At 36.9% G+C, this 144,179-nt stretch overlaps 1 protein-coding gene and 2 long non-coding RNA genes across 6 annotated transcripts; 1 reads left to right on the forward strand and 2 right to left on the reverse strand.

Annotated features, from left to right (window-relative positions):
- Positions 1 to 22,671: 22,671 nt before the first annotated feature.
- On the reverse strand, positions 22,672 to 25,287 carry LOC118885210. Its single transcript, XR_005017465.1, has 3 exons — positions 25,181 to 25,287; positions 23,247 to 23,396; positions 22,672 to 23,117 (listed from the first exon to the last, which is right to left on the reverse strand). It is a non-coding gene; the product is annotated as an uncharacterized LOC118885210 (long non-coding RNA).
- Positions 25,288 to 46,040: 20,753 nt separating this feature from the next.
- Positions 46,041 to 84,736, reverse strand: LOC118885205. The gene is made up of 3 exons (XR_005017464.1): positions 84,586 to 84,736; positions 58,766 to 58,813; positions 46,041 to 46,260 (listed from the first exon to the last, which is right to left on the reverse strand). It is a non-coding gene; the product is annotated as an uncharacterized LOC118885205 (long non-coding RNA).
- A 106-nt stretch (positions 84,737 to 84,842) lies between these two features.
- Positions 84,843 to 115,808, forward strand: NUF2 (NUF2 component of NDC80 kinetochore complex). 4 transcript variants are annotated; one of them, XM_036833657.1, is made up of 15 exons: positions 84,843 to 84,963; positions 87,629 to 87,746; positions 88,399 to 88,541; positions 89,739 to 89,813; positions 90,799 to 90,875; positions 91,388 to 91,449; positions 97,975 to 98,072; positions 99,277 to 99,350; positions 100,704 to 100,800; positions 101,691 to 101,753; positions 104,538 to 104,675; positions 106,689 to 106,829; positions 107,830 to 108,005; positions 109,309 to 109,444; positions 115,428 to 115,808. In XM_036833657.1, exons 3-15 carry the CDS (start codon positions 88,419 to 88,421, stop codon positions 115,560 to 115,562), a joined length of 1,395 nt encoding a protein of 464 aa, XP_036689552.1. In that variant the 5' UTR covers positions 84,843 to 84,963; positions 87,629 to 87,746; positions 88,399 to 88,418; the 3' UTR covers positions 115,563 to 115,808. The 4 variants fall into 4 exon arrangements, with proteins under 4 accessions (XP_036689552.1, XP_036689561.1, XP_036689572.1 ...); XM_036833666.1 differs by having other exon boundaries at positions 84,864 to 84,967; XM_036833677.1 differs by lacking the exon at positions 84,843 to 84,963 and adding an exon at positions 84,971 to 85,103.
- Positions 115,809 to 144,179: the final 28,371 nt, after the last annotated feature.

Here is a 144,179-nt window from a genome sequence, read left to right on the forward strand (position 1 = left end):
TTTCCTTATATCGTGTTTCATCTCCTGTTCCTGACTGCAGGGTCAGGAGGTATCTTCATTTTCTTCCTATCTATACATTGTCACTTCAAGATTCATATGCCTCCATGCTCTCACAAAATCAACTTATCCTCTAAGACTCACATCCCCTGCATATAACATATGGCCGATACTATTAATTGCCTATACACTACACATTCTCTTTTATTTTTCCAAAACAGGAAACTGATTTTGTACGGAACAGCAATATGCTGAGATTTTTTTTTTTTAATTAGATTTCCCTTGCAGCTGAGATTAGCCAAGTCACATAGTTTTATCTAATGTAGTGGAAACAGAAATCACTGGATAGGATTTGCAGAAACTCACTTGAAAAAGTAGACTCAACTGGATCTCTACTTTTGTCCCTCGCCTTTCCCTTCTTGCTGACTGTAGTGACAACTTCATGCTGTATGTAGCATTAAGTTGGCATTTCATCCTGGTAAGCATGGGGGAGCAAGCATGAGGGCAAAAGCCACAAGCTAAAGATGGTTTAAAGGAAAGAGAAAAAAAAAAAGCCTGTTGGTATCAGCCTAGAGAGCCTACATCCAGACTTCTTGTTATGAAACAGAAATAGAACTCCTCATTTATTTGACCCATGTTTGAAGCTAAATAAATATCTAACTTCTCTGGCTACTCCTACTCTCTGAGGACTTTGACAGCAAGATCACAGTTTTTCTCTAGCACTCCATTCCTTGATTCTTTTTTTTTTTGGACGTGGACCATTTTTTAAAAGTCTTTATTGAATTTGTTACAATATTGCTTCTGTTTTGTGTTTTGGTTTTTTGGCCATGAGGCATGTGGGATCTTAGCTTCCCAACCAGGGATCGAACTGCACCCCCTGCACTGGAAGGTAAAGTCTTAACCACTGGACTGCCAGAGAAGTCCCCTGCTCCTTGATTCTTGCCATCATTCATTGTGGTATCAGTATCCAAGTTGGGGGTGTGTCCAATCAACATTTATACCTAAAGATTTTTTTTTAAACTCATTTCTGATTAGCATTGTCTCACTCCACCAAGGACTCACACAGGATTTTGTCATAACCCGAAACTGCGCCACCTCCAAAATCTAAAATCCAAAACTTCTTGTAGAGCATTTCTTGTTCTACAAGATTAGTTGATCAAATAATCCCATTAAAATAATCTTTTGACCTTGTCGAACCACCAGGCTATTGAACTTTCTACTGTATCACTAGCCTTAAAATCCCTCCTCTATTTACTTCCCTACTTTCCCAGGCAAGACTCCATGAAACTGAAGTGTGATCCCTCACACACTCTCAACACTATTGACTCCTGCTCCCTCCAATTTATTCACAAGGCAAAAACCTACGTCTAGTTTCACCAAGCAATTGAATATTCTGGAAGAGAATTCACAAGTTTTCACACAGGGGAGATAGGTTTCATGTTAAGTTTGTGATCAACAATGTCAAATGCGTACTCAACTCTCCCCCAAAATTCCAGTAGGTTGTTGTAAGAAGTTTATGTTCCCATTTGTTGAAACAACTGAAGAACTGTCTCACACCTTCTCCTCAGGGTCTTGGATCTTATTTCATTGGGGGAAAAATAAAAGAACTTCAAACCTCCAAAAACTAACTCCTTCATATTTCCATCAGCAAATACTTCCTCCTCACTGGCAGCTCCCAGGGGTCTTCCTCCTTCAAATAATCCCCCTCTGTCCTCCTCACTGACAGTCTCTCCCTCCCTCCTGGCTCACTCTCCATTATCGTACAACCATACTCTACCTCTCTCATCTTCACAAACCTACCCTTTATCTCAAACCCTGCCCACAACTACCTCTATCTCTCTCCTCTCCTTTTGGGTCAAAGTTCTTTAAAGAATTTTCTTCACATCCAATCTCCATACCTTCACCTCCTATTTTCTATTCGCATGCGTATTTCTTTAAATATTTTTTCTTGCCGTTTGTTTTTTGAAAATGGGCTTAATTTATTTTTTTTAGTGCAGCAGATAATATAGCAAACACTCATATACTCATGACCTAGAATCAAAAATTGCTAACATTTTTGCCTTTTTTTTTCAGATTCTTCCATGTTTTGTTGTTTTAAATGAATAAATCATCACAGGTAAAGTTGAAATCCCCTTTGCTCTCTTCCCTACACATGTTCTTTTTATTACCTAGAAAATTATTATGATACATTTAGTTTACATCCAAATCATTTTTTATACTTTACTACATATAAATATATATCTTTTAATCTTCATTTTATATACTTTACTATATAAAAAGAAATATCTATCTATATTATGTATATATATATCCATAAATAATCTAAATCTAGTTTTGTGTATTTATTTTAAAACATACATAAAATGGAATGATTCTGAAACTTTCTTTTTTCCCTCAAGTTTAGGCTTTGAGGTCTCTCATGATGATTCATATTTATCTATATCATTCACTGTAAATATTGTATTCCATCATGTGTGTTCAAAATCATTTATTTGAGAGGCTGCATCATATGGTGATTAAGAGCAAGGGCTCTGGAACTAGGCTGCTTGGGTTTAATCCAAGCACCTATCACATACTAACTGTGTGACTTTAGGCAACTTATTTTAACTCTCTGACATCAGTCACTTCATCTATAAAATGTAGTCAGTACATGTAGCTGCATTTTTGGATCAAATGAGGATTAAATGAGTAACCTACATGAAGCACCTAGTTCTTTCGTGACCTATAATAAGCATGCAATACTGGTGTGACAGTAGGAAAACAGATGGCACACTCAAATTTGGATAATTTGACAAAGGCTTACTTATACAAGGACTAATTACAAAAGTGTAGGCAGAGAGTAGGGATGCCACAAGGAACAGGTCAGTAACCCACGGCAGCAGGAGAGAGAGCGAGCTGTTAGTACTCCTAGGCCAGAACAAAAACAGATACATCATTAAGAAACAAATAAATCATTACAAATGAATTGAAATCTGGCTCTGCTCCCTTTCTCAGTCTTCTTCCTTTCCCTTTTCCAAGGGAACCGCTAATAGGCATCTGGTTTGTATCCAAACTATATTTTTAAACTTTTATATACACACAGATGCAGATACCTAAACCTCTTCGAAGAAAGAGGTTACCAGAACCTAAGGTAGAGTTGTGTAACAGAGGTCTCCTTCTAAGAGGAGCAGGGTCCTTTCAGTGAAGGACACAGCTTGGGATGCCTTCAAAGGGAGGGAATCAGGGGAGTATATACCCTGACCTCTTTCTTTTCTTTTCCACCAGTCTCTTTCCAGGGTTCTCTATTGGCCAAACTCAACCAGAAGCCAGAGGGCAAGGGAATCTCTTTTTTTTTTTTTTTTTACTTTTTATTGCAAAATATTTGGATATATACAAAAGTAAACAAAATAGTATAATGAGCTCTCATGTATCAGTCATCCAGCACCAATACCCATTAAACCATGGGCAATTATGCACCCCCAACATCCTTAAGTATTTCTATATGTACAAGGGAGTCTCTTCTTAAGAGCCAATCTCCCAGGGCAGATTGCTTTTGGAAAGTGAGTAGAGTAAGCAAATGGCTTTTACTGTATTTGTCCTTTCTTCCTTTCCTCCTGTTTGTAATGCCAACCTGATACTGGAAGTAGAGCAGCCATCCTGCAACCTTGAAGCAACGAACATGAGAACAAAAGCCACAAGCTAAAAATTGTTTAGTGGAAGGGAAAAGCATCTGTGTCACTGTTGGCATCACATGGCCATTGTATCAGCCCAGAGAGCCTACTTCCAAACTTCCTGTTGTTTAAGAAAAGCAAAACCCTTAATTTATTTAAGTTACTGTTTGAAATCAAGTGGAACAACTACCCTTACCCTCACCCACCTGGTATCTCCTTCTTAATCTGAAAGTCTTTCAACTCCTGCCTCACAATTTCCTCAAGAACTCTGTAACTGGTTCTTTTCATCATTCATTATGGCCTCAATATTCATGTGACATTCCCAGTCAACATGCAGTACTTATTGAGAAGGGTGCAAAGTGGATCTGGAGGGGAGAGTGTAAGATATCAAGCACTGTCCACGCATCTTAAGTCTTAAGTCCACCCCTCAAGTCTGCATTCACTCTCGTCCTTTATCTAGGAGAAAAGTTTGTGAGCTGAACACAGGGTACAAAGTCCTATCAGCTGCCATATCATCATGGGGAGAGGTCGATTTATTCATACTCTGACCTAAAACATAAAATGTTATTTGACATTTATATGTTTCATGTAAGGAAGTAACGAGAAAAGGGGGAGAAGGAAAATAATTGTTTAACATAAAACATAGGTTCTACAATCTTTAATTCTGTAGCTGATCAAAAATCTAAGTTTGCATCAGAGCTGCCTTCAACTACACATTCTATCTTGCATGAAGGAGTAATAGAGGATGTCTTATTGGTGCCCTGCATTCCAATTATAGTCATTTCTGCCCCCTTTGTTACAACTCATTCTCCCCCTGATCATTAGGACCAATCACTAAGTCCAGTAAAGTGACTCCCACTCTGCCAATTGGTTTAGCATCATAAGAAGCCCCAAATGACCAACAGGCAGTCTCAGCTTCCAATTTCTTGGAGCCATGGAGATATTTCCTAGTAGAAGCAACCTACTCTTTGGCACCAGGATTTCCAAACCTAACAAGCCTAAGGTCAAAGTACAGAAAACCAAAATTATAAGCTGAGATGTTAGCTACAGCAGTGGGTGGGGTCATTTCTGCCTTTACTTCTTGGCTCCTGAACTCATGCATTCTATTTGTGGTGAAGCTGGCTTACAAATGGGCTGCTGGTTTGAAGCATGCATTGTATCTATTAGCACAGAAGCCCAATATTCAGGTAATCAACCTCCAACTCATGTTGTAACTATGCCCTCACCATGCCATTTAGCTGTTTTATCAAGCCAGCTACTTCCGGGCCCTGTGACCTACAGTAAAAACCAGTGATTTTCATGAGTATGAGCCATTATCACATACGTCCTTTGTCATACAATGTAATCTCTGATGGAGGGGCAGTGCTCTATGGCACGTTAAGGTGATAAATAAGGCATTTTGTAAGACTTTAAATGATAATGCTGGCAGAAATGCTGCAGGCAGTAAAGGTAAGCCCATACCCAGAATATGGGTCTATCTCTGTGAGGCAAAGTGCTGCCCTCTCTCCCTTCTACAGTTATGGTAATGACCATATCAGGGCATCAACAATGGCCTCTGCCTTTGACAAGTTGAATATTTTCACTCTGTGTTTGGAGAAGATAGTATACTTCAAAGTGCACACTCAAAAATGCCATCTTTACCGCCTATATTCATTTGAAATGTAAACTCTTTGTAGGCAAATTAAAAAAAAAAACAAACAACCTGATGGATTATACCAGTTGCATCATCTGACTGAAGGAAGAATAAATAATCTTTGAAAAGGTCTTAAGGTCCCTTCTTTCTACATGGAGGCTTATCTTTTTCCTCTTCTTTCCTTTCACTTATCCATCAATGGAGGAGCAGATATAAATCTGATTGGCTAGATTCCAAAGCATGGATTAGTATGTGTACTAGTGGTCATGAGATCTCATATGTGGTCCCTGCCTCCATGTGGTAAGCTGACTTAAGCAAGACATGATTTTGCAGTGAATGCCAGCCTTCATCCCTCGTCTCTCATTCTGACCTCAGGCTTGTATGAAGGGTTTACTGAATTAGGGCCTCTCGTGGGGCTGAGGTTTTTTCCCTTCACTATCCTTCATTTTGTTCTCTTTTTCTGGTCTCTTATCTCTTCTCTCTCCTTTTCTCCTCTTCTCTTCATATTCTTTCTCATATCTCCTTCTCTTGATGGGATGCAGGACATGCTACTTCAAACAAAATATGGCCCCTTGGCATATTGACTATTTTAAGCTGAAGGAGTTTGAGAAACTTGCAGAAGCAGGATAGTCTCTTTGACCTTCCCTCTGCCCTTCTCCCCTGAAGCTGGTCATAAGACCCTCGTATGAGAAGTGCCCTCCCTGTACCAGGAAGAATGGAGCATCCTTATCTCTAAGATGGAGGGACACCAAGAAGAACCCAAAGCAAGAGACCTTGCAAAGTTTCTCCCGGTTTACTACACTTAGCTCATACTCTTTGCCCTATCATATTTCTCCATGACTTTCTACTTTTCATCGAATCTAGCATAAAAACACTCAGTTTCATTGTTTCTTCAGATCTTCACTTCCTTATGAAAGATCCCATGTTACATAAAACTTGTATTAAATAAATTTGTATGTTTTTCTCCTCTTAATCTGTTTTTGTCAGTTTAATTTTCAGATCCAGCCTAGGACTCTGAGTGTCAAGGAAAACTTCCTCTCCTACATTCTTCACTCTCACCCCTCCCCTTCCTCTCTCCATCTCCAGCTGACCTCAAGATAAGTGGTGTTACCCTCATACATCAAGTCCACAGGACACCTTGCTAGCTGCTTCTCTTCCTGTTCTTTCCTCTCTGCTATATATCTGTGTGGATAAGAGTTTTAAAAATCCAACTCTTTCTTCTTATCTTATTCTCTGTATGGCCAGCCAAAAAACAGTAAAATTCAATATTAAAAATGTTCCTAACCAGGTCTTTAACAAAGTTTTCACTGAGGAACCAAGAGCTTGCAAAGTTATTAGCAAAATAATACTTCTGGTTCCCTTTTTGCTAATGATTTTGAAAAGCCTGGCCAAGGTAGGAGTATTTGCCAGAGTATTTTTTGGACAATACTGGGTCTTCTGTCCATAAGAGTCTTAAATCCCCATTCTAACCCCACACAATTTTCAACATGAATAAATACCACTCTCTAATTACTTTGTGAAGGATTTATTTTTCTTGCTAAATAGTTCATGAATTAATGAACAAACAGGAAGATTTCTGATGATGATATTATATGAAAATGAGGTAGGGTCACCCATTTCATCACTGATGGATGTCAGGCAAATTCTTCACTATCACTACCTGGAGTAAAACAGAAGGGAAAATATTTCTCTAACAAAAAACCAATGGATTTGACCTTGATTCCACCCCCAGTTCTTCAGCAATATCACTGCCTCCTACGCAATCCACTGTGCTCAGAAGATACAACTGTTTTGAGGAAACAAGTTGGTTTTACTATAACATAGGAGCATTTCAAAGTCTAAACTAAATGTGGGTGGAATAAATCATAAATGTAATTTTACCTGGTTTAGTTCTCATAAGTCAGTTGGAAACACTGTACTCTCATCATATGTCCTTGAAATCATGCCAGGTGGATCCCTGTCCAGAGATCTCCATGCAGCTAATCAATTCTTCCAATGGACACACATAATTCAGGTAAGAAATGACAGATAATTCAAGCCATATAGGAAGCTTCATTCTCAGAAAGGCAGGAAGCTTAGATCTAATTCAGGGCAGTTCCTGAAATAACTGTGTTCTTCATAGTAGGCTGGATATCACAGTTGGCTAAGGAGTGCAGGTTCTACTGCTGGCTCCAAAACTGTAAGATTAGGATACTTATAATTCTCACTTCACAGGGTTCTTGTGAGGCTTAAATACAATAATGCATATTAAATATAACATAATGCCTGGCACAGAATAATGACTCATTAAATGTTAGTCATTGTTATTCACTTTGTACAAAAACAGAAGTAATTACAGTAGTCTCTAATCAAACCCAAATATCATAAAACACTTTGTTTTAATATTTTAGAGGCATCTACACACATTTATATATACACTAAGATTTGGAAATATCCAAAGTGTTGGACCCTTACAAGCATTTGGCTCTTTATTTACCTCTGTCTCATTCAACAAACAAATTTAAGAAAATGAAAGAATCATTAAGACAGAAATGCCAAGCTGTTTACCTTTTCTGCTTGACTGTTCATCTTGTTTTTTTTCCCACTTACTTTTTCCACTCCCAAATCTCTTACTCCAGATTTCTGCTAACTGAACTTGGTTCTCTAGATTTTCTGAAAAAAATTTCAAAGAAGATTTATTTATATTTCTTACACATTTTGGAGAAAAAAACAGTCACAAACAATTTATGATCTAGTAAATGCCAGGATTGTCATGGAGATGAAAGGAAATCAGCATTTATGACAGGACTGGCTAACAATAAAGAAGACATTGGCTCCTTTTCTCTTTCTGAAAAGACCAAGAATACAAAGGTCAGGTGATCTTTTCTTTTTCTCAGATTCAGTAAAGATTTAATGAGTCCCTACTGCATGCCTACCCCTTCCCCAAATTGCTTAAAGTTTTACAAGTGGTAAAAAAAAATTGAAAAAATTTACGTGACAGAACAAACTTTACCTAACACTTCATGAAGCAGGCAGTCTATGTTCACAAGAGTCCAGAGAACTGTGAGGCAGGAGAGAAAACAGCAAGTTTTTAGGGTAAATGAACAAGGAAGAGAAAGATGAAAAACAAGCAGGAAACAAGGAAAACATTTGAGTTGCTGGGAAATTAGGGACTTGTCACCTGGATGGCATGATTTCTGGGCAGGTGGAATACTTAAAAAAACGTGGGACTTTAAATGTTAGTTTTTGGTTTGGGGATGTAATCTCCCAGTTTACTGAGGAAAGGCCACTTTCCTTGTCTGCTTTCTGCCAGTGTTTCCAAAGTGTGTTCAGTGGAGCACTGGTTCTGTAAGATGTCAGTGGGCTTCTTGTCAAATAACTTTAGGAACAAAGTTTAAAATTAAATTGACCAATTCTTTTCACCAAGACATCTTAGAGCTTTAGTTGTGTTAGAGTAGGAGTCAGGGATGGGTCCACAAGTTCACATGGGGATAGATGGGCTAGCTAGATCAGATGCCAGAGTTAGAGACAATGTCTTCAGATGAAAACATTGCTCAGTGCTTGCATACCATTCCTTGCAACTGCTTTGACCACTGCATCCATTACCAACTACATGGACATTACTTGCTTGACCAACAGGTTTTTGAGTTCCACATCAAAGACAAACTCCTTGCAGAATAAAAACAAAACAGACAGAAAATGGAGCTCATCACATCTGGCTTTTTATTATTATTTTTTAGTCGCAAAAATCTATGCAAACAAAAAACGCTTAAAACTCAACAAGAAGACAAACAACCCAATTTAAAAATGGGCAAAAGATATGAGCAGGCACCTCACCAAAGAGGATATATAGATGGGAGATAAGCATAGGAAAAGATAATCCACATCATACAAAACAGTGGGATATCACTGCACACCTATTAAAATGGCCAAAATTCAAAACACTGACAATACCAATGCTGGTGAAAGTGTAGAGCAACAAGAACTCTATTTCATTGTTGGTGGAGATGCAAAAAGGTAAAACCACTTTGGAAGACAATTTAGTAGTTTCTTATAGAACTAGACCTACTCCTACCATATGATATAGCCATCATGCTCCTAAATATTTATCCAATTAAGTTGAAAATATCCCTCCACATAAAAACCTGCATATTTATATTTATACAACTTTATTCATAATTGCCAAAACTTGGAGGAACCAAGATGTCCTTCAGTAGGTGAATGGATAAATACATAAACTGTGGTAAACATCCAGGCAGTGAAATATTATTCAGTGCTAAAAAGAAATGAGCTATCAAACCACAAAAAAGACATGAAGAAATCTTAAATGCATAAAACTAAATAAAAGAAGCCAATCTGAAAAGACTTCATAATGTATGATTCCAACTATAGGACATACGGGAAAATGCAGAACTATAGAGACAGTAAAAGGATTGGTGGTTGCCAGAGGGTTGGGGAGAGAGGGATGAATAGGCAGTGCACACAAGATTTTTAGGGCAGTGAAACTATTTGGTATATATATATCTGTCATTATACATTTGTCAAGACATATAGAATGTACAACACAAAAAATAAACCTAATGTAAACTATGGACTTTGGTTGATAATGTTTCAGTGTTGGTACATTGATTGTAACAAATGTATCACACTGGAGAAATGTGGAAACTCTGCTTTTTGCTCCAAACCTAAAACGTCTCTATAAAGTCTATTAATTTAAAAAATATATATACAGCTTTTAAAAACGGTATTTTTAAAAAATCAAATCAGTCATGTTTTCTGCCATAAAGAAGTCTATGTGATAACAAAATATTTCACATGTTGTGTGAACATTATCATAGACAACTTCATCCGTTAAACATTCATCTGGGATAGGTATACCAGGTAAGATTATTAGATAAAAATATGTTGATTAAAAAAAACCCCACAAAAAACCACTCATCTGTGTAAGGTACCCTACTAGGTAAAACTTTAATTAAAACAAATATAATCCCTACACTTTGGGAATCAAGTTCACTCAGATAATCCTATCTTAAAAAGAAAATTTAGTGATACTTTGTTTTAAATTTAAAGAATAAATTGAACAGCTGGCTCCTATTCTATTGACACCACCATAAACCTTCATAAATTATCAAGTGTACAAGGTGAGTCCTAAAGAACATTGATTAAACCAAGCTTATATTTGTCATTTGTTAATTTAAACTATGTCTAGTTATTCATATTTATAATGACTTTTAGATATTCTTTAATATGATAACTCAACATTTTGTCATGGATTTCAGTTATATTTCTACCTTTATCATTTGATTTTCAACTTTTTTTTTTTTCTCCAAATAATTACATGAGTGACAGTTTTCAGCCTTTTGATTAAAGTTTCTGTCTTGATGTAATGCTCTATTTTCTTTTGGTTCCTTATATGGTTTACTCTTATAGATTTATATCTTCAGTTCATCTGGAATTAACTTTTTGGAAGGTATTTTTTAAATGTTTTGCCAGTTATCTTTACTACACAGCTTTTTTGGTAAAAAATCTGTATGCACCATTTTTTGTAACATTGACAAGTTGCTGCCTCTTTCACGTGATACGACTCAACTATTCAATCCATTTTCTCTGTGGAACAGAACAAAACCCCTCATGACTTTACACGTATGCCTTTTTTGGATGAAGAAACACAGTTGCTATAGGATGTCCCCTGGAAGATATCATCACTTGGCACTTATTTCACTGCAGAGGGAAGAAATTTGGGGCCTGGATCAGAGCGCAATCAATATCTTTCTACATGTTCTCTCCTATAAATTATAATATTAAACAAAATCATTATTTAAGACTAATATCTGTACATACATATGTATATATGCTGATTAGCATTGTGAATCTATAAAATGAGAATACTCTGTGAAATGTTTCCTGAGCATTCTTGTTCACTGGGACTTTTTAATTTTTTTCTATGTTTGCTTTACTAGACATCTCCTTCCCGGGATTAATACCACCCCATACAATTCACTTTGGGAAATAATGCTGGGAGAGGTGCAGAGAACCTGGAACCTTGATGACATCATGGAGCCACTGATGGAAATAATTCTGAACCTGAATTCTACCATTGTTTGAGACTTCTCATGTGTGATTAATTAATTCTTATTGCTTAAAACTGCTTGAATCAGGGCTTATGTTATTTGTAATGCAAACCAACGGGTACAAAAATTGGTACTCAGAGTACGGTGCTGTGAATAACAAATCCTAAAATGCAGAATCGGGTGTAAGAGGCTGGACATGGGGCAATGAGGAACACACTATTTATAATGTTGGTTTGTGTTGACCATTTGTTGTACATCTGTACAAGATAAAGAAAAGCTGACTCTAAAAGTGTGCAATCTAAAGAGTGAGGTGGGAAATGTGACTTAGCTATAGTCTGTAGACCAGGTGGACTGAGAGTCTGGTAATTTGGAGCTATGCAGAACTGGTTAGAAAAACTGAATCTGACCCATGAGTTCTTAATCTGATCTCCATATATCTCAGGTGCTTTGAGGCTCTGTTAACAAAATTCAGAGCATATATGTATTTGGATGGAGATAAGAAATTACATCTTTCATTTCACTAACCTCTAACTGAAATTTAGCATTTCCTTTAATTATAAATGTAGACCAAACCAACAAACCAACTCACAGGTGGGTCTGTGTGATTCCATTTGCTATCCATAGAATTCACAGATATCATATTATAGTTATTACAGATGTCTCAAAATATTATTTAGCTAACTACTTTGAAATTTCAGTAGACTCACTGCTAGATATTGAATTAATTTTGAATATCCTAAATATTAAATTTAATGAATTAGTAAACAACTATTTATCAGAAATATGTTTTTAATATTTTCATGTCTATATTTCAACCTCATTTTTCTTGTAACCCTATGCATTTTATTTTATGGACTTAAACACATTATTCCATGTCTGTAAGTGTCACCGAAGTTCCAAAGGAGTTAGTGGCATAAAAAAGGTTAAGAACAATTACCCACAGTAAAATTAGTGAGAGAGGAGATGGGAAAGTAGGAAATTTAGGAATGGGATTGTGGTAAAAGACAAACATTGCCTCAGGCTACTCCCTAATAAATGTTCTCCACCCTACAAAAGGGACAAAGGTGTTTATTGTGAAGATGCATCTAGGAAACAGCTGGGGACCAAGAAGTGGATTATAGCGGTGCTTCCACACCCAAAAGTATTGTTTATAATCCCTCAGACAGAGGTCATTCATGTGAAGGCCAGAGGGATGGGCTGAGGTCAAAAGCTTGTTGCGGGGAGCCTGGAATTCTCAGACTTTATCTGGACAGACTTTATGACTCTGAGTGGTAAATAGATTTGCAGCTCACTAAGTTTTTATAATATTTTTGATTATTTGTTTTATTCTTTATTGAAGTGTAATAAGTATAAAGAAAAGTGTTACAAGGCTAGAGATCTATAAATTTTCAAACTGAACACACCTATATAACCAGCGTCCAGATTAGGAAACAAAGCGCTAAGAGCACCCCAGCAGCGCCCCCTTGAGCTCCCTTCCAGTCATACTCCCCTATTGTCACTTTTAATAGCATAGTTTAGTTTGCCTGCTCCTGTACTTTCTACATAAATGGGATCATACAGTGTCAGTCTTCTTCATTAAGTTTGGGAAATTAATCCACATTTTTGCATGTTTGTTCAATTGCATTGTTGTGTAAGCAGAGGTTCTCAAAGTGTTTTCTAGGTATTCCGGGGGTTTCTGGGACCTCTTCAGGGTGCCCATGATGCCAAAAGCTCAGCCTCTGTGCACAGGTACTGAATCAAAACTCGGAGACAGAATTTTGGGTGAAGTAGAAAAGAATAGCTTTATTGTTTTGCCAGGCAAAGGGGGACACGGCAGGCTCCTGCCCTCGAAAACTGTGTGTCCCAACCTGGAAGGATTTGGTGAGGAGTTTTATAGCAATAGTTCAAGGGTGGGGTTGCTGATAAGATTAGGGTGTGTGCAGGGCCTGCATTCCTTTAATCTGGCCTCAGGTAATGTTTTGATGAGTTTATCTGGTTACTTTAATCTGGCCTCAGGTGGTCTTCTCTGGAATGAAGAATGCTACATCTTCTATTTGGGAGATTTCAGTTCCATAAAGAGCTCAAAGATACTGTTATGTGTATCCCTTGAGATGGAACAGGACCCTGCCCCAAGGCTGCACTATTCTTTCTTGTCTGCCCCCCCCTTGTCTCTGCACCCCCTCCCTTCCCTGATTAGCAACTATTTGAACCTGCCCTTTGGAACTCAGGGAAGGTCATGGAGGCTGAACAGAAAGGCTTCCTTGCTCAGGAGCCCCACAGGGTCCTGCTCAGTTTCATCCACAAAGTCTCAATCACTTTCTTAGTAAAACTAAAATATCATTTGCCTTTTCACTCGCATTCTCTCATGAGTGTACTGTGGAGTTTCCTAGAGGCTACATGACATGTAAAGGTACTTACGTATTCCCATTTTTAAAAATTTCTCAGTCTTAATTTCCAATAACGTAAATATTGATAGATATAACCCACATAAACAAAAACTCCTTGGGTTTTGCAGTAATTTTTGAGAATTTAAAGAGGTTCTGAGATCAAAAAGCTTGAGAACCATGACTGTAATTGTGAGATTATACCATAATTTATTTTTTCATTCGGTGTTGATGAGCATTTGTGTTGTTTCCAGTTTTTAGCTGTTATGAATACTGCTTTTATGAACATGACTTTTGGTGAATATATGGACTCATTTCTGTTGGATATATATACCTGGGAGTAGGATTGCTGGAACATAGAGTATATATTTAGTTTCTAGTAGATACCATCAGTTTTCCAGAACGTCTATATCCACTCCCACCACCAGTTTATGAGTTTCAATTCTGTATTCTCACCAACAGTAGGTACTGCTTATGTTTATCATTTAAATTATTCTGTTGGTCATGTGGTGGTAGTATATCAAGGTTTTTAACATGCATTTCTCTGATGACAAATAAAGTCAGGCACCTTTATATATGTATGTTGACTATTTAAATATTGTTTTGTAAATTGTTCAATTATGCTACTGGGTTGTGTGTTTTTTCTTATTGATTTGTAGGAATTCTTAACATTTTAAATGTTTTTTCTGTATCTATTGAAATGATATGTTTCTCTGTTCCCTTTTTTTTTTTTGTCAATGTACATTACACTGATTAATTTTTTAAAATTAAACTACCCTTGAAAAATTAGGTTAATGCTACTTGGTTATGATGTATATCTATTTCTGTATATTGCTGGATTTGATACGCTAATTTTTCAAAAGGCTTTTGCATCTATGTTCATGAGAGAAATTCATCTACAATTTTCCATTTTTGGAATGTCCTTTTCAACAAGGTTATGTTGGATTCTAAAAATGAGTTGTAAAATGTTCCTTCTTTTCTAATTCTCAGGAAAATGTTGTGCAACATTAGTGTTATTTCTTCCTTAAACATCAGAAGGAATTAACCCATTAAGTCATCCAGGTTTGGGGTTTTCCTCTCCCCCTCCAGTTTTATTGAGATATAATTGACATGTTAACATTTTTTTACTTTCAGAAGTACAGTATAATGAATATATATGTATATTATATATATAAATGATCACCACAATAAGTTTAGTTAACATCCATCACCTCACATAGTTACAATCTTTTTTCCTTGTGATGAGAACTTTTAAGATCTACTCTCTTAGCAAGTTTCAAATATACAATACAGTATTATTAACTACAGTCACCATGTTGTACTTTACATTCCCCAGAAGTTATTTATCATATAATTGGAAGTTTGTCCCCTTTAACCACCTTCACACATCCCCACCTGTGGCAACCATCAATCTGTTCTCTGTTTTATGAATTTACTGTTTTTAGATTCCACATATAAGTGAGAGTATACAGTATTTTTCTTTCTTTATCTGACTTATTTCACTTAGCATAATACCCTCAGGGTCCATCCATGTTGTCCAAAATGGCAGGATTTCCTTCTTTTTATGACTGAATAATATTCCATCATATATATCATATATATATATATCACATTTTCTTTATCCATTCATCTAACCTAAGCCACTTAGGTTGCTTCCATATCTTGGCTATTGTAAATAATGCTGCAATGAACATAGGGGTGCATATATCTTTTCTAATTAGTGTTTTTGTTTTATTCAGATAAATACAGAGGATGGAATTGCTGGATCATATGTTAGTTTTATTTTTCATTTTTTTGAGGAATCTCTATCCTGTTTCCCATAGTGGCTATACCAATTTACATTTCCACCAACAAGGCACAAGGGTTCCCTTTTCATCATGTCTTGGCCAACACTTGTTATATCTTGTCTTTTTGATGATAGCCATTCTAACAGGTGTGAGGTGACATCTCATTGTGATTTTGATTTGCACTTCCTAGATGATTAATGATGTTGAGTGCATTTTCATATACCTGTTGGCCAACTGTATGTCTTCCTTGGAAAAATGTCTATTCAGATCTTCTGCCCATTTTTTAAAAAATTGGACTGTTTGTTTTTTTGCTATTGAGTTGTATGAGTTCTTTATATATTTGGATATTAGCCCCTTATCAGATGTATGATTTGCAAATGTTTTCAGATATTTTGTGATTTTCTTTATAGCAGGATCTTATTTTATTTTATTTATTTATTTTTAAGTTTTTCTTTACTTTTTTGGCTGTGTCGGGTCTTAGTTGCAGCACACAGGATCTTTCATTGCAGCACTTGGGCTTTTCTCTATTGCAGCATGCAGGGTTTCTCTCTCTAGTTGTGGTTCGCGGGCTCCAGGGCACATGGGTTCTGTAGTTGTGGTGCGCAGGTTCCAGATCACATGGGCTCTGTAGTTTGCAGCACACGGGCTCTCAATAATTATAGCACGTGGGTTTAGTTGCCCCATGGCATGGGGGATCTTAGATCCCTGACCAGGGATCAAACCCACGTGCCCTGCATTGGAAAGCAGATTCTTTACCATTGAACCACCAGAGAAGTCCCTATAGCAGGATTTTAAATAACAGATTTAATGTTTTAGTAGATATCGATCTTCAGATTCTACTTCTTTGTCTGTTTTAATAAATTGCCTTTTTGTGGAAGTTATTTTATCAAAATTTTCACATGTATTTGTATAAAGTTCTTCACAGTATCCTCTTTTCATCCTTTCGATGTTCATAAGATCTATGGGAATATTGTATTTTTTATTACTGTTATTGATAAATTTTTTACCTTAAAATAGTTTTATTTCAAAACAGTTTCAAGCCTACAAAGTTACAATAATAATAAAAGAATTCCCATATTTCTTAATCCAGATTCCCTAATTGTTATTTTTTTCACATTTGCCCCCCATTCTCTCCCTCTACACACACACACACACACACACACACACACACACAACTTTTCTCTGCAATGATTTCCCATCAATGTAAATACTTCAGTATGAGACCAACCAAAATAAGGACACTTACCGACTTTATCACCCTCCCAATCAGGAAATCAATTTTAACATAACACCATTAACCAATCCACACACCCTATTCAAATTTTACTAACATCTAAACAATGTCTTTTTTCTTTTTGTTATAGAATCCTTTGTGTGTGTCAAATTTAATCATCATGTCTTATTGATTTCCTTTAATCTGCAACAGTTCCTCTTTTCCTCTTCTCATGTCTTTGACAATCTTAAAGAGTTCAGCTCTTTCATTCTATAAGGTGCCTTTCAAACTTAGTCTATCTGATATTTTCACATGGTCAATTCTATGGAAAACCATAGAATTAATGCTGTGCTCTTGTGGTAGTCTGAATAATGTACCCTCAAAAATGTCCATACCCCAACTCCCTGTGAACCTGTAGCTTTACATGGGACTTTTCAGATGTGTAGCAGACATTTGGTATCCTGAGGCACTTGCCTCAGTAGGTGCATCAATCCAATCAATCACAGGCAATAATTTAAGTGTGATATCATTGCATTCCATAAATTACTAGCATTCCATTTACCATGGTCAGAAGCTCAGCACTGAGTTCAAGCCCAAAGACATGACCAAACCAACCTCAAAAGTCTATCTTTGAGTGACTGTTTCTGGGGACAATCAGTTTCAGTTTCTGAGTCAATTAGGGTTCAGTTAGGAGGTAAGAATCACATGTAATTTTTAAAGAATGCAATATGAAAAACTGTTAAATAAGTTTAAAAACTGTTCACAAGGTATATTTAGAGACAAGAAAAAGCAAACAAAATTATCACTGAGGTAGAAACTGCAGGAAGCAGCTACCAACTCTAGGAGGACAAAGGGGTAAGGCTGGAAAGATTAAACTGAACAGCTTAGAGTAGTAGTCTATAACTGTAACCCACACATCTGAGGAGGGAACACTGCTCAATTGGTGTTTGTGTCTCCAAGCTCCATGGAGGGGCACTTAGGACTCGGACCAAGACCTCTGAGGAGCAAGCCTGTCCCATGGATCTATCGTGGATTCTGAGATGTCCCTCCACTCTACTAAACATGCTCAATATGTTGGCCACGGAATGTTCTGTGACTTGATTTTGCCCATGAAACAAACACCAATCATGTGTACAAAGAACAGCTAAACTGCAGGATTACTCTCTTCTAATCAACAGTAGAAAAATGATTACAAATGGTGCTGAGCTTTATGTGATGTGAGTCTTTGAAGATGATTGCTGTCCTATCCAGCTGAAAATTGGGTTTTATTGTTACCTGTGCTTAATTCTCCTAAGAGAGAAAAGTAAGTAAGCTTCTTGCTTACTCCATAATGGCCCTTCAAGGCCAAAAGTTGTTTTGCTTTTCTCATCCGCTTCAGTTTTTTTTGAAAAATCATCATTATAAACACTGGTCATTTATTTAAGTGATGTGAGTGACAAGACAGCAGGACTGATAGTCCTAAGTGATAACCAGAATACACCACTGTCACTCTTTCCACTGCTAGCAGCCTGGTCCAAGACACCAGCATCTCGCATATTAATTAGTAACTTAGCCTCCTAGATGTTCGCCATTTCTACACACTTCTAAGTGTCCCTTTCAATCTGTTCTTAACACAGCCACCAGAGCGATCATGCTGTGTTAAAAGCTAGGTCAGAGTATGGTTACTCTTCTGTTAAAAACATCCTGATGACTTCCTATCATGCTGAAGAAAAGGCAATGCTGGGGTTATAATAGCCTTTAAATTCTCGCAAGACTTGCAGATCTCCCCTCCATTCCCTGGCTCAGTGACTGCTACCTTTCTGACCTCGCTTTCCGCTCTTCTCTCCTCACTCACCTGTCCTAGCCACACTACCCTCCTTGCTGCACACTGTCCACAGAGGCAGGCATGTGTGAACCTCAGAGCACGTGACCTCGCAATGCCCTCTCCTGGAAAACTCTCCCCAGATATCTGCATGGCTTTCCTCCACATCCTCCTTCAGAATTTTACTCAGATATATTTTCTAAGTGAGACTTTCTCTGTGATTCTAATTAAAATTTTAACACACACACAGACCTTCTGCTCTTATCCTCTTCCTGCTTTACTGTCTGACTTCTCCCACAAAGATCTGAGTTCCATAAGGTCAGGGATTTCCATCTCTCTTTTTTTTTTTTTTTTCATCACTGAATCCCCAGTATCTTCCAGATACTTGGCTCATAGTATGGCATTAACAAATATTTACCAAATTAATAATTAGATGAGCAAATGATACATAATAAACTAACAATTATTGGCTGGTTGGAAGCAAGCCTCTTCCATCTCTCTCTTTTTAAATATTAAATCATAACAGGTGGTACTGAAGAAATTTACCTCTTAGGGGGCCCTGACAACCATATAATCCTGTGCATTTGTACAGTGTTTTAAAATTTGTAAAATACCTTTACATATATTTATGTAACTAGAGCCGCAATAACTAGAGCAGTTATGATTATTTTTCTCATTTTCCAGGAAAGAAGATAGAAGCACGGCCATGAAGGGGCTTGCTGAAGTTTGTGTACTAATAAAAGACAAAGCCTGTGTTCATATTATGAGGAACTGGGAGGGAAGGATGACTTCTGGGAATGAGGAAAGGAAAACCTCAGATTTTGTGATCCCCAAATGTAATCTCTTGGGAAAAAACACTTTGCCTGGAGTACTTAACAATAGTAAAGCAAACAATGTTCCAGGAATAAACATTGGGTCTATTTTTAGTCCACTGGTATGCACAAGGCTACAGTAAGTCTGAAGGAATGTGTTTTGTATGATGAAGAATAAACTGAACTTATTTGGTACTGTTTCCTTTTATCCACTCCCTCACCCTTGAGTCCCGAAGACCATTTATGCTTATTAAAGCTCTGTTATCTTATGCACTGGGAATAAACAAATGGTAAAATGAGACAAAGGCTGAATGGGAAATCTCTTTGGTGTTAAAATTGGTGACTTAAAATACATGGAGAATATCAGAACTTCCACCTTCCCTTGCTATTGCTACATGTGCAGAAGCAGAGTATTTCCACAACTATAGTAGTTGATATAACCTAAAAGATGTACTTTTCATATTTAAGGGCAAAAATCAGAGAAGTTGAAATGCAGAGAAAGTTTTAAAAATAAGTTATGAGACCTAGATTCTAGACCCATCTTTCCTGCTAATTGTGTACCTTGAGTAATTAATTTACTCTTACTAGACTTCCATTTGTTTTGTTTTGTTTTGTCTTGTTATACTTCACTTTGTTTTGTTTTCCTGTAAAATGGGGTGGGGATGGGGGCACAGTGAAACTAAGTGTCACTTAGTTTGATTTAAGATGTACCACTATAATTCTTTGATAGGTTGTTTTATGGAAAACTATGGGATGGAGACTGGTCAATTTGTCTAAAATTTAAAGTAGGCACACAGCTTTAGTATCTCTTCATTCATTGTTCATACTCAGTGATATCTTCCTGTGCCTTTTGAAGGAAATATGTCTGATATAGTTCTGGTATTATTTTCTCCAGACTCTTAAAGATCAGTACAAACTGGTTATGGGACACCTAGTTTTGTACTCAGTAAGTCTGGGTACAATAATGGCTGTGGTTGGAAGTTTGCCATGTGTATTAGTATAGATAGGTATATGCCTCTTGAGAGATTGGGAGTCAGTGGGCAACAAGGGAGTCCACTAGAACAAAGTGAAGCAACATGTAAGAGTGAAAGTCATTAAACAGAAGACATGCCCAGGCACTGAATCTTACCTCTTCAGTCTGCTGGTACGCTGTGACTCCCAGTTGATCAACTAACCAGTCAATACAATAACGTATTGCACACAATTGATACTACGAGAGTTCTGAGGAGGGAGAGATGATTACGGACTGAAGTCATTAGAAAAGATTTCAGAGAAGAGGTAGAATTTAAGAAGGAACTTGAAGAAACAGGAGAAAATGCATCGATGGAGAAAATAATAATAATGTTTCTGATGTGAAGGACAGCATAAGCCCAGATGGAAAGAACAGAAATGTCTCTGGGAGTACTGGGGCAGATCAGATTAACTAGCACCAAAGATTAAGGTTGGAAAGCAAGAGGGAGGAGATATGGGGATGTATGTATATGTATAGCTGATTCACTTTGTTATACAGCAGAAACTAACACACCATTGTAAAGCAACTACACTCCAATAAAGATGTTAAAAAGAAAAAAAGAGTGGGAAGCAGTGAAGACATGTCTGTAAAGGTAAATTAGGTTGAGACTGAGGATGGTTTAGAAAAGAAGTCTGAACTTGAGATTGTAGAGTTCAAGAGGTTGCAACCTGGTGACCCATGACTTGGAACTGACTTTCTGATATCATTTCTTCCTTCCTCCCCTCCTTCCTTCCTTCCTTCCTTTCTTTTGCTTTCTTTCTTTCTTTTTTATTTTCATAGGATTTTTAAAAACAGGATTTGAATGCAGTAGGCTAAGCATGTGTAATCCTGTTTATGATAGTTTCCACCACTTTTTAGAAACACTTTTTATTTTGAAATTATTTGAAAGTTATGTAAGAGTTATAGGAACAATAAAGCACTTCTTCATATCCTCCATCTGTACACACACATAGAGACATCTACTTTTTTCTGAATCATTTGAGAGTATATTACAAATATAAAAACCCTTTATGTCTTAAGAATTCAATATGCATTTCCTAATAACAAGGGCATTCTCCTATAAAACCACTGTACATTGATCAAATTCAGAAAACTTAGCATCAATATAATAACATGATTTATTATACTGCCTATATTCAAATTTTATGTTCTCTATATCACTTTTTCCCTAATTCAGGAGCCAATTCAAGAGCTCTTTTTTTTTTCATTGTCATGACGCTTTAATCTTTTAGCCCATTATGACCTTGACATTTTTGGAGAGTAAGGGTCAGTTTTTAGAATGTTACTCATTTTTTAAAATATTTCTTCATGGTTAGATTCAGGTTATGCATCTTGGACAAAAATACTACATGAGTGATGTTTTGTTCTTTATGGTACCTCATATCAAGAGGCACATGGTTGGTGACATTAACCTTCTCCCATTATGTGTCCCATTATTGGTGATATTAGCTTTGATCACTTGATTAAAATGATGTCTGTGAGGTTTCTCCGTAGTAAATTTAACTTGATTAAAATGATGTCTGTGAGGTTTCTCCGTAGTAAATTAGCTTTGTAATTGATAAGTGGGGAGATGTTTTGAAATTCTGTAAGTATCCTGTTCCTCTTTAAACTTTCACCAAATAGCTTTGCCATCTATTGACGATATGTGAGCAGGCTATTTCTTTGCTTTAAAAATTCCGAGTGGTGGCAGGATTCTTTGGAAATTTCTATGTGAATAATCATGTTATTTTAAAAAAATATATTTCAATCAATCAAAATGTATTCATTTCCCACCCCAAACCTTTTATTTATGTTTCTTGACCTACTATTTGCTAGGACCTCAAGTACAATGTTGACTAGAAGGGATAAGAGCAAATATCCTTGTTTTGCTTTGGATATTAGGGACAAAGTTTTCTGTCTGTTCATTGTAGGATTTTAATAGATGTTCTTTATCAGAGGAAGTTCCTTTCTATTACTATTTTTCTCAGTGTTTCTTAATCATAAACAGGCATCAATTTTCAAATTTCTTTGCATCGATTGAGATGACCATATTTTCCCCCTTTATTCTACTAAGATGGCAAATTATTTGTTGATTATCATTAGACCAAACTTGCATTCCTGAGATAAAACTCACTTGGAACTAATGTATTTTTCATTTTATAAATTTCCTGATTCAATTTTCCAATATTTTCTTAGGGATATTAGCAGGTACGTTCAAAAGAGATATTGACCTAACACTTGTAATAAATATACTTTGTTACATCAGTTTTGCTGACATCAAAAAACTAGATGTGAAATGTTCCTTCCTCCTTTATTTAGGAAGAGTTTGTATAGAATGGCTTTATTTATTTAATAAATATTTTATAATTCACTTGTGAAGACATGTAAGCCAGGGGTTTTCTTTGGGAGAAAAATTTTGATAAAATCAATTTCTGCTTTAGTCGTCTATTGCTGTGTAATAAAGCACACATGCATTTACAGGCTTAAAACGATGACAATTTATTGTTTCTCAAATTTCTGTGAATTGTCTGACTTTGTCTGGGCTCACTCATAAGTTTGTGCTAGGAGTCCCAAGATGGCTTCACCCCAAGTATGTTGGTTGGGGCTGGCTGATGGTTCAGCCTTTTCCTTCATGTTTTCTTTCATCCAGAGAAGTCTCAGAAGGGTGTTCCAAAAGATTAAAGGTGGAAGCTTCATGGCATCACATTCTGGAATTCTGCCAGGCCTCAGTAGTCATACACCATCACTTCTGCACATTTTATTGATCAAAGCAAGTCACAGGGCCATTCCAGATCAGGAGCAGGGGAAGAGACTCTGCTTCTGAATGGAAAGAGTAAAAGAACATACAGAATATAAGGGGTTGTTGCAGCTAGCTTTGCAAATAACCTACCACAGTCAATTAAGGCCAGAATAATCCATATCCCTTCCACATGAAAAGCATACTCGCACCTCTTTCAGACCCCAAAATTTCATCCAATCAGAGCATCAAGCTTAAAGTCCATGATCTCATCACGTAAATCTTGTCCAGATATTGATGAAATACTTTGGCTGTAGTTTGTCGTGTAGTTCCTCCGTACTCTTAATGCAGAGACCTGTGAACTAAAAATAACATTATCTCCTCCCACTCATACAAGATATAATGTTGAAAGAGGGGTAGTATATTGGCTATAGATACTCCATTAAAAAGGCAAAGGACAGGAAACTCATGGAACTGCTGGTCTGTAGCAATTCTCACCTCTAACCATATATGTGTTAATTCTACCTTCTACAGGCATAAAGAATGTTTCTTGATTAGGGCCCAGTACTAATCCCTGAGAGAAGTCCCCTAACCCATAGTTCTTCTCAGCTCTTGGTTTTTCTCTCTGGGTGTCAGTACTGTGCTCTAGATATCCTTCCTTTTTCAAAGGAAATGGCTGTGCTTGTAGCTGACTAACTTTTTCAGCTTGCTTTCAGCCTGAAGAAAGTTAGGGTCCCAAAGATCTCTTTCATTTTCCATTGTCTTTGACCCTTCTTAGTATAATCTAATAGCCCTTCCTTAAAAACTTTTTGGGATTTCTATGTATCTGGTTCTAGTTCATTCCACAAGATAAAATCCATTTACACAATCCATTTTCAGACAGACTTCCCTCTACTTGGAGCAGCATGTCAGGACAGTGCCTTTGAGGTTCTTAGATACTCTTTTGCTTAGCTGAGAGAGTATAGCAAATATCACCTTAAATCTTTCAAAGAATTTTTAAAAAGGGTTTTACACTCTTGCCCTTGATTTTATCTATATCCTGGGGTAATTTCTTACTTTGAGAAACTTACACTAATTATAGAGACTCGAAATGTGAAAAAGTTTCATTTTCTAACCTTATGTATCCTTGGTCCATATTTCCTCTGAATTGTTTGGAAACTATTACTGCTCTAGATTGTTTCTCTTTTCTCATACCTTATGCAACTTAAAAAAATTGATACTTTCAAACTTCTGCTCGAAAAACTTCTTCTCCTTGCTTTACTACAATCTATTTTTTCACACAAAATACAGAATGATCCTTGTAAAAGTTCATGACAGTGGTCCACCTCTAACACAAATAGTGTTTTTGAGTAAGTTTTAAAAGGTTGTCTCTTCCTGAAGACATTTGCTGACATCTCATGGAGAATTGTAATGGATATATATATCTACAAATGTGAGTGGCAGCTTCTGAAGTTGTACAGTGCAAAATCTGTATATCTCTATGACTGGTTTTGCATTATTCCATGCTCAAAACCTTCTGATGCCTTCCCTTCACAGTCAGAAAGCAATAAAATTGAAAGTCCCATGTATGCAGACTATATAAATAATTCCTACAAACTAATAATGTAATTGGTAAAACACTTGGATAGACTCTCTACAAAGAAAGATATAAAAATGGTCAATACACACAGAGTATTCAACATCGTTAGATGTCAGAGAAATGCACATTAAAACTCCAATGAGATAGTTCTATGCACCCACTAGAATGGCTAAAATGAAAAAAGGCTGACAATACCAAATGTTGGAGAGGATATGGAAGAACCAGAACTCTTATGTTGCTGAAGGGAATAAAGAAGGATACAACTCTTTTAGAAAGCCGTTTAGCAGTTTTGTTTCATTTAAAGTCAAAAATACACTTACCCTATGACTTAGCAATTTCAGTTTAAAATATATACCCAAGGGAAATGAAAAGATATGTCAACACAGTGACTTGTACGCAGTAACGGCCAGAGGAAATAATTCAAATAAATACTAATGAAAATAGATAAATGATTTTGGTATGTTCATACATTGGAATACTAATTAATTAGAAGTAAAAAATAGGCTAATCATACATGCAAGAACCTGGATAAATTTCAAAAAACATACTGAGCAAACAAAGACTTACCAAAAGAATGTATACTCTGTGATTCCATTCATATGAAATTATAGGATGGGTGAAAATAATCCATGATAGAAAAAAATTAGACTGTATGCTTCAGGAGGCAGGGTGGAGACGGACTGGAAGTGGATATGAAAGAACTTTCAGGGGTGATGGAAACATTCTATACCGTGTTTGAGATGGGGTTACAAGGGTGAATGTAATTATCAAAATATATCTAATTCTCTACCTAAGGTCTGTGCATTTCACTGTATACTAATTTTATTTAGGGCTTCCCTGGTGGCTCAGTGGTTGAGAATCTGCCTGCCAATGCATGGGACACGGGTTCGAGACCTGGTCTGGGAGGATCCCACATGCCGCGGAGCGGCTGGGCCCGTGAGCCACAATTACTGAGCCTGTGCGTCTGGAGCCTGTGCTCGGCAACAGAGAGGCCGCAGCAGTGAGAGGCCCATGCACTGCGATGAAGAGTGGCCCCCGCTTGCCACAACTAGAGAAAGCCCTCGCACAGAAACGAAGACCCAACACAGCCATAAATAAATAAATAAATAAATTAAAAAAAAAAAAAAAAAAATTTTATTTAAAAAAGAATCAGGGGCTTCCCTGGTGGCGCAGTGGTTAAGAATCTGCCTGCCAATGTAGGGGACACGGGTTCAAGCCCTGGTCCGGGAAGATCCCACATGCTGTGGAGCAACTAAGCCCATGCGTCACAACTACTGAGCTTGTGCTCTAGAGCCCATGAGCCACAACTACTGAGCCCACGTGCCACAACTACTGAAGCCCACGTACCTAGAGCCCATGCTCTGCAACAAGAGAAGCCACCGCAATGAGAAGCCCATCCACTGCAATAAAGAGTAGCCCCTACTCACCACAACTAGAGAAAGCCTGCGCTCAGCAACAAAGTCCCAAAGCAGCCATAAATAAATAAATTTTTAAAAATTTAAAAAATAAAAAAGAATCAGTGCCTGGGTCCAACACGATCCTTCTCCTGGCTGCTTCCCCCGTCCCATATCCTACCACTCTACTCCTAACTTACAGTGCCCCAGGCACTATGCCCTGCTTGTTCCTCAAACCTACCAAATACACTCGCCCATTCTTTTTTTTTTTTTTTTTAATGTCTGTTCAGTTCTTCTGCCCATTTAAAATAATTAATTAATTAATTAATTTTTGGTGGGCTTTCTCTAATTGCGGCGAGTGTGGGCTACTCTTCATTGCGGTGAGCGGGCTTCTCATTACGGTGGCTTCTCTTGTTTCAGAGCATGGGCTCTAGGCAAACAGGCTTCAGTAGTTGTGGCACACGGGCTCAGTAGTTGTGGCTCACGGGCTCTAGAGCGCAGGCTCAGTAGTTGTGGCGCAAGGGCTTAGTTACTCTGCGGCATGTGGGATCTTCCTGGACCAGGGATCGAACCCATGTCCCCTGCATTGGCAGGAGGATTCTTAACCATTGGTAATAGTATTTACCAGAAGAAACTTGAGGTCTACAGTCAGGATGATAAAGCCCATGTGCTCCATGACAATGGTTTTGCAGTTTTAACAAAGTAATATCCATACACAGAACACAGAATCCTCCAAAGTCTGTTCCAAGTTTCATTCCCAGAAATTACTTCAATGAGTAAATACTTTCTAACTAACTTGCAGCTTCACTATGTCCTGCTAATTCATTGTGCTGCACTTGCTCAGGAATGATCTTTAAAGCATTTAATGTAGCAAAGTTTATCAAACATATTGTTCCCCAACTGCTTGAAGTTTATCCTACAACAGCTTCTATGACTCATGGAGAAAGCAAGCTATAAGGATTACAAGTGATTTTTTAACCTTTTTAAAAAACAGAATAAAAAAAAACTTTAGTAGAAACAGTAACATTTACAAGAAGTAAAAAAGAAAACAAATTAAAGAACTCAGAAAAGAAAATAAGCGCAGTTTTTCCTCAACTCTGGTTTTGACTCACTGCATGCTTGGTGCCAAAAAGCAAGCAACAAAATATATTCATGGAAAAGAGTAATCCATGAGAGCAAGACTGAAGACTGAAGAATCAAAGGACTCCGTATAACAGAATCATCCAGAGGGTTTAAGTAATAGAACACTTTCATTATAACAGTTCATCTATAACAAGTCCAATGACATGGACACTAAAGAATCATTGTCCCAGGCTTCATTGTCATTGGGAAAGGCTTGGTTCCATAATAAACATCTAGAGTTCCACCTCCTAACTATGCGCCCTCTTTTCATACCCTATAAAGGCACACAGACATTAGATTCATTTCCTTCTCCCTGACTCCCCTATTATCTAGGTAGACGGGGGTGAGAGAGTACTGGAGAGAGATGATCTGAGAAATAAAACCTTAGATGATGACATTATTGAATGTACTCTGCTGAATAGATTTCCTCCAAATAGCAACAGTGAAAAAGATGTATTCCTGAAATACATCAGCAATTTTATAGCTTTAAATCTCTTCCAATATTTTTCTTGGGAAATAATCTGTGGTCTTGATCTTTTCACCCACCTCTACCTTTCAAGCCTTATTCTCTCTGATAGTCCCTCGTGTACCCTGAACTCTATTCACTCATCTACCTATGGACTTCCAAGCATACCCTATATACTTGTTCAAGAACCCTTGCCCAGAATTCTCTTCTTCCCCCATGATAACTTGTAGGAATAGTTCTTTTGAAGTTTCACAAAGCTTGCATCTCTTCCAAAGAGGCTTCACAGTTGTCTCTTTTTCTTTTAAAATACTACTGTAAGAATTTCTGCTTCTAACAAGTTAGCACTGATGTCATTTTGCTTTCATAAATGTCTGATTCCTCAAACATTGTAATACCCTAGAAATCAGTAACGACAACTTTTATATTTTTGCCTCTCCTGAAATTCCTGGCATAATGTTTATTGCATCAGTATTGAGAAGGCAAAAGCAAACCCTAGCTTTTACCACTGACTACCTATGTAAATTTCAGTACAGTATTTTATCTCTTGGAAACTCTGATTCCTCATCTGTAAAAATGATTACAAAAATGTCTATTTCAAAGAGGTGCTGTAGGGACTCACTATGACAGTATACGTAAAGCACTTGGAATGGCACTTGATCCATGGCGTGTGTTCAACAAATGATAGCTTAAACAACTTCTGTGTTCTGTACGGTTGAGGTGTAGTAATTATCTTCTCCAGATAACTCATTCAGATAATGTCCCCAATTAGGCCTGCAATTAAAAGCAGGACAGCCACCTGTGAGAAAGAATACCTAAGTACTTAATGACAGCTCTAATCTGCAAGAAGGACAGCTCTTCTTAAGGTGACTTATTGTCACCAAACTCACTTGTCTCTGAACAATTTACTCTGCAAGAGTCTAGTATTACCTGTCAATTCCTCTGGGATTTATTGCAATGATAAACTTTCCAAACAATGGAAAGTCTTCCCAAGGGATATTAAATAGCTATCTGGATAATTTAAAGAAAAATTTGATGGGAAAATGCAAGTTTTGTTCTAGTCAAGTGAATTGGTGAGGTTTCAGGGCTCTTCGCAGCCTTGCAGTATGGTACCATTCTTAAGCCATGTCTTTCCAACCATATTGTCTGCGACATGGGTGAATTTCTATTTCAGATCAATTTAGTACGTAATCAGTAACTATTAGGATTGACTATCAGGCAAACATGTTCAATTAAATTACATTTAATTGTACCATAACATTTCAAATCATCTATATACTTCTTTAGTTTTTGAAATTTTATTGCATATTGCAATTGGATTGAAGTATGTACATATTTCCTTTCCTGGAAAAATGGCCACTCCTTCCTGACTGATCCCATTGCATATTACACAAAGTTCTTCCACAGCACCACCAATACATTATTGCTCCTGGGGGGCAGGCAGTGACTAATACTTATTCATCTTTTAATCTTACTCTTATAGCCTAGCACAAAGCTGGCCCATGGTAGAGGATCAACGGTTTATTCTTTCAGTCAATTCATACGCTTTCTCAGTTGTTCCTACTCCATCACTAAGTTGCTCTGTGATGTCGAGTAGATCATTTCTCTGGGCAATGCCTCTGTTTCCTCCATGGAAAAGGAAGGATTTGAATCTCTGAAATTCTGTAATTTTATGAAAACAAGGAAACAGAATGAAAAGAGACATTGAATACAATAGGTTTATCCCTAGGGCACTCACAGATATGTGGGCGAGACAGTCCTGGTGCTCAGCTTTCCAGATCTCATTTTCTTCCTACCCATATTATCTCCCTCAGGACAGAGAGTGACAGTGTTAGTAAGAGCAGAGATAAAACCACCTTCTTTATTAGATCTGCAAGAGACAAACAGGCCCCCCATACATGTAGAGAGTCAGATCTGCCTTGGCTTTAATATGGTTAGAGAGCGTTACTGGACCTCACCCTTTAATTTTTTAATGAACTGATTACCAGGCTCAGGGATCAAAGACTCCTGTCGTTTATCTTTACTCTTTTAGTTTAATGATTTCTGACACTCGATCAGGGTGTCCTAAAGACCCAGATGAAGTTTTGATTGCCATTCAAGATAAAATAATAAAAAACTCACCAGGCTCTATAATGTCCTACTATGAACCTAAGGGGTGATGGAGAATAGCATTACCCATGTTTAAAATGAGCTATCCCTGATCCTTATTTGACAGATAAGGAACCTAAGACTCAGAGACAAACTGATTTCCTTGTTCTGGGCACTGGTCAAGCAGGGAGGCAGGGTTTCCTCAAAATATTAGGGAATCATTTTCCTGGAAAAACACTGCTTGATGAACACAAATCTTTTATTTCTATCCCCACTGATGCTCCAGGTGCTAATAATGCTTCCTCTAGGATTATAACAGGTATAGAGAGATAAAAGGTGGAAAGAATCAGCTTTATTGATGGCTGTTCAGTAAACACAAAATTCAGAGCTTCTTGATAAGTTGGATTTGAAATTGTGGCTAGCATCTTGGGCCAAGCTAGGACCATCTTAACACTTCACCCTAAATGTAGACATTGACATCAGTGGGAAGGGTAGGGTTTGATTTACTCATTCAAATGGCAAGGAAGAAACTGGAAAATGGTCCACCTTCAACAAATGGAGGAATATCTGCCCTGTTTATCTGCTTCATGATGGAAGAGTTGTCCCCTCTTATAAAACTAGGGGCAGAAAGTACACGAGAGAAGGAGAATGAGAAAAGTACTTACATTACGATTCAATTTAGTAAACATACTGCAAGTGAAGTTACCCCATTGAGCATGAGGTTCTCGAATTTCAAATCATCTGCACCTGCTCCTTGAGTTGGAACAAAAATGGGTGGAAAGAGACAGGAAGTGTCCACTCCAATAATCTACTTTATGCGGAGTAGAGTAAAAGTGTCTCTTCTATGGAAATGTAAGAAAGGAAGAATCAGTTCCTCCTTCTGGAAGCTTTTAGTTTAGATCTTCATTTCTCTCCTGTAGTATGGCCAATAAGCCTCTTAGTATGTTTATCAAGATTCTTCTAATTTATATTTTTCACGGCACGAAGGAAGGTCTTCTTTTTAGAAGATTAAATAATGCCTCCAAATTTCTACCAAACCTTCAATATTTCCTTGAGAAAGTCATCCACTCTTTCCTCAGATTCCTATTAAATGGGGAATGATGGTAATTGCTGTGCAAGGTTTTTGTGCAGGTTAAATGAGTTAATATCATAAATCACTAGTAAGTACTAGTTATTAGTTTCCTCATTATATTTACCTTCCACTGCCTTCTCTCAGCTACCCCTAGCTCAGTACATGGTATTCCAATCAGTAGGTACAATACTACCATTGTTCCTAGGGAAATATGGGCTTGAGCCTGGAAGTACTTAGCTCATTCATTTAATTTAACAGCACCTTATAGATCTCGGCTGACACAGGACACAAGGCCCCAAAGACGTCCATTGGGTTCTCCAGTTGAGTCCTAAGTCTTTCTGCAAACATGGGTTAGGCTATGGTGTTGCAGAGCTAACTGCTGATCATCTAGAACTGAGGCACTAGTAGAAAACATGACTAGAGACACAGTTGTGAATTTAATAATTTGGAAACAATCACTACAGCTATGAAATTATCATAAACTGAGTGCAAAGAAAAAAAGAAAGCCAAAGACAAATATGTAAAGAATATCTATTTTTAGAGCAATGACCTTTAACCATCTATGTGTCTTAAACCAATCATGAATATTGTCTCAAGTTTTCCCACAGCAAATTTAAGAGGTGGTTAGGGTGAGTCATTATAGCTTCAAGATTAAATGGCTTGTCCAAAGTCACACAGTGAGCTAGTTGCACAGCTACGAATAGAACCTAGGTTTCCTAAACCCCTGCTAAAGAAAAGCTGCTAAAGTCAGGTATGGTGGGACTGGAGAAAGCCTTACTGTTGCTGATGCCAGAGTGAACTTTCAAGATTTGGTCTTTGGAGAAGAAATGCCTTTCCCTGCTCACCTCACTACTTTTAAGCTCTTGGCAGAAAGAAACTGAAAACATAGAAAATATTATTAGTGTTAGAAAAGTGCCAATCTCAGCTAAGCTCTGTTGAGTCAGTAATTCAACATAAGAGGACTGGTAGAAAGGGTAAGAATAAATAACTTCTAAGGTTCTCTGAGCATTTGAATTTATGATCTATAAAATTCCATCCATAAAAGGGAAAAAATTTGGACATGTAAAATTATAGACCAGTTCTGCCCAGGGTTTAGTCATTAGCAAGGGAGTTTTTCATAAATAAAAGGTTGGGGGTGTTTCTGGGTTTTTAACAGACCTAAATGTCTCAGATGTTATGGAAACTTGCTAAGTGGAAGGTACTGTGCAAAAAACTTGATAGGTACTATCCCTCACCTTATGAAGCTTAGGATAAAGAGGAGAAAAAATTCAGTGCTAAACGTTGTCCAGTAATGCATTCAGATTTTTTTCTTTTTTCCTCAAGTTACATTTATGTAAGACAACATAACACATACCCAGAGGAACTCAATCCTCTGTCATGCCTATTAAACATCTTAGCCAATATATTCCTTGATTTAACAAGTTCTTTTTGAAGATGTTGGTTTCTCAGTGGAGCCAGAGTATATATAAGGATCACTGAGCAAGCAGTAGATTTTTGGGTTTTTTTTGTCTTTAACGAGCTTACAAACATAACAAAAAAGTTTTAGTTGTACTTTTTTCATTTTTGAAGTAATAAAACTACACTGAGAAAAATATGAAAAAGAAGATAAATGTCACCCCATAATCCCACCATTCTAACACTCTCTGGTCACATCTTAGTTTCTTTTGCTGATCTCTCCTTTTCTCATGGATTCTTAACTATCTCGAGACCTAGGACTTGGTCCTTGGACTTTTCATCTTTTCTATCTTAACTTTCTCCAAAGTGATCTCACTTAATTTCCTGGTTTTGTGTGCCATCTGTATATTGATGACTCCCAAATGTATAACTCCAGCCTAGATTTCCAGCTAACTCCTTTATAGTTATACCCATCTTGCTCCTTAGCTTCCAGCAACCACTAATATGTTCACTACCTCTATAATTTGGTAATTTTGAGAATGTTACTTAAATAGTATCATACAGTATGTAACCTTCTGAGATTAGCTTTTTTTGTTCAGCATAATTCCCTTGAAATCCTTTCAAGTTGCTACATATATCAATTTTCCATTCATTTTCTCATTATGTATGTACCACAGTTTATTTAAACATTTATCCATTGAAAGATACTTGAATTGTTTATAATTTTTGGCTATTACAAATAAAGCTTACAAATAATGTTCTATGAACACTCATATACATTTTTGTGTGGACATTTCATTTCTCTGCAATAAACCCCCAGGAATGTGATTGCCGAATTGTATGTTAAGTATATATTTAGTTTTCTAGGAAGCTGCTAAATTATTTTCCAGAGTAGCCGTACCATTTTACATTCCCATCAGCAACGTAGGAGAGATCTAGTTTCTCCACACCTTTGTCAACACCTGGTATTGTTTGTCTGTTAGATTATAGCCATTCTAGTGGGTGTATAGTGGTATCTTGTTGTGGGGTTTTCCTTTCCTTAATGTTTAATGATGTTGAACATCTTTTCATGCATTTACTTGCCATCTGTATATTCTTCTTGATGAAATATCTTTTTCATGTCTTTTGCCCATTTTTCCAGTTGTAGATTTTTGGGAGTTCTTTATATATACTTGATAAATCTTTTGTCAAATATGCGGTTTGTAAATATTTTCTGTCTGTAGCTTGATTTTTCATTCTCTTTACAGAGTATTTTGCATAGTAAAAGTTAAAAATTTCACTTAACTGTGTTTATTACAGTATTTCTCAATTGATTTTTACCAAGATTACCTTTTTTTTGTCCATAATTAGCATCTTAAGATAATGAGCATCTGCAAAACACAGAATTAGAAATGCTGTTTCAGCCATTTCCTTACTTCTACCTCTGACATCCAAGTGTACCTGTCTGATGCACCCAATTCTCTCAGGGTAGGGGCCAGGAGCTAATCTGAAAACCAAATTTATGGCAGTGAGTGCTATGAGAATGCACCATATCCCCAGTTGCATATTGTATTCTGTCAGGGGCTTTCTAGAGGCAAACTCAAAGCAAGTAGGAAGTGATTTGGAAGGTGAAAATTTTAGTCTCCATGGAAGCTGGCAGGGAAAAGACTTCAGATTGATAAAAGAGACAATTTATCACTAATTGAGACAATTAAAAGAGACAATTGTCACTAATTGTCTGTGTAACATTAAATAAGCCACTCCATTCTGGGCCTCAGTTTCCTCATCTGTAAAAGTGAAAGGGTTAGCTACAGCAAATTTAATATTCTATAATTCTAAATCACACCAATACACCAGCTGATTGCAAATGTGAATCTCATCTTTGATGAAGTTATTGTATGATTCTACTTGGAAGCTCTTAAAGGGGGATAATTTGAGCACTGGGTGTGTTTAAATAAGCCCTTAGACCCCTCGGGGTGAGCCAATTTTCTGCACCACTTTTCTAATAAAGACATAAGGTTTTCACTCTGTTTCTTCTAGGATCAAAGTGTTGAAGCAAGCCTCCACTTCTACAAGTTTCCCATGTCAAGATACTCTGAAATCTACACTCTGTTTCTTTGATGTTTTACTTCTAATCTAAATCAACATTGAAAATCAGTGATCAGGAATAAATTAGGACAGAATGAAACCATCTTTTCTAAAGTTAAATGGAGCTTGAGGATAGAGAGGGTACAAGAATGAGAGATGAGGAAGAGGAAGTTGGTGAAAAGGCTAGGATGATGATTAATTAGCCAGTAGGCAGATACACATCCATCCAATAAAAGAGTGTCATTAAGATTGGTTTATAATTAATTGCAACAGCTTCTTTGCTTAAAAGGAACTTCACACAAAAAAAGTACATCACCTAAGCAATTTGGAAATCAGTTTCAAAAGATGCTTTTTTCCCAACCTGTCATCCCAAGACAGGGGAACAAAGAATACTGTCCATATATGGAGGGGAAAGAAGGATGAAAGTAACTGTCAGTCTAACAATGCTGATATCCTGGTGCGGGAGGAGAGAAAGGCAGAAATGTTAAGTGCAAGAAACAGGTACATGGAAGTCTAAGAAAACAGACAGTGAGGGTTGATGTGGAAGAACATCATCACAAAATCATGCTGATATTTAGAAAACTATTAATTAGATCAATAAAAGTTTAACAATCTCAGATCTGAAAGGATTTGGAAGGTAATGTTGTCTGCCACCTTTCCCTTTTTCGCGTGCTCACATTTCTTTTCAACACATTCATTCATTCTTCCATTTAGCACTTATTTTTTTGAAGTCCTACTATGCACCAAGTACTACCATGAATCCTGAGAACACTGAAGTGATTAAGACACAATCCTTTTCATCAAGGAGCTGTCATTCTAGTCCATTCTAGTCTAGATTAGGCAACCAAAGAAATATTTATGAAATAATGTGATGTGTTTTTTGGCAATACCGACTGGGGGCTATTGAAAGCAAAAAGGAAGAATTCTGCCTGGGTGAGTGGGAAACCCACAGGAAGGGGATTTGTGGTTTGGGAGGTTAAGATTGGGAAAGGATTCTTAGGATTATTTAAATCTAGAATTCCCTTTGGGGATCTTACAGCACGAGTTTTGTTCTCTCTGAGGTATTCAACTGGTGAATCTGAGGTGGGGAGGATGGGGGATCTTCAAAGTACCAGTCTGCCATCAAATGGCAAAATATTACCCTCTTTCTGTTCTTGAGAGCAGCACTATAGAATGTTAGCACTAGAAAGTATCTCACAGAAAGTGACATTTCCAGGAGGAAACTGAAGTCCAGAGAAAGATAGCAACACACACACTGGAAAGTCTAACACAGTTGGGACTAAACTCCTAATCCAGTTTTTTTTCCATTACCCCTCTCTCCCCCACCCCATGCCCCTTTTCTCTTTTTTCAGGCTATACTTATAACCTCCCTAGGGTGCTAGATAATACTTGCATATTCTGGCTATTTTCATTTTCACGTAATTTTCCCATGAAGATGTTGTTGTTTCCTCTTTCAGACATGACCCAAGACCACAGGCTGGCCTCATTAACTGATCCCTATGGCACCTTAAAGGACAGTCCTCCCTAGGGAGACACATGGACGGGGATTACTAGTCCCCAGTTACTGCATTCCCACCAGCCCTGGCCCTTTCTGCAGAGCTAAGATGCAAGCAATTTGCAAACCATGTTGAGGAAGATATTTATGCTTGCAGCCAGTTTGGCTTCTTCCAATGTCGTTTACAACCTTTGTGGTTTGAATCTGTTCACAGAAGAATTAATTGCTGGTTTTGAATGTTATTAGAGAAGAAACCCAACTAGTTCTCAGGGTACTCATCTGGGAAATTTTCAACTTCAGGAAGAATTGTCAGATGGTTTCAAAAAAATAACCTGACAAATTAATGCCCTTTACAGAAGTTAGTTGTGGGTGGGTGGGAGATGAATATAAATCTGGAGTAAATAGAGATGGCTTAATAATGGCAAAGCCCTTTCCCCTTCTGTATCTTTGCCTTTCTACAGTGACATTCAGAATCCTAAAGCCAAAGCCCATATTACACAGAGGCAGAAAAATGCAGCTATATTTACATGAGATTTGGGAAAGCTAAAAGCCCTCATCTGCTAAAAGTTTCTCTCTCCACTGACCCTCCCTCTGGTTTGGCCTGATACATTTCTCTTTTAGATGCACACACTTTGAGTTATTTAAACCAAACTCACAACCTTATCTTCAGAAGGAGAATACTAAAATGTATATTTTACTACATGCAAAATCACCAGCATCATGCTAGGCACGGAGCCAAAGTGTTCTGTGCATATTAAATAATGATGATGGTTTATTCCTTCATTTGCTGAATTAAATATCTGAACTCCCAGTTTACATCCAGCGTTGTGGTTAAAGATAAACTAAGACAGTTTCAGCCTTAAAGCGCTTATAGTCCTTGAGGAGAGAGAGATCTATAAACAGATGATTGCAATACAGTGCAGCAAGTAATTATAATGGAGGGAACCACAAGTATGATGGAAGATCATTGGTACAGTTGGAGACAGGGAATGGCCTGTGATATCTGACTCCTAAAAGCCAGTGGGAGTTATTATTATGTGAATCCTGGCAGTCGCAGAAGTTCTTCATCACTCATAGAATTATAGGCTGGAAAGGGAGAGAGAACATGGCATCAGCAAATCTAGAGTGGCCAGCAGGGGGACAGGGGCTTGCTTGGGAGGAATGCATGAGGGGCAGGAGCCCTGAGCACTGCGTACTCAGGTAACAGACTTGACTATATCCTCTGCCAGGAAGGGAGGTCACCTAGATAAATGCTGGGGAATGGAGGTCAAGTGCAAATTCCAAAAAAGAACACTGAAGGCATCCTCTGGTTGCTTCAAAATATCCCCGTGTTCCACTCTGCTCTTAAACCAGTGACGTATTACCAGTATACATTCTTTCTGTTCCCACTTCTGTATGTCATCCACATATATCTGTGAGGGGCTACATGGAAGGGAGCTATTTTTTAAAAATAATTATCATTTATTAGGTGCTTAGAATATTTTAAAATTATAATTTATAATCTTCCCAACAGCAAATCAGTGAGTTTGGAATTACTAATCTCCTTTTATGTTATAAGACTGAAAAAAAAAAAGTTAAGAAAAGTTAAGTAACTTGCCAAGGTAATATAACTGAAACAGGAATTCAGATCCATAGCCTGTGTTTTTTGTTCCTGATGCGGTAACACTTCGCAAGTTTTGGAATCAGGCATGTTTGGATTTAAATTAATAAAAATATATTTGTTCCTTGTGTGATTTTATTTTTTTATTTTTTTAATTTTTTTATTTTTGGCTGTGTTGGGTCTTCGTGTCTGTGAGAGGGCTTTCTCTAGTTGTGGCGAGCGGGGGCCACTTTTCATCGCGGTGCGCGGGCCTCTCACTATCGCGGCCTCTCTTGTTGCGGAGCACAGGCTCCAGACGCGCAGGCTCAGTAATTGTGGCTCACGGGCCCAGTTGCTCCGCGGCACGTGGGATCTTCCCAGACCAGGGCTCGAACCCTCGTCCCCTGCATTGGTAGGCAGATTCTCAACCACTGCGCCACCAGGGAAGTCCCCCTTGTGTGATTTTTACTTTTATTTCCCTTTATTTGATTAATAAGGTCTTTGGCTGGTTTGTTTTATTTAAGAATCTACATAAATATTTGCTTCTCTCATTTGCCTATTTTGGCTTTCTTAAGAAAATGTTCTTAGCTTATTGAAATGATTGTCAGTGCTCCAAAAATCATGAGTTCCAGTCAAGTCAGTTTAACAGCTTCACTGGGCAAGTATCATGTATTCAAAACTGGTGAATACTCTAGATACCTCTCTTGCCCTGATTTATAATTTTCACATCCCTAATCACCACCTAAAATGTCATATAGTTGTTCATTTGAATATTGTTTATCTCTTTTTTTCCAGGCTGTGCAGACTGTTTTATATTCTCCTTTAAAAATATTCCTTAATCTTAATATGTGGAATTTAATATGTGGATTAATTCCCTTACATAATACGTGGTACACTTTCACAGTTTAACAGACCACATAGTTGCCATTTTAAATGTTTAATAATTTATTAAATATAATAAATTATATTTATTATAATATTTAATAATTTATTAAATATAATCTTCCCAACAGTAAATAATAATTGGAACTTCTGCAACTGCCAGGATTCACATAATAATAACTCCCACTGGCTTTTAGGAGTCAGATATCACATGCCCTTCCCTGTCTCCAGCTGTACCAATGTTCTTCCATAATGTTTGTGTGCTTCACTGATTTCCATATCAGCAGAAGCAGAACATCCAAGGACAGAGGAGATGAAGCAGTCTGGTTCTGAGCCCAGACCAGAAGAATTTCTGTGATCGTGAGTCCTTGAATGGGGTGGATTGTACATTCTTCTGAGGGCCATCAGAATGTTGTCCATCTCTTGCACTAGACTGTGAACTCCATGAAACCAGGAACATCCCCAGTTTTGTTCAAAGACATACCCTCAGCAACTAAGCAGTCCTGGAAACCCATCGGTGCTTTACAAATATGTTAAATGATTGAGTGACTATTAAATACTGAAGGAAATATAAGGATGTGTAAGACACCTTTTGGTCTCAATATGTGCGCCTGGTAGGGGACCCAAGACATAAATGCATGAAGTTGCCAACTGACATAAGTGGCGGTTTACCTATTATAAATATGAGGCCTCAAATTCAGATGTGAAGTAAATTTAACGTTTCTGCTTAATAACTCAGCCTAAACTGGATTTCAAGCCTCTATTCTGCTAGTGTGGCAGAAACTTTATGTGTTTCCTCTCCTTTCCCCGATTTGTGTCTAAGACTTGATGAGAGCTTGTGTAGGCCAAGCCCCAGGGGTGAGGATGCTGTCTGGACCTCATTTATCTATGCACACCAGTCATCAATGTGATGACCTTTGGTCCTCTCTCTGCGGCTCCTCCAGGACTGGAGTTCTCTCTGTCCCTTCTTTTCTTGTGCCTAAAGGCACAGAAATCCTTGTCCTGTTTTTCAGCTATCTCTTAAAGTCTGCCTTTGGACCTCTCTGCATCCATACCCTCTCTGAGGTTTTGTCACCTTTCCTGGGCTCTGTCTACAGAACTGGGTCCATTCTCTGCTCTTGAGAGTGCCACAGCCCTCATACCACCTCCTGGGATTATGCCAGAGAAGAAAGGTATAGGGCCATTCTCTCTCTCAGGCCCACAGAACTCTGTTCTCATAAACTCCCCTGCATTGCTCCTTCCCTTCCCAAGCCTGGAAGAGTATTTTTCTAGTGTAGGGAGGGGGAACACCTCATTTTTCTCAATCCATATGTCTTCCAAACATTTTTATCTCTCCTCTAACCCCTTCCTGTAAGGTTTTAGGAAAACAAAGCCAGGATCAAGAGACTCACAAGCTTTGTGCCCTTTCCTGGAATGATGAACACAGATAACTAATATCTTGTATAGAAAGAAGGGAAATGGGGAAATATCAGGGGGAAAAAAAGGTTAATATTTCAAAAACATTATTTTACTATATTATTCTCCTAGTAAACCTCTGCATTCCTGTGAAAAACAGGTATTTTTCATCCAGTCACTTTATCTCTACTCCCTCCCCAAAAGGTTAGGACCTGGGTCTGTCCTAAATTGGGCTCTCCAGGGCAATAATATCATAATCAAAGCAACACACTTAAAAGAAAATAACCTAGTCTGTATAATGGAGCTAACAATCTATAGGTCACAAATCAATAGTCAAACTGGCCAATGTGATTAACACTGGAATTGAGAAGCCAGTTCACATTCTGGGACAAGAGGTGAGTATTCTGTGGTTAATTAGATTTAACTCAAGTACATTGCCTTCTCCTCATAAGGCATTTACTCAGAACATCCATTAGTGTCAGTATTTTAGTAGTTATTTTAGTAATAAGACATGATTTCTTGAGGGTTGGCATGCCCATCAGTGTCCATTCTTGCTCTTAGATGGCATGTTGCTAGAAAGTCTAAGATGCCATCTGTTTAAATGGCTCTATGTAGGGCCAGTTTTCTAGGATTCTTTCTTTATCGTCAGGCAGCTGTCTCTGTGCTGCAGACATCATGGGACTGGATTGGGATGCCATGGTCCTCAGATGGCAAACATATTGCTTTATGCCTCCATCACCATCATTTTCTACATCCTCTACAATGTGCGAGGTAGTCCCCTTCCCCATTGATCAGAGAATCCCCCGCCTCTTTATTCAGTCCCCCAGTGATTGCTCCCACTGTACCTAGAAGAAGCCCTCTCTCTGAGTTACACAGATCGTTGAGCCTTTTTCCATCACTGCTACCAACATCAAAGTTCTTTCTCACCTTAGACATCTCCATGGGCTGGCGATTCCTGTGTCTCTTTGAGTAGGGGTGAATTCCTTGCTGGGAGGAAGAACTTGATTTCACAAAGTGGTCTAGGTGGTATCCCGTGCAGCTCACCTCTCAGCTCAGCTTGTCCCCCACTCCCCACTCACACCCACACCTTATGCGGTAAAGAACCTCAGGGACTTCATTACCTGAATTTTACACCTCAAGCTCTTTTCATAAAGTGTCATCTGAAAATAGCTTGTTTAACATTCGTGGATCTTACTCTTTCTATACCTTTAATTTGCTTTTATCTTGCCATCTGTAGGCTCACTCCATCCAAATTCATGGCAATCTGACCATTAGGCATTTCCCTAAATGGGGGAGGGGCCCTTTCTTAAGTTCTCCAAATATTCACTCTAACCTATAGTCAAGGAAGAGATTACTTCCTCAGATTCTTGAATTCAGTTCTTTTACCTTTCTAACCTCTATAGAATTGGTTTTGGGTATTTGTACCTCCCACTGTTGAAATGTTTTTTTCTCCTGATGGACAGTCCCCTGACTTAGTTACTAGGTTAAATGTAACTTAGTTACCATTTCTTGAGTGCCTCCCATATTCCAGGCACTACTATTGGGTAGGGAAGGAGCACCAAGGACTCCCCAAAACCTCATTCCTTCACGGATAAATTCTGGATGCAAAAATCAAAGGAAAGTGGTAAAGAGAAATTAATTTTTTTCATTTTTAATTTTCTGCCTTCATAGTTATGGTGAGTCAAACAGCAGGAATAAATGGTCATAATGTTGTCCAAAAGTACGGAGTGTGATTCTTCCTCCCAGAAAGCTTGGTGTTTTAAAAACATTTTGTTTAAATAATTATCAGTACTTTTATCTTTGAGAGGAAATTGAGAGTCATTAGAGAGAGATAAACAATAAGATCTGAGCCATCCACTTTTTTATGTTGTTGTTTTTAAGCAGAAATACTTTAAGTAGCATATTGGATGCTCCATCCCTTAGTTTGTGATCTCTTCATCTGACAATTTAAAGGTGTAATCAAGCTGAGTTCAACATCAAGTAGCATTTGTGGTGTGGCAGAGGGTCAGTTCCACTCTGACTCAGGCAGCTGAGGAAGGGTTATGCCTCCTGTGTATACATAAGCCTTTTGTTTTCCTTGGTACAAACTGGCAGAAACACCCTTCACTTCATACAGAGGCTTCTAGGAAACCACCTTTTACTTAAACCAATGGGCTTTAAATTACCTATTTTTGTATTTTTGGTTTGGATTAAGGCCTTATATCTTTAGAGTACCTCTGTGAAATGTGTGCCGGAAGGGGTAAAATTTTATGTTTGTTAAGACAGTATCTTACCCTGGAAAGAAAAAAGGATGTGTAGTCAAAAAATGTGGACTTGAAGTCTAGCTTTATCACTTACTGGCTGAGTGGTTTTTGTTTGGGGGGGTTCCAACTTAAATCACTCTTTACTTGTAAAATGAGACTAATAGTCATGTCTGTGTCACAGGTTGTAAAGATTAAGTAAAATAATACCTGAGTAACACGGTGTAAACTCTGAGTTGAATAAAAGATCATCTGTTCATTATTTATCCCATATTACATCCCACATCTCTTGTCATTAAGCATTCTGGTATGACTCACAATCTTCATTTTCGCCCCAACTCCTGCCAAGGTCACCGATGATTGCATCATGCATGTGGATGCTCAACCAACAACATGGTCTTAAGCTCCTTGACCCCCAAATTCTTCCACTTCAATAACCCAAGCACATGACTGAACTTGGAACTTGGAATGCCCTCATCTCTGGAATGGTAAATTCCAGTATTCCAAGATCTGACTATCATATCCTATCCTTATAGCCATTTTACTCCCTTATGTCAACCTATTCTTCAACCTCCTTGGGAATGTTTTGCTTACATTTTTCCTTTTTGTTCTCAATTCATCACTTTCTTTATGCTTTCCCTTCTCTTCCTACTCAATCTAAAGCTCTAGTAAGTCTCTTAAATTACTCTCACTAGTACTTCAATGTCCACAGACTCAAACCTCTATATCCTCCCTGTCAATTCCTAGCCATGGATAAACCCAGACATGTACCCTCACCACTCATACACTTGAACTGCTGAGCATTACAAAAGGCTATTACATACGTATGTGTATTGTTACCACTAGAAATGTGTGGACTCCATCTCAGTGGTACCCCCTGTACTCTGTGACAAACCTTTTACCCGTCTCTGCTCAGTCTCTCTTCCATCCCTCACAGAGGCTAGCTAGTTCATGCTTTCTTTACACTTCACAGATCCTTACTCCATCTTTCCCGCAACTTCAGCAGATTTTTATAGGGAAAAAAATGAGGATATCAGAAGCTAAATCCCTTACCATCTTACCTCTGACCCTACAAACCTACAACTTATTTAAATGTATATTCGCCCTTGTTGTTTCTGCTTCTATATCAAAGGAAGCAGTTTCTCTTCTCTAGTTCAGTGCTATTTTCTTCACATTTTCTACATCTGATTGCCTATTCCTATAGGTGAGCTTATACCTTCATTATCCTCTTCTATCATGTATTTACTATCCTTTCTTTTTCTAACTCCTTTCAAATACGATATAAACATGATCAAGGTCCTTTAACCATAATTTTTAAAACATCTTCTCCTTAAACCTTGCATCCTTCTCTATCTGCACCCTATATCTATCCTTCCTTTTACAACTCAAGGCAAGACCCAGTCATTTAACTGGGAGTCAGAAACTGGGAGTCACTCTAGTCTCCTCCCTTTTGTCGATCTGCTCACATTTACTCACCCATTAAATTATACGGATATTCCTTATTTTATATTTCTTGTATTCATCCCCACATGCACCTCACTGCCATCATCATCTCGTCATCTGTTTTCATTCTTACAATTGTCACCTAACTTGACTTGCATCCCTCAAACAACCACCAAAATGATGTTTCCAAAGCATAGTGTTTTTCTTCCGTGGTTCCCTACATTTTATAGGCTAAAGTTCAAACCCTTTAGAAGGTGATAAAGGGCTTTCAGTGACCTATCTCCACACCTTGTCTCAAACTTTAATGTCCACACCACTCAAATCTTTTGATCAAATACTTTATACTTGAAGATTTAGCTAAAAATTACTTCTCTCTGTGAATTTTTACTCTACTCTTGATGCCCCACAGGCTCTCTCATCTCCTTCTGGTAGAATGAGTCATTTTCTCTTTTGTACAACTAATTTTCTTTGTCTAGACTTATATCTCTGTGTCTTAGATACTTTATTATATTTAGCATTTATCTCATCTAATAGATTGCAAGGCAAGAGAAAGCAGGGACATATCTCATTTGTTGATGTATTTCCAATACCTACTACAGTGCCTGGAAAATACCTAGTTCTCAAGTATTTTTAAAGAAATAAGTGGAGGAGTTGGAACCCTAAGTGGGCTTTGGAAGATGAGTGGAATAAAATGATATAGTAAAAAACAAAGTTGAAAGATGCTCCAGAGAGAGAAAGAGACAAGAGTTGTGAAAATTATGCATTTTATGATTCTAGGAAGTGGTATTCACATGGTGTTGTGGAATAAATGTTTGTGTTCCCCAAAAATTCATATGTTGAAGCCCTAGTTCCTGATGTGATAGTATTTAGAGGTGGAGCCTTTGGAAGATAATTAGGTTAGATGAGGTCAGGAGGTAAAACCCTCATGATGGGATTAGTGCCCTTGTAAGAAGAGTCACTAGAAAGCTTTCTCTTTCTCTCTCTTTCTCTGAGGATACAGAAAGAAGGTGGCCACCTATAAGCCAGGAAGAGAGCTCTCACCGAAAACTGAATTGGCCAGCACCTTGATCTTGGACTTCCCAGCTTCCAGAATTGTGAAAAAATAAAAATCTGTTGTTTAAGCCATGTGTATGGTGGTATTTTGGTATTTTGTTATGTCAACTTGAGCAGACTAAGACACATGGTGATTATTGTTAGCATGTAGAGTTTCTCTGGTCATCCAAACCAGAGGTTATTTATCTATCTTATGAAACTCTGAAGTGCCTTTCCCCTCACAGTTTCTTACACTTACATGTTGCAAGATGTACATCTTATCTAAATTGAAAGCATCTGAAGGGCCAGGAGTAAGTCCAATTATGAATCATGGCCCCTAGAGTTGTATAGCCCACAATCTGCACAACCACACATGACACTTCTATTCTAAGTCTATTCCAAAGTTATAATGTATGCAGCCAGGTTAGCACTGCTGGGGAGTTATGTGAGTTGTGTAAAGTTTAGGGAGGGACAATAAAGATTTAAGAGCATAGATCATAAACAAAAACCATGAAATGAAAATTACATTTTCTGAACTTCTAAATTTTTAATTTATGTGTTATAGATAATAATCTGAAAATAATACTTCTAAAATTACCTGAGTGGTGCCTGGCCTCTATAAGTTTCACAGATATACATGTGACCATATTTGGCAAATGAATCAGGGATTTGAATATTAATTTTGTCCAACTAAAAGATTAATTTCATTCCTAGTGATTTATATATAAATAATATACCATATCTGATCCAACTCATCCTCTAATAAAATTTGAATGAGATTTGTCTGACACTTTCCCCCACTTCCTAAGGTTTCTGTGGTTTTACTAGATAACTCAAAATCTTTACCTGCTCAGTTCTTATTGAGGAAAAAAATGTGTAAATGAGACACTAAATATTTTGGTGCTAGAGTTGTTAGGCTTATCTCCAAAAAGTATAGTTATTCAAACATAAATAATACCTTCTAGTGAAATAGAGCCACAGTTTTAACTATAGCTGTTACTCACTGGCATAAGAAAAAGCTTGAAGCACATAACCCAGAGCCAAGGGATTTTTCCTCATAATCAGAGAATATTAGAAACACATTAGAGGCCACTTCTTTCAATACCTTCGTTTTACAGACAAGGAAACTGAGGTCCTGAATTTTGAAGCAGCTCAAACAAGGTCTGTATTGACTATATTTTCTAATTTTCTATATCCTTGATGCTCTTGCAAATGAGGCCTTGATACTAGAGACACTGCCCCTCCTAGGACTGGCTAATTCTTAGAGATAGCAAATGACTCCCCTGTGTGTATGCTTTTGATACACAAATCAACCAATCCAGAGCCCCCAATCCCAAGTATCTCTTTTATAAAACTCTCACACACCAAGTCAATATTCCCTCTGCCCTAAATCACTCCATGGTGCTGGGACTGTGACTGTAAACTTCTTCCTTCATGACAAACATTTCCGTGTCTGCTGTCTTATCCATACCTGATTAAAACAAATCCTAGGTACATTTTTATTTTATTTATTTATTTATTTTTAATTTATTTATTTTTGGCTGCATTGGGTCTTCCTTGCTGTGCGTGGGCTTTCTCTAGTTGCGGCGAGCGGGGGCTACTCTTCGTTGCGGTGCGTGGGCATCTCATTGCAGTGGCTTCTCTTGTTGTGGAGCATGGGCTCTAGGCATGCAGGCTTCAGTAGTTGTGGCACATGGGCTCAGTAGTTGTGATGCATGGGCTTAGTTGCTCCGCGGCACGTGGGATCTTCCCGGACCAGGGCTCGAACCTGTGTCCCCTGCATTGGCAGGTGGATTCTTAACCACTGCGCCACCAGGGAAGTCCACCAGGTACATATTTAGAAGAAAGTCACTTACATTAAGAGTAAAAGATCTGTGACTAGGACCGGAGTCTCCAGACTTCCAGGCTCTGTGCTTTGTACTAGCCCCCTGGAGCACCTTCTGCAGTTCTAAAAGGGATGAAGGCACCAGAGATGTATCTCTGGAGGAGAGGAGCAAAAGAGGACAAAAAGATACATAGCTCTTGGAAAATAAAATATTTTAAAAAGTTCTATACAAGTGTACTGCATTACTACAGTTTCTGGGAATATCTAAAGAAATCTAGGAAATATTTATGTGTGCGTACTTGTGCTTACATGTGAAAAAGGGTTAGTATGAAATTGGGCTGGTGCTGGACTAGGGCATCAAGTTTGCTCATTTGTGTTTGTATCTATGCAAGGTTCTGTGCTAAGCATAGTGGTAAATTAGAAGATCAAGGGGTCCAATCCTTGCCTCCAGTTGCTTTCAGTCTGGATAATACCTAAACATCTTTTCAACATATCAGGGTCAGAGGGATGTGAGAGAAAAGGTACTACAGGATTACAGAGGAAGGAGAAATCCATTCTGGTTGGGATAATTCAAGAAGGTTCTATGTCCAAACAGTAACTTCACATATTTCATATAAACATTGTTTACCATATGACAGGGTCACACCTAAACTTACCCTAGAAATCAGTTTGGTTGTTTTGTATACATATGGGAATGAATATATCAAAGTATCCTCCTGCATGTGTTGATACGCATGGGGTAAAGGAGTCTTGAAGTTTTTGTGCTCCAATCCTGAGAAAATTAAAAGATGCTGTGTATCTCTAACCAAGCCCAGGAAGAAGATCTGACACCCATTAGAGATAAAAGGACAAACAAAGCACTAAAAATGCTGTCTTTATGAGGAACACTGGAATTTGAGGCCCATGAAGTACTGCTTTAGGGCTCAGGTAACAATGTGATGCAGAGATGGGAAAAAGAATTACTCATTGCTCTGAAGAAGTTGGCATGTTTCTAGGAACACCATGAAAACTAAAGGGAACAGAGCTTTCAAGCACACGTAGGGTTTGTGATGTTGAAAGTACAGAAAATTAGTAGTCAAGGCAGTAATGAGGGGTCCCACACAAGTGACAGACAATAAGAATGACGTGAGGACAGAAAAAAGAGGAGAAAACCTATTCCTGAGCATTCATGAGATCAAGATTCCTCAACTGGGGTTGGAGCCTTATGGTCCTGAATCATTTTGGGATTTTAAGGCAGGGAAATTTAGGTTATTAATATTAATATTATTTCATTTGTATGCACCCTAGGGCTATAGGACCTGGAGATGTGTTGGTTAAGTTAGGTTACACATTAACTTTTTCGTTTTATCATCACAGTAGCACCATACAACTATTATGTTATTATTAATTTCCTTTAATATATGGAGAAAAAAGAGAATTGAAGATTTTAAATGCCAGAATCACAGTTATTAGTAACAAAATGGAAAATAGCCTCACAGTTTTCTGACTTCCGGTCTATCATTGGCTTCTGTTTCATGTTGTTTCTGAACTATCATAGTCAGCCCTCCGTATCTGTGGATTCTACACCCATGGATTCTACATTCATGGATTTGAACCACAGATCAAAAATACTTGAAAAATTTTTTCAGAAATTTCCAAAAAGCAAAATTTGAATTTGCCTTGTGTGGGCAACATTTACATAGCATTTATGTTACATTTACAAATATTTACATGTTCATTTGTATGTTGAATTCACATTGTTTAAGGTATTATAAGTAATCTAGAGATGATTTAAATTATATGGGACGATCTGCATGGTTTATATGCAAATCCTATGCCATTTTTTTATAAGGGACTTGAGCATCCATAAATTTTGGTATCCACAGGTGGTCCTGGAAAAAATTCCCATTGCATATTGAGGGATAACTGTATTTGGAACATAAAAAATATTATTTAAGCTCCAATCTGCATGCATATAAAACTGACTTGACTGCTTTACTTCCCTAGAATGATTTTTCTTTTCCCCTTAATGAATTCAGTGAATGAGCCATTTATTTTTGACATATTTGACTCTATCAATTCTAATTGGAAAAGGGGACATAATCTCAAATATAGCAATAAAATAGGAGATCTATATTATTAAAGTCTACAGAGTAACTATTTATCAATATATAACTTCTTACAATTTTGTGAATGCATAAAGTTATCATGTATGTGCTTAGGGTTACTCTCCCTAACCACTCAGAGATCTTTGAATTCTTGACACAATTCTTTTTCCTTGCCTAAAGAGTTCACAAGGACATTATAGCTTGCTATAATTTTGTGTGCCCCCAAAATTCATATCTTGAAGCCCTAATCCCCAATGTGATGGTATTTGGAGATGGAACCTTTGGGAAGTAGTTAGGTCATGGAAGAACCCTCAATAATAGGATTAGTTCTCTTACACCAAGAGGCACCAGAGCAATGACCCCTCTGCTATGTGAGGATATAGCAAGAAGGTGGCCACCTACAAACCGGTAAGAGGGCTCTGAGCAGGAACTGAATCAGCCTGCACCTTGATCTTGGACTTCCCAGCCTCCAGAACAGTAGGAAATAAATGTTTTTTTTGCTTAAGCCACCTGGTGGTTATTTGTTATAGCAGCCTGAACTGGCTAAGACATAGCCTTATAGTTAATTTAGTCTGTGGGGACTTCAGAAAGTGAATTTACCTGTTGAGAAGAGAGATTACTGGGCAAATAAACAGAACTACTGGCACTCTGTCTTAAATTAAAAAAAAAAAATTCTACGGTTTTCATCATTAATGAAATTTGTGCCTCTGTTATTTGGATGTTTCTCCTCTGAAGACAACAGAAAAGTCAGAAGTCCCCTAGGGAATTAAGCATTTAAATTTCCCATAAACTTTTAATATTGAAAGCAGAGATAATCAAGTCAGACAAGAAGGAAAAAATAATCTTTTGAAACCCAGTCTTTGTCTAAATATACAAAGCCAGACTTGCTCAGAGACCTTGGTCTTTGTCATTCCTCATGGATTTTTAAAACGTTTTTTGGAATAGCTATATTGAAGTATAATTTAAATGCTATGAAACTGTAAGTATACAATTAGATGATTTTTAGTACATTTATAGAGACTTTCAACCATCACCACTCACCAGTCTTAGACCTTTTTAATCACGCCCAAATTTTCCTGCAAGGTCATTTGTAATCTACTTTTTCACTACCGTTCTCACTAGCCCCAAGCAACCACTCCTTTCTGTCTCTGTAAGTTTCCTTTTTTGACTATTTCATATAAATGGAACCATAGAATATGTAGTCTTTTGTATGTGGCTTCTTTCACATATCATATTTTAAGGTTAATCTATGACGTGGCATGCATCATTATCTTTTTCTTTTTACTTCTGAGTAGTATTCCATTGTATAGACGTACCAGACTTTAATCATTCACCAGTTGATGGACATTTGGCTAGTTTCCAGTTTTAATCTATTATGACTAATGCTTCTGTGAACATTTGCAAATGACTTCTTTTGTGGGCATATGCTTTTATTTCTCTTGGATAGATTCCTAAGAATGGAATTGCTAGGTCATATGGTAAATTTAAGTTTTTAAAGAAACTAAGTAGCAAATTGCTCTCTAAATTGACTTTACTTTCTCACCAGCAATGTATGATGGATCCATTTGCTCCATTTCCTAACCAATGCTTCATATTGTCTTTTTGACAATAGACATTCTTTTGGGTGTGTAGTAGCATCTTATTGTGGTTTAAATTTTTATTTTCCTGATAACCAATGTTGTTGAATACATTTTCTTTCATATGTCTTCCTTGGTAAAATGCATATTGCTGTATTTTGCCCATTTTTAATTGGATTATTTCTTCTTACTATTGAATTATAAGAGTGTATATCCTGGAAAAAAGTCCTTTACCAGATATATAATTTGTAAATTTTTCTCCCAGTCTGAGGCTTTCCTTTTTGTTTTCTTGATAGTGTCTTTTTTGAAGCACAGAAGTTTTGATTTAATGAAATCAAATTTATCAATTTTTTCTTTTAAAACTTGTGCCTTTATTATATTATGTAAGACATTTTTGGCTAACCCAAGGTCACAAATATGTTCTCCTATGTTTTCCGTTAGAATTTTATAGTTTCACCTTTTATATTTAGGTCTATGATCTATTGTGAGTTAATTTTTACATAGGGTGTGATGTAGGGTATAATAATAATTAAACCATGAAGTATAATTTTAGGTGTAGGTACTTTGGAGATGCCCTTAAACAGGTTGAGGAATTTCCCATCTATTCTTACTTGTTGAGAGGTTTTATCATCAGTAGGTATTGGATATTGTCAAATGCTTTTTCTGTATTTATTGAAGTGGTCTTGCATTTTGGGTCCTTTATTCTATTAATCTGTTATAATATATTAGTTGATTTTTTTCTGATGTTAAACAAACCTTTGATTTCTGGGATAAATTCCACTTGGTCATGGTGTATAGTGCATTTTATGTGTTGCAAATTTGGTTTGCTAACATTTAATTCGGGAATTTTGTGTCTTTGTTCATGAGATATTTCGTCCGTAGTTTGCTTTTCTCATGATATCTTTGTCTGGCTTCAGTATCGCAGTAATACTGTCTCACAGGCAGGCTGGAAAATGTTCCCTCTTACCCTGTTTTCTGAAATAATTTATTATAGAGTGATATCATTTCCTATTTAAACATTTGATAGAGCTCAACAGAATTCACCAGATAGAAGTCATCTGGCTCTGAGTTTTACTTTGTGGGAAAAATTTTAAGTACTAATTCAACTTCTTTACGTGGTAGAGATCTATTAAGATTTTCTAATTTATGCTTTTCTAGAAATTGTCCATGTCATCTAAGTTGTCTAATTTGTTGGCATGAAGTTGTTCATAATAGTCCCTTATAATACTTTAAATTTCTTTAGGGTCAGAAGTAATATCTCCTCTTTCACTTGATTTTGGTAAATTGTGCTCTTATTTTTTTGGTACAATCTAGCTAAGAATTTGTCATTTTTGTTTGTTTGTTTTTTCAAAAAAACTTTTGATTTCATTAATTTTCTTTTCTTTTCTTTTTTTTTTTCTTCTATTTATTGATTTTTGCTATGACTGTCATTATTTCCTTTGGGTTAGATTCCACCTTTCTAATTTTTTAAAGGGGGAAGCTTAGTTTTTTAATGTGATACTTTGCTTCTTTTCTGATATAGTTGTCAAAAGCTATACATTCTCTTTAAGCATTGTTTGAGCTGCATCCTACAGATTTCAATGTTTTAGGTTTTTGTTTTCACTCATTCAAAATAAAAACTTTTTATCAGTATGAAATATCTTAGTAACATTTTGACTACAGGATTTTCACTTGGTTCTTTTCTATAATTTCTATCACTTTGTTGAAATTCTCTATTCATTGAATCATTTTTATCATACTTTCTTTTAATTCTTTAAACATGGTTTCCTTTAGTTCTTTGAACATATATATAATAATTGCTGTGACGACTTTGTCTGATAAATCCAACATATGGGGACACTCAGAGACAGTTTATATTGACTGCTATTTTTCCCTTAGTGTGGCCACACTTTCCTGTTTCTTTGCAGCTCTTTCAATTTTGTTGTTGTTGAATATTAGGCTTTTTAGATAATATATTGTAGGTGGTATCTCTGAATTCTGATTTTCCCCTCTGATGTTTGTCATTGTTTTGCTTGCTCAGTAACTTGCCTGGAAAATTTTGTGGAGCCTGATTCTCTGAAATGCTGGTCACTGATGTCTTTGTTTTTATCTTTTTCTTTTTATATTTGAGTTTGGATTCCTAGTGGTCACACCTGTATCTGCATAGTTCAGTGTTTAGCCAAAGATTTAGTCAGACATTGTGCTCAAACACCTCACTCCAAAAAAGCATTCAGTGTCTGCTGATGGATTGTGTGTTTGCTGGTGTCAATCTCCATTTTTTCCTCTGAGATAAATAGAAAATTAACATGGTTCACAGTGAAATTGTTTATGTCACAGGTTCCTTGAGGAGAGGTTTACAGGTTTTGGTCCACACCTGCAAAGTGGTTGCTCTTTCCCTTCTCACCTTTACTCCACTTCACCTCCAGGCAGTTTTTCTGTGTAGAAGGCTAGGTCAAAGGAAATATAAGAATGGCTCCTCTTTCAGCTTTATTCTCCTTGTAGTCTTTATCTGGAACCTGGTCTTTATAGAGACATTCCCCAACCTCCCCCTGTCTCCCCAACCCCACTGCCAGTTATACTACTTTCATACTACCCACACTACTGGGTCTCATCGGTTCAATTAAAGAATCACTGATGAGCTGTCAGGACCATGCCCTGTACTACTTAAGTTCATTTATACCCTGGTAGATGTCTAAAATAATGGTTATACACTGGTCCATGCCATTGGATTACATGTTATAGCTGGTGGCTACAAGCATGAAGTTTCTGAGAAGTTATTAGGGGGCCAAAGATCCACCCACCAAATTCATTCCACATGCCTTCTGAATAGACAAGACATCAAGTACCTCTTTAATAGGATTCCTCCAATATATCCTCCAATGCATAAACCTCATTACTTTCCACCATAGCTTTCTCACTAATTTGTCCAAATGTTATAAAATTGAGTGGACTGCCTTCATATTTTAAGTCTTCCTCATGTCCTTCTTTCAGTTTATTAAAGATGGAGTTTTATTCTAAATTTTTGGTTGTTTGTTATATTCACTGCATTTTCTGAAGGCAGACCTTCAGGGTGTCATTGTAACTTGAAGTCCCCAAATCTATTATTAATCCTTTCTGAACATCCTGATAATTGAGCATCTTGTAAACCATAAAGACAGAAAATAGATTAAAATTTTCCTTTATAAATTAGATAAATTTAAAAGCAGAGTTTCTATAAGCCCTTTCCTCCTGACGCTAATGCATTTCATTTTCTTTTCAACTAATAGGCACAGTAGAACCTGTAAATTTAGGTCCAAGAAAGAACTCACTGAACCTATTAGCTCTGAAGTTATATTCAACAGTTCTATATTTAGGCAAAAATGCATAGCAATAATAATCATCTGTAAATGGATTTTGAGTCCTTGCGAGAGAATAGAAATGAGAGAGAGAGTTTAAAGTTTTATAACGATATTGTATAGTGGGAAGAGCTCTGGACTGGGAGTTACTTCAATCATTTGTTGTTCCACTGTGTAATCTGATCTCTAACACCGTGGTTTTGGCAAAGATTACCAAACATGACCCAATAGCCAAATCCAGTGATGCTTTTCAAGCCTTATCTTTCTAGCCTTCGCTGCAACGTTTGATATTGTTAACCACTTACTTCATGAGATTCAATTCTCTCCTTTAGCATCTATAATCTATTCTATTAATTCTCCCTTTTTCTTCTCTGGTCATTTCTTGATAGCTGTGTTTACGTTTTACAGATTTTTTAATCAGGGTCCAATAGTCTTCATTATTTATGCAGTCTCTAGTTATCTCATCCACTCTCATCATTTCAACTAAGATCTATAGGTTGATGATTCTCACATATATCCCCCTAATCTGACTATCCTGAACTGGAGACTCACATATTCTTTTGGACATATCAACTTGGATGTCCCACAAGCACCTCACACTCTGTGTTCAAAACTGAATTCATTTTTTACTCCAAACACAAACTTTTCCTGTTCCAATACTTAGACACCATCATCTATGCAGTCACTCAAATTGGAAACTTAAAAGCAATCATAGACTCCTTACCCTTGACAATTTTACCTCCTCATATTTCTTGAACTGCCTCTCTCTGGCATTCCTATGTTGGCATATTCCAGTTTTATTACTGTTCTAGATCATGGCCTCATCACTACTTGCCTGTTGCTCTAATCACTTCCTAATTGGTCGCTTTTCTTCCATACTGCAACCAGATCAAATAAATTCACATTCAAAATATTCTCAGGCTTAAAACCCTTTGAATGCCCCATATTACTGTTCTAAAGGATAAAGTTCAAATTCTGCCAATGTTGCCCTCCAAGACCTTGTGCAACAATCTTAGCAAAGTCCTTGCTACCTTCTGCTTCCACACTCTTCTGCTCATTGTTTCCTGTATACAAAATACCCCTATGCCTTTGCTCCTGCAGTTACTTTTCCCCAGAATGCCCTTCTTATCATTCTTGGCTTGGCTAACTTGTGTCATCTTCTCCAGAAACTCCATGTCAGGCTCTTTGTACACCTCTATCGTAGTACTTATGATACCATACTCCATTTTTAAATCTAGAGAATGCGTGGAATGCTTGGCTGTCCTGTCAAATAGTGAGTAATCAGATCAAAGAAAGGATTTGTCTTATTTTTTAAAATCTTTGTAAGTGCTTAATATAATTATGTTGCATTAAACTTAATTGTGATATTAACTATGACCTTGTAAAAGTTCAACTTTCTGAACTTTATTTTTTATACTTTGAAATGCTATGGTGGGTTTAACTGATCTTTTAGATCCCTTCCTGATCTAAATTTCTGACTATATAATTCTATTACCTTCTGGTTCAGTGCAACAGTATCCCATTTCACATCTAATCTTACAAACAACATATGACCAGTGTCTCCTTGTCTCCTGTAAAACTCTTACCAGGACTACTGTATAGAATTTCTTCATTGTTTACTAAGTCATCCCAATGTATTTATAGAGATGTCTTTTTAATAATCTAATTGTGCCTTTATTTGTTGCCAGCAGAGGTTTATATATTCTCTTGTAATAAATCATATTAGTGTTATATTCTCTCTCATGGCAATACATCATATTCAAGTATCATGTCCAGAAGACACCTGCAGCTCACACAGAAAAAAATAATAAATCTTTCAAAAATTTCAGACTTTAGGGTTTCCATAGTTGGAAGAGAAAAAGATAGGCTTTCAAATATCAAAAAAGGTGCTTCTCTTGATTCCTCTTTCATATCTTCACTAAAGAAAGGGTACATTTGATATTCTGAGATCAGCCCAATTTGAAATCTTCTACTCACAATTAAATACAGTCTTAAAAATGGCTGTTATAACAAGAAATATCACTTGAATAGAATTCTTTGGGTTTAAGACTAGGGAGAAAAAGGACAAAATTATGCTTGTAAGTGGCAACCACAGGAATTTAATAATTTAAAATAATGGAAGAGTTCAAACTATTTGTTGTTCTCCCACCTCATGGATTTTATTGACTTAACCAACTGAATAGAAAGATTTCTTTTGATACCAGATAAATCCTTAGTGCTGCAGATAGCTTCAAGGCATCCATTCTGAGACAGAGAAACCAGGCCATTAAAAAAAGATAGGGTCTTCTGTTGAATCAAAGAGCTGTCTACTACCTCAATCTCTAGTGTAGCTTTGTTATTTTCTTTAATGTATTGTGAATTCCAAGGATAAAAGACACAGATGTGCCAACAGAATTACTTTCCAAACCCAAATGGAAATGATTTTGATGTTGTGTAACATTTAGGATTGAACTCATTTCTATCTTCTCCTTTCTCATTATTCTGAAAAATCTGCAATTGTGAACAGATCCAATGTAGAATAACCATTTTACTTGTGGGACAGATAAACAGAATCTTTGTGATGCGAACTAAATGGTGTTAAAGAAAGAGAAAATAGCACGTGTTCAGGTTCTATCAGCCTGGTTACTCTGATAAAACAACATTTGAAACATATTGATATCATCTATTTTTACCATTTAATCCTAGATTGACAGTAAAATCACTGGCATTAGGAATCTGGAGAATACATTCCAAAGGAAATCAGGCACTTCTTTTTAGTTTCATTTCTGCATGTATAATTTAGTCTGGATAAGTTTCATTTTGTAGGGGACACAAACATTTAAAATAATGTTCTAATTATTTGTCAAAGTAATCTAAGCATATTTAGGTAATTTAGAAAATATTCAAGAGTATAAAGAAATACACAAAAGTTCCCTATGATCTTACTCTGGAGGCAACTACAATAAATAATTGGGGTTAACATGTACCTATAGTGTTATGTTCTGACCTTAAAAAATGTAATAGTGTGTTGTGAGTATTTGCTGTAATGGCACTTTGATAGAAAAGGAAACACAGATTTTATGTAAAAAATATGACTCAAAACTAAAAATAGAAAACCTGTTCCATCAGTGAATTTAGTTTAAGAAATAAATTATGTAGATGTGAAAAAAAGCGGGAGCTTGAGCTATTTCCTCGAAAAGAATTATAGAATCAGCAAAGATAGTGATAGTCTCATGTTAATGGGAAAACTAAACTCATCGCTGTGCTATGTAGGGAATTTGGAAACCAAACAAAATCGGGATTGTCACTTAGGACCATAAGCGATATTTTTGTTAGCTTATCCAACATACATATGTAGCCCAGAAGAGGGGTCAAAATACTTGCATTCTTTCCCCATCAAAACACCACCAATTCAATAGAGACAGACTCAGATAATGTTGGCTAACATTTATAAAATAACTACTTATCACCCACTATTCTAAGGAATTTACATGGATAATTCATTTAATTCTTAAAATAACTCTTTGAATTCAAGGCTATTATCTTCCTTATTTAATAAGGTGACAGATTTAAACTTAGGCATCTAATTCCAGAGAATCTGACATTAACCACCATACCGTACTGCTTCCCAGATCAGGAATGCAAGTTGCTCTATCCTTCTGTTTCCTCCCATTTTTTCTCTTCCTAGTCTGCCCATCCTCACTCCAATCTCACATACTAGAATCCATTTTGAAGGTGCACCATCAAGACATCAAAGTTTTAAGCAAATATCCTAGCTTCATCCTTGATGGATGACATCAGATTGATACTGCGGATCTTCAGAGGAGGCTTTTTGATCCTTAAATTCTTCAGATCATGGTATTTACAAGACAAAATTTCTTTCTCTTTATATATTGACTCTCACTTGTTATGTTAGCCAAGTCTCCACCTTTGTTTTTTGTTTTTTGGTTTTTTTTTTTTTAAATCACATCTCCCTTTTCACAGAAATGGGCAGGGCAGAGAAAAATGAATAAGGGAGAAAGAGAATTCCATCCTACTACAAGTGTAATCAGAACAAGGAGCAAAATGAAATATATTCCCAAAAGTATATTCAATCATATGATTGAAATATATTCAATCATAACTGAATTTATGATGAACAAATTATTCTGAAGACACTTGTAACAACAGAGTTAATGTTCTGTTTTATCTTATTTTATTTTTTGAGCTGGTAATTGTTGATTGCCAAGTCATTTAGGAACATCAGCAAAGTTGGTTTTGCTTGGAAACTGTTGATTTGTTTTTTTTTTTTTTAATAGTGCCACTACTATTTACTATGGATAAGTTTGTAGATTGAAGTTTTTCTTTCATTTCATTTCTGATTGATTTGACAAATATTTGTTGAGCACTAAAAATACACAAGGCCCAATGCAAGGAATGAAGGGGAAACAGGACATAGAGATATGAAATATCTTTTACACATGTATATCATTTCATTTGGAGTGGCAGGACACATACAAGCATATATGTACATAACAATTAGTTAAATTCCAAATTACTCTAATGACTGCTATTATGTAGTTTAAGTAGATCATTACTTACCTGTGGCTGCTGGCAGGAAACACAATCCATACTTCCCTTTAAAAGAATTCTCAAATTTTTGTGATAGAAGCACACAATTGAGAGGACGGCCAGTTGTGTGTTTCCCTTGTCCCTACTCTGAAATCCAAACACTATGTTTCACAAGAATTATTAAGCCAATGGCATGTTCTCCTTTTTCTTGGGGTAGGCACTGGAGGGATGCAAAAAGGAGCTATACAGTATAAACTCTTGAAACCCTACGATCTAAGTGGACAGTGCAGTTGTACAGCATTGGAAGAACAAATTATCCTCTTCCATCAGAGAAGTGAGTTCTCCTTGAGCAATACCTCAGTGTTTCAAATGCCAGTCTTCCTTCCCTTGTAGCTTTTAAATATTGGGAGGAAATGGCTGTAGAGAAGCTAAGTGGAGACTAGCAACCAACATTTCTCCTTTCTTTTTGCATGTCTTTCCCAAACTTGGAGGGCTTCTGAAATAATAATACCAGCAGAGGGTTATTATTATAATAAACAATTAAGGAATGAAATGTGAAATGTGAAATGCCTTGAAAAGCTAGAAGCATATTATATGTACAAGGTACTGTTCTTTGTTGACGGAGAATCTAAAATAAACACTGGGATGTTTTCTCATGGAAGGAAACTATCTACAGGTCACTGAGACGTGAACATTTTTGAGAAATGATTTGGATTCTGTTTCCTAGAGGCCAGTGTTACAGCTTCTGAGTAAACATCATTGCTCTTTAATTTGGTCTAGTAGGGTTATTCTTTACTAACTGAAAGACAGGAAAAGAGTCTTCTACCAATGGTGTTTCCATTGTTTTAAATTACAATTTTACTCTGTCATTGTTTTGGGAATACAGGCTTACCTCATTTTATTGTGCTTCCTTTACTGTGCTTCACAGATATTGTGTTTTTTACAAATTGAAGGTTTGTGGCAACCCTACATTGTCAAATGATGGTTAGCATTTTTTAGCAATAAAGTATTTTTTAGTAAAGGTATGTACATTGGTTTTTTTAGACATAATGCTATTGCACACTTAATAGACTACAGTATAGTGTAAACATAACTTTTATATGCACTGGGAAACTAAAAAATTCGTGTGACTCATTTTATTGCAGTACTCACTTTATCCCGGTGGTCTGGAACCAAAACTGCAGTATCTTGAAGTTATGCCTATATTTGGAGAGGTGGCATAAATTAACCTTTCTAAAATGACTCATACATGTTTTGTTTTTAAAAAAAGAACAACACATTACTCCAGAGTATCAAGTCCCACTTTCAACTTTATAGCATCTAATGCTGGTTTCAACCACCATTTATATTTACCGTGTTTAACTTTCATGTTTTCCAAGGTAAGCAGTAAAATTGTCCCTTTCCTAGAAAGGCAGAAAGACAAGTAGAAAGGAGGTTTTCACTCAGCTATCTCACTACCAGAGTGAGTGACTGACTTTAGTAAGCCCCAGGAAGATTAAGGCTTGGAGAATAGACGGGATGGAGGCCAGTGGTCTTGCAGTTCACCCACATGAGAGAGTGTTCTCTTGTACAGGGAGACAAATGAGAGCTAAGTTCTAAAGCAGTGTGATCTCAGTGTTCCCAGACATTGAATATGATTGGTCCTAATTCTATGCTCTGTGATTAAGCTTTCTTCAGCTTCTCCATCTAACTTCAAATTCAAAATGTCAAGCACTAACCAGGTTTTCCAGTCCTAACCCAAATAATTTGATAAAAATGTGGTGTGATGTGCCTGACCATCCTGTTCTTCCTTCGTGTCACAGTCTTATTTTTATGTCGGTTATTTTAAGACTGAAGGTGCTCTAGCAGTTAACTAAGGAGAGCTGTGATAAGCCTCAACAGGATTCATGAATCTCACGGGAGATTCAGCTTGGAGAAGGGGAAGGTCACCTTTATGTAATTGGAAATAAATTTGAGTCTCACAAACACGAACCCAGAATGTTATTAGAAACAAGGCAGAGGCACTGCCAAAAATGTCACCCAAGCAAGTCACCCAGGGGCTGGTCTTCTGGGACTGATAACCACCTCTGTGTGTTTAAAGTCTGTAGGAATCCTACTGTGTCACAGCTGTGCACTTACTGAGTTTACTGACCCCGAATACAAAGTGTGAGAATGAACCTAAGACACAGCTCATGTTGTGCTGTGCATAGGAATAAGCTTGAGAGAAAACTGTAGGCCTGATGGGGAGAGACAAGGGAACAGGTAGTTTTTCTTCAGCTGCAAATCTATTTTGGATACTGAGCAATGGGGACTGGAATGAGGTCGAGGAGAAAAGATATGAATAAAGGTAGCTACTGATGAGAATTCATTTTTGAAAGAAAAATGCCCAAATGGGGAGGCATTATCTGTAAACGCACAATTCAGCAATGGTGGCTATTTCAGACCATGACAGGGCACTTTGCGTAACCATTCCTCTAGGTGCTATTCTTAGAGAACAAATTTATCATCAGTCTTTGTGGCCCATTTTACATAAACGACTGAGAATTCTAGGGGAAAAAAACAGAAACCAGAAGAATAATCTAGAATGAATCTTTACAAGGGATAAGCTGTCCTATTATTCCTCAAGTCTCCCCTTCCCTCTGGCTCTCATAGGTGACACACACTGTTATTCCAACAAGCATAGAGCAGCCCTGAGACTCCCTGGTTCACCAGCTGAGGTATAACTTTCACATCATTTGGTTAGGCCATAGATAAGTAAGTAGAAATGTCTGCTTTCACTTAATAATTACCCAGAGACACTCAAGCTCTTCCCAGGATACCCATTCTACCCACGCAGTATTTAAGTTAGGAAGGAAACCTAGTTTTTTTTGTTTTTTGTTTTACATCGAGGAACCAATTTAAAGCAAATATTTGGCCCCGATATCCCAAATATTTGCTACTTGGTTCTTCCTGTTTTTTTCAGTCCAGATGGGTATGTTGTTCTTTATTTTAAAATATTTAATTCTTTATAAAGAGAAAAAATAAATATTTTGAAAGGAAGTTTTCTATTTACTTATAGCATCTTCACCTGTTACAAGAAAATAAACTCTGGAAGCTAGAGAGGAATAAGTATTTAGTAAGCAAAATAATAACGCAGTAATTAGTATCTGGTGAGCGCCTACTGTGTTCCAGGTACATGTTGGTACCTACTCACAACATCTAAGCATAACAAGAGCATTGTTAGTCCTCTTTTACAGATAAGGAAACCACACTTCAGAGACAGGAACTAACTTAAGGTCAGTGGGGAAATGCAGATTTGAACTCGGAATGTTTTCACAACAAAGCTTGTGGTTTTCCCACTTTACCGCATTTCCTCTCCACTTAGTGATATTTTAAGATATGTTTTTTCTTTTGTGGACAAAGACGACACTAATGGGCCATGTTTTCTTGGAGATGATTGGTTTGGGATGATTCATCATACTCTCCTTGTCTCTTTGGTGTGCAGTGTCACCCTGGATCACAAACCTTTAAGCGTCAAGTCAAACTCCTTGGCCTATTCAGACTTCTAGCCTCCATCCCTCATATCTCTGTCTAGGCTCTCTTGGTATGGCCGAAACTCACCTTTCAGATCTTCTCTGCTATTATTTCCCTTCACTAATCAGGCTTCAGTCAAACTGAGTGACTAGTGGACCTCTCTCACTCTGTGCTGTCCCTCCGAGACTTTACTGAAGCCATGAACTCTACCAGGAATGCCTTCTCCCTCTCCCCTACCACATTCATGTGCCTTCATCCTGCCATCTTTCTCAGCCCAGCTCAGAGTCTTCCCTTGCTTCTCAAGCCTGGAAGTAATCTCTCCCTCTTGCCAACTTTTATAGCCTTCTCACTGTATGTTTCTGATAAACTTATCACTTTTTGCTTTGTAATATGGTTTTTCCATTTGAGTCTCTTTTGACTCAAGGGCAGGATCTATACCTGATTCACTGTTTCATCTTCCCTGGAGCCTAGGTTTTAATAATAAGAATGCCAGATTTAGAAGAAAAAAAAATTAAAGATACCTAGTTAAATTTGTTTCAATTAAAAATTAATTTTAAGCCTAATATTTGAATATTTAAATATTACTTGGAGCATACTTATAAAAAGTCATTGTTCCTTATTTGAAATTCAAATTTAACTAGGTATCCTGTAATTTATCTGGCAACCTTACTAATAGATGCTCACCAAATAGTTTTTAAATGAATGAATTTCACCTTAGCGCTCCAAATCTGACTATGATATCATTAGCACTGATTGAACTAGCCTCAAATACTCGTAAATTACAGATAGCCTTGGAAAGGATCATAGTGGTAATTTAGTCCAACCTTCTAGTATTAGGATTATTTTTAAAAATGGGATCTCTCTAGACTTGCTCCAAATCACACAATTAGCCGATGTCTTAGCATACACCTCCTTGAAACTGGAACTTTTAAAAACATAAAGTAGATCATCAAAGCTTCAGAGGGCTATAAGGATGAAGAGAACTTCAACTCTACTTCTGTATGTGTTCACTTCCTCATTCTGAGGTGAGCATTTGCACCTAGGTCAGCTCTTGTTTTATTGCTCTATGTGTCTATACATCTGCACACATTGTTTCAAATTGGAAAGCCTTAAGAGTCAGTGACTGTCCTATCTGGTCACTGATTGATTCTGCTATATGAAATATAATTGTAAAAAGAACCCTGAAATAGATCAATAGAACAAGGACAGACCCAAGTAAATTGATCTAGGCTACAGCTTTGGTTCCCCCCACTTCTGGCAGAGCTTCTCTTCCTGGTATCCCTGTTACTCCCCTGGGGAGGTTCAGGGAGCCCTGCTTTCCAGGCTTCCCTCCTTGTAGGGCCTTCTCTCTCTGGCACTCTTTCCTCCCATCAGAACTTTCCTGCCCTGCTCTCATCAAACTGCCAGGTGGAAAAACAACCCTATAAACTCATCTGAGCAAGGTATTAAAGGTTGACATGGATTTCACAGTCTTAGTATGCACCTACTCCAAGAACCAGCTTAATGTCTTGCTTTCTGTGAAGCTTCTATCGATTTCCCCAGGAGGTCAACTGCTTCCTCCTGAGAGTTACTCTACACTTCTATCCACTCTCTAGTAGGTCTAGTAGTTCTATGGTTGAGGTATAATTAGCTGTTTATAAACACACACACAATGACCTAAAGGACGGGGCAATACTTTGTATTTATACTGCCAACACCTAATATGGTTTCTGCTTAATAATAGACCGCCAATATAAATTTGTTAAGTTTATTTAAACAGGGATTCCTAGATATACAACAATCAAATAGTGACTCTTTGAAGATTAGAGGGTCAACCACTGAGAACAGCCAAAAAGGAAAGCTTTTTTAAAAAAGCCCTGTGGTCTAACAGCAGTCTTCAATTATGCCTAGCATGTCAGCCCTGAAGATCCTTCTGGGACTAGGACTATGACTGATTCAAGAATGTTTACAATGTAAATATTACAAACCTTAAACTGTTTTGTTTCTTCTAATTATTACCTCCAACTAGGCTATCTTAAATCTCTCATTTCTTTAATAGTATCTTGGACAGATTCCATAGTTTTTTGGTCACTTTTAATTACTAAACACAGACTTGTCAGTTTAAAACGGGAGGGGAGCAAGTGAAGCATGGCATCTCTTCCACTGCTCCCCTCCCCTCTTGGGTCTATTTGTTCTGAAGTTGGGGGCAGGCAAGAGGGACAGGAGAATCAGAGGTCATCTTACAAAACCATCCATATAATAGACCAAGGTGTAAGGCACTTCTAGAATCTCCCAGGCTTGGAATGGCTCTATACTGTGCTGGTGGCTTCAACTGATATGATGGTCTCTGTAAGGATGGAGTGCTTACTTCTTGAAGAGGTGTTCAGTTGTCCTAATGCTAGTCTCCCTCCAACCCTGCTGCAATATTTTTTCTGGATGGGGGCTCCCTCCCTTGGTCCTGTGGCTGTCTGAGCTGCTTTAGAGATCTTGTCCCCCACCCAACCACAATATCCTCTCCCATGCAGTCTCATAACCCATGTGTTCTCTTCCAAAGTATTCTTTACTTTGGTGCCTTTAAGCCCTACCGGTACAGGCTACACTAATATGCTTTCTGCTTTCAGAATATCTAAATAAGTTATAGGCACTTTCTTCCATGTTTACAAACATGATCTTCCTCTGAAGTCCTTGTCAAGCTTTCCGAAGAATTCTCCCACCACACTCCACTGTGTTCCAGTGGGAACTCTCAAGCAGGCCTGTAGGTTCTACAGATGAACATGGAGCAAGAGGACAAGCTCTCCCTTTTGTTGGCATATCTACCTCTACTTGTGATTCTCTTGTACCATGCCTTCCTTACTTTATCCCCTTAGCCAGATTTTCTTAAGTAGGGTCACTGGTCTGCAGCTGATCAGCTGTGAGTGACGCTACAAAACTGTGGTACAGGGTGCCCCCCGTGATGCTGATATGTAACTACCTTCAGAATGATATGGATGTAATGTGTTCATTGAAAGCTGACTACACATATTAAAACAAACTTTTTCACTATTAGCAAACTACCATGTTATCAGCAGTCTGGAGTTTGGACTTATTTTTAAAGTCGTTTCTAAACTGATACATGCTCACTCTGTTATGTTCCTTTCAACTTTATCTTTGTGTATTCACTAAGTGCACAGTTTTAGAATACATAGACACTGTCAGTCCTCAGTAAATTAGGATAGCCCTCTACGATCTGTTGAATGAAACCTACTTTTCTCTATGATGACTCAAAGTGTCACCAATTCAATTACCTTTGTTTGTTCCCTTTGAAGATATTCAAACAGTGCTTTTTAAGAGTTCTGTTTCTAAGAAAAATAAAATGAACCACATGTACTGAGCATGTTGCACTCAAAGGGCATTAGTAAATATTAAAAAATAAGTAATTAGTATTCAATTTAAAAAGGAGGTATAATAAGGGATTGTATTCTGCTCTGAGGGGAGCTGGCACGTTTGTCCTGGTTTGAACCCTCAGGCTATTTATAGATCCTGTTCAGGAAGGCTTTTGTTTCACGGTGTTGTGAAACATGTTTTTATGGATTGAATTATGTCCTTCCAAAGAGCTATGTTGAAATCTTAAGCCCCCAAATCTCAGAATGTGACCTTATTTGGAAACAGGGTCTCTATAGAAGTAATCAAGTTAAAATGAGGTCATTAGGGTAACGCTTAATCCAATATGACTGGTGTCCTTATGAGAAATTTGGACACAGATACACAAATAGGGAGAATGTCATGTGAAGATGAAGGCAGAGATTGGGGTGGTACATCTGCAAATCAAGGAACACTAAAAATTGCTATCAAACCACCAGAAGCTAGGGGAGAGGCATGGAACAGAGTTTTCCTCAGAGCCCTCAGGAGGAACCAACTCTGTTGACACCTTAATCTGAAACCGAGTCCCCCCAAAACTGAGTTCCTCTGCCGAGTTTATGATTAACCTCTCTATCCAAAATTGTATTGCCTTTCTGGTCCCAATCCTGTTTCCCTCAAGATTGAGGAGTATCAAATAAAAGGGGGGATTGAAACCACATACAAGCCCCTATTCCCTGTCCTTTGAAGTAAAAGGCTTTGCTTTAGTCTCCCAGGCCTCCCCAGAGTCTCAAAAGCCTGTCTCAAGAGTTAATGATTAGGAAACGTGAAGATGTAAAAATAAAGAATAGTTGTTGGGTTGGAAACTAGTAACAATTTAGACTATAAACCAGCCACATAGCAGACTCACTGAACTCCCAGTTCCCTGAAAGATATAGATAAAGGCCTGACACACATTCTTAAGTTGTTTTTACAGGGAGCAGACCTCCACCAGATGAAAACTGCTGACCGCAAGCATGTACACCACAGATTGGTTGAAACCAGAAGACTGGTGATGCTCGAAACTTCACCTGGATTTCTTCACCAACCAATCTGAGAATTGTGCACAAGCTGATCATGTACCCTGCAGCCTCCTCCCTCACACTGCCTTCAAAACCTTTGTCTCTAGCCTGCAACTTGAAGATGGTCTTAGGACCTTAGTCCACCATCTTCCCAGGTTACTAGCCTCCTGAATAAAGCAAATTTTCCTTTCCACCTTTCAAACATTGGCCTTTCAAGTGGTGAGCAGCTGAACTTAGGTTCAGTACCAGCCTTGTTCAGTTACAAATCTTGTACTTCTAGTGTCCAGAACTATGACACAATGAATTTCTGGTTGCCAAAGACACCAAGTTTGAGGTACTTGTTACAGTAGCCCTAGCAAACCAACACATAAGGCCTTTTTTCTAATCTCTTAATTTCTGAATTCATATACAAAAGAACTCATCTCACATTTGCAAGCAACTCCTATAAGGGGTAAGGCTAAAACAGAGGAAGGAGCTACTGGGATTTTGATATGACCAGGTTACTCAAAGTGTGGTTTTTCCACCCTTATCTCTCTAGCCCCTGCTATCTCTCCTTACCTCATCCTCTTTCAGAGCCAGAGATGTCATCATTCACTAAAAACTAACTCTAGTATATCCTTTACTTATTATTTTTCCTGAAATAAAATAGTTTTCTCCAATATAAATCTAGGATTCTACATTGGAAAAGTGGTAATTAGTTGGAGAACTTAATGAAGTCTTCTCAATTTTTATTTATGACATGAAAATGAGAACATTTTTGTCTTTTTTTTTTCTTAAGCGGAAGGACCTATCAAATTAACTAGAAAAAAGTTCCTATTTTATTGAGTAGGAAACTGAAATAATAGAAACAATATATTGGTCTTTGCCCTTGCTTCCTGGAACAGAGCTCTTAACACCCTTGTAATTTAAGGGTTTCCTAAGTGATGAGAGCGCTAGGAGCATCTTTTGTTCTAATAATTGGTCTTTGACCCTACTTTCTGACACAGAGCCCCTAAATCCCTTGGAATTTCCTGCATTATAGGAGGTCTTTGTTCTAATGAGGCAACTCTTGGTGGGCTTCTGGATAGTTTCAGAATGAGGGCTGGTCTCCAGAAAGACCAAGCCATGACTTGAAGCTTGGAACTTTTAGTTCCAACCCCCATTCTCTGGTAAGGGAAGAGGGGCTAGAGATTGAGTTAATAATTAATCACGCCTACATAATGAAGCCTCCATAAAAATCCCAATAGTATGGAGTTCAGAGAGCTTCAGGGTTGGTGAACACATCTACATACTGGCAGGGTAGGGTACCTCAGCTCCACAGGGACAGAATCTCCTATGCTTAGGAGCCTTCTGGACCTCACCTTATGTATCTCTTCATCTGGCTGTTCATCTGTACCCTTTATTATGTCCTTTATAACAAACTGGTAAACACAAGTATTTCCTTGAGTTCTGTGAGTCATTCTAGCAAATTATCAAACCCAAGGAGGGGTCATGGGAACGCTGATTTACAGATGATTGGTCAGCAGTACAGGTAACAACCTAGAATTTGTGATTGACATCTGAAATGGGGGCAGTCTTGTAGGACTGATTTCTGAATTTGTGGGATCTGATACTTACTCCAGGTAGACAGTGTCAGAACTGAGTTGAATTGTAGGACACCCAGCTGGTGTTGAATAATTGCTTGATGTATGGAAACCACCACCCCCATCCCCCCACATCTGGTGTCAGAAGTATTGTGAGTGTGAGTTAAGGAGAAACACAGTTTTTCCCAGACAGAAACCAATATCCAGATATTTTCTAGTCCATTTGGTCCCTTGCTGGTAAGAAAAGGAGTAGCAGGAACCTGGGGATTAAGAAAGTACTACATTCCTGCAACTTAATGACAAGTAGGATGACCTTGGCTTCAACAGTAATAAGAAAAAAAAAAGAGCTTTAGTAACACAAAACTGGTTCAATCTTGATTTGCAGTCAAGAGCAATGTCAAATAAATGATCAGAAACTCTCTATTCTACTCACTGAAGCATAAGGGGATTTCAAAGAAAGGAAAGGAAGTAAACTAGTATTTATTGACCATCCTTATTGTGTTACTACTTTATATTCACTATCTCATTTAACCCTCATCACAGCAGCCTTATTAACCATATTTTCTAGAACACTCAGCTGAGACGTAAAGATGTTTAGAAACTTTCCCCAGAAAACAATGACTAGTAACAGGCAGAACTGGGTTCTGAACCTAGTTAGCAGCTGTTCTTGACTCTAATGGACTACCTGCATCAGAATCACTTGGGGAACTACTTTAAAGTGTTAGTTTAAAGTTCTTAAACCCAGAGATCCTGAGTCAGTTGGTCTGGAGGTGGGGGTCCAATAATCTGAGTTTTAAACAGTTCAGCACCACACATGATTTTGACAGAAGTCAGCAGTGAGCCACATTAAAAATTTTTTTCTGTGAGAGTGATTCTTAATCTTTAGTTCAGATCAGTCACTTTACCAGAGAACATGGGTTACTCTACAATTGAATAAAAAGAAACCCTCCCCATTTCAATGTTTACCAGCATGTTTTCAACATATTTAATATTTAAAGCATCTTAAATTGAGTTGGTACTCAACTGAAACTTCTTGAATTAATGAGCCATGCAACATGAATTAAAGTAACTAAGTCGTTAAGTTCCTTTGTGACACCAGTGATGCTCTGACTTTTGGATTATTTGAAACAGTACAAGCAAAAGCTAGATACTGACACAAGGTTGACAATTCTGTACTTTGACAAATAGGAACATTTAGAAAGCGGCCATCTATTATTATAATCATCTTGGAAAAAATGGTAATTCAACTTAAAAAATGTAGAAAAGACATAATACTAAACTGGTTTTTAAACAAAGTAAATTTAGCTTTATGAAAAACTCACTACACTGTCCTTCTTTTTCTCATTTAAATTGATAAAACTTCATCAGGGAGCAAAATAGGTCCATGGTCAGACCATATTTATAGACCAACTGTAGGGTTCATTGTTATAGGGTGTATAAAGAAGAAGCTTCAGTCCCTGACTTTAAGAGTATTTGCAATTTAGATAATCAAATTTACCTGTATGGAATGATTCAAAAGCTATATAACATAGTTTTTTTGTTTTGTTTTGTTTTTTGTTTTAGTATGTAATTATGTGGTACATACTGGGAGAACAAATAAAAGAAAGATCTGTGTGGACTGGAGCAGGAAGTGAAGGATTGGTGAAAGAAATGATAGCTGAATTGAATTTGGCTAGGTTGGAAAGAGGGGGAGGAGAATCCTAAATGGAAAAGGAACAAAATGCACCAGGTGGAAGTAAGCTACTGAGAGTTGATAGTGATGTGAGCCGGGATTGTTGCAAGGAGACAAACCTGATAACAAAGGGGTTTTGTTTTGTTTTGTTTTGTTTTTTATGTCTTATAGAGCTGGTTATTTATTTAATTCAGGGCCCAATCAAGGTTTACACATTACACTGGGTTTTTTTAAAAACATCCTTATTGGAGTATAATTGCTTTACAATGTTGTGTTAGTTTCTGCTGTATAACAAAGTGAATCAGCTATATGTATACATATATCCCCATATCCCCTCCCTCTTGCGTCTCCCTCCCACCCACCATATCCCACACCTTTAGGTGGTCACAAAGCACCGAGCTGATCTCCCTGTGCTATGTGGCTGCTTCCCACTAGTTATTTATTTTACATTTGGTAGTGTATAAATGTAAATGCCACTCTCTCACTTTGTCCCAGCTTACCCTTCCCCCTCCCTGTGTCCTCAAGTCCATTCTCTACGTCTGCATCTTTATTCCTGTCCTGCTCATAGGTTTTTCAGTTTTTTTTTTTTTTTTTAGATTCCACATATATGTGTTAGCATACAGTATTTGTTTTTCTCTTTCTGACTTACTTCACTCTGTATGACAGACTCTAGGTCCATCAACCTCACTACAAATAACTCAATTTCGTTTCTTTTTATGGCTGAGTAGTATTCCTTTGTATATATGTGCCACATCTTCTTTATTCATTCATCTGTTGATGGACACTTAGGTTGCTTCCATGTCCTGGCTATTGTAAATAGTGCTGCAATGAACATTGTGGTACATGACTCTTTTTGAATTTTGGTTTTCTCAGGGTATATGCCCAGTAGTAGGATTGCTGGATCGTATGGTAGTTCTATTTTTAGGTTTTTAAGGAACCTCCATACTTCTCCATAGTGGCTGTATCAACTTACATTCCCACCAACAGTGCAAGAGGGTTCCTTTTTCTCCACACCCTCTCCAGCGTTTTTTGTTTGTAGATTTTTTGATGATGGCCATTCTGACAGGTGTCAAGTGATACCACATTGTGGTTTTGATTTGCATTTCTCTAATGATTAGTGATGTTGAGCATCCTTTCAAGTGTTTTCTGGCAATCTGTATATCTTCTTTGGAGAAATGTCTGTTTAGGTCTTCTGCCCATTTTTGGATTGGGTTGTTTTTTTGTTATTGAGCTGCATGAGTTGCTTGTATATTTTGGAGATTAATCCTTTGTCAGTTGCTTCGTTTGCAAATATTTTCTCCCATTCTGAGGGTTGTCTTTTCGTCTTGTTTGAGGTTTCCTTTGATGTGTAAAAGCTTTTAAGTCCCATTTGTTTATTTTTGTTTTTATTTCCATTACTCTAGGAGGTGGATCAAAAAAGATCTTACTGTGATTTATGTCAAAGAGTGTTCTTCCTATGTTTTCCTCTAAGAGTTTTATAGTGTCCAGTCTTACATTTAGGTCTCTAATCCATTTTGAGTTTATTTTTGTGTATGGTGTTAGGGAGTGTTCTAATTTCATTCTTTTATATGTAGCTGTCCAGTTTTCCCAGCACCACTTATTGAAGAGACTGTCTTTTCTCCATTGTATATCCTTGCCTCCTTTGTCATAGATTAGATGACCATAGGTGTGTGGGTTTACCTCTGGGCTTTCTATCTTGTTCCATTGATCTATGTTTCTGTTTTTGTGCCAGTACCATATTGTCTTGATTACAGTAGCTTTGTAGTATAGTCTGAAGTCAGGGAGTCTGATTCCTCCAGCTCTGTTTTTTTCCCTCAATAGTGCTTTGGCTATTCGGGGTCTTTTGTGTCTCCATATAAATTTTAAGATTTTTTTTGTTCTAGTTCCGTAAAAAATGCCATTGGTAATTTGATAGGGATTGCATTGAATCTGTAGATTGCTTTGGGTAGTACAGTCATTTTCACAATATTTATTCTTCCAATCCAAGAACATGGTATATCTCCCCATCTGTTGGTATCATCTTTAATTTCTTTCATCAGTGTCTTATAGTTTTCTGTATACAGGTCTTTTGTCTCCTTAGGTAGGTTTATTCCTAGATATTTTATTCTTTTTGTTGCAGTAGTAAATGGGAGTGTTTCCTTAATTTTTCTTTCAGAGTTTTCATCATTAGTGTACAAGAATGTAAGAGATTTCTGTGCATTAATTTTGTATCCTGCAACTTTACCAAATTCATTGATTAGCTCTAGTAATTTTCTGGTGGCATCTTTAGGATTCTCTATGTATAGTATCATGCCATCTGCAAACAGTGACAGTGTTACTTCTTTTCCAATTTGGATTACTTTTCTTTTTCTTCTCTGATTGCTGTGGCTAAAACTTCCAAAACTATGTTGAATAATAGTGGTGAGAGTGGGCAACATTGTCTTGTTCCTGATGTTAGTAGAAATGGTTTGTTTTTCATCACTGAGAACAATGTTGACTGTGGGTTTGTCATATATGGCCTTTATTAGGTTGAGGTAAGTTCCCTCTATGCCTACTTTCTGGAGGATTTTTATCATAAATGGGTGTTGGCTTTTGTTTGTTGGAAGATTTTAATCACAGTCTCAATTTCAGTGCTTGTGATTGGTCTGTTTATATTTTCTATTTCTTCCTGCTTTAGTCTCGGAAGGTTGTGCTTTTCTAAGAATTTGTCCATTTCTTCCAGGTTGTCCATTTTATCAGCATATAGTTGCCTGTAGTAATCTCTCATGATCCTTTGTATTTCTGCAGTGTCAGTTGTTACTTCTTTTTCGTTTCTAATTCTGTTGATTTGAGTCTTCTCCCTTTCTTTCTTGATGAGTCTAGCTAATGGTTTTTCAATTTTGTTTATCTTCTCAAAGAACCAGCTTTTAGTTTTATTGATCTTTGCTATTGTTTTCTTCATTTCTTTTTCATTTATTTCTGGTCTGATTTTTATGATTTCTTTCCTCTGCTAACTTTGGGGGTTTTTTTGTTCTTCTTTCTCTAACTGCTTTAGCTGTAAGTTTAGGTTGTTTATTTGAGATGTTTCTTATTTCTTGAGGTAGGATTGTATTGCTATAAACTTCGCTCTTAGAACTGCTTTTGTTGCATCCCATAGGTTTTGGGTCGTCATGTTTTCATTGTCATTTGTTTCTAGGTATTTTCTGATTTCCTCTTTGATTTCTTCAGTGATCTCTTGGTTATTAAGTACTGTATTGTTTAGCATCCATGTGTTTGTATTTTTTTACAGATTTTTTCCTGTAATTGATATCTAGTCTCATAGCATTGTGGTCGGAAAAGATACCTGATACAATTTCAATTTTCTTAAATTTACCAAGGCTTGATTTGTGACCCAAGATATGATCTATCCTGGAGAATGTTCCATGAGCACTTGAGAAGAAAGTGTATTCTGTTGTTTTTGGATGGAATGTCCTATAAATATCAATTAAGTCCATCTTGTTTAATGTATCATTTAAAGCTTGTGTTTCCTTATTTATTTTCATTTTGGATGATCTGTCCATTGGTGAAAGTAGGCTGTTAAAGTCCCCTACTATGATTGTGTTACTGTTGATTTCCCCTTTTATGGCTATTAGCATTTGCCTTATATATTGAGTTGCTCCTATGTTGGATGCATAAATATTTACAATTGTTATATCTTCTTCTTGGATTGATCCCTTGATCATTATGTAGTGTCCTTCTTTGTCTCTTGTAATAGTCTTTATTTTAAAGTCTATTTTGTCTGATATGAGAATTGCTACTCCAGCTTTCTTTTGATTTCCATTTGCATGGAATATCTTTTTCCATCCCCTCACTTTCAGTCTGTATGTGTCCCTAGGTCTGAAGTGGGTCTCTTGTAGACAGCATATATACAGGTCTTGTTTTTGCATCCATTCAGCCAGTCTATGTCTTTTGGTTGGAGCATTTAATCCATTTACATTTAAGGTAATTATTGATATGTATGTTCCTATTATCATTTTCTTAATTGTTTTGGTTTGTTATTGTAGGTTTTTTCCTTCTCTTGTGTTTCCTGCCTAGAGAAGTTCCTTTAGCATTTGTTATAAATCTGGTTTTGTGGTGCTGACTTCTCTTAGCTTTTGCTTGTCTGTAAAGGTTTTAATTTCTCTGTCAAATCTGAATGAGATCCTTGCTGGGTAGAATAATCTTGGTTGTAAGTCTTTCCCTTTCATCACTTTAGGTATGTCCTGCCACTCCCTTCTGGCTTGCAGAGTTTCTGCTGAAAGAACAGCTGTTAACCTTATGGGGATTCTCCTGTAGTTATTTGTTGCTTTTCCCTTGCTGCTCAATATTTTTTCGTTGTATTTAATTTTTGATAGTTTGATTAGTATGTGTCTTGGCGTGTTTTTCCTTGGATTTATCCTGTATGGGATTCTCTGCACTTCCTGGACTTATTTCCTTTCCCATATTAGGGAAGTTTTCAACTATAATCTCTTCAAATATTTTCTCAGTCCCTTTCTTTTTCTCTTCTTCTTCTGGGACCCCTATAATTCGAATGTTGGTGCATTTAATTTTGTCCCAGAGGTCTCTGAGACTGTCCTCAATTCTTTTTATTCTTTTTTCTTTATTCTGCTCTGCGGTAGTTATTTCCACTATTTTATCTTCCAGGTCACTTATCCGTTCTTCTGCCTCAGTTATTCTGCCATTGATTCCTTCTAGAGAATTTTTAATTTCATTTATTGTGTTGCTCATCGTTTGTTTGCTCTTTAATTCTTCTAGGTCCTTGTTAAACGTTTCTTGTATTTTCTCCATTCTATTTCCAAGATTTTGGATCATCTTTACTATCATTACTCTGAATTCTTTTTCAGGTGGACTGCCTATTTTCTCTTCATTTGTTTGGTCTGGGGGGTTTTTACTTTGCTCCTTCATCTGTTGTGTATTTGTCTGTCTTCTCATTTTGCTTAACTTACTTTGTTTGGGGTCTCCTTTTTGCAGGCTGCAGGTTCATAGTTCCCATTGTTTTTGGTGTCTGCCCCCAGTGGTTCAGGTTGGTTTATTGGATTGTGTAGGCTTCCTGGTGGAGGGGACTGGTGCCTGTGTTCAGGTGGCTAAGGCTGGATCTTGTCTTTCTGGTGGGTAGGACCGCGTCCAGTGGCGTGTTTGGGGGTGTCTGTGAACTTATTATGATTTTAGGTCTCTGCTAATGGGTGGGGTTGTGTTCTTGTCTTGCTAGTTGTTTGGCATGGGGTGTCCAGCACTGGAGCTTGCTGGTCATTGAGTGGAGCTGTGTCTTAGTATTGAGATGGAGATCTCTGGGAGAGCTCTTGCTGATTGATATTACATGGGACTGGGAGGTCTCTGGTTGTCCAATGTCCTGAACTCGGCTCTCCTACCTCAGAGGCTCAGGCCTGACACCCGGCCGGAGCACCAAGACCCTCTCAGCCACACAGCTTACGTGTAAATGGGTTAAATTCTCCAATCCAAAGGCCCAGCGTGGCCGGCCGTCTGCGCTCTGCTCAGTCCTCCAGCTGGGCATTGTCCTCTGGGACAATGCCCGGTTGATATGGATAGCCTGCTTTGGATCCAGGTCCAGCTGCATACCTTAGCATCTAGAAGAAGCAGCCGATGCCCCCATCCTCCCCTATCCCTGCTGCAAGTCAATACAATCCTGGAGTGCCCAGAGGGCATGTTTTAAAAAGTAGTAGAAGACAGAAACAGACTCACAGACAAACAGAACAGACTTGTGGTTGCCAAGGGGGAGGCGGGATGGAGGAGGGATGGACTGGGAGTTTCGGGTTAGTAGATGCAAACTATTACATATAGAATGGATGGACAACAAGGTCCTACTGTACAGCATAGATAACTATATTTGAAGTCTTGGGATAAACCATAATGGACAATAATATAAAAAAGAAAGTGTATATATATATATATATATATATATATATATATACACATATACATATATATAACTGAGTCACTTTCCTGTACAGCAGAAATTAACACAACATTGTAAATCAATTATACTTCAACAAAAAAAAAATGTAGTGGAAGATTAAGTTGGATAAGAAAAGTGGATTGGATGATGTGAGAAATAGACTAGTACCAGAATAAGGAGTCTAAATTTGAGCAGATAAAAGGGCATTGCAGTTTCCCACTGTGATATTGTGATATAATAGGAAATATATATTTGGTCTTAGTCCCTGGCTCCTGGCTAGAGCTACTAAAAAACCTACTAAAAAACTGATAAAGGTGCTAGGAGCATCCTCTGTTCTAATAATTGGTCTTTGACCCTAGTTCCTAACACAGAGCTCCTAAATACCTTGGGTAATAGGAGCATCTTTTGTTCTGAGGCAACTTTTGGTGAGCTCCTGGATAACTTCAGGATGAGGGCTGATCACCAGAAAGACCAAGCCATGATTAGAAGCTTGGAACTTTCAGCCCTGACCCCCATTCTCTGGAGAGAGGAAAGGGGAGAGGGGAGAGGCGCTGGAGACTGAGTTAATAATCAATCATGTCTGTGGGATGTAACCTCCATAAAAATCCCTAAATATGGGGTTGTGAACACATCAATGTGCCAGGAGTATGGGGCACCCCACCTCCATGGATACACAAGCTCCTGTGCTCAGGACCCTTCCACACCTCACCCTATGTATCTCACATCTGGCTGTTCCTCTTTATCCTTCATTATATAACTAACCGGTAGACATAAGTGTTTTCCTGAGTTCTGTGAGCCATTCTAGCAAATTATTGAACCTGAGGAGGGGGCTGTGGGAACTCTAATTTTTAGTCCATCAGTCAGAAGTACAGGTGACAACCTGGGACTTGCAATTGTCCTCTGAAGTGGTGGCAGTCTTGTGGGACTGAGCCCTTAACTTGTGGGCTCTGACACTAACTCCAGCTATCAACAGATAGTGTCAGAACTGATGCTGGTATCAGAGAATTGGCCATACGGGAAAAACCCCACACATTTGGCGACCACAAGTGAAACAGTGTTGAGAGTAGAAACAGAGTTTTTCCCTTTTCACTCATCTAGAGAAGAATACAAAGTTAAAACGTTATTTTGCACTTGTAGGAAATCTGTCCTAATTTTTGGTTCTGAAAGTATAGTGTCTGACACATACAAATATTCAATGAACTCCTGTTGACAGTATCATGGCCGTTATCTTTACAGTTTATACAAAATCTTTGCAATCTTGTCAATTCTGATTAACCTAGGGGTTAGAATCTTAGCTTAAATTTCTATTCCCTACTAAGCTACCACCCTATGTGGTTTGCCACTCTGCTTTCTGTCTCCAAGCCTAAAATGAAAACATAACACAATGAAATAAAATGTCCTCACCCCACCCCGAACAACTACACCCCCACTGTGGTTAGGGGAGAAATAAAGTGATTTTAAGATAATTCATTGTCACTCGAGTTGGGAATGATCTCCTAGCATAATATAGTCTGGTTTATTCCTAAGAAATAAGTCAAAATTATGTTAATACTGTGATTATGAATTTCTCATATAGAGCAAATAGTGGTTTTCCTAAGGAAATTAATCCTTGGGGTGGAGTAAATGCATTAAATGTGTTGTTTTAGTTAATATTAGCTCCACGAAAAAACTTTTGGTGGAGCCCGCATCAATGAGCAGAACCAGAAGCAAATGACAACCAACAAATGGCTATAGCTGTGAAATTTCCTGTTAAGACAAAGGCAGAAACAGCGAGCCTGGAACTTTACTCTTTTTCTTTGGAATGATCATAGGTCCCAGGGAAATAAGGGCTGGGAGAGACGCTGGAAGCTGCCAAATTGTGGGAAAAGAGGGTTAGGAAGGTGAGAATACCTACACAGGACATCTCTGAAGGCCTGGAATGCCCTTGTGAGGCAGGCTGCCAGTCTACCCAAAAGCCTACAAGGGGGCATAATCCCTAGAACACAAGGGAAAAGTAGATCAAAGAATCCAATCAACTAAATTCCTCCCCAAAGAACTGCTCAAGGCTTCATAGGTATTTTGTGAGTATTGTAGGGGGGTGGTAAAGGGTGGAAGGTATCTAGGGATACAATCTTTCCTAGAAGGACCCAAGGATACAACCTGAGGAACATAAAAAGAAGGGGTCTACTGCTCAGGTTACAAAAATTAACACTGTCCCTACCAGTTATAGGGTTCAAGATTAGGTAGCACAGTACAGCAGATAAAGACAGAGTTTCCCCCATTAGATTACATGGGTTCAAATTTTGGCTCCGTTTTTCTAGATATATGACTATAAGCAAATTGTTTAAGTTTTTTAAGTGAGTTAAGTTTTGGTTTTTCATCTGAAAAATGGGAATGGAAACTACTTCATGCAGTTGTGAGAATTAATGAAATTATACATGAAGAGGACCTAGCACCTAGAATATCTTCTATGAATGTGAATTATTATTTAAGTACTGTATGCAAAAGGTATATAAATGGAAATTGTCATAATGGGTTATCTTAGGAGCAATATTCAGGTATCAATTTTGAATTTATATGGTCAACCTGTTTATCAGGTTGCCTGCTTAATAAATAGTCAGTGAAAACTGAAGGGTAATATTTTCAAATACTAACGATGAAATTAGATACTCTTACTTGGTACTTAATGTAGAAATGTTTTGATAAAACACTCAGATACAGTCTCCTTTCTGAGAGAAAACAGGATTAGGGGCTATGAAAAGATGTTGAGAACTCAGAAGTTATTTCCTTCTAAGGGTTCATTAAATAAAGTCCATACTAGCAGAATTACTCTACATAATAGAAATCACTAGTAAAAAAGAATCTATAGGAATGACGTGACACTAACACTCTGACAAAAAAAAAAACTAGCTATCTCCAGAGTTTTCTGATTTGTGATACTCTGTCATTATTGGTTCTGTTTTTTTTAACTTCCTTTTCCAAAATTTGTTATGATTAATTGTAACATAAGCATTAATATTAACATTTTCCCCCATGAGAATCTTTTAAACTCCTTTGAAATAACTGGAAACACCACAGAATATTATGATACCAAAATTGGAAATACCCAGAGAATAAAAATTGCATTTAAAAAAGTCACATTGGACAAATATTTTTATCAATATCCAATTTTTTGGACTATTAATTCCTAAGGCTCTCTATACTGTGTTAAAATAATATAGGTTGATGTGAAAGCTGGGGATAGGATACTAGGACGTTAGAATATAACATACCAAATTTTTGCTTCCTTAAATCCGCTTTAGAGTTCATCGCAAATTAACAGAAGACACATTTTATGGTTTCAAACTGAAAATTTCATCTCAATCCAAAACAAAGATACTGTTTACAGTACCTCAAATGTATAGCTCAGTTTCCAAATCTACTAACAAAGGTGAACACAGCAGAGGAATGAAGTAGATTAACAAGTCTGGAATGATTAAAAGGTAATAAAAAGCAGACAGCTACTTTGAATTCAATGCTGCTTGTCTTCTTAAGCCTGAACTCTAAACATGTATCTTAAAGCCAATAAATTCAGAATCTAATTTTTTCCACCTAGAACATTGTGTTCAATGTTTACACTCTAATTCTATTTACTTATGTAAAAGAAAATGAAACAGAACTTCCAAATTGTGTAAGGTTAACATTAATACAATAGCGCCACCCAGTGAATATGCTGTGCAAATAAAAATGTTACTAGAATTTACCACTTTAAATATGAGTGCATCTTCAGTATACCTATAACCCCAACCTTTTAAATAAAATTATACACTAAAATGTCAATTCACAAATATATAAAAGCATTTTTACCTATTCATTCATAATTAACTACAGTTAGGACGTGTAAAGGATATTCCAACACTTGTAAATAAGGGTTTTGTATATTAGATACTACTTGTAATGTTGGCAAGCAATAAATGGTAGCTGCCAGGTCAAAGAGGCACACTGTTTCCTCTCACATGAATTGTTAGGCAGATGTAAAATTATGACACTCATTTGCTTTAGTAGGTTTTACCTATACCTCACGATACATTGTTTCAAAGATTTTTTGATGCCCTTAATATAAAGTATGTGTTCATAATTTCACTTTAGCCTGCTATTCATGGTTAGTCATTATTTTTAAGACATGAATAAATATTAATTATTTGTGTAAGTGAATTGAACAATGGCATCAATGATGATAGTCATCAAATTTGTAAACCAACTGATAATGTGATGTGGTCAAAAAATGCTAGTATGGGGCTTCCCTGGTGGCGCAGTGGTTGAGAATCTGTCTGCCAATGCAGGGGGCACGGGTTCGAGGCCTGGTCTGGGAAGATCCCACATGCCGCGGAGCAACTAGGCCCGTAAGGCACAATTACTGAGCCTGCGCGTCTGGAGTCTGTGCTCCGCAACAAGAAAGGCCGCGATAATGAGAGACACGCGCACCGCGATGAAGAGTGGCCCCCACTTGCCGCAACTAGAGAAAGCCCTTGTACAGAAACGAAGACCCAACACAGCCAAAAATAAATTAAAAAAAAAAAAAAAAAAGCTAGTATGACCTCAGATATCATTACTATTCTACTCTATACCAATCAGATCATAGTTGGAGTACTGTTTTCAGTTTAAAGTTCATACAAATAGAACACTTCTTTCTCATCTTTTTTTCATAGGAAATATAAGCACATGGGGGAAAAGTATAAAGAACCAAAGTACATTCAATAAAAAGAAAATCTTTTCACTCTGAGCCCCAGTCTCCCTCCTCAGAGGCTACTACTATTACTAATTTCTCCTGTTAGATGAACCATGTTTAAAAAGGAGTAGTTCACAATTCAACAACAAACACTGACTGGGTACCCAGTTTGTGCTAAACACAAGTGTTAGGTGCTAGGGAATCAAGTCATTTAGAATCAGCCCTGTGCAATAGTGGAGACAGACACAAAACTGATCATTTCAATAAAGTATAAACTTTTATTTTTTTCAGTATACAAAGAATACACGTGAGATCTCTCCCAATTGCATTGTATCTATCATTTTCATGTGTATCTTCCACAGGCATCTTGAGCTAGACATGTCCAAAACTCAATCACCAGTCACCTCCCAAAATGAGTTCACCTCTTTATTTCCTAAATCAGAGAATGGCATCCCATTTATCTAGGGGCTCAAGCCAGAAAACTCTCACTCAGCAGATATTTATCAAGCATCTACAATGTCTAATGACGTCTAGACCATGAACATATGATAGCAAATAGGGTCCTCACTAAAACTTGTTTATGGAACTCATTCTTGACTTCTCTCACCTCTGTCCTCCCAATTCAGTCATCAAGTCCTGCCACTTCTACTTCCTGAATTCCAGTGGGATCTATTTCCATCCATGCTGGCAATACCCTAGTATAGGCTGCCATCTTCTTTCCCCTGGATTACTACAATGAGGTCGTAACTGGTTTTCCTTCCTTCAGTCTTGCCACTCTTCAATTCTATTTTCTCACAGCAGCTAGTCATCACCTAAATACAAACCTAATCTTGTTGAAACCCTTTAAACGTCTTATTACTTTTAAGAAGAAGTCCAAACGCCTTAACATGACTAGTAATACTCTTCATGATCTGGTGCCTCTTTACCTCCCAGCCCTGTGTCTAGAATCTCTGTTCCTAGGCTGTGCTCTCCTCTCATGTCTGGGCCTTCACAGTTGTTACCTCTCTTGCCCTCCACCCTTTAACTTGGCCAATTTCTAGCTAGTCTCCTGCATGGAGCCACTCAGACTAAACCACAATTTTTTTTTTTTTTAATTACTTGTCTCCCTTCCCTATGAGAGTATAAGCTCTATTAGGTCAATTATTAGATTGATTATTATCACATATGCTTGTTCATTATTATACTTCCAGTACCTAGCTTAGTGTCTGGCATAAAATAAGAGGCTCAATAAATATTTTTTGAATGAATAAATCTATACCTAGAAAGTCAGAAGGAAAGTCAACTAGTTCAGACTGTGGATTAGAGAAAGGCTTCTTAGAAGACATCTGAAAAGTAAGTAAAGAAAGTAGGGATCAGGCAAAGAAAATCAAGACAGTCCAGATGGAGTCAACAAGAATAAGAAAAGGTCTCAAAGTATAAAACAGCCTCATGAATGGGCAGTGGGTGTGATGGGAGATGACAGTGGAAACATAAACAGTGGCAAGATCATGGAGGTCCCAAGGTGCAGGTTATGGAGTTGGACTTTGTCTTGGAGGTGATGGTGGGAGGGGTTGTAGAAGCTTAACCAGACCAGTGAAATAGTCAGATTTACATTTAAGACTGATCATTACGGCTGCTACTTAGAAGACAAAGTGGGCGATGCAGGTGAGGGTTGTAAGGCCCGAAGCAACACTGAGATAGATTGGGCAGTTGAAAAAAAAGAAAGGGATAAATTAGAATTTGAATGGCTCATGAGCCCTCCCAAATGCATCTATCTAGGAGGCAAGGAAATAAACATCTGAATCTCAAGGAAGAAGTCAGGGATAGCAGTAGTTTTTGGATCCTTAAGCAAATAGATTAAAACAATGAGAATGGATGATACTCTGAAGGAGAAGATTTATGCAAAAAAAAAGAAAAATCAAGGTTGAAACTTACACTGTATAAAGGGCAGGCAGAGAAAGAGCCCCCTAAGAAGCACGATAGGCAGAAGACACAGGAGAGAAGCAAAGGGACTTAGGTTTCAAGAAGGGTCTGATTAATGGTGTAAAATGTAGCAGAGAGGTCTAGAAAGAGGCACTGATTAATAGCACAGGAGGAGTAGGCACTATTCATCTTCTGAGATCAATAAGAGAGAGGCAGATAAATGTGGTGGTAAGGGAAATGGGTGGGCAGGAAGTTAAGGAATGTGCTGCATGATGGCTTGAATTTTCTCAATTAACTGGGAACAAGGTTGCTGGAAATGTCTGTGGCCCCTGGGAAATCTCTATATTCAAATAAGTGGGTGCTTGATGGCAAGGAGGGTGTAGGACCCAGTCTGAGTATTTCATCTATTCCTACCACACTAGACCAAGTGAATCAACTGTTCATCCTCATTGACCCACTTAAAACAAAGCAGAAACAACAATTTGGAATTCTTGTCACTTAAAAAAGAGATTTAAAAAATTTTAACCAAAAGCACTAGCTACCACAGGACCACCACCTGAATTAAAGATAAAGTCCTAGTTGCAGGCTGCCATGGTCTCACTGAGCATCCCATCTTGTCAGTCAAAGTTCTGCTCAGTCCTTACAGGTCTGTCATCCAGGATCTAAAGTGCAATCTAGAAAAGGAACATGGAATTAAAATTAGAAAAGAAACTGGCATAAAAGTCGCAGATGCATGTGAATGTGTGTTAAGTGCTTGAAAAATATCTTTTACACTACTCTAGTCACCTTCAAATAAAAAGATAAGTTGAAGCTGAAGACGGCAAGGTAGTTATGAGAAATCACTGCAAGTTATAAGACAGGGAACTGACAAATGATAAAGGAGTGTCAAGAATTGGGGGTGAGCTGAAGCTGCAGACCAAGAACCTGTTGTACATCACTTTGTGTGATTTTCTCCAGGGTGCCCAGCTGGGGATTTATGGGACAGATTCAGGGTTAGGATTTTGACAGGCACTGGGGTCAGAGGCAAGGGATGCTGGGAGTTTGGATGTTGATAAACCATGCAGTCTAGGCTGGGAAGGGAGGTAATGGCAGGAGAGCTGACAGGGAAAATGAAATATAAGAGCAGATACAGAGCATGTGAGGGTATATAGGTCCAGGGGAAAAAAGATGCTACAGCCATAAAGAGTACTGGAGTCTAATTTTCTGCTGTAGTTAATGTCTTTAAGGATAATGACAAAACTCTAGAAAGTTTAGGTTGGGATTTCTGGATTTCTGCCCTCTACTTCACAATGACCAGTAACAGACAACTGAATTTTGAAAAATCAGATCTACCCTTATAATCGAGACAATCTGAATAAATACCCATTCGTTTTTTCTTAATTTTACTTCTAATATAACTATCAATTTGCCATATCTATAGTAAAATTATCCACCAAATAAACAATTATTTTGTTGTAAATAGAGTCATCCTGCTCTTCCTTCACCTCATTTTTCTCTCTGCATATGGTCCATTCTATTCTTCGTTTACATATAGGTCACTCTTTCCTTGTCTGGACTCTTAACAATGGTTCAGGCATTTGTCGAGCACTTACCATTTGCAAGATATTTTACTAGGACAATGTATAAATAATAATAGTCAAAATAACAGGTAATACTTATCGAGTGCTTACAATTCTGCCAGACACTTTACCTGAATGAATCCATTTAATCTTCATGACACCCTATAAAATATTATCGCTACTTTAAAGATGCATAAACCAGTTTACTTAGGTTAAACAACTTGCCTGAGTCCATACAGATAGTAAGCAGTGTGATGAGAGATTTTTTTTTTTTTTTTTTTGGCTGCATTGGGTCTTCGTTGCTGCGTGCGGGCTTTCTCTAGTTGCAGTGAACAGGGGCTACTCTTCATTGTGGTGCGCAGGCTTCTCATTGTGGTGGCTTCTCTTGTTGGGGAGCACAGGCTCTAAGTGCGCGGGCTTCAGTAGCTGTGGCACGCGGGCTCAGTAGTCATGGCTCGCGGGCTCTAGAGCGCAGGCTCAGTAGCTGTGGCACACAGTCTTAGCTGCTCTGGGGTATGTGGGATCTTCCTGGACCAGGGCTCGAACCAGTGTCCCCTGGGTTGGCAGGCGGATTCTTAACCACTGCGCCACCAGGAAGCCCCGTGATGAGGGATTTAAACCCAGCTCTTTCTGACTCAAGAGCTGAGCTCTCAGCCATTATGCTAGCTATGGTCCTTTACCCTGCCTCTAAGAAGATACCGCCTAGTGGAGTATGTGCATGCACAAGTAATCAGTTTGATTTGGTAAGTGCCAATGAGAAAGGTCTTTTTTCTCTCCTCTCCTCACTCCAAGTATTTTTTTAAAAATCTATTTTCTAACTCAGTTTTGAATTTTACTAGATTCTGACTCTTGAGAATTACATCAGTAAGTGGACATAGAAAAGGGAAAAGGAAGCCCTAAACTACTGAATATGAAATGTATTTTTATTTCAAATCGGTATAAATTTCTATATCAATAGGTATAGCCTCCACCACCCCCCTACAACAAAGCACCAGAATTTGTGTACTTTCAATACAGTCTTTCCAGTATTATTTTTCACTTGATTCAGTGCAGACTTCCCACCCAATACACCACCCTCACTAGATAATACTGTACGCTGCAGTCAGAAGCAAGTCCTATTACGGCTTCTAGAGTTCCAAGCCATAATAAAACTAAATGGTCCCCCCACCCCCGACAATTAGGCCAGTCGTATCTTCTGCTACCAAGACCCAGACTTGTGATCATGTATGAAGTGCCACGCATCATATGAAGAATCCAACTCACTCTGGGACGTGCAAATTTGGGGAACAGTTCAATGTTGTTAGCACCGGGAGTGCCTGGCTCCTGTATAGGGATGAATGAAGGGAGGGAGAACAAAGGACACGGGTTCTACACTAGATAGTGCCACTTACTATACAAGTGGAAACAAATCACTTCTGAGCCCCAGGTTTCTTGCCTGTAAATGTGAAAGGATTTGACCAGATGAACTGTTAAGACTGCTCCCACCTTTTGAAATTAGGCTCACCAACGCAGAATCAGATGATCTGTGTCCAAATCCTGGTTATGCTACTTGTGAACTACTGCGCACAGCTTTGGGCTAGTTGCACAATATCCCTGATTTAATCCCTCATTTGATGATAGTATCTATTAGCCCCCTTTCCCTTTTTAATGAAGCCTAAATGAGATAATGCCTATAAGCATCCAACACAGAACCTGGCGTCTCAATCAACGCTCAAAAAATATCGGTGTTATTACTCTGAGACTCTATGACTTACCCTGCCCCACTGAGAGCCCCACGTCCTCCTTCCCTTGGCCCCTTGAGTTTAGCTTGTTTCCAGAAACCCTCTATTCACTTTCGCTCTTCACCTCGGACGCCAAAACTGTTCAAAGGTCTCGCGGAACTTCGTACCAGCCCCGGACTCCTCCCCCAAACCGCGGCGCTCCCGTTTCCTGCGGCATTTAGGTCCGACTAGACGCCAACTCCGCGAAAAATAGTTCCGCTCGGAGCCCAGCGTCCTCTCTCGCAACTCCAGCACCAGCCGTCTCGTGTCTTTTGAGCCCAACCGGCACCCGGCGCGGCGGAGCGCAGGAAGTGGGCGGGGCGGAATGGGGCGGGACTTCCAGTAAGAGGCGGCAGGTTTGAAAAGAGACAACGGTCGGTGTTTGCTGATTTTTGAGTTCGCCTGTATCTGCTCCGCGGACTCGTAGCCTTCCTGTGGGCGGCTAGTGCGGTAGGTGAGCGCAGACACTCGCGGACAGAGGACGCGAGACTGAGTGCGCCCTCTCGCTCCGGAGCAGCCAGCCGGAGCCTGGCAGTGTTTTCGTTACGCATAGAGCTGGGGAGGAGGCTGGAGAAGCCAGCCCCTGGGAGGTAGGGGAAAGCTCATAGGTCGTTTTTATTGGATTTTTGTCCCCCAAACAACCTGAGCCCAGTTCCTACGAAACGAATGGGTGTTTGCTGGTACAGCATAGACTACGGGAAAAGAAACTTGAGGTGCAGCTGGTCAGTTAAATCTTGTATTTGTATATTTTTAACCCAGTTATTTAGAAGGTTATGGGGTTGCAGATGCTGGTCCACTGTCTTTGTAGACAAGTCTCCGTTGCTCAAACATCGCTTAACCAAAGTCAAACCCAAAAATCAAAAGGCAAAAATATCATACTTAATCCAAAAGTCAGAGGAAGAGAGCGGTGTATGCGTGGCGCTTTGCATGCGTGGCACGATCATTTTCCCTGAATGAGTTCAGGAAACTTTTTACTTAATTTTTTGAGGTTGGAAGTCTTTTCTCTTTGTTTTTGTTTAGCCTCTGCTTCCTGGGAGTTTGATTTCCACGATCTAGTTTATTTTAGAAAAATGAAGTGTCTGAAATTTAATCGGTATTCTTTCAATACCTACTGTGCACAGGATCGTGGTGTTGCAAATAAATGAGGAACGGAGGGGTAATTAGTAGTAAATGCCTGCTACTTGGTAGGCGATCTGAGGGTCACTTTACATATACTAGGTCATTTATATACTTTATCCCACCAGAGCTCAAACTGTATTGGAAGGCCTCTCTCCCCCTCTCTCCCCTCTGTCCTTTTCTCTCCCTCTCCTCTGTCCGGCTCTCCCTCCCTCTCTCCACACACACATGAATGAATTGGAACTGAAGTTGTACTATCAAAGAAAGATAGAAATTGGTTATGGGAGGTGGTTCCAAAAGGAAACATTGGAAATTTGGGAAACGTCTTGAAGGAGACTAACTTGTAACAGAAAATTCATGAGGTTATTTGATGTGGTGGGTAGGATGAGTAATTAAAGTATTTTTGTAAAGATGTTACATGATGCATTTGGTGTTCTATACAGATTCATCTGATAGCACAGTGTGCAAGACTTTAGAAGAGAGGGATGTGCGATAATAATTAATGAAGATATTTTACACCTCTTTCTCTATTGAGACCATCTCTGATCCAGATATAGTTTATTTTGGAAAGTTGACTTTTTCTGCAGTCTTTGGGCAATTGATGATTTTTAAATCTATGACTTAGGTGAAAATATAGAATGCATATTTATGTTGAAAAGGACATATAATATATGAGGTGTCAGAATCTGGATCCAAAAAGATTCTGGCTGTAGAAGGAAAGCTTGGAATTATGAAATTCAATAATAGGAAATAGGAATAATAGGAAATTCAATAATAGGAAATGCAAATTACAAAGTTCAATAATAGGAAATGGGAATAATGGGAAATTCAATAATAGGAAATGCAAATCCTTGCTTAAGGTTCAAATAATCAATTATGTAAAAAGAACATGGGGAAGTCCTGGCTTGTTGGCTACGAAGTCACATAAGTCATGGAGAAGCGGGCTATGTTGAAGAAGTTCTGGGAGTTTCAGTCAATCACACACACACATATATATATTTGTCAATAAGTGTTATAGTAGCACAAGATCAGCAGTGACCATCATCAACTGTGTTGATATTCTGCTCTAAGTAGACCATATCTGGAGTATTGTGTTCAATTTGAGCATTACACTTTAAGAAGACATTGACAAAACAATTTTAGAGGAAAGTGAGTAGAATGGTAAACTTTTTAAAACAAAGTCATATGTGGCTATTCTTAAAGTATACTTACCTTAGACAAGACAGGGCTAAGCAGAGATATGATAGCTTTCTTCACGTTTTTGAAAGTGGAGTCATAAAAACAAGGATTAATATATTCTATGTAGTTGCAATGACTAGAAGTAGGACCAGAAGGTAAGAGTTACAACAAACATATTTCTACACAGTATGAGAGAGAGTTATCTGATTATTAGAGACATACTAAGGTAGACAGAAAGTTTCCCTGAGACAGTGAATTCTGTGATGTTTGCAAGTGTTTAAGCAGAACTGAGAAGTTATTTGTTAATCATCTTTTAGAATGGCTTCCTGCATTTGTCAGTGGTTAAAGTTGCCAAAGCTGCCTTTTAACCCTAACATTCGGAGAAACATTAGGAGCCTAAAGAAATAGATTTCCAGAATTGTGGGTCATTTCAGTTTGTTTGCAAAAGTGAGTGTATTCACTTTGGATCTCTGGGCTCACACTGCTTCTCTAGAGAGTAGGAGATCCATAAGTAATGAACCAAGTATTGTTAACTGAGTGGTGGAGAAAGTGGCTTCTGTTGCTGCTGCTTCTACGACTACTGTTACTATTGCTATTCTGTTAGGCATAGCTAGAGATATGGAGAAAATGAAAGTGTCTTAGCTTACTGTTGGCTCACAATGCAGTGCCAGAGTTCTATAAACATTATCACAATACACTGTGGCAAGTATTATAACAGAGTTCAGTGCTAGCTGTAGGGTAGGGTTTCTTAACCTCAGCATTATTGACATTTTGAACTGAATAATTCTTTTCTGTTGATTGGCCCCCTTTTGCATTGCAGGATGTTTAACAACATGCTGGGCCTGCTACCCACCAGATTCCAGTAGCGTCCGCACTCTAGTCCTGACAACCAAAAGTGTGTCCAAAGTTGTGAGAACTACTGCTCTAGGAGAACACAGGTGGGAATATTTTACTATCTAAGGACATTAGGGGAAGTGGTTTTTTGTTTTATTTTATTTTATTTTTCAAGTTCTCACTCTAGTGATTGGAATTCCTGCCAATTACAGTTGTTTTTTTTTTCTCTCTCTTCCTACTTACATCTCAAACCTTATTAATTAATCATCTCACTGTGTGTACATTGAATAGAATGTTAAATCAGAGTACAGTTTTATTATTTATGCTGTTTTGCTGTTGTTTGTGTATAGATTCTGCTGATAGTGTTGCCTATATATCTTGCTTTGAGGATTAATTCTCAGGATAGATCTTATTAAACTCTGTGCCCCCCAGATTTAAAGAAGTTTCTCATCTGTCTGTTCAACCTGTCTTCTTTCCCATATGAAAGAAAACAGCATTAGGAAAACTAGAAAATGACTGTGTTGCTTTAGAATAAAAGTTATTTTAGGAGATATATACATATATATATATATATATATATATATATGGTCTTTCATGTTATCTTACTAGGATGTTTGATGATTTGATGGTAGTTAACACTACTATCAATATAGTTCAACCTTGGGTTGTTAATTTTGTCCTTATATTTATCAGCTTCTACATAATGAAAACTGCCTGTTGTGCCATGTTTCTGATTTTTGTTTTCAATTCCTTCAGACTAACAGGAGACTCCCAAGATGGAAACTTTGTCTTTCCCCAGATATAATGTAGCTGAAATTGTGGTTCATATTCGAAACAAAATCTTAACAGGAGCTGATGGTAAAAACCTCTCCAAGAATGATCTTTCTCCAAATCCCAAGGTAAAATGTGATTGTGTTTGCATGTGGTTAATGTTATTTGAAAAGAAATTAAACTACTAGGTCTATAGAATGTGGAAAGGCATGTATATTACTATTTGATATAGGCTAGTCATTTTAATCCAGAGAAACGCTCTCACCTAGTGTAATTTTAAAATAACATTAAGTTTATATGTGGGGCAACTTCTACATTCCCATTAGGAATTCAAATCTTTAATATGGTTGTTTTCTCCCCCGACTCTGAAAAAAAAGCTTCTAAACCATAGGCATATTAAAGTATATTAAACTTTTTATTATCGGAGTAGTGGTCTGAGGGTATCATTTATTGGTAAAGCTTGAAGGAACTTAACTCCAAGTGGTTTCCAATCAGAAAAAGTGCTTAGAAACAGTCTTCTTTTGAAGCTTACAGATTAATTTTCTTGCATTATGCCCCAAGGGGGAATTGACTTGTTTTGACAGACACTGTTCTTTATATCTTTAGTTATTAAATGCAAAAAAGAACTATTCATGTGTCACAGAAAATCCCAAAGTCTCCTTCCAGTTTCCTGTGTTCATCTTGAAGTGATAACATAATAAAACCTGGTTTAATGATGTAGAACTTAAACTTCTTGATATTGATGCCTCTTTAATTCTTTCAAATAGAACAAATAATCTCAGAATAAATGAACTTGTATATGGATGAGAACAGGTTCTATAGGCCAGCATTTGGGAACCACTGATTTAGAAGATAAAAGTTAAAAATCCCATACTATCCTATTAAATTTATACCTCCTCGATCATAGTAGTCACTTTAACAGCTAAGGTATCTTAACCTTAACATCTGAGGCACCAAACAAGGTTTCCCATGTTCTTTTTAAAAAAATACACCCTCATTATTTTTGTCATATGTCTGACAACCTGTTTTGAAAGACTAACCCATCTTCCATTCCCTAATGTGGATAGATTGCCTGGATTGGATTTGAATATACTTGCTGACATTCTGTATATAAGCTTAAACAACTGATCTTATTGACACTTATCACATGTGAGCAAACTGATAAGTATATAAGGTGTTTTAAAATTTGGAAAAATTAAGAAATATTTCAAGGGGATTGGAGTAATGTTATCACTCTTTTCTTCTTTGTATCCATTTACTGTAATATTGGACAGCAATGGGGATAGTGGTGCAACAGAGTATTAAAAGTTATTTTTCTATTGTAGCCTGAAGTCTTGCATATGATCTACATGAGAGCTTTACAGATAGTATATGGAATTCGACTGGAGCATTTTTACATGGTGGGTTTAAGATGAGGCAAAATTATGTTTTTTGCTGCATTTCTCATGTTTACATTGAGTACTGGTTTTCAGGATGGGAAGTTCTTGACTTTATTTTTAACAAAATCAAGGCTTATTTAAAATTAATGTCACTTACACGGGAATCTTAGGCATAATAATGGCCTATACTGATAGCTTTAGTAAGATGAAAACTATTACTAAAGACCTAAATGACACAAGTTATTGATGCTATGCAGTTATTGACAGATTTACAGTTTGTCTTCAGAGACTATAGTAAGCAACAACAAAGTCTTTACAGATACTGTTCTCTTCTCAGGAAGGACTCCCAAATTAGAGTAGGAGATACGCACTAAGATTGAAAACAATTGAAATAAGGCAATTGAGCTTTTAGCAAATTAGGTATTTCTAGTAGGAAGATTATTTTTCTTAATCTTTTTTTGCTGTTGTTGTTAAATCATCAGGGCATCATCTGAAGATGTACAAAAATGTTATATCTGTAGAGTCTCACCAATATTATATATTATTTAAAAATCAAAGGGTTTGTCACTTATTTGCTACGAAACCTTGCTAAAGCTTAGTTTCTTTGTCTATAAAATAGGGATAGTACTCTCTCCTACTGTGGTTATAAAAATTAAGAAAGAATATATTGAAAATACTTAGCATAATACCTGATATTTTGTAAATGCTAACCATTACCCCTTTATTTATTTATTTTTGACATCTTTATTTGAGTATAACCCCTTTATTTTTTAATTCATTTAAAAAGTCTTTATTGAGCACTGACTGTGAACCTAGCATTATTAATATTAATGACAACTCTAGTTTTGTGGCAGGATCTGTATTGTTTGCTTGTTTGTTTTAAATTAATGATAATAAGTTAATATATTTTGATTGTAATCTATGATTAAGATTTCTTGAGGTTGAAGATTTTTCTCATTTTGTCTAATCAATGTGTAACTTAGATTTTCTGGTTTATTTCATTTAGATGCCAGTGAACTCTGAAGTCATGTATCCACATATAATGGAAGGCTTCTTACCAGTCAGCAATCTGTTTATTCATTTGTGAGTAAAGAGTCATTATTTTCTTAGTCCACATTCGTATGTACATTACATTCAGCTTTCTTAAAGACATTATTTTCTTTGGGAGGGAATTTCTACTATTTTTCTTTCCACTCCATCCCATAAATATCCAAAATTGTACACTTTCAGCAAACACAGCTAACTGCCTCCACCTGTGGCACCTTCAGTTCATTCAATTGATGTATTAAGATACTGTGAGTCTAAAATTGTTGGAGGGTTTTGCATTCTTGGAGAGTCCTAGTACCTCAAAGAGTGTGGGTTGTTTATTAGAATCTGTAACGATACCTTGGTATTACATGAATATTTGTGTAATATGCAGAAAAAGTAGATTTCAGTGCTGTAGGATTATATATTGTAGTAGACTTCTGACTTGGTCCTTTGACATTGAGAAATATATCCAGAAATCTTTTTGAAAATAAGATGTTTATGCCCTTTGGCTTAGTATGTAATTCACAGTACACTTTTCAATATGCTTGCTCCACTTCATCTTCAAGGGACTCATTTCTGCCCATCTGTCGGGTGAATGACTTCGAGATTGCTGATATTCTATATCCAAGTAAGTGAGAATTTAAAACAATTTTTAACGGTTGGCTTCAATATAACATTTTACCTTTCCATCAATAAATGTGAAAAAAAAAAGAGAAAAGACTTCAAGGAACTTGGATTTAGAAAGTATATCTGATTCTCAAGGATGAATTTTTTCATATCCTATTATTGGAAATTTTTCCTTTGTAAAGCCACAGAAAAGCTGTTTTTCTGATTAGTTTTTCTTAACTCCTTACATTTGAAAAATGTCCTGTAAATTTGAGAATATGAATACAAATAATACGCAAGCTATGATGTTGCATAGTGGGTTAATTATACCAGTTTTATCAACTGTAGTAATTACTTTTTACCATGAAGAAAGTACCTTTTAACACTGATAATAGTCATGATATTATATTAAAATGTAAAATTCTCCTAACTTTGTGTCCGTTTATTCATTTGACCCTTTTGTATTTATATATCAGGTTATCTTATGTTGAAAGATATTTGGTGTGCTATTTAAAAATTTGTTTTTATCCTCTTTTGGATCTCCTCCTTTTTTTGTTGTTGTTTATTGACATATAATTTACACAAAAGTTCACCAATTTTAAATGCATAATTGAGTAAATCTTAACAAATATATACAGTTATATAACCAGTGCCACAATCATGACCCTCCCAAAGGTCCCTCACATTCCTCTGAAGTCAGTTTCCTTTGGTCACCCCCTTTTACCTGCAATCACTGATATGCTTTTTATCACTATAATTTTTTGACTTTTCAGAACTTCATGTAAATGAAAGCATATAGTCTGTAGTCTTTTGTGTCTGGCTTCTTTAACTTAGCATAATGCTTTTGAGATTTGTCCATGTTATTGCATTTACTAGTACTTTGTTTCTTTTATTTTGGAATAATAGTGTATCATAAGTATATACCACAATTTGTTTATCCATTGTCCAGTTGATAGACATTTGAATTGTTTCCAGCTTTTGGCCATTGTGAATGAAGTTGCTGTGAACATTAGTGTACAAATCTTTGTATGCACATGTTTTCATTTCTCTGGGTAAATACTAGAAGTAGAAATTCTGGTTCACGTCGTAAGTATATGCTATAGCTTTTTAAGAAACTGCCAAACTGTTCTTCAAAGTGGCTGTATCATGAAGCTAGTGCATTACCACTAGCAATATGTGATAGTTTCAATTGCTCCACATCCTCCCTGGACTTGATATTGTAGGTTTTTAATTTGACATGCTAGAGGCTGTCTAGTTGTATCTCATGGTTTTAATTCACATCTCCCTGATGACTAGATAATAATGAGCATATTTTCATATGCTTATTTGCTATCCATATGTCTTTGGTGAAGTGTCTATTTGAATCATTTACCTACTTTTTAAAAATTAAATTGAGTTGGAAGGCTTCTTCAGATATTTTGGAAACAAGTAGTTTATCAGGTATGTGTTATGAAAGTATCTTCTCTTGGTCTGTTGCTTGCCTTTTTAATTTCATAACTGTGTCTTTTCAAAGCAAAATATATTTCAATTTAGGATATTCTAATTGATCATTGTTTTTCTTTTGTCATTCATAAAACTATTTTTTGTGTTCTACCAAGAAATCTTGGCCTTAAGGATTTATTTGGCTAAATTTTATCCTATATTTTGCTGTAAGCGTATTGTAGTTTCAGCTATTATTGTTTAATGCCTGAATTTTTGTATATCATCGGAGGCATAGGTCAAGGTTCATTTTTTTTCCTTTATGCATATGGTTATAAAATTATTCTAGCACCATTCATTGAAAAGATTATCTGTTCCCCATTGAATTACCCTGGCACTTTGGTCAAAAGTAATTGATTAACCACTGTACATCTGTTAGAATGGCAAAAATCTAAAACACTGACAATACCAAATGCTCATGAGGATATGGAGCAACAGGAACTCTCATTCACTGCTTGTGGGAATGCAAAATGGTATAGTGACCTTGGAAGACACTTTTCAGTTTCTTACAAGACTAAATGTATTCTTACTGTTTGATCCAGTAGTCATGCTCCTTGGTATTTACCCAAATGTGTTGAAAGCTCATGTCCACACAAAAACCTGCAAACAGATATTTGCTGCAGCTTTATTCATAATTGCCAAAATTTAGAAGCATCCAAGATGTCCTTCAGTAGATGAATGGATGAACTAGTACATCCAGACAGGGGAATATATTCAGTGCTATAAAGAAATGAGTTATCAAGCAATGAAAAGACATGCAGGAATCTTAAATGCATATTACTAAGTGTAAGAAATCAATCTACAAAGGCTGTTTACAGTACCATTCCAATTATGACAATCTGGAAAAGGCAAAACTTATAAAGATAGTAAAAAGATCATTGTTTGCCAGGGACTAGAGGGAGGGAAGAATGGATAACCAGGGCACAGAGGATTTTTAGGGCAGTGAAACTATTGTGTATGATACTGTAATGGTGGATACGTGTCATTATACATTTGTCAAAACCCATAGAATGTGCAACTCCAAGAGTGAACTCTAATATGAACTATGGTCTTTGGCTGATAATGATGTGTCAGTGTAAGATCATCTTTTGTAACATATATACCACTCAGGTGTGGGATGTTGATAGTGGAGTAGGCTGTGCGTGTACAGGGACATAGCGTACATGGAAACTACTTTCTGCTCAATTTTTCTGTGAACTAAAGTGCTCTAAGAATTCTGTTTTAAAAAGTCAATGATCATATATATATATGAGTATATTTCTGGCTTCACTCTTTGCTCCATTGATCTATATGTCTGTCCTTACACCAACCATACTACCTTGATTACTTTAGCTCTATAGTAAGTCTTGAAATCAGGGAGTGGAAGTCGTGTAACTTTGTTCACTTTTTCAAAATTGTTTTAGTTATTCTGGTCTTTTGTATTTCCATATAAATTTTAGAATCAGCCTGTCACTTTCAACCCCCCCTCCACTCCCCATAGCCTACTGGAATTTTGACTGAGATTACTTTGAATGTATAGTTCATTTGGGGGATAATTGACAACTTGATAATATTGGGTCTTCTAATCCATGTGTATATCCCTCCATTTATTTAGGTTGTCTTTAATTTTTCACAACAGTGTTTTATAATTTTCAGAGTACATGTCATATACTTTTTGATAAATTTATCCCTAAGTACTTCAATTTTAAGTGATATTGTAAACTTCTTTTAGTTTAAATTTCTGATTGATTGGTTATTGCTAGTGTAGAGAAGCAATTGATTTTTATATATTGACCTTATTTCTAGTAGATTCTTTAAAATAGATTCCTTAGGGTTTTCTACACGGACAATCATATTGTTTGAGAACAAAGACAGTTTTACTTCTTTTCCAGTCTAGATGTATTTTACTTATTTGTCTTTCCTTCTGCAGTGGCTAGGACTTCTAGCGTAATGTTGAATTAAAATGGTGAGAGCAGGCATCATTGTCTTGTTCCTGATCTTAAGGGGAAAGCATTTAGGCTTTCACCAGTAAGTATAATGTTAGTTTTAGGATTTTCTTAGATTGCCTTTATCAGGGTAAGCAACTTCTATTCCTAGTTTGTTTCGTGAATGGGTGTTGACTTGTTTTAAATTGCTTTTCTGCATCTAGTGAGAAAATCAAATGGTTTCTCTTTTTCAGTCTAGTGGATTACATTGTTTGATTTTTGAATGTTAAACCAACTTTGTATTCAGGATGAACCCCATTTGATTATGATACATTATGTTTTTTAATATATTGTTGGATTTGATTTGCTAATATTTTGTTGTGTTTTTGTGATGATGTTCATGAGGGCTATTGGTGTGTAATTTTTTTGTAATTTTACTGCAGTGACAGACTTTGGATATCAGGGTATTTCTGGCCTCTTAGGATAAGTTTAGAAAGATTCCCTCTTTCATTTCCAGGAATAGTTTTGTAAAATTTGTGTTATTTCTTCCTTAAATGTTTGGTAGAATTCAACAGTAAATCCATGTGGGACTGGAGTTTTCTCTGTGAGAAGGTTTTAAATTAATTAATAATTCAATTTTTTTTTTTAATAAATAAAGGGCTACGCTGTTTGTTTATTCCCAAAGCTACTGAATGAGATTTTGTAGGCTACCTTTTTCAGCAAGTTTATCCATTTCATTTAAATGGGCAAATTTATTAACATAAAGTTGCTCCTAATTTTCCTGTATCATTTTAATAGTCTTTGGGGTTAGTAGTGATGTCCCGTCTCTCATTCTGACATTAGTAATCTGTTTTTGCACTCTTTTATTTTTCCCTGATCAGTCTGGCTAGAGGTTTATCAATTTTTTTTGAGCTTTTAAAAGAACTAGATTTTTATCTCACTGATTTTTATGTATTTTATTTCTATTTTCTGTTTTATTGGTTTTTGTGCTATTGTTATTCCTTCTTTTTTCATGCTTGCTTTGGGTTTGCTCTTCTTTTTTTTTTTTCTCCTAGTTTTTTAAAGGTTAGAAGCTGAGGCCATCAGTTTGAGATCTTTCTTCTTTCCTAATATAGGTGTTTAGTGCTAATAAATTTCCCTTTAGCCCTGCTTTAGCTGTGTCCCACAGACTGATTATAGATGGTTTCGTGTGTGTGTGCGCACGCACGTGTGTACACGTGCACATGCATTTTGGATTATAAATTTAAGCTCATCTTCAGCAGGATAGTCCTGTGCTTCTTTGGCTTCTGGGGTTGAGGCCATATCCCTCCTGAGATATCTTTTGCTTTTGGACGTTATTCCAGGATTATCATAGGCTAAAGACCACTTTTTATCTTAATTCCTAACTTCGATAGTTCTTGGATCAAATATATAGTTTAATTTAAACCAAAAACCCATATGGCAATGGGCTCAAGGTTTAGAATTCTCAGAGGAGGCTATTTCCTTACTAGAGACAAGGCTGAGCCACTAGTAACTTTGTCATTTCCCTGCACTGTTCTGAGAAATTTTTCTTTCCTGAATCTACCTTTTGTCTAAGGATGTAGCCTTTCTAGAGTCCCACATCTACTAGGGATCTCAGTTCCAGTTCCCTGTGTCATGTGAGTCCAAGGCATCATCAACTGTTTCTATATGAAAGTTAATAATCTAAACCACTTGCTTACTCAACCTGGAGTTATTCTTTCTTGGTTCTCCTCATTTCTGGCTGTTTTTTTTTTTAATAAATTTATTTATTTCTTTAATTTTTGGCTGCATTGGGTCTTTGTTGCTGTGCGTGGGCTTTCTCAAGTTGCGGCGAGCGGGGGCTACTCTTCGTTGTGGTGCGTGGGATTCTCATTGTGGTGGCTTCTCTTGTTGTGGAGCACAGGCTCTAGGTGCTTGGGCTTCAGTAGTTGCAGCACACAGGCTCAGTAGTTGTGGCTCGTGGGCTCTAGAGCGCAGGCTCAGTAGTTGTGGCGCACAGGCTTAGTTGCTCCACGGCATGTGGGATCTTCCCGGACTAGGGCTCGAACCCGTGTCCCCAGCATTGGCAGGCGGATTATTAACCACTGCGCCACCAGGGAAGTCCCTGTCTGTCTGTTTTTAATAAGACTTTCTCTTTATCACACATTTTCAGCAATTTGATTATAATGTGCCTTTGGGGATTTTATTTTATTTTATTTTTTTACCCCCACTTAGATTTGCTCACTTCCTTGGATATGTTTATAGTTTCTATCAAATTTGGAAAATATTTAGCTATTTTATAAAAGTTTTTTCTGCCGTTCCTTTTTGTAGGACTCCAATCACACATTTGTTATGCTGCTTGATATTGTCCCTCAGTTCATAAGTTCTCTATTCTTTTTTTTCTCTCTGGCCTTCATTTTAGATAGCTTTTATTGCTATGTCTTCAGTTTCACTAATCCTTTCATCTGTAGGTCTAATCCTATCTAGTGCATTTTTCATTTCAGGTATTTTATTTTTCAATTGTAAAATTTGATTCAGGTTTTCCGTTTCTCTCCTTATAATGCTAATGCTTTTCTCTACCTTCCTGAACAAATGGAATATATTTATAGAATATATTCATAGGCTGAATGAATTCAAAGACTGAATCAAGAAGATAGAGTTTTTATAAATTTTAGTTGCCTTGGCCTCTTCAGACTCTAAAAATTATAGTTGCTTTGTTCTCTCCAAACTCTAAACTCTATCTTCATGACTCAGCAAAACCATGAGTTCTGTTTATATTCTACCTCCCTGGGGTACAGCCTGAAAATTCCCTTAAGTGATGGGCTAGTGCATTCATTAATAGGGTTCACCTCATTTTACTTCTCTTGTGGATTGCTGTCCTATATTGCTTGTTGTTCAGTGTCTAAAATTTGTTGTTTTATATATTTTGTCTGGTTTTCTGGTTGTTTAAGATGGGATAGTAAATCTGGTCTCTGTTGTTCTTTCATGGTCAAAGTGCTTTTTTTTTTGGTTAAGATAATTCTGATCATCAAGTTAGAGCAGAAGTTCTTCACTTTGGTAATTAGCATACACATATTTTTGTTCTGTAACTATGAGCGGCATATATGGTGGAAAAAGGATAAATTTTCACTTTTATATTATATTGTTTCAAAGATGTATTTAAGGAGTCTTTCTTTCTATTTTAGAGGCAAAACGGACAAGTCGGTTTTTAAGTGGCATTATCAACTTTATTCACTTCAGAGAAGCATGCCGTGAGACATACATGGAGTTTCTTTGGCAATATGTAAGATTTAAGTGTATTTTTTGGGTCACATACCAGATCAATAACATCATTTATGCACCACTAATCTGTTTTGAAATGGTTGTCACAGATACCTAATTGTTTTATGGCCATTAGAATTAAATTTACATATCAATATTATATTCATATGAAATTGCAGATTTTAGTAAGCTGATCTCAGAATGAGATTTTCTTCTATATTTGGTATCATTAGGGAGAAGCTGGGGTTTTTGTTTTAATTTTGTAGCTGAGACTCCTTTTCTCCTTTATTAGGAAATGTAAGGGAAGAGAATAGTGATAACCCATTCCTTTTCTTTGAAGTTTAATAGATAATGTAGTGTTCTTTAAATAATTGAGATATTTGACGTTTATATTTGCTTTCTAAATAATGGCCTAATTAGGTGTTTTGTTCTATTTATCATGCTTACTCAGCATTGCATTATAAGATTCAGTTCAAGTAAATCACTTTAACTGATAGAAACTCATTTCATCAACAATTTAGGGAATTTGGAAAGATGATGGGTCATCTGTGTGATTTGTTCCCATCTGTCCTCAGTTTGAGGGTACCATACTTTTAGAAAAGCACCGGAGTAACACCAGAGAATTAGGCCTCTAGTGACTGAGCTACATTGATAAATATTCCCTTGTACAAATCATGTTCAGCTTATACCACCTAAACATCACATACTCTCCAAAGTGTACAGATGTATGTGCCGACACATACAAACACACAACTTTGTTTGGCTAATTTCGCTTCATTTTTTTAAGACATGGCTCAGACAGCTATCATTTCTGTGAACCCTCTGCGATACACCTTCCCAGCCATTGCCCAAGTGGGATTGGATGTCATTATATTCAGTTCTATGACAAGTTGTTTTGTAGTTTTATATTCGTTTTTCTGACTTGTCAAGGAGACTGAACTACTTACGTCGAGGAACTACAAGTTAGTCTTCTTGGAAATTATTCCTGGTACCTAGCACAGGGCCTGACTGTAGTAAGAACTCAGCATTTGTGTGTTGAATAAGTAAAGGAATTCCTAAGTCACTTGTCGTAAATGCCAAATTCTTTCTTAAATTTCTTATTTCTCATGGTGAAAGTTGTGGAGTGAGGAAGCATTTTGTAGCCAGTACCGGTAGATACTTTTTTAAACATGTCTCTGATTTTGTTGAAAAACACTAATATGAAATTGTTAAAATTGCTTTAATAGAAATCCTCTGTGGACAAAATGCAGCAGTTAAATACTGCACACCAGGAGGCAATAATGAAATTGGAGAGACTTGAGTAAGTAGGAGATTTACAAATAAAATAAATGCAATTTCAAAATGCAAAATGAATGTAAGTAGTATTTTACAGTCTACAGTCTACTTCATCTCTTTTATCTTCCTTATTAAATAGCAGAGTGTTTAAGTTTACCTTTTTTGAAAAAGAAAAACTAGCTTTTCTTCTTTCTAACTTTTAGTGCATAATTTACTCTTTTACTTCTTTTTTGTTGTTAGTGCATCAGCCAGACATGTTTAAAGCCATTAACTTACTCTCCTAAATTATATCTAGTGGTATTTATCTTACGTAGGTGAGCAGTTACTGACAGGATTCTCTTTTTTCCTTCAGATCAGTTAATTCTGTTAAAATTTTTATTCCTTCCACAGAGGTTTGCTGTTTTGTTTTGTTTTTTGACTCAAAGGTCAGATAGGAGAAGGAATCATTCAAGGGTTATGATTTCTTGGCTTTGTATATATTGATTTTGAACAAAAGGATTTTTTTATCCCTTCTAATATGTTGATGTCTTTGGATTTTTCCGTTTCAGGTGAGAGCTCTTTTTTAGCCTGCCCTGGCATAAATTGCCTTTAGAGACAGCAGTAAGCTGAAAAGACTGGGAGTAGGAGGCAGATATTAAAATTTAACATGGTAAATTCACCATAAACCACGTCAAAAGAGAAATGACAAACTGGAAGAGAATATTTGCAACATATGCAGCAAAGCCTTACTATCTCTAATAACAAAGGCCATGTAATATTCTTAATCTACAAAGAACTCCTACAAACTGATAGGAAAAAAGATAATAGGAAAATGGGCAAAGGCTATAAACAGGGAATTTACAGAGGATTAAGTGCAAATAGCTAATTAAAAATACGTAAAAATTGTTAAACTCAATAGCAGTCAAGGAAATGAAAATTAAAGTAACAACTCTACACCATGTTTTAAAAACTAAAGTTGAGAACATTCATATGGAAGAGACTGAAACATGTGTAAGTGCTGTTAGGAAGGATTAGGAGAGCAAAAGAAATGGGTGATACAGGAGAGAGATGTGAGAAAATGAGAGCCAGAGCAGAGGTGGAGGAATCAACACTAAAATTAGGAGTGGAGTTAGAAAGGGTAGGTATGTATGCAGATGAGTCCGCACAGAGATTTGGTGGCAGGAAGTTGAAGGAGCTCATCTAATTTTTATTTTCTCTTTGTAGTAGAGGCCAGCCAGGTCACGGATTTTAAATTACTGTCATTTGGAAAAATGAGAACTCATAAACATGAAAGCAGATAGTTTTTTTCATTTAAGCTATTGGAGGGCAGAGACTGTTCTTGGCCTTTCAAGGTTAAGAACTTGATATATATTATTTTAATTTATTTTGCTGTGTTCAGTTCTGTTCCAGTTGAAGAGCAAGCAGAGTTCAAGCAGCTTTCAGATGATATTCAGGAGCTGCAGCAATCGCTGAATCAAGAGTTTCGTCAAAAAACGGTATCTGTTGTTGGACGCCTTAAACTTTTTTAAAGTTTTTTTGTAGATGTGGAGGAGCTAAGATCACATTGCTTTCAATTACTAAAGAAATGGGGTATATCGCTGTGTCCATTTGTGCACCTTATAACAGATAAATACTTCTGTTGTCCAGGTCAAACCATGATTATTTATTGATGTTGTCAAAGGTATATGCTATCTTGTTGACTAGAATTTTTTAAGATTTTTCTGTGTCTAAACCTGATGTTTCCAAACTCTGTACTGAGGCATCCTGGATAGTGCAGCATACACTCAAGGGTACTTCAGGATATTTTAAATTTTAAAGGGAAACAACATTCAGCATCTGTCATACACTGCTTGAACTTTTCTAGCTCAAGGTAGTTCACAGTTTCAACATGAACTCACGTTACCTTCCTTTCGTATCTTTGTGAGCATGGGTTTTTGGCTTTTGCCATGATAAAAAGCAAGTGCTATGTGAAAATCATCGTGCAACAGGAAATAAGAATTGTCTGTGTCCAGTGATTATAAGATGTGTGAATTTGTGCAGTGCCCAATTTTTGCAGTACACACATCCAATTTGGAAGTAGTTGTGGCTGTTTAAGAATAAAATAAAAATAGTATTTTTCTTTCAATTTGTATGTATTACTTTTTCAAAGGGCTACTAAGTTATTAGGACATAAATACTTATTCAGTTATTTGGATTTAACTACTTAATAAAGGAACTGTTAGGTGTTTCTTTTGTCCTTAAGGTCATAATGAACAGAAAGTTTGAGATTATCTGGTCTAATCCATTTAATTCCTCTCCTTTCTTACTTTTATTTTATTAAAAAGCATTGACTAAATTTAAATCTGTTTTGAATCATTATAAAACAGTTGTTTGCTTCTTTCCCTAGTTAGTGCTGCAAGAGGGAAATTCACAAAAGAAATCAGATATTTCAGAGAAAACCAAGCGTTTGGTAAGCATCTTTTCATTTAACTAGCATTTAAGGTTTGAATCTTTTGTTTGGAGGAGTATTTTAACTGTGTGTTATTATTGTTAAATGTTTCTCTCTTTTTCCCTTAAAGTGAAACTAATTGAACTTCTTCCAATTTAAATATAATAGATGACTATTGTTTTAAAAAATATGGAAACACAAAAATGTATGACAGAAGTGAAAATCACCTGAAAGCTTACCACGCAGATACATGTCATAGATTACATTTCTCTGTGCAAATATACACATATATGTGTAATTCTACATAAATGATATTACATTCGACATATCTCAAACCTGCTTTTTTTTCATTTTACAGTATAGTGTAAATAGTTATCACGTCAATATATAGCCTCATTATTTTAATAACTGCATATAGTTGTGCATTCTATGTATATACCTTAATGTAGATTGTTTTAGTGTCTTACTGATAGACATTCACATTGCTTCTAATTTTTTTGCTATTGAACAATAGCACATGTGTGTTACACACCTACCCATGTACCTGTATATTTGTGCACCAGGCTGCTTTTTATCATACAGTAGATTCCTAAATTTGGACTTCTGGGTTAAAGGGAATCACACTTAAATTTGGCCCACATTGCCAAACTGACTTCTAAAAAGATATCAATTTGCACTTCTACCAGTAGAATATGAGAGTATTCTTTTCCCTACATTGTTGTCAAAAGTGGATGTTTTTACTTTTCTTTTCTTTTTATCTTTGTCATTCTTATAGGGGAAAAAAACACTTCATTTTAATTTTGATTTTTTTTTTTTTTTTTTTTTTTAGTGATTTAGACCACCTTATTCAGTGATTTGTTGTTATTTCTTACTTTGTGAACTACCTGTTATGTTCCTTGTTTATTTCATTTTTTTTTTTTTAAGTCCATGAATTAGGGGTATTAACTCTATTTGTCTTTCAAATTCATCATTTTTTCCTATTGGCAGGTTTATGTATTTTTGTAGTAAAATTGATAGATACAGTGTTCTACATTTGGGTTTAACTCTATACAGAGAAAGGCCTATCTCATTCCTCATTTTTTTAATCCCATATTTTCTCTTGTACTTTTATTATTTCCCTATTTTTTTTTTTGTTTTTTTAAATAAATTTATTTATTTTTGGCTGCATTGGGTCTTCGTTGCTGCGTGTGGGCTTTTCTCTAGTTGCGGCGAGTGGGAGGCTACTCTTCGTTGCGGTGCGCAGACTTCTCATTGCGGTGGCTTCTCTTGTTGTGGAGCACGGGCTCTAGGCGTGCGGGCTTCAGTAGTTGTGGTGCGTGGGCTTCAGTAGTTGTGGCTCAACGGCTCTAGAGCGCAGGCTCAGTAGTTGTAGTGCACGGGCTTAGTTGCTCTACGGCATGTGGGATCTTCCCGGACCAGGGCTCGAACCCATGTCCCCTGCGTTGGTAGGCGGATTCTTAACCACTGCGCCACCAGGGAAGTCCCCCTATTATTTTAATGTTTATACTTTATAGCTATCTGAAATTTACTTTGGTATAATATATTCCTTATTTTTCTGTCACTTTTTATTGGCAGATGTTTTCATCAGAGTAGTATTGACTATGGTTCAATTTTATTACTCATTTCTCTGTGTCCCATTTAAATCTATATTAAAACAAAATCACTTTGTAGTTAAAATAGCAAATTTAGGCTTTTTGTAAAGGGAAGAAAATTGATGAAAGTCAATGCTAACGTAAGGAAAATGATCTCTAATTTTGTAGGGTGTTAAAAGAGTAGATAATGTGGTGGTGTGCTAAATTCTAAGAATAAAGTAAATAATATTGTTTCAAACATTCAGTTTTGGCCTCTGAGTTAGTTGATGAAAAGGTAAGAACTTTTAAATGTTTTTTAGTTAGAAATAATTTAGGCAAATTATACAAGCTGTATAGTAATACATTCCTATTGTAAAATACTCATATAACACACATATGCATATATAAAGAGAGAGAGAGACATGAAAGGCCCTCTTCTCTCTGCCAGCTGTACCTAGAGGTTACACTTTTCCAATCCTTTTTCTGTGCCGTTACATGCACAGATGTAGGTGCATATAGTCATTTGTTGCTGTTTTGTTGTTCTGTTTTCATAGGAATGCATTTGTGTTATATAAGAGAATTCTCAGATACCCTTCATCTTAATTCCCCAAATGGTTTGAAATTCAGGAGAAGGAAATTTGTTTTAGTTTAGTAACTGTGTACTGAGTACCTTCTCAGTGCTATTACTTTCATTGGGTTCTGGGAAAGCAAAGATAACTGTTCACAATCCCAGGTTGCTCAGTTAATTCAGAAACACATATTAAATACATAGTTATAGTATCACATGTACAATAACTGTACTGTTTATAGAAGGAATGCAGAGGAAGTAGGAACAGGATTTTCAAGGATTAATAGAAGCTCACTTGCAGTACAGGAATGGGATGATGGTACTCAGGAGGACCATACTATCAGAGAGCGATCACTTATAATTGTCCAGACATAAGACTGACTATATTACCAGATTGTAGAGTATAGTAGGAAGCTGGTGGAAGATGACACTGGAAAGGAGAGTAAGAGCTACATAATGAAAGATCTTGAATCGTGTGTTAAGGAGCCTGATCTTTGGCCTGCAGACAAATGTGAGCAATCAAGCAGGGGAGTGATGTGGTCAAAATTTAATTTAACCCCCACTACAACAAACACAGACCCATTTCTTTGTTCTTTTCCATTACTGTAGTGGCTAATCACCAGTTTTATTATTATATCTAACAATATAAAAATGTTTTCTCAACAGAATGAACTAAAATTGTCAGTGGTTTCTTTGAAAGAAGCACAAGAGAGTTTGAAAACAAAAATTGTGGATTCTCCAGAGAAGCTTAAGAATTATAAAGAAAAAATGAAAGATACAGTCCAGAAGCTTAAGAATTCCAGAGTGAGTTTCCTTTTTATTTTAATGCTTTTCTCTTTTTAGCAACTCTTGTTTAATTGTGTGTTAATTTTCTAATTTCCAGATTATCTATACATCTCTTCTTCTTAGGCTTTTTGCCCTTGTCTTTAATTTTTAGCTGTTCTCTAAAATGGATGTAGGAAAAGAAGTATAATTTCAAGACATTTGTTTAATTATGCAACAAATTTTTGAGGCTTTTGCCCTGGGTGATCAAAACAGAAATGACCTGTCCTCATGAGACTTAGTTACTTTATCTTAAGTGAGAAAGGTGTGTTAAACAATTTTAAAATCAGTTATATAATTATAAATTATAATATGTATTATGAAAAAGTATAGGGTGTGCATGTGCAGAGGCAGGAAGTATATGGGAACTCTCTGTACCTTCTGCTTAATTTTGCTATGTACCTTAAACTGCTCTAAAAAATAAAGTCTATTTTTAAAAAAGCACCAAAAAGAGAAACAAACAAATAAAAAATAGAATAGGGTGCTTCAAAATAACATAATGAGAGTAGCCTAGTTTAGTATTGTGGAAATCAAGAGGTGGAGGTGGGAAGGAATGGAAATTTATGTTGACATCTGAAGGATGAACAGAGGTTATATTAATAAATTGATATTGGAAGAGCATTCAAGGCAGAGGGAACAGCATATGCAAATTCTATGAGGTAGTAGTAGAGAGTAAGTTATATTCAAGGAAGAAAGCATGATGTATAAGAAGGAGAATGGCATGAGATGATGATGGAAAAATGGGCAACGGGCAGATTATTCAGGGTGCTGGATTTTACCTTAAGAGCAAGGGCATACCACTGGCTAGTTTAAAAGGGGAGTGTTGGAACATGGTATGATTTAAGTTTAAAAAGATTATGGGTTACTCTGGGAGATGGATTGAGGTATGTGGGACAAAAGTAGAAGTGGGTAGACAATTTAGCATCCTTTATGAGGAAAGGTTTTTAAACTATTAATTAAGAAGAACGTTTCTGGTTTATCTCTGAATTTGTTATTCAAGTCATTCCTGATAATTGAGAATTATCACACGGGAATAGACAAAGATTACTAGAATAGAAATGAGAGCTCAGAAATAGATCTGAGTATTTATGAGATCTATTTATTTAATAAGCAATTCTGATTCAATTGGCAGTTCATCTAAACGACAAGCAAGTTGGGTCTATACCTTGCACCACTTACAAAAATAATTATTAATTGGATTGAAAATTTAACAAGTTTAGAAATTTTAGGAGAACACTTGTATTATCTTGGACTGGGATAGAGTTTTTAAATTAAGATTGGAAACTCAAAAGCTATAGAGAAAAGTAGACGTGTGGAACATATATATAGTGCATATATGACAGGTAAAGGGATTATATCATGATATGCAAAGACACAAAAGAGTATTTACAAATTAGTAGGAAAAAGACAACTTAATGGAAAAATGAGCTGAAATATGATTAAGCATTTCACTGAAGACAAAATCCAACTGGTTAATAAGGTGGGACGAGGGAGAGACTAGTGGGGAAAGGAAAGAAGCCTTTGTATTGTTGCAGTGCTTGTCGTAAACATATGCTCATTTCCTAATTTTAGAAGAAGAATTAATCTTTTTGAAAGAATTAGCTGTAGTAATAGTTATTACACAAATGAATAGGAAGATTATAATTGGTAATATAATTGCCCAGGAATAATCAGGAGTAGTTTGAGTATTAGCAGAAATGAACTCTTTTAAAATCATTATGAATAACCTTTGGAAGGTACTTCAATGAGTGATTTAGTAAAATTATGGTAGTTTTTCTTTGTTCAAGGATATTTGGCAATTAGGAAGCATAATTATGTGTGCTTAGACACATGTTAGTAATAGTGCTTTGTTACTGACCTAGAAACTTAATTGTTCTCTGCTCTTAAGCTTTCAGTATTAAGTACAGAAATTATTTAAGAGCAAACAAATTGACATTACTGAAGTTTCATAAAGGAGAGTGTCAACCTGGTTTCTGTGTTTTTTTTCTTTCAAAGCAAGAAGTGATGGAAAAGTATGAAATCTATCGAGACTCTGTTGACTGCCTGCCTTCATGTCAGCTGGAGGTGCAGCTATATCAAAAGAAAATACAGGACCTTGCAGATAATAGGGAAAAATTAACCACTTTCTTAAAGGAGGTTTGTATTGTATGGAGTATTTATGTCTTTATTATGTAATAGTTTACTGTAGTCCCTTGGATTTGCTTTTACTTTCTGTTGCTATTTTCCTACAGAAAAGCTGGGTCATTCTACATTATAATAGATGTGGCAATGTATGCTCAAGGATAAAACACTGTTGTTTTTAAACATAGCAATAGTAGACCCATTTTAACCTTCAGATGAAATGAATAATAAATTAATTAACATAGCATATTACCATGTATATTTTGGAAAAAAGTAATGGAATTTTAAACTTGTTCTGACAGTTGGAAATGATCTTCTAATCAGTAAGCATAAAGTCCCAACTTACTGCCTAACACTGTAGCTATGATCTATAAAGAGAATTAAAGTTTAAGACACAGACCCTGCCCTGAGTGAAGATGGACAGCTAAGGCCAACGTTTTTAAGTTTCTTAGGCTAGAAACTTGAAAATCCTTTTCACTTCATTGTCCTAATCCAGACTGTCCCCAGGATCACCGACATAGCGTTTGATGAAAGATTTCTTTCTTGAGGGAAAAAGGGGTTGAAGGGTGCGTAGCCTGAGATATTCTTTCCCAGCTACACACTTCCCTTATCTCCCATCAAGAGTCAGCACAAAAAAAGATTGAGATCCACTGCTTTTGTTTCTAGGGTCTACTCTTTCCTCTTTATTCCTACTACCTTAGTTCAGACGCTCACCCCCTCAACTTAGCTTGTTGGCTGATCTTATTAACGTGTTCCTCTATTCCAATCCTTGCTGATAAAATGACATGATGAATAACACCTCTCTAGGCGTCAGGTTCTTTCTCAGTATCCCTAGTGCCTTCCTGTTGTCTCTTCTGTTCAGTCTGTGTTCTTGTGCTGGGCTTTCAGTGTTTAAACAGTTTTATCACATTTTAAAGTTGTATTTTATTACAGCTCATCCTAGAAAATAGTCCTTCATTTCATTTGTAAATCCTAATTGGTTGTATTGACTTTAAATACATCTCATAAAATACAGAGCCTGAACTTGGAGGACAAAATTGAGAGTGATGAGTCAGAACTGAAGAAATTGAAGGCTGAAGAAAATTCCTTTAAAAGACTGATGATTGTGAAGAAGGAAAAACTTGCCACAGCACAGTTCAGAATAAATAAGAAGCATGAGGATGTCAAGCAGTACAAACGCACCGTGATTGAGTATGAACTTATTTTATTTTATTTATTTATTTTTTTAATTCGATTGTTTTATAACTACTTTATTTATTTTTATTTATTTATTTTTGGCTGTGTTGGGTCTTCGGTTCGTGCGAGGGCTTTCTCTAGTTGCGGCAAGCGGGGGCCGCTCTTCATCGCGGTGCGCGGGCCTTTCACTGTCGCGGCCCCTCCCGTTGTGGGGCACAGGCTCCAGACGCGCAGGCTCAGTAGTTGTGGCTCACGGGCTCAGCTGCTCCGTGGCATGTGGGATCTTCCCAGACCAGGGCTCGAACCCGTGTGCCCTGCATTAGCAGGCAGATTCTCAACCACTGCGCCACCAGGGAAGCCCTGAACTTATTTTAAATTTAATGCATTAGAAAGTAATTAGAAAAACCTAATTCACTTTTTCCCTAAGATTCCAAATCTCCTATAATTTCAAAAAGGTATTCCACTGTTAGGTGACTAAAACAGATGAGTTAATTATGAATCTCATAATGTTGCTATATCTAGATTTAGAGATGTTTTAGGTACTAGTTTTTTTTCTTTTCCTGATATCACAATTCCAAATCCTTTGCATAATTCTTCAAAAGGGTTCTGGTGCTACTGCTTATTTCAGTGTACTTTAGAGACAGTGGTCTAGAGTTGTATTAGAGTGAATCAACTGGTTCATTTTATTGTGCAGCTGGTCTGTAACATAGCATATTTTGAGAAAAAGTCTTATTTTTTTATTCATATACGAAGTAGTACTTTGCTAAGCATTTTGCCATGGCCGTCGTCATCGTTGTTGTTGGCCAGTATGTTTGGGTGTTTCATTGGTAGAGTCTTCTTCCCATCCGTTCCAAAAATGTGTTTTTAGAATAAATGCCCCAGATATGTCTATGAGATGACACTATTTCAGCCTCTAAAAGGTGTACTAGGATGGTCTGAAGATTTCCTTTGCTCTTCCTCATGCAGATGAAGAAAAAGGGCAGAACCTGAGGGTTTTAATTTGTTGCCACATGCCTTGCAGGAAAGTTGTGCTGATTCGCACTCCTAACAACAGTACATAAGTGAGCACAACGGGGGAGATGTGACTTAAGATCTCCATGTTAAATAACAGCTTTGTGTGGAAGAGCTTACTCTATGCCATGACCTGAATATAGCGCCACCCTGTGATTCTCATCTGTTTGCTTTTGTATCTTGAGAAGAGTTTTAGGTGTGTCAGTCAAATACAAACAGTCTCTTTGGAATCAAAATTAGAGTTAAATGCTTGACTGTTTAGATTCTTAAGAGGAATTATAATTTAGCTGTCTCTGTTTTCCTTTAGAGACTGCAATAAAGTTCAAGAAAAAAGAGGTGCTGTCTATGAGCGAGTAACCACAATTAATCAAGAAATCCAAAAAATTAAATTTGGAATTCAACAACTAAAAGATGCTGCTGAAAGGGAGAAACTGAAGTCTCAGGTGAGTATATGTTCATAAGAAATTAATTTCAGATAATCTCACAAGTTTAAAATGTAAATTATGTCATCCTCATTTTGAAGATTTTGTCAGTTCTCCAGAGTAGAAATTGACCCCTCAGGTCTGTTGCTTTTATTTCCATTTATAGCACCTTTTCCATTACCCTGGGATAGTTTGCATGTATGTCTCCTCATACCTTTTTTTTCCTTGCCTTTTTTCCCTGTTAGCACCTAGAATCGTGCTTTGCAATATGAGTAGGTGCTCCATAAAGGTTCTGAATTTTTTTGATACATGAATTTAGATGGTGATTTAAAGTATTGTCTTCTAAAAAATTTTTGCATTTTTTCCTGATAAAAGGATCTCAGAAGTATTTCTTATCATCAGTGTTAAATGTATTTGAGTTGTTACTGGTATTTTGAGATTTTTTTTTTCATGATAACTTTATCATAATTACCTAAAGTTACTCTGCTTGTTTCAAGTGTATTTATTTTATTGTTTCATAAACAGTCTCAAGTTTAATGAGGACAGGCATCTTGTCTTCTACATTTTTATCTTCCAAAATGTCAGTATAATGCCAAACATAATATGTTTATTATGTTTATTTCTCGTTTTTTTTGTTGACTGCCAAAGACCCAAAGAAGTAGTCTATTCCTGCTGCCTTTATCACATCTCATTCTATCCTTAGCCTTTAAAGTTTGTCCAGTGTCCTCAAGATTGTCCCAAACTGCTCTACCAGAAGTCACTAAAAACAGCCCTTTATCATGTAAAATCCCTTAGCCTCTTTTTTTTCTCATTCTTCATCTTGCCTACATTGATATCTTATCCTAAACCTCTGAAACCTGAAAGATATTTAAACATGCTGTCATTACCTTTCACCATTCACATTTAATTTGCAAGGATTCTTAATACTAAAAGAACCACAGTAGGCAATCCCCTCTCTTGTTCTCAGGAACTTTTATCCTCTGAAATATTAGATTGTTAGCACGTGCACATGTAAGTGTATATATACATAGTGAGGATTGTCTCAAGGCTACTTTAAAAGGAAGGAAAGAAAGAAAGGAACAGAAGAAAGAAAAAGAAAATGGCTGGGTTTCCCCTCCCATGGTCTGCCCAGTACACTGTCCTGATTTTTTCTATTCTTCCTTTCCTTTCTATGTTCAACTACTTTTTTTTTTTTTTTTTCCTGCCCCTTAACTGGATATCTACCAAGCCTTTGGCCCTCTGTTTATCTCTAGAATGGGGGTTAGAAGGACCTTAGGAGATATTTAATCCTACTTCTTAACCAAATCAAATGAGCAGATATTTATTTGTTATCACATGGTCAGATACAATTAATGAAACAGTTACTAATGTAAGTAAGTACCTTTTGTCTATAGGTCATAAAAGGTGCCTGTGCCTGCCTTAAATTCCTTTTAGTTTTGTGCATATATGTCTTGCCAATAACATTTTAAGTTTCTCAACAATAGCAATCTTATTTTTCACCTTAGTATGTCATGTCAAACCATGCCTAGAATGCTGCCTTATATGTAGTATGCCCTCCATAAATATTTGTAAAATCGGAAAGACATCTAGCATGCTGTTTCTTAAAATTAGCCATGTTGTAGAACTCACTGAGGAATTTAAAGATGAGCAACCCCCCACCAAAATATACTGAATTAGAATTACCAGCAGTGGGGCCCATGAGCCTAAATTTTTTAGCATGGCTCTTGAGAACCACTGATGTGTCCTGCTTCATTGTTTTCAATATTATAGAGCTCATCACTACCCAAGCTGTTCTACTAGGACAGCTATAGTTATTAAAATGTTACTTCTTATTTTGAGTTTAAAAATTTTCATTTCTGTACTCTAGTGAACCAAGATCACCTCTCTGGAACAAATCTGTGTCCTCTTCTACTGAATAAAACTGTACTTAAGACATTTGAGGGTAAAGATCATGGGTTCTTTCAGCCTTCTCATTCAGGTTAACTAGCCCTAGTTTTCCAGCCATTCTTTATATAGTTTAATTTTCAGATTCATTATTCTGTTTACTGTCCTCTCTACTCTGTTTCCTGCTGTTTTTATTCTGTTTAACATGTAGAACCCAGTACTAAACATAGTCTTCCAAGTGATGGTGTGACCAGCCCCAGAGCACAAGGCTACTGTTAATGAAGCATAATATTGGGCTGGATTTTTAGCAGCAGCATCTTGCCCTTGGCTCATATTGTGCTTGTGATCAATTAAAGGACCTCTGTCTTTTTCATATGAGGTTCTGCCAACTTAAAATTTTTTCACCACACTTTAATGCAACTATTTCTTTGAAATTTTAATTCTGGATTTTACTGTTATTTATTTTAGGTTTCATGTTATTTATTTCCACCTAGGTTTCCAAAATTTCAAGGTCAGTTTAAATCTATGTATCATTCACATTAACTATTTCTCATGGCTTAGCATCACCTACAAATTTGACCAGCATGCCTTTTGCTCCAGGGGAGATAAATGTTGAGTAGAACTGGGCCCTTTGCTGTGTTGTATTTCTTCCTTCAGAATGGCATAGAACTATTGATCAAAACTTTGGATACAGTTATTCAACTTGCTAAGTTGTTCTAACCATACCTCTACCCAGACAACACTGTGATATCCACTTGTTCCAAAATAGCTTGGGAGAGTCTCTAAGTCCCCTGGTGAAATCAAGATATATTTTGTCAAATAACCCTCTTTAGCTTACTTCATAATCATCTTTCATGAAAAGGAAAGAAGGATATGTTAAGATTGCCAAACCGTTCTTTGTGTAATTCTGTTGGATCCTAATGATCATCATATCCTTTTTTTTCACTAAATATTCTTTTCCATAGATATTTCATCTCTTCTAGTTTCCATCATCATCTTTATTTGGATAGCTTTCAAAAATCTGTTTCCTGTTCTGTCCACCTCAACTCTACTTCTTATTTTAGCTGCCTGATGGATGTTTTCAATGGATTAGCTTATCACAACAAAAATAAACAATTATTAAATTACATTCAACATCTTTAGTGTCTTTCCTCTTCCTCACTTTCTCCTTCCCCCTCTGTCTCTCTCTCTTTCCCCTTCCCTTTCCTACTCTCTTTCACTTAGTTTCTTCATATTCTTCAGTGGCATCATCATTTTCAAAATATCACAAAGAATTGCAATTTTGGATTTTCTTTAGATAATCCTGATATCCAATCACCAAGATAATGTCATTGATACTGTTCATAACAAATCCTTTCTAGTCATACTTCTATCACATAATTTTCTAATACTCATGAATTCCAGCAAACACTGGCTAAATTTCTTCCTTGACTTAAGATTCTCCTGCATCAAATCAGCCCTGAATCCTAAGTATTGCCAAATTTAACCTGCTAAAATATCACTCTTATTACTACACTTTCTCGTTTAAAACAGGAACTCCCTGTTTTCCTGTAGTTATTCATGCATTTAGTCAGTCATTCAACAAATGGTCTATGCACCTACTAGGTGCCAGCCTTTATATTTGATTCAGGGAGTAAGTATGAACAAGGAAGGCATGCATGATCCCGACCTTCTAGGATTTTTAAAGTTTTGTATCTCAGTTAATCATTTTCATTGTTTAAGGTTTAATGGAAAGTGTATTCTCAATACAACTTTCTCTGGCTCCTTTCAGATATCTTTGATTTCTCTCCTTCTCAAATACTGTAGCATTTTTAGTCTATTCTGATCTGTGCTGTCCAATGGGGTAGCTACTAGCAACATGTGGCTATTTACATTTACTTTTAAATTAATTAAAATGAAATAAAATTTAAAGTTTAGCTCCTTGTTTATACTAGCTATATTTTAAGTGCTCAGTATCCAGTTTGGTCTGGATTGTATGTTTTTTTAGGGTAGAAAGCGTAATTGCATGTTCCATTGTACTGTTGTACTATTTACAGTGCTACTTGTAGAAGGTACTCAGTAATATATTGGTTGATGAATTAATACATACTTGGTGGATAAATGGCTACGCTGGCCATAAAATTCCATGGATGTTATGTCATCTTGAATTTCTCTGATTTGAAAAGTGAGATAATTACCTAGACCAATGCTGTCCAAAGAACTTACTGCTAGGAATGTTTTGTACTGCTCAGTACGGTAGCCATTAGGTACATGTAGCTACTGAGCACTTGAAGTGTGGCCAGTGCAACTGAGGAACATGTAGCTGTTTAAATGTAAATTTAAATAATCACGTGTCCCTAGTGGTTGTCATGTTAGGCACTGTAGAACTAGAGTTTGAGTTTAAAAATATTTAACTTCAGCCAAGCTATCACAGTAAGACTTACTTATTATGTGAATGAATATGATAAAGTTCCACTTGGATACAGAATTTAATTGGAAATTGAAATATGTAGCTTTTGTGAGGGCTGTGATCTATTGCTATTAATATCCTGTGAGGGTTGGCTTAGAACTTCAAATGTTTGTTTGCTTCTGTGGATGTGCCGGTGGAATTGGGCTTTAATGTTTCATTCATTTATTGTGGCTCTACCTGTAGGATTTGGTTCCTCCTTGAGAATATAGTTGTTCTCAGGAGAAAATTGTTCCTCTGAGTGTGTTGAAATGGTTGGTTCAGATATTTACAGATTGTATATCTTTATTTAACCACACTTCATTTTAATAGTTTCTCATGAGTAATGTCTTTCTACCAAATTTATTCAGCTTTCTCTTTGGAATGAATAAATACATATCTCTGTAGAGCCAGGAAATTAAATTGATCTGTAGCTGCTGAATGTGCTGATTTTTTTTAAAATAATGGTGTTTACATAAGATAGCAACTAATTCACCTTATTTTTCCTACAAGATTTAAGAAATAAAGGTATCAAAAACTTTTGATTTATTTTCCTAATGATTAATATTCCATCATAGTTGTGGTAATTTGATGCCTGATTTAGATCTTGGGAATCTAATTACCCTCTTCTATTTTTGTATTAGGATTTAATAATGATCTATGTTTAGATTTTGGGAAAATGTTTAGCCTTAAGCATCTATTTATATTCGCTTAATCTAGAGCAGTAGTTCTCAAACTTGCATAGGTGGCAGTCTCTGGAAATAGTGTCGTCCTTTTTTGGAACATTTTGAATCCATACTATATTAAATTATAATCTATATAATTTGCTCAAAATCAGACAGTATCTACACTAGAATTTAAACTAAGATAAATAGTAGCCAAACTATGGGTTTAAGAAAAGTTTAATGGGAGCAGCACTTAAAATTGAGAACATTTATACCCATTATACCCATTTACTGCTTTTTCCTTCCATTGGAAAAGGCCTGCTGTTTTATTTCAGTGGTGAAACACCTTTTATAATCTTCCAGAATACTACCTTTTCTTGTATCAAGGTTTGAGAATTGTTTTGTTTAAGAAAAATCAGTAATCAACGGATCAAAATTGGCATTTGATGAGTATGAGATAGAATAAAATGTATGCAAAGTGGTTCATTTATTATTTTATTCAGTCTATAGAAATTGTTTTGTAATTTTTTTCTTAATTCTTAACACATCCATATAGGTTTATATGAAAACTCACTATTGCTTATAGTAGGACTGCCTGATCAGTTAAAACAATTCTAAAAGGTATTCCTATATTTCTCAGTCCTGTAGATTACTTATTAAATCTGTTTACATATCATTTAAATAATGATCAGGGTCAAGTGCAGAGTACAGTAATCTAGGTATTTGCCAAGTAAACATGAAAAGCTCCAAAGTAAAAATTTTTATTTGATGATTAAAAATATGTTCTTAATGTCTTGGAATTCAAGCCATTGTTAATGTTTCTGCTTTGTTCTTTCTAAGTAGCTGACTTTCTGATGCATCTGCACAGCTTAATAAGAGTAGGCATACGAGTGTGTACATGTGCATAAGGTACTTCAGGCTTTAAAATATTATTAATAAATATGAACGAGACTGTTGGAATTCTTGTAACTCATTTTTAGTTTAGGTCGTTGCATGGAATCATTCTTATTATATTTCATTTTCTACTTAGGAAATATTTCTCAGCTTGAAAGCTGCTTTGGAGAAATACCATGAAGGCATTGAAAAGGCAACAGAGGACTGTCATACTAAAATAGATGAGAAAACAGCTGAACTGAAGAAAAAGATGTTCAGAATGTCAACCTGATTAACAAAATTACACATCTTTTTGTAAATAGCTTGCCAATTTTTAGTTTTATATTCGGAAAGGGAATAGTTAAGTTGAAGTTAATGGAAGTATCAAAAGTACCAAATAATGTTGGCTCAGTTATTTTTTATATACTCTCATAGGTTATTATTTTGTAAGATAATGCATTTAATGTAGACTTTTGTGAACTTAAAATTAAAATGGCTTGTGCAGCCATTCATGTCTCTACTCTGCTCCTTGTTGTAAGTGGTGGTTGGAGTAAAACAGAAATAATTGCATTTGAAATATATAATTTTTCTCTGTTATTATCATGGCTGTTGCTGCTTTGTTTGTTGACATACAGAGGTATAGTATTATTGAGCCCTGACTTTGCACTAAGCATTGTGGGATCTCATTTGATCTTCACTCAAGCAACTCTAGGTAGACATTTTTTTTTTTTTTTTAATTTTTTTATTTATTTATTTATTTTATTTTTATGGCTGTGTTGGGTCTTCGTTTCTGTGCGAGGGCTTTCTCTAGTTGTGGCAAGTGGGGGCCACTCTTCATCGCGATGCGCGGGCCTCTCACTATCGCGGCCTCTCTTGTTGCGGAGCACAGGCTCCAGACGTGCAGGCTCAGTAATTGTGGCTCACGGGCCCAGTTGCTCTGTGGCATGTGGGATCTTCCCAGACCAGGACTCGAACCCGTGTGCCCTGCATTGGCAGGCAGATTCTCAACCACTGCGCCACCAGGGAAGCCCTAGGTAGACATTTTTATAACTACTTTATAGATGAAGTAGCTATGAAGGTCCTGAGCCAAAATTTGAACTGTGCTCTGTATGAGACTGAGGTCTGGAATGTTTCTACTGTACCACACTTTCTAATGTAATTATTTAAAAGAGAAAGTATGAGTGTGGTAGTCTAATTCTTCACTGATGCCGTGGCATTTTTATGAGGAAAATAAGTTAAAATGTGCAAACTGCTTAGAACAGTGCCATGGTAGACATATGTATATATTAAGTATTGGTATTTGGAGTTCCAGGTACTTTTCTCTTTGTCAGAAATACTAAAATACTACGGTAAGTAGAGAGTAGGCTTTCAGTGAGAGGAAAAGCCCTGGAATAGGAGGAGTGGAAAGAGCTAGGTGTCCAGGGAGGAAGAGTTGGGACACGAATTTGAGCTATTGCTCTATCCCTTTCTTGCTTTTTTAAAATAGAATTTTAATCCATAGAAAGGTCTGTTTAGGAGGCTAGGTAACGGGTGTAAACATGACCATGTCTCTCATTTTATATTTAAAAAATTTTAACTCCCCTGGACCCACCTCCACCTTCAGCTCTTGCTCTTTTTTTTTTCCCACAACCAAATTTCTAGAAAACCTAATCTATACATGTGCTTCTACTTCATTCCCTGCCCATCATGGCATTGTTATTTCTCTGCATACCAATTCACTGAACTTTCTAAGATCACATTAATAGTTATCAAAATTCCCTGGACGTGTTTTAATCTTTATCGTCCTTACATTCTACCCGTCCAGTACTTTTTTCCCTTCGTCTCAGTAACACTGCTCTCTTGGTTCTCTTAATTCTCTGTCTGTTCCTTTTAAATGTTTTTCCACGAGGGCCTCATTCTCTGTTCTTCTCTGATGTGTTTGTGTTCTCTAGACTTCTGCCCTTGACCCTCCTTCTCTTCTCAACCTCTGTACCCCTCCTTGAAAACTTTTATCAACACCCACCACTTCAATCACGAATTAAACATCCATGCAACTTTTACTGCATTATATACACTTAGTTACACTTGTCCTATTTTTCCGGAATTTCAGACTTGGGTATCCAATAGCCAGTACAGTTTACCCTTGACAACCCTGATTTGAACTGCAAGGGTCTACTTTTACGTGTATTTGTTTCAATAGAACTACATGATCCACAGTTGGTTGAATCCGTGGATGCAGAACCACAGATACAGAGGACCAGAGCATAAGTTGACAAAATCTGAGGTGGGTCCTGGGACCAATCTCCAGCAGATACTGAGGGATGACTGTAAATGGTTTTAACCTTTTGGCATTCTGGTGAAGCCTAAATGGACCTTTTCAGAGTAATGTTTTTCATGCATGAAATAAAACACAGGACTGTAAGCGATTAGATTCAAATATGATTATCAAAATACTTAAAAACATGTTATGGAAAAGGAACTCACCCACTTTCCCTCTTATGCCACTACCCCTCACTCCTTTATATCCATTTAGTTAGCAAGAACTCCATTGATGTACCCAAGTCTCCTTCTCTCACAACTTTGCCCATGTTGCAGTTTACATCATCATCATTTCTCAGCTAGTGTACTTGCAATAATCTTTTTTAACAGGCTTCCAGTCTCTAACCCACCTCTACAAAGGTATTAGGTTATTCTAAACATGCAAATTAGATTATGTCAGTAATTTTTACAAAGTTTTTTAGATTTTCAAATTGTGCTGCTCGGGTGCCATAGTGAACTCACAGAGAAACCATGCAATATTTAAATTTGCAAAGAAAGCAGAGTGATAGTTGCTATCTATTGGACACCAATGCAAACTACTAGCTCAAGGAAGTTCACAGTTTCAATGTTAGATCACACTACATTCCTTTCAATGATCTATCTTTATGAAGCTGGGTTTTTGGCATTTGCTGTGATACAAATCACATATCACATGAAAATCATTATGGAATAAGAAATGAGGGTGGCAACATCCAATCTGATTTCAGGATTTGAGAATGTGTACAGTGCCGGATAGGCATGCACATTCAATTAGTAATTGGCTATCTAAGAGTAGAATAAAAATATTCTTTCAGTTTGTGTGTTTTTCTTTCTTAAATACACGTTGCTAGGGCATAAATACCTATTAAGTTGTTTGAACTTAGGTTCAACTTGATACTTGAAACTGCTTGATAATGGAACTGTTAAGTTTCTTGTGTTTTGATTTTTTTGGCCAAGGGGCACAGTAAAAGAATTTCTGATATACTAAGGGCTTCATGAACTGAGGAAGTCTTGGGACCTGTCACAGGAGAAATTTGCGTGAGTTTCAAGACCTTTCATACTCTAGACTCTCATGTCTTTTCTCTTGCCAGTTCTCATTTGAACTTTATCCTCAAGTAATACTGAACTGTTTTAGCTTCCTTAGCACCTCACACTTCTCTGTGTTTTCACATCGCTTCTCATAGTTTTTCTTTTGTATGTCCAACTGGAAAATACGCATTTTTCAAGTCTCCACCCGAACTACAGCTGTAATACCTTTTTAAATGTCGGGTTTTCCTTTTCTTCTGTTATTATTTTCACTATAACTTGCATCATTATACTGTAATTTTTTACACATCCTCCACTGTGCTAGGCTTCATGTTTTTTGAGGCCAGTGACGTCTCTTTTTTTAGTACTAATAGTATAGCATAGTGCCAGGCACCTGGTTAGCCACTTTGTTTACTTAAGGAATAGCCATTTTTCTCTCCTATGACCAAATAATATAGCCATTGAGGCCAAGTTATCTTAATCCAAGAAGAGATACTTATCTTTCATGCATTTTTTTCACATCAAACATCAACAGACGTTCTAGTAGTTCAGTGTCTTCACTCTCATCTTTTTTTTGGCCCCAAACAGATAAAAGCCTTAATTAAGAAGCCCTTAGTATAATCCACATTAAAACCTATATTTGGCTGTTTTGATTGGAGAACAAATGACAAAATTTAGAACTTTTTTCTAACACCTTCTTGGAAATGACTATTTGGGCTGTGTAACCTTTAAAAGTTTATTAATATAGAGAAATGAATGCTCTGAAAGAAGGCAGTGGCATCGTATATATGTGACATATGCTGAGGCCTGATCTTGAAGGAAATTCTGTGTGTATATAGACTTTAGTTATCTTTTATGAGTCCAGCTACTTATTAGCTATATGTAGAGCAAATATTTAATTTCAGGTTCAACTGACATATTTCAAGGAGCTAATCCATTTTATGACAAAGCAAGGGAAATTGAAATATGCACCTTCATAAGGCTGAAGTTAATACATCTGATTTTAGTTTAACGGGATGTTTCCTATTTTTAGTAAGACCAGAAAAGTTTTATATGAAATTCCATTTCAAGTTCAGGGCCTGCCACCTATTTCAATTAAGTTGGCCCTCTTTTGATTGAAATATGCTTCTCATCTTCCTATCCATATTGCCACCAGGGGGCATAACACAACTTGTATAACCAATGCTAGAATAACTCAATTTTAATATTTGAAGCAGCAAAGCTGAAAAATTTTAAAGTGGTAGTAACTCAAAAAATTGTCAAAAGGAACTTAAAGACAATCTGTTGGATTGTTGAAATCTATAGAATTGAAATAGGTTCTAAACAGTATCTTAAAATTAAAAGTTTGCTAAAAGGGTGATCCTTAGGCCAAAGCTCCAATCCTGACCCTATTTTATTATCTTTTTTAGATTATCTTGTCTAAGTTATCTTCCTAGTACTTGTTCAGGATTTCTAGCTCAGATTGCATGCAACTCTTAAAACTGAACTTTCCTGAGACAAGAATTTGAGGTACTCATAAAACGATGAGCAAGTCACTTAGGGAATGAACCCTAGACCACCACCTGGCATTGATGTCTCAGTGTGACATGCTTTTTTTCTGATAAGATGATAAAGTCAGTCTCTACTACCACCATCCTCTTCTAATCCATTCATAACTGCCACTACATAGATCTCCCTAAAATACAAATTTAATCATCTCTTTGCCACCGCTTTACAAATCTTTGATGCTAACCTATTTCAGGGTAAGATCCATAATACTTTGAAGGCCAGTACTTTGATGGAGGCAGTGTGGTGTGGTATAGTAGTTCCCAAACTGTAGTGTGTGTAATATTTGCCTGGGGTACTTGTTAAACATGCCTTGATTTGGTGGGTCTCTGGGAATCTACACTTGAAACAAGTGCACTAAGTTCTTGTAACAATGATCTTTGGAGATCACTTTAAGAAGCTCTGCTGTGTGATTAAAAGCATACACTTCAGAGTCAGTATTTACATTTCTTTTCTTATAAAATGAGGATAATAAATACATCTATAGTTCATAAGGATTGAGTGAGTTTTATAAAACAGCACACCGCCTGCTACGCAGCGAATACTCACATGGTAGTTGGTGCTGTTATAAACATAACTGGTAGTAGATTGCTCCAGGGACCAATCTGATACGTTTTCTATTTTCTGCACAACCTCTATCGGCAGTCCTTTACACCTACTTGGTGATGAATGAATAAATGTTTGCTGAATTAAAAACCCTAGTCTGCTTGACCAAAATGAATGCAGGATCCTAAAGCAAATAGTTTACAGGGAAAGAAATCAGCTTTATATTTTCAGTGCAAAAAACATAGATCATGACGGTTTTATCTTACCAGGGGAAAATAGCAGGTACACTCAGAAAACGTGCAAGCTTCCCTTGGTTCCACAGGGTGTCACTGCTGACTCCTCTTTCCAGGTTGAGCATAAGTGTGAGGACAGTGCGGCGTTTGGAGGAGGGTTCTCAAAGCTCAGGTTTCACCAGAATCACATGGAGGGCTAAGACAGATTGCTGCCCCAGAGCTTCTCATTCAAAAGGTCTGGGGTGGGATTCTAGAATGTTCATTTCAATCAAGTGCCCAGGTGAAGCGGACACTCCTGGTTCGGGGATCCCACTTAGAGAACCACTGCAGTAAAGAAATCCACCCACAGCTGGGGATAGGTTTTTTTTAATAGGTCTTCCACAGCAGTAGGGGCACATTGGTGTGCTTACAAGTCCCCTAGAGATCTTGTTAAAATACACATTCTCATTCAGCTGGTCTGGGTGGGACCTGAGATCCTGCATTTCTGAAAAGCTCCTGGGTGATACCGATGCTGCTGAACCACAGACCACACTTGGAATACGGAAGTCAATAGCCCTCCCTGTCTCTCCTCATTGATTCCACATTCATATCACCAAGTTCTTTGCCCTTCAAAAGAGATGGTATATGTAAAATGCTTGACACAGCACCCAGTGCATAGCCCAGCACTTTATATTGTGTTAGCAATTATTAAGATGAGGTATTTAGTGCAGTGGTGAAGAATGTGCGTTTTGGAGAGACTTTCAAATTCCATGTTTGCAACTTACCAGCTGTGTAAACTGGGTCATGTTACAGAATGGCATTGAGCCTTGGGTTCCTCATCTGTAAATTAGGGATTATAGTAGTCTTTATTTCACAAAGTTCTTGTAAGAATTAAATCAGAAAATAATTGTGAGCTACTTAGCACTCTTTGTAAATGGCTATTATTACTAGTGAAATCCAAGAAATAGATGAGACAAAAATGGCTGCAGCAGATGCTAGGTGAGATTTTACGATTTGAAAGAAATATAATCTAAACAGAAAAAAACACCAGATACTCATGATTATGACCTACCCACTAGTAATGTTTATTTATTGCTCTCGGGTATGTCACCAGGCATACCTCAGACAGGATTCAGAAAACACTGAGATGCTTAAAACCATCTTTTAGACTAGACTTGAAGAAGAAAATGTTATAGAAATATTAATATCTTTTTAAAAGTTCTCAGAAATCAATTGCATTTTATCTCAGAGGCAAATTTGTTCTCATGTAATCAAGGCAATTTTATATCAGCGCTCTTTCAAGCCAGAGACTGTAATTTATCTTTTAATCTACAGAATTTAGCATACAATGGAAGCAAAATAATATTTGGTGAAGAAACGAATGAAGAAACCCCACTGTATTCAAAGGTGCTAAGGCTGTCCCTTGTTAAGTTCTCCTATTTATTTTCCATTTTTCTTAGAAGGGTTCCTTTAGTTCTCTCACTGTCCCAGTTTTAGCTCTGAATGCCCCACATTCCGGGAAACCGGCTTCTGAGCGAACCCAGATGGTTGGTCTCCTTAGACATATATATTACATGAAGCCCTATTTGCTCCCTTACTCGTATCCATGGTTGGGCTCCCTTTACTTTCACAGAATTTAGGTCTCATCTTCAATCAATATCTCAGTGGTCATTTACTAAGAGTCCGCTTTATACCAGATGCCATATGAGTATATACACTGGAAGAAGTCAAGTGAAAAAGATAATTCCTGCTCTCAAGAAGTGTCCGTGGACATTGTCATCTCTTAAGGACCTTCTCTCCACCCAAATGTTGTTAGTCTTTTTTTGCCCAAATCCTTTATTAATTATCCATTGCTGTGTAACAAATTAGGTTACCAGGCCCCAGACACTTCTGGAGAAACGTCTCCCATCCTCTACCAGTACAGAGAAGTCTGACTATTTTTTTTCTTTTTTTGCTTACCTTTTATGTTCAGGGTGAAGGAAACTACCAAACTTTCTGTAAGCGAAGATTATTTTTCCAACTGCTCAGAAAGGCAGGTGGGGAACAAAAGCCAGAGCTCCACATGCCGTACCCACCAGAGGTATGCCTCTGCAGGGCATCTGCCCAGAGGTATGCTTCCTTCCCTCACTCCCCAGCCATCTGCAGAAGCCAGGGGAAAAGCCCTTCTCCTTTCTACATACTTAGCCCCAAAGTCACACTTAGCCCTCCCCTTTTGTAGGTATATGAAAAGGAAAAACAAAGCAAACCATGGGGTTTGGGCTTGAGTTCCCCCAGTTGTGATGTAACAATGTATCAAGGAAATAGTTGATGTTCTAAGACCCTCTGTGACTGTACATTCTCTATATTTGCACTTAGAAATATTAAAGATTTATTTAGTTATTTAAGAAATTTGCTTCCAAATAGGATCTGATCTTCTTTGAACTTTTAATAAAAGCAAACTCATATTAGCCATATTTCTAGAATTTAGGAACCCATAGCCTGAACTCTACAAACCAGGTGAAATTCCAGAAATTTAGATCTGAAAACTTTGGGAAGCTCTGTTTGGCTCTTTAGCTGGGGTGCCTATATAAGAAACACAAATATGGTTTTGGGATGCCCAGTTTGATGCCTTTATAAGATACAAATATGGATCTTTTCCCACCCTTGTTTCTATTGTGGCAGTCTGGGATTACCATGTCCCATATATGTCTTGGTTGTCTGCATTTTTTCCTTGAGGACTCCAAACCAGCGTACCCTACACTAGTCCCAATGATTTGATAGCTACATAGCATGCCCCAAAGAGTGACTCCTCCCAAAGGTGATTGCAGAGTAAACTAGTTCCTCCAATGTAGTCCTGCTTTCATCAACCCCAGGAGACGTGTCCCCTCAAAGTCTTTAAAATAGGTCATCGCCATGCGAGGTTAGGTGGCACTGCTCTAGTGGAAGAAGACTAGTAATCATAGTCACTTTTGTAAGTATCCACTGAGAAGTTTTCCCTAACTCTTCCAGATAAAATTAGTTTTAATTTTCTATTTTCCCTAAGGTCAGCATCTTTTTTTTTTCCTGGTTAAAAGTGAATTTCTACTAAGAAATTATAATCATCTTACATGGGGCCCTAGCCCAGAAACACTGACACAACATCAATGAAGGCTCTGTTTTAATTCATACTCAACCAAATCACAGTCACCAGCACTATTCTCAATGTAATGAAAAATCTCTAATGTGCTTAATTTGTCATCAGCTAGCGGAATCTATTCTGGATATTCAGAATGTCAGGCAGACTCTTTAGTTTGTTTTTTTTTAAATTTGATTGTAACATTTAATAATCAAACTCTTTACGTAACGACTGAGCATAAAGATGTTTCTGTTTTCCTTTAAGAAAGGTATTATATTTCAGAAACATACAAGGCTACTACATTGTGAATAATAATGAACATCCATGGACCATCGCTCAACTTAAAAATGAAGATACTAGCAACACAATCGAAGCCCTTTCCATAGCCCTCCATGATGACAAACCCCAGTCACTGCTCTCAGGTAACTATTATCCTGAAATTGATATTTATTATTTCCATGAATTTCTTTATACTTTCACTGCCTAGATGAAGCATCCCTAACAATATGTAGGCATATTGTTGAATGGCATACTATATATTCTCCTGTAACTCACTCTTCACTTAATGGGAACAACTTGAGAGTGATGACTTTTTTTTCAATGCTGTCCATATTCATAGCACCTAGAACAGTGCCTGACACATAGGAAGCCTGCAAATATTCTTTGAATGAATAAGCATTCTATTTTTGAGCTATGTTCGTATTTATATGTGTAGCTATTTTTGTTTCATTTTTCACTTCTATATAGTATTTCATTGCATGGCTATATCACATGCTCCTGTTGAGGGACAGGAGTTTGATAACTTCCTACCTTTTTTTTTTTTTTTGGCTGTTGTAAATATGCTAAGCACTAAGAAAATCTGTCTACATATTTCTTTATGCACTCATGGTGGAATTTCTCTGGGATATATACCAAAGAGTAGAATTCCAGGGTCTCCAAAGTGGTTTGCCATTTTTCATGAGTACTAGCAGCATTTGCGTGTGCCAGAGATTTCATATCTTCATCACCACTTGGTATAATCAGACTTCTTAATGTTTGCCAATGAGATGAATGTGAAATGGCATTTCACTTTAGCATTCATTTTCCATTTTCCTGTTTACTAGTGAGGATAAACATCCTTTCATATATTTATTGGCCATTCAAGTTTCCTCTTTGGTGAACTACCTGTACATGTATTTTGGTCATTTTTCTATTTGGTTACTTATTTTTTTCCTTATTGCTTTCAAGGATACATATTCTTACATTCTGGATACTACATTTTGTCTGTTGTATGCTTTGCAAATGTCTTCCATTTGTGGCTGGTCTTTCATGTTCTTCTCCCCACAGCACTTTTTAAAAACTTTCACTGTTGTACTTGTTCCACTGAATTGTAATGTTTTAATCCACTACATCTATTAAATCCGTTAAAAGTTTACTCCACTAGACTGTGAGATCCTTGAAGGCCAACTATTCATCATTTATGATTGAGGGCCTCGCACCATGCCTTGTACTTACTGGGACACAATCAATGCTTTTTGATTTTGAGTTTTGATTTTTGAAATGAATAAAGCTCTTTTTCCTCAGACAAGGTGAAAAGCAGCTGGTAGGGGTAGTGCTGGGTTTGGTAAACCAGAGCCCATGGGCCAAACCAGCCTGCTCCCTGCTTTTGTAAAGAAAGGTTTATTAGAACACAGCCAGGCTCATCGCTCACATATTGTCTATGGCTGCGATCATGTCAAGATAGCAGAGTGCAGTAGTTGTGACAGACACCATATGACCCACAGTTCCAAAAATATTTACTATTTGGCCCTTCACAGAGGAAGGTTGTGAGCTCGGTCTAGTAGATAAAGGTGGATGCACTGGGAAGCCTGCTTACATCACATATTTATGGCTTCCAAAGAAAAAGTACACCTCATCTCTTTGCTGTCACTTTCTTTACATTGCCAGACTATGTATGTTGCAACTTCTTACCTCACCCTACCTTAAAAGAATGAATAACAAATGATATAGAATAGTTTAAAATAATCTGAATTAATGTAGGTCCCAAATAATGCCATCAGCCCCCAAATAATGTCATCATTCTATCTCTAATCCATCAATACAGAAATGGATCTTATTTCATAAGAATGTTTACCAAAAATTGCCTCCTGGATCATCAACTACTCAAGGACAGAGGGAATGTCTTTGGATTCCTTTATAATCCACCTTCCCCCTGCCCTCCTCTCCTGGCACCTCATTCAGTGTTCTGGTCACTGAGGTCACTCCATAAATGTTGACTTGGGGCTGGTGATGTTACAGTGGGTTATTTACCTTGCTGTGCTTTGTAAGAAATAACTGTGGCAGACAGACAAGGTGTAGGATGGGTGTGGGGCAGGCAAAGCGACAGAGGGAAGCAATGGAGAAAGTTAGTCCTAAAAGCATTTGCTAATTTACAACTCCTGGGGCTGCTGAAACCACTTTCATATTTTGCAGCCTTTGACATTTTTGCAATTTTTCCATGTCTTTGCTGCTGTTCTAGTACCACAGATAAGATACCCTCAAACCTTGCTCTGTTCTTGAATAATGAGATTGGAGAGAAAAGATCTTTTTCATCTTTTTAACATTAAAAAAAAAAAAACTAGTCAAAGCCCAGCAGTTCAACAAATATTACTCATGTCACGGCAAGAAGAAAAGGGGACTTTTGAATAAAAAAAAAAAATGGAAAAGACGAACACAAGAGGCATTGTTTGCATATCAGAAAAATTAATCTACATAGGAAAGTGTAAGAGCCTGCAATTCAGAAAGCAAAGAATTAGGACAGCCCAGCTGAGAATAATTTTCTAGCCAGTTAATTTAATTGCATAAATCATTCCTTTGTTAGCAATAAAGAGATATAATTAAAATGAGATTGCCTCTAGTTTCTATTCTCTAGAAACTAAAGGAATTGATTTTGGGCAAAGCATTCTTCCAAATACCAGATCGGCAAATTACATTTACCTTTTTAGAAAAGCTAAATTATTTTGCCGTAATATCATGGTGGGTTTAATTAATTATAGATCTGCCATATGATCTTAAAGAAATAATTTATTTAATGCCCTTATAACAGAAGTTTGCAATCATGTGTGTATCCCTTTGGTAGATGGTGTGCAGATTTTTACAAACAGGTCAGAAGTTTAACAGGCAGCTGTCAGGAGGAATTTGAGGCAGTATAACGATTGTTTGGGGTTTTGCTTTGCTGTCCTTGTTTAAAATAAAAAATGCCACTGCTTAGTATTGCATAATTTAACTGAACTCATTTAGATTGGCTTTATTCTAAAATTGCTACTGGTAATTATTTGCTGTCTCTGAACCTTTGGGATTTAAAGAGCCTATAATTGTCTATTAAATAGGGGGAAATCAGATCAAAGAGGATTGCAAAAAGTCTCCTACTATAAAGCCCAGGTCTGCTGATCAGTCAATTGAATGTCAGAGAGAATTGCAAGCTGTGACAGAGAAGAGGCTCATTTTTATGGTAATGAATTTGAATTTTTTAAAATGTACTAAACTACAGTTGCTTGCTCCAGATTTTTGAAATTCATTGGCATTACTTAGCAACAGGGATTTACACAGAGGTGGGAGGGGATCCCACCAGCCTTCAGAGGGCCTGGGCTCAGGGAAAACTATGCCCCTGCACTATGGCTGCTGTCAAGTTTTCATACCACATCCTACCCCCGCAGAGACCGGTGACCCTCTTTGCTGTTTCAAACTTTAATTTCATAGTAACGTTTACCTGAGAGCAATGGGGGAGCTTGTCATCTTGGAGGGTTACAGAAAGGGTTTCAATTGTATTGCTAATGTTTTCTTTTAAGTTAGGCGTGGAACATGGGTGGTCATTATTATTCACTCCATAGGACGGTACAGATGAATCTGAACTCCCTCTGCTTTAAAAGTTGCAGAAGATTCCTGTCTCTGCTGGGCAATCTCTGTGTATGGACATCTTCTAGGTAGGTACTGCTAGAGCAGGTCCAGAACTTAGGTCCCAGATGCTTTGTAGACTTTTTACCTAATGCCACAACTTTCAGTCTCACGTTTCTTCTCTTGGCTCATTGCCTGACACCATGAAGATTGGCTGGTCCCTCATCAACCCTTTCAATGTGCTCAAAGCCGGCAATATCTCCTTGTCTTTGTGACTAAGACCATTGACTTGAGCAGGCTATTAGTGCAACTAATAACTAAAATGTAATGTTGAGGTTAATCAACAAATATCCTGATTTATTTGGAAAGTCTGGACTGGAAAATTCATCTGGAGGCACATTTAGTGTTGAAATGATGGCATCAGCCAGAATGGTTATGGAATTTAAATAATATTACAGTGTTAGCATTAGAAACAGCTCTTTACCCTCCAGTAGTTTCCAATTTATCACCTGATTCTGGATAATCTCTGTTAATTAATTTCAATTTTAGTCCTCCTTCTACATATTGTTTGTCTTAATCCACATCAATCAGATGAGGATTCTGACTTGCTCCACCAATAATGTGATTTTGGTTTTACTTTCTGTTCAGTAAGTTCATTCATGGGTGGTTCAGATAATGTTGCTAATTAATTGGGTATATCAAGGGACATGCCAAGATGCAAAGCCTAGCCCCATGTACTTCAAATGTAATGCCTGTCCTGAAGATACATCTAAAAGACATATTAGTGTCACCAGGTGTAACAAGAATACTTGGGATATCTTGGGCCATCCCCTGAGTGCTTGGTCTGCTTCTGAGACATCATGACATTCATCCTCAAAACATTCAGAGTGTCACATGCCATTAACTAGATTACTGACTGGGGACATTAGGGTCAGAGCAGCTTAATATCACACGTTTAGCCCAGGTACAAGGAGCAAATTATCAGCAGTTCCTAGTAGCAGTCTCTGGCTTTCCTACATTAAAACTTAGACCCCATTCAGTCAGCTGTCCTGCACCAAGTAATGGTGAGCTGATATTTAACCAAATTATTTTGCATCAGTACCATATATGGCCCTCATTACTGTAGTGTTTGAGAATAGGTTCAAAATACCCTCCAGTACACAAGTGCTTTTTGAACTGTTAGGAGTTTTAAGGGCTTTATCTTTGCAAGTACTGATAAGGGTTAGTAAGATTGCTTGATATAACCTGTCCTAGGGTTAGGCATTTGGGCTGCAACCTAGGACCAAACTCACCACCTCCTCTCCATGGTGTTCCAGACCATTACTACCACTTCTCTCTTCTGTGTCCCACAATTCCTTTACCTACCTCTTCATGTCTCACAGTAGCTTATTATTATTTCCCTGTATGAATAACTTCACCACCATCTATGAGCTCTTGCACTTATTTACTGTTTAATCTCCAACATCCAGCACAGTGCCTGGCATAGAGACACTCGATTACTGTTTACTGTCGTTATTAACCAATAGGGAATGGGGGGGGGGTTCCACATCCTTGGTCTCCGTGGCATCCTATTCACGTCCTTGTCTTCGTATACACAGTTCTCATCAAGAGGTATGTTGAATGCATTATACCTATACCATGCCTAGCACAGGACCTTTCTCATGCTGGGTATTTAATAAATTTTGCAGAATGAAAGTCATCCTGCACCATGACAGGCCTTTTAACATCCACCAGGAGATATGTTTAGAGGTTGTCTAGAGTACGTAACATTGGACATGAAAAACCGTCATGCTCCTGAGTGGCCGCAGGCTGGCACTCCTCAGGGATGCATCTGAGGCCCTCTTTTCATGCCCTGCACTTTCCCTAGGCTTTGTCTGCTCTTCTGATAACTCCCAATTCCACATGTCCAACCCAGACCTTTCTTCTGAGCCCCAGGCCCATGTATGCCAGTTCCTGCTGGGCACTTGGATGTCCTAGGGACCTCAATCCAACACATCTGAAATATAACTCATCATTTCCATCTCCCCTTCTTAGCAAGCAGTACCACCAGCAACCCAGTTGCACAAGACAAGGGAGAAAAAAGCCTTCTCTCATTCCTTTCTCTCCCTCATGCCCCACAACAAACCAATCAACAAACCAACCAACTCTCTTTTCCAACCTGATATTTTTTTCCCATCCCTTGGGCCCATCTGCCACATTCTGTCTTGCTCTTCTCCATTTCACATGCTACAGCAAAGCCAAAATAATCATTGTTTTTAAAAAAGTACTCATCTCCTTAAAACGCTCCGATGTTTTCCCATTGCCTTTGGGATAGAGCCTAAACTCCCAAACATGGCTTTCAGAGCCCTTGGTGATCTTCTTTGTCTCATGATCTTCTTGCCTTCCCCAAGCTTTAAACAGTGGTCGTTTCCTCTCAATGTGCAGATCTCAACACAAATGTCATCTCCTCAAAGATATACTCCCTGACCACCCTGGCTAAAGCAGCCCTGCCCCTAACCCACTCAAACTCTGTCTCATTATTGTATTTTTTTTCCTTTGATGAACTTATCAGTACATGAGGTTATCTTATTAATGTTTCCCTGTTTGTTTTTTGTCTTCTACTAGGATTTAAGCTCCTCTTCAATGCCTATCATACTCAAAGCTGCACCTCTAGATTCTAGAACAGTGCCGGCACATAGTAGACACTTTATAAATATTTGTAGATTCTCTGAAGCCGGCTTTATGTTCTGGTTATTTTCATGACACATCATACTCTGTCTCTCTCATTAGGGGCCTTTACACATGCTATTTCGCCCCCCTACCCCATGCCTAACACCCATTTTTCTTTTAAGCTTGCTAACTGCATTATTTACAGTAAACAAGATATGGAAGTAACTTAAGAGAAGGTGTGGTATGTATATACAATGCGATATCACTCAGCCATAAAAAGAATGAAATCTTGCCATTTGCAACAACATGGATGGACCTAGAGGACATTATGGTAAGTGAAATAAGTCAGGAAGAGAAAGACAAATACTGTATGATGTCACTTATATGTGGAATCTAATGAACAAAACATGACAAAACAGAAATAGAGTTATAGATACAAACAGGAGGTTGCAGGGGGTAGAGGGAAAGGGGGAGATTAAGAGGTACAAACTTGTAGCTGCAAAATAAATGAGTCATGGGTATGAAATGTACAATGTGGGGAATAGAGTTAATCACTAAGTAATATCTTCGTATGGTGACCTATCATAAGTAGACTTATTGTGGTGATCATTTTGAAATGTACAGAAATACCAAATCACTATGTCATGTAACAGGAACTAACAGTGTTGTAGGTCAATTATATGTCAAAAACAAACAAACAAACAAACTCATAGAAGAAGAGATCAGATTTGTGGTTACCAGAGGCGGGGGCTGGGTGGAGGTGGAATTAGATAAAGGCAGTCAAAAGGTACAAACTTCCAGTTATATAAATAAGTACTAGGGATGTAATGTACAATATGATAAACATAGTGAACACTGCTGTATGTTATATATGAAAGTTATTCAGAGAGTAAATCCTAAGAGTTCTCATCACAAGGAAAATTTTTTTTCTGTTTATTTTTGTATCTATATGAGATGATGGATGTTCACTAAACGTGTTGTAATCATTGCATGATGTGTGTAAGTCAGCTCACTATGCTGTACACCTTAAGCTTATACAGTGCTGTATGGCAATTACATCTCAATAAAAGTGGAAGAAAAAATAAAGTAAAAACATTATTTCCTCTAGGAAGACTTTCCAAACCTAGGTAAGGCCCCCTGTGGCATCCTCACACATACTATACTTTTCCTATTGAAGACATTCAACACTATTGAAATAATTGAAGAATTAACTGCCTTCCACACTAGACTATAAGGGGCATATTTATGTTGTTCACAGTCATATTCCTAGAGCCTAGTATAGTACCTGGCACATAATAGGCGCTCAGTAATAACGGGAGTGGAAGAATACATGAATGAAATCTATGTTTCTACTCCGTGTTTTCAGATCAGATCCCAAAGAGAAAGCACTGCTTCCTTCCTCCCAGGAGGGTGGATAAATATTCTCCTGTCATCCCAGCATGCAGACAATCCAGTGGGCAGGATGCTGATTGCACAGGCAACTCAGATTAGAAAGCTGCAGCACCAAGCAGACAGATAGAGAAGCTATTCCTAGGGTGGTGAGTAATTAGCATACACTTGGCAGAGTGTATTGGAAGGAGCAAACATCCTTAGCAGTACTCTTGGAAAACGCTCAGAACTTAAAGCTGCACGCAAACAATGACCAATTGCAGACAGATACTAAGAAAAATCTTCACATAGTAATAAGAGCCTTATTGTTTGGAGGCAGCATTCCAGAAAGACTAATAGGACAAGAACAGAGTATAATATAATATATGGCGGAATCTCCAAAATTAGAACTAGGCAGAAGAGGAGGAATCTGGCTGTCACTAGAACAGAGCTATTTTTCTTCTCTTGGCCACACCAAGCTAAATAATTTTTTTTCTAATTCCTTAATGAGGAACAAATTGAAGAGGAGTGTTCCAATCCTATTTTATGATTGCTCTGGTTGATGTATAGAGAGTTCTTCCTAAATTGGTCATATTCCTTAAAGTGAATATTTTCATTTGCAGTTCATACTTTTTTTTTTAAATAACATCTTCATATTTTTTAAAAACTCCAATACCATTGTACATTTAGATCAGGTAGCTGCTACTGTGACACTACCAGTCAAAATGCTGGCTCTCAAGTGAGCAAATTAGGTAATTTGTAGTTTTGCTTAAACAAGCTTATTTCTCTCTGGGTAAGCTACATAAAATTCAGTGGAATCATTTGGTAGATAATGAAATCCATCAAATGACTTGCCCAACCAAAGCATTCTAAGGTGTACTGATGAAAGAAAATGCAGCTGGGGCTGGAGAACAGGAATTCTGCCCTAACGGCATAATTCAGATACAACCTCTCACCTCCGTGTTCTCCTATGCCTATTAATAGTCCTGTATTTTCTCTAAAGAAGAGCCTTTGCCATCCCAGCAAAACCTTAAAATTAGGGTTGGCAGATAAAATATAGGGTGCCCAGTTAAATTTGAATTTCAGGTAAACAAGGAGTACTTTTTTAATATAGGTATGTTCCATATTTATATTTATTGTTTATCTGAAATTCAAATTTAACTGGGCATCCTCTCATCTTTATTTGCTAAATCTAGGAATCCTAATTAAAATTCATTCAACATTAAAAGGAAAATACCGTTCCTCTCAGTTCTTTCTACCCATAATCACATGAGACCACAGAAAGTTAGAGAAGGAAGTGAATAAAGGTTCTTTGAGCTCTTACTAAGTGCCTACTGCTGTCACATGAAGCACAAATGTTACATTACGTGGACTTCTTAGGAAGGGAGAAGAGTTAAGAATCTACTGAGGGAGGTGGCATTTGTGAAGCTGGTGACTGGATTTCCACACGTGGTTTTTCGTTGTTCGTATCTCTGTTGGCAAAGCAGGTTGGTGTGTTTTGTAGCATTTATCTCCTTTGATAAAAGCCACGTACTGATGAAGCTGTGAGCTCAATTTTCAAGAGTATAGGGTGACTCATTCTCTTAGTTTAGGGACCTCAGTTACATTACACTGGGAAAAAGAGGGGCCCTTTGATAAATCGTAAACAACCAGCTGATTGATTGGTCCCAGGAATTTAAATATCTAGGCATTCATTATAATTAAGCACTTCATTGGAAAACACATAACATAGACTATAGGCTCTAGAACTGTGACAGCTATATTGCAGTTTTATAACCCCAAATTTAATCAGCAGGTGCTGATTAATCCTGCTGTAAAACTCTTCCATAGCAAGGCAGTTGCCCAGATTCTCTGTGCTTCAAAAGGGGAAGCGGGGGTGGGTGGATGCGGGGTGCTCAGTGCTAAAAACATAGATGGTCATCCTTTTATTTTTGCTCCCTCATTCTCTGGAAGTTTTGATCTCAGCTGAAGGCAAACTACCCTCTTTAGCACATGTGTTCATATAACCACCATTTAATATTTTTAAAGACTTAAAAAAGAGTCCCCTTTTAAAATTATCCAGATTGGAGTTTATAAAGACTGGGTTCAAATTTTCATAGCTCACTTTCAATCAGTTAAATATAAGACCCTTCCTGGCACCACCTTCCCAGATTGATGTCCCTCTTAATTTCGGTGCTTTCTTCCCCCAAACTGCACAGGGCTTCTCCCCTTGACCCGTTCTCCTGCCTAGAATGCCCTCACTTTCCTTTGTTTAGCCAAGTGGTCTTTATACTTCTGTCAACCTCCAGCTCAGAGGCCACCCCCTCCTGAAGCCAGCACTATCTTCCCCCTCAGACTGTACCAAGTGCTCTTCCTCTGTGACCCCACAATTGCTTTGATGTGTCTGTATCACTAGATGCATGTACACTAGATTCACATTTTAAAATATTTATTTTTATCTGCTTCTAAAAGTAAAGTTTGCTTGTAGAAAATGGAAAATGGAAAAGTATAAAAAACTAAGAATCACCAGTAATTCTGCCATTCAGAAATAACAGCATTAATATTTAGATGTATTACCTTTTGGACTCCTCTCCACGTACATTGTGATAGGTTAATTACAAACATTTCCCCAATTCTCCCCCCCTGCATGCATTCTTGTCATTTGCAATGTGACTTTGAGGGTCCTTCTGTCAAGAGGTGAGGTCTATTTTCCCTCAGTTCTGTTTGGGTTGATCTCTTGACTTTATTTGGAAAATAGAATATGACAGAAGCGACGGTGTGCCAGTTCTGAGCCTTGTACACTTCCACTCTCTCTCGGAACCCTGATTCACCATGAGAACAACCCCAGGCTAGCCTGATGAAGGCTGAAAGAACATTTGGAGAGTAGATGAGTCATTCCAGCTGAGGCCATCCTACATCAGCCAGCTCCCAACTGACCAGCTAATCAAAGATGCCCAAACAAGCTTAGTTGAGATAAACCTAGATGAAAATCACCTAGGTGAGCCCAGCCTAAAAGTGGCTGCAGAATTATGAACTAAATAAATGGTTATTTTAAGCCACTAAGTTTGGAGAGTAGTTTGTTATGCAGCAATAGCTTACTAATGCATATATATGGACAGGGACCTATATATGCAACAGTAGTTTACTGATACATACATACATATGTATACATATATACATTTACATAGTAGAGAGTACAGTAATTACAACAAATTTGTATCCTGCTCTCCCTGAACATATGAATTAAAACCATACCATTAAAAAAATCTTGCCAAGGATTATATTTATCACTGTATGATAGTCTATTTTTTGAATGCAGCATATAAAACCTTACATTTTTCTATTATTCTGTATTTATATATATATATATTTTATAATAGAGAGCAGTTTAATGGACATCTTTAAGATAAAAGTAGAATTACTGGGCTAAAAGCCATATGAACATTTGGAAAGCCCTTGATACACATTGAGTAATTTTTTTCCAGAAAGATTACAACTATCTACGCAGTCACTGGTGCTGCCAGAGATAGCTCATCTTACCATGATCTTGCCACAGTTAAATATTACTTTTAAATAAATTGTAAATTTGATGGCCAAGAAATGCATTAAATTATATTTAAAATAATTTTTTATAAGTGAAGTTGGATTGATTTTTTTTAATTAGCTATTTGTATTTATTCTTTTGTGAGTGGTCTCTTCATGCACATTGTTCATTTTTCTTTTTTTTTTGTGGTTTTCTATTGATTTGTATGCTCCATATATTAATAGCATATATTACCAATAGCTACTATTTATTTCATGACTACAAAGAAGCAAACACCTCATATAAAGTATCTCATCTAAATTCTCACAAAAATCTTTTCAAGGTAAATTCTAGTATTTTCCTTTTTTACAGATGGGAAAAGTGAGGCTGGAGAAATTTAGTATCTTGCCCAATATTATGCATAGAAGATCCAGGTTCCAGAGTCTGGCTTTTACCTTTAGACACTGCTACTTCACTTTGTTCATCACAATTTTTTTTTTTTAATTTACTTATTTATTTACTTATTTTTGGCTGTGTTGGGTCTTCGTTTCTGTGTGAGGGCTTTCTCTAGTTGTGGCAAGCGGGGGTCACTCTTCATCGCGGTGCACGGGCCTCTCACTGTCGCGGCCTCTCTTGTTGCGGAGCACAGGCTCCAGACGCGCAGGCTCAGTAGTTGTGGCTCACGGGCCTAGTTGCTCTGCGGCATGTGGGATCTTCCCAGACCAGGGCTCGAACCCGTGTTCCCTGCATTAGCAGGCAGATTCTCAACCACTGCGCCACCAGGGAAGCCCTGTTCATCACAATTTTGCAAGAATTTTTTTTTTTTTTTGGTCCTAACTTGTCAGTTATGATATTACATAGAGATTATCTCTTTAGAAGTTCATCTGTCTTTCCCACTATACTGTAAACTTCTTGTGGTTGGAATCATATCTTTAAAGCCGCTGCACCTAACATGGTCCCTAGACATAATATACATTCCATAAATATTTGTTAAACTAAATGGTTTGCTCTCACATTGGCACTGATACTTGATGGCCAGAGTCTTTGTCTAATAGGCTATTAAATATATTAGAATTCCCTCTTCCACAACCAGATATTATAAAATTAGCAGGCTAATTACATTAGATCATTTTACTTAGTCAATTTATTTTTCCCAGAATCAGATAGCAAATGATGCCAGATCCACAGTCTATAATCATGATTGAAAGCAAATAACATTGGGTTTTAGCATTCCCCTAATGGCTACGATCCTGAATCACCTGAGGTAGAAAATCATTCACAATACTCCTCAATCCTCTTCCATATGACTGGAATTTGGTCAAAAGTACATTGGTGGTAACTTTACCCCTTCTCCTTAAAAATCGTTAGTGGCCAATCCGACTACTCCTTGAAAAATAGTTCTGGAAAAAACAAAACTTAGTTACTGCATACAAGATCTGTGCACAACTTTTATGGTCTTTTTCATATATCGGTCACTTTGAAAATAAGATCCAAAACTATGTTTAAGAAGATATTAAGCTAACATAATGATACACTGAACTGATGATTTGTTTTACAGTACCAACTTAAAAACTGTGCATGATTCCCCTGCTTTTAAATTTTAAATTCACCCTAAATTGGCCCAATTTTGGACTTTGTAACTTTTCTGAATGCCAGATTATACCTGTTATTTCTGTGAAAGTTCTTCAAAATCCTTGGTCAAAATAGAAAAATTTCTGATCAGATTCATAAAAGAGAGCCTTTCCAATCTGCACGCATATTGTCTGTGGGTACAGTGAAATCTCCTTGGAAACAGGAAGGATGATGCCATATATATTTATACAATGAAATAGTTACTAGGTTAACAAATGAGTTCTCATAGGTGCTTACAAAAATTTGTGTGTATATGCTTTCTAAAGCAAATCAAAATTAAATAAGCAACACTCTTTTCTTTCCTGGTGGGACGTTTAGCAACCTTGGGGATAGATTGACAGAACTGCTAGCTTCAGCCTAGGGAGGGGTTGGAATAGCCTGGAAATGCTGAGCTGTGCCTTTGTAGAAATGTGCAGCACCTGGCACTAGTATTTTAAAACCCCCTGGAGAGAGTCACCAGTTTTTTAAAAGCTGAGCAACAACTTGCTGGGCTCCAAACTAGGTCAGGGAACGTAGAAGATGGGAACTTTCTGTTAAGATCAACTTCTCATTATATTTAATAAGAGTTTCAAAAACAAGGTGGGGAGGGCATGCACATTGGATTTCTCAAATGGAAAAGACCACCTGGCTCCAAAATTCTGAAGTCTATTTAATGATACTCCAATCATTTTTTTTTTTTCTATGTTTTACAGCGGGGTTATTAACCAGTAGATTGGAATCCTTTAGCAAATACCTTTTTCTCTTAAAAATGAATATAATATCAGCTCAGAAATATGCAACTAGATCAGCTCAGTGGTATAGTATAAATAAATAGCTTAGAAGAGATATTGAAATACATATGAAATTATTAGATAATCAGTGTGATGTTTCAAAATGATGGGCAATGGCTGGTGTAGATACCAGAGGCTACTTATCTATTTTGAGGACACAAAAGCCAAATTCCTGTCTTGTACCTTGCATAAAAGTAAATGTCAAAAGAACAAAGCATTAAAAGTCAGAATTTAGAAAAAATTACAAATCTCGTGCTGTGTTCTTCATTAATCCTGCACATTGCCTTACATATTTATTTCTGGATACTTTATCCTTTTTCTGCTGATGGGATACCCTTTTCAATTATACTTTCCATCTGATTTTTAAAGATTTTTCTGATGTGGACCATTTTTAAAGTCTTTATTGAATTTGTTACAATATTGCTTCCTCTTTATGTTTTGGTTTTGGCGGTGAGTCATGTGGGATCTTAGCTCCACCACCAGGGATCGAACCCACACCCCCTGCATTGGAAGGCGAGTCTTAACCACTGGGCCACTGGAGAAGTCCCACCACCTGATTTGTTAATATCAAGGACAGCTGTTTAATGTTAATCTTATACCCAGCCACTTTCTAAATTCTCTTAGTTCTAATAGTTGTTTTTATTTTGGGTGAATATATACATATGTCTTTTTATTTTGTTTATTTCATTAGCTATTAACTCCAAAATACTGTTTAACTGGTGAAGACAGTAGGCATTTCTCTCATTTTCGGCTTTAAGGAAATATATCCACAGTTTCACTATGTAATTTTATGTTTGTTATTGATTTCTATTTCATGCTCTTTGTTGTTTTTAAAAATTTTCATTCTATTACTATTTTGCTTATGATTTTTTATGAATTGATGTTTATTTTTATTAAATACATTTTTAACAGTCATTGTTCAATGGCTTTTTCTGTTAAATAACAAACATATTTAAAGTGAAAAACCACTGAACACTAAGATTTTTTAAAGCATTTAATAAAAATAACACAAGTAATATCATTTATTGCTACCTTTTGCTCTTACTGAAACTTCTCAGAATAAGTTCAACTTGGTCATGAATAATTTTTTAATGCATTGCAAGACTCATTGCTAATGTTTTATTTGGAATTTTTTGTATCTAAATTCATAAATGTTATTGGTCTATAATTTCTATTTTGTGTTTGCTTCCACCTTTTCTAATCTTTGATAATGTATACAATATCCTCTCTTATTACTGGTCTATTCAAATTTCTGTCTCACCTGAAATAAGTTTCGGGTAATTTATTTTCTTAGAAATATGTCTATGTCATATAGAGTTTTCAAATTAATTATTATACTTTATATTTTTAAATAATTATTTTATATTTAACTGTATTTGTAATTGTAACAACTTTGTTTTCTGAATTTGTATATTTTTGTTCCCCTCCTTTTTTTGTCTTTTATTTCCTCTTTGAAATGTGTTTATATATATTTTTCAAGTTGTTACAGCTTTGTCATTGTCTTTTTGTTATTTTCTAGTTTTATTGCATCATTCTTAAGAGAGTTTTGGAGTCTACTTTCTTTGTGTGCACAAATGTGTATTCTCCTTCAGTTAGATACAAATTTCTATATATCCATTAAAACAATGCATTGTTTGTGTTAATCAAGTTATTTCCTTATTTATTGAGCATCTACCAAGTGTTGGGCACTGTATGAAGTTCCAGGTTCATAGTGGAAACCAAAATAGACATCCTCCCTGTTTCAGATTTTAATAATTTTAATGAGGTAAATTTTACATAAAATAAACTGTTCCCACTCAAAGCACACAATTACATGAGTTTTGTCAGGTGTGTATACTCGTGAAACCAAAACCACAGTCATCATACATGACATTTTCATCCTTCTCTAAGTTTTCTTGTGCCTCTTTGCAATCCATCTCATCCTCCTGGTCCCAGGCAACCAGTGATCGCTATTCTGTCACTATAGGTTATTTTGCATCTTTTAGAATTTTCTATAAATGGGCTCATACAGTATACACTGTTTTGTGTTGGGCTCCTTTCAAGCTGCGTAATGATTTTTGAGATTTATCTAAGTTTCTGTATATGTCAATAGTTCATTCCTATTTAATGCTATATGATATTCTATTGTAAGGATATACCACAATTTGCTTATTGATTCACCTGTTAGTGGACATTTGGATTATTTACGGTTTTTTCTATGATAGATAAAGTTGCTATGAACTTCTGTGTACAAGTGTTTGTGTGGACATATGTTTTATTTCCTTTTGGGTAAATAATTAAGAGTGAAAGCCTGAATCCTAGGGTAGCTATATTAGATTAATCTTTATAGACAGCACAAACTTAGATTTTGGCTTTGGAACAATGTGTACGTTTTTCTTTATAACAATAGAATTTAATCCATATATATTTATGGGCCCAACTGAACTATATAGTCTCACTTATGTTATTTTGTTTTTATATGCTTTCTTTTCATTTTTCTACTTAAATGTTTTCCCTGATAATTTTTTTCTTTCTGGTGTAACATTTCCCAAAAATGTACTGTAGAATAAATAGTCCTATTGAGAAGCTTTACAAAAAGTAGTTTTCATAATCAAATAAACTGAGGAAATGCTTCTTCTTAAATATTTACAATTCATATTAGTATTTTTTTAACTTATTATTTATTTATTTATTTTTGGCTGCATTGGGTCTTTGTTGTTGCGCATGGGCTTTCTCAAGTTGCGGCGAGCGGGGGCTACTCTTCGTTGCGGTGTGTGGGCTTCTCATTGTGGTGGCTTCTCTTGTTACGGAGCATGCGCTCTAGGCACGAAGGCATCAGTAGTTGTGGCACGTGGGCTTCAGTAGTTGCGGCATGTGGGCTCAGTAGTTGTGGCTCATGGGCTCTAGAGCACAGGCTCAGTAGTTGTGGCGCACGGGCTTAGTTGCTCCGTGGCATGTGGGATCTTCCTGGAACAGGGATTAGAAGCACTGAGGATTCAGCAAAGTTTCTGTGCCCATGTCGTTTACCTTTTGGTGGGGCCAGCCAGCCAATAAATGTCTAAAAGTAAACAATATGTCAAGTGGTAATGAGTGTGTGAAGAAAAAGAATGGAGCAGGATAAGAGGATAAGGTATGGTACTTTGATTTATAAAGGTGGGCAGAGAAGACATCTTCCATAAGGTGACATTTGAATGAAGACCCAAGATGAGTAAGCAGTGCTGCTATCTGGGGAAGAGAATTCCTGAGAGCAAACAGCAAGGGCTAAGTCCCTGGGGTGAGAACTCATTTGGCAAAGAATTGAGTATAGTGATAGCAAGAGGACTGCCAGGGAAAATGGTGGGTGATGAGGTCAGAGAAGGTGGGAGGAGGGGCGTGATGTTGTGCAGGACCTTGAAGGTTCTGCTGAGAGCTTTGAATTTAACTCTGAGGGAGATGTGAAGTTATTGAGCAGAGCAGGGATACGATGTGATTTATTTTAGAAAGGTCACTGGTTCTTGTGTGGAGAATATCATAGGAGGAAGGAAGATTGTTAGAAGTCTTTTGTAAAAATATAGATGCAAGACATAACTAGGTAATGGCAAAAATAGTGGGAAATGGCAGGATTCTAGATATATTCAATATAGAGACACCAGGATTTGCTAATGGATTAGGTTTGGGGTGTCAGAGAAATACAAGAGTCAGCCATCACTTGTGGGGTTTTTGGCTTAAGCAACAGTTCAAATGGTGTTGTCACTTATTGAGAATGTAGATTGTGAATAAGGAGACCTGAGTTTGGTTTGATCTTGCTATGTTTGAGATGCCTACTAGAAATCCAAGTGGAGATGTAGATTAGGTAATGGCATATATGAGTCTAAAGTCAGGGAAGAGATCAGGGCTAGAGATATAAATTTGGAAGTCAGCAATACATTGATAGTTTTTAAAAACTACTGGACTGGATAAGATCACCAAAGAAATGAGAATAGATCAAAAAGAAAAGGAGTCCAAAGACTAAACCTTTGGTTCTTTAATGTTATATCACTCATGGTAGTTAAAATTGACAACCTCGCTATCTAAGAAAATAAAATTGCCATAAAAAGCTTTTCTCCTTGTTGCCAAAAAAAATTTTTTTTTATTGTATGAGAAAAATTTCTCTTCTCCTTTCTTTTTGAAAACATATTTTTAATAACCATTTAGATCAGTATATGCTCACAGCTTTCTTGTCTTTTTTCATTTTATGTTGATTCATTCCTCAATTCATAGCACATATATATGTATATGTATAACTTATTCACTTTGCTGTACAGCAGAAACTAATACAACATTGTAAATCAACTGTACTCCAATAAAAATTAATTTAAAAAATAGCAAATGACACACATTTTCAGGATCGGTACATAAATGATATCTTTTCTTAGTCCTCATATATTTGAGAGCAACTTTTTCTTAACACAGGTATTACAACTTCACTGAATATGGAATCCTTGAATTATAGCTATTTCCTTTGTATGCAGCAGTTGCTGATCTCTTGTCTTCTAGTCTTCTGGCATTTACTCTTAGAAGGAGAGATCCTGTGTTTGTTGGCTTTTATTTACTTTTATTGTTGTGGTTATAGGTGTTTGCCTTTTTTCCCCCTGACTGGATATTCATGGGGTTATTTCTTCATTAAATTCAAAAAGTTACCACAATATATTGAGGTCTTGATTTCTGTAATTTTTTTTCAGATTTTAGTATTAAAGTTATACTTTCTCCATAATATAAATTACAGAACTTCCCCAATTTTTTTATGGTTTAAAACAGTTTAAACAATACCAAATATAAATGATAGAATTTTAATTATTTTCCAAATTCTTCTATGGTATCTGGGCCTTTTCAAATTTTCTATTTCTTTACAGGTCATTTTTAGTCATTTATATTTTATTAGTAAATTATACATTTTCTCTAGGTTTTCAAACATGGCTCCACAGAGGTGCATGCTATATTCTATTCCAAGTTTCAAAATTTTTTCCTCATTTCTTTTTCTTTTTTTAAGTTTTATATTTTTACTCATTTTTTCTTTTCCCCTTCAACAAGATTGTGTGGAGTTTTTTAAGAAATTGTTCGTTCAAACAGCTTTTGGAGTTATTAATATTCTTTAACATTTTGGGGTTTAATTGTGGCATTTATCTTTACTAATTCTCTTCTACTACTTTCTTTTGAACCCATTTGTTTCTTTATAAAGTTCTTAAATTGTGTACTAAGCTCCTTTGCGACTATTACCTATTTAAAAATGAACATTTTATTTTATTTATTTTATTTTATTTTATTTTTTTAAACATCTTTATTGAAGTATAATTGCCTTACAATAGTGCGTCAGCCTCTGCTTTATAACAAAGTGAATCAGCTATACATATACAATATGTTCCCATTTCTCTTCCCTCTTGCATCTCCCTCCCTCCCACCCTCCCCATCCCACCCCTCTAGGTGGTCACAAAGCACCGAGCTGATCTCCCTGTGCTATGCGGCTGCTTCCCACTAGCTATCTATCCCACATTTGGTAGTGTATATATGTCCATGACACTCTCTTACCCTGTCACATCTCACCCCACCCCCTCCCCATATCCTCAAGTCCATTCTCTAGTAGGTCCGTGTCTTTATTCCCGTCTTGCCACTAGGTTCTTCATGGCCTTTTTTTTTTTTTTTCCTTAGATTCCATATATATGTGTTAGCATACTGTATTTGTTTTTCTCTTTCTGACTTACTTCACTCTGTATGACAGACTCTAACTCCATCCACCTCATTACAAATACCTCCATTTCATTTCTTTTTATGGCTGAGTAATATTCCATTGTATATATGTGCCACATCTTCTTTATCCATTCATCTGTCGATGGACATTTAGGTTGCTTCCAGGTCCTGGCTATTGTAAATAGAGCTGCAATGAACATTGTGGTACATGACACTTTTTGACCTATGGTTTTCTCAGGGTATATGCCCAGTAGTGGGATTGCTGGGTCGTATGGTAGTTCTATTTGTAGTTTTTTAAGGAACCTCCATACTGTTCTCCATAGTGGCTGTATCAACCTACATTCCCACCAACAGTGCAAGAGTGTTCCCTTTCCTCCACACCCTCTCCAGCATTTATTGTTTCTAGATTTTTTGATGATGGCCATTCTGACCGGTGTGAGATGATATCTCATTGTAGTTTTGATTTGCATTTCTCTAATGATTAATGATGTTGAGCATTCTTTCATGTGTCTGTAGGCCATCTGTATATCTTCTTTGGAGAAATGTCTATTTAGGTCTTCTGCCCATTTTTGGATCGGGTTGTTCGTTTTTTTGTTATTGAGCTGCATGAGCTGCTTGTAAATCTTGGAGATTAATCCTTTGTCAGTTGCTTCATTTGCAAATATTTTCTCCCATTCTGAGGGTTGTCTTTTGGTCTTGTTTATGGTTTCCTTTGCTGTGCAAAAGCTTTTAAGTTTCATTAGGTCCCATTTGT

Source organism: Balaenoptera musculus, chromosome 1 (genome assembly GCF_009873245.2).
Source record: "Balaenoptera musculus isolate JJ_BM4_2016_0621 chromosome 1, mBalMus1.pri.v3, whole genome shotgun sequence".
Taxonomy (NCBI): domain Eukaryota; kingdom Metazoa; phylum Chordata; class Mammalia; order Artiodactyla; family Balaenopteridae; genus Balaenoptera; species Balaenoptera musculus.

Coding starts and splice junctions, on each gene's coding strand:
- NUF2 (XM_036833657.1), top strand. CDS start 88,419: ATGGAAACTTTGTCTTTCCCCAGATATAATGTAGCTGAAATTGTGGTT. Junction 104,676..106,688: donor AGAAGCTTAAGAATTCCAGA/GTGAGTTTCCTT, acceptor TTTCTTTCAAAG/CAAGAAGTGATGGAAAAGTA. Junction 106,830..107,829: donor TAACCACTTTCTTAAAGGAG/GTTTGTATTGTA, acceptor CATAAAATACAG/AGCCTGAACTTGGAGGACAA.